Raw genomic sequence first — 144,179 nt, forward strand, 5'->3', positions numbered from 1 at the left:
TTTAATTTAGAACAATTACAAACAAACTCCAGCTCAGACATTTGGCACATCTGAGCAACTGAACTACAAAAGGCTTCAAAAAGTCACCAAGGAATTATTGGAATAAGTAGAAAGTGGATGAAATGTTCCTACAGGCTCTACTCAGAAGCTCCGCAGGGTCCCAGGAAACCACTTGTGAACCAATACTCCCCCCTGATAACGAGGCGTCAAAAAAATGACAAAGACATGGTCCTCAAACCTGTTTCTTCCTATCTATACCTTAGCTTCTCTATTGTATTTCTCCTATTGCAACTCATTCACACATCTAAAATGGACTCTTGACTAGATCCAAATAAAGCGTTGTTTTATATATGACTTTAGTATTCATTTATAAATCAATATACCTTCCTAATTCAGTATGTATCTTTAATTGGTGAGATACGTTATAAAATATATTATTCATACTTGGACTATTCGTCATCTATAAAATAATACTGAGGCCCTTGTCCTTTGACTAGGAGAGAATTGAAAGGCTATAATTTGGTGTTTAAATTTATGATTCTGAACTCTTCTTGTGCTGGGGAAAAAAGTTAAATTTTTGATACAAATAGTTAAATATTCTTTAAAGCAAGTGTCCCATGTCTGACCTTATTTACATTCTACTAAACTGTGTAAGGATGGTTTGAATGCTTTGCCTTATTTTGGCTCCCAAAAAGGCATGCTTCTGGACCTCAGTGTCCCTGCCCCCAGCTGGCTTCAATGGAAATAAAAAATTGCTGAATAGCCATTGGCCATATAGCCATTGGCTGGGCAGGGAGATGGGGTGGGACTTTTAGATTGCACAGCTGAGGGGACAGGAGAGAGAGGAGAGACAGAGAATCGTCATGACAGGAAAGGAAAGATGAAACTTAAAGGCCTGTTGGCACACAAGGATCCAGGAAAGCAGACCGATAGGCCACTTCCCTGATTGGGTCTGGGGGTAGCAGAGATGTTAACACAGGCAGACCAGAGGGGAATATTTGCTAGTCATGGGGAAGATTAGAAATGCCCAACCATTGAGCTAATCAAGGCGTATCAAATTTTAGCTGGTGTGTGTGTGTGTGTGTGTGGTGTGTGGTTTGTCTTTAATTAGCAAATATGGAGAGTTCTTGGGCAGGTACATGCATGTGACCCACCTATGGGGAACCAAAGTGGTTAAACCAATTCACAACTACAGATGGTGTGCAATGTGACAGGTAAGAACTCACTATTAAAAATTATTTAGGGATTACTGGATGGAATATTGTACTGGCTAGCTTTGTGTATCAACTTGACACAAGATGGAATTATCACAGAAAAGGAGCCTCAGTTGTGGAAATGCCTTCATGAGACCTAGCTGTAAGGCATTTTCTCAACTAGTGGTCAAGGTGGGAGGACCCAGCCCATTGTGGGTGGTGCCATCCCTGGGCTGGTGGTCTTGGGTTCTATAAGAAAGCAGGCTGAGCAAGTCAGGGGAACAAGCCAGTAAGTAACATCCCTCCATGGCCTCTGCATCAGCTCCTGCTTCCTGACCTGCTTGAGTTCCAGTCCTGACTTCCTTTGGTGATGAAACAGCAATGTGGAAGTGTAAGCTGAATAAACCCTTTCCTCCCCAACTTGCTTCCTGGTCATGATGTTTGTGCAGGAATAGAAACCCTGACTAAGACAAATACATACATGCCATGATATCAGATTAGGAGGAACATAGAATTGGCTTCTTAATAGGCCCGAGCCATGAGGAGATTTCTTCTCATGGTTCACTAGTACAAAGAGTTTGAACTCAGAGATGCTTTGAGCCCCTGCTGTGCAAAGAGACAGACTGGCTGTGCAGAAGAAGGCAGAGAGAGGCAGACAATAGAAGATGCCTGCCTCCTACAGCCAGATAAAGTATAGAGACATATAAAATTTCATTTAATTGTTTTTAAGGACAGAAGGGAGTATGATGATGATTGTTTAAATGTTCTTAAGCATACGTAAATGGACAAAACATTTTTGAGGCTTTTGATCATAAATTATAGGTCAAAGAGCAGAGTGTAATAGGAAAAACTTACCTCAGACAGGTAATAGAAGCTTATGTTAATACAAGCTATCTAAAGGGACATATGTACCCACAATAGATTAATCTCCACAGAAGGGAGGACATAAGTATACTTAGATTAATAAATAATTGAGGATTTTGATCTTAAATTATAAGTTGAAAAGCAGGGGACAGGCAGCCTAACCTATCTCAAACAGGAGAAATTTAGGCCTCGATCTCACTACTAAAAATTAATCTTGTAAGAACAAAAATGGAGATAATGGAAGAGCGCTATCTAATCAGATAATATTGTTTAGATTGCCTTCATTGCTCTGAGTTGTTTTAATTACCAAAATAAAGATGATTATATGATTCATGGTATTTATGATTTTAAAATTCCTCTAGGAGAAAGGTCAAGCTATACCTTTAATGATTTCCAGTTTCTGGACCAAGAACATGCTATTTTGGGAGAGGGGCTCTATATTTGTGGTGACAGAAAAGGGAGAAAAGACTATGGACCCCTTTCAGAATGATATGGATTAGATATAACAGGGGAAGACCTCCCCCCTCCCCCGAATATCTTGGCTACAGAAAAGAAAGATTCAAAGAAAATCAAACAGGACAGACCACTTGATTTGCTAATTCCTTGACATGGGAAGAGACCAATAACTAGATTAGACATAAAAAATGTCTCTAGTGAAAACTTCAGCTAAAATTAGACAATACATCTTGTTGGTTGTAGAATCCTTGAGGTTAATTGTGCCATCCTTTATATTGCATGAATGAAAATGTATTATGATTGGTTATTGATGAAATTAACTCATAAAAAGGACAGCTGTCTTTTATCTGCTCAACAAGGAGCAAAATTTCATCCTTCCCTAATCTGTGCATCCTACAAAATTCATACAAGCTAGCACTAAAATTTCGGTTATGAGATTCATATATTACAGAATGTAAATATACAGCAAGGAAAGGAATGGGTGCCAACATTTATGGAAATTGATACTATAGGGAAATGTAATAGAGTGATCAGGTACAGCTTGTAGAATCTTTTCTTGTTTGGAAGAGATATAAGTTAAATTCTTCTGTTAATATCAACCTGTGCCCAGGCTTCACCACACCAAACAAAATTAGAAAAACTTCAGATGTCATAACTTTTACATTTCCAATCCATTTAACATAAAATCCTACCGAATTTAACTTATATCTCCCTCAAACAAAAAAAAGCTTATATGTCTATCTATCCTCTGCCAAATAGACTTTAAACAAGGCTTAATGATTATAGACTTAAGGGATGATGAAAACAACCCATGCATCAATCAAAAGAATTTCATTGGGATGTGATCTTAAGAAATGTGGAAGTTGAATAGGTGTTTAATCATCAAGTTTTTCTTTCTTTTTATATCTTGTATTTTATATCAGGGATTATTACATGTGAATATGCTTCATGATTTACGTTAAAAGGTCTTCTATAAAACTATGGTTAGTTAAGATGCCTACCCTTGTAGTAGACGTCTTCAGACACATCTCTGGGAGCCCGCTCCATTGCCGATCTCTTGTAGACAATGTGAATCCTTCCATTTTCTTCATCCATCTGCTTCCCTCTCTCCAAGGGTTCAATGAAGTACTCTTCATTATCACTCTTTATCATTCCAGCCTAAAGAAAGCATAGAATTAAATATTGTTTTCCATTCAGATTTTTCTGTTTGATTATACATTAAAAGCAGTTAAATTATGCTAGACATTCTAATATATCAGTAATTCATAGAATGAATATAAATATAAATTATATAGATATGGATGGATGGATAGATAGATAGATAGATAGATAGATAGATAGATAGATAGATAGATAGCCTGGTGAGATAGCTCAGTAGTTAGGGATGTTTACTGATCTGCAGAGTGCCCAGGTCTGGTCTCAGTCCCCCCATGGTGGTTGACAACCCCCTGTAACTACAGTTCCAGGAGGCTGAATGCCATCTCTGGCATTCAGGAGTCTGTGCACACATATATTATACAAATATATACACCCAGGCATACACACAACTTTGAAAATAATATCCCAGGAATGAAAATCCATGAGGTAGAAAGTGCCAAGTTTAAGCAGTGTAAAAGTAAAATCACATGATACACCTATTTCACCAGAGTACCAAAAATGGGATATCCTATTTGATATTTCTCAGCAAAAGAAAGTTATATGACACATGAACTCAAAAACATCCCCTAATTTTTCCTGATGACAGTGTGAATCCTTTGTAAGGCATGCTACATTACTTCTGTAACTCACTTTCGTCTCCCACATGGTCATTACTGTATGAGAGATTTGGGTTCCAGAACACACCCCCATCTTTATCCTTAACTGGCTTTGGTGGAAATCCCCTACTTCTAATACTTGTCAGCCTGGAGAACTCACACGTGTCCATTGTTAAAGTGTCCCGTTTGACATTAACAGATCTATGGGTAGCAGAAAGCATTGTTGATTGGCTTCATCACACAACATTATACAACATTAATCTATTGTACTATGTGTGTGTTTGTGTATACATATATACAACATATATGTGTGTATAAATACAGACACACAATTTATAAGTTGGAGTTCCATTGTTCATCTTTTTCTTAGGCTTTGATTGGCCTCCAATTCATTAAATCACCAAATTTTGTAGTTTTTAAAAAATTTTTATTTATTTATTTTTTTTACAATTCCAGACATGTACATGTATTCTGATTACAAACCTCCTTGTCTAGCTGATAATAGTAGGTGGCTTTAGTTATAGCACTGAGAAGGCAGATGCTGAAAGATTTTTGTGAGTTTGAGGCCATCCTGGTCTACATAGTAAGTTCAAGGACAGCCAAGGCCATATAGAGAGATCCATTCTCAAAACAACAGTGATTAAAATCTTACCTTCTCTAGTCTACCTCTTAACTAAATTTCCTCCTAATTATAAGTCTCACATTCTTGGGTCTCTTTCCCTTTTCCTTTATCTTTTCTTTCTTTCAAGCCCTACTGAGTTTAACCAGCATCATTTGTGTATCCATTGAAGACTGGTGGTCTACTCCCTAGGTACACAACTGAAACGAAATGGTTGTGCTTCCTCCAGACCCCACTAGTAACTGATAGTTCAGATGGGAAGACTAGGGACGAGGGAGCCCCTCCCAGTTGATGACCGAAGGTCAACAGGCCCAGTGTTACACAGGGCTACTGCAAGTTGCTATGGCTGCTAAGAGGTCAAGATAGCATTGGCCGTACAAGCGTGTTACAACCCTTCTTCCTGTTGTCTGGCTTTTATATCCTATCTGATCCTCTCTTCTATGATGATTCCTGAGCGTGAGAGGGGGTCGTGCAAGTGTCCTATGTAGCACCGCACTCATGTATTCTCAGCATCATCATCGACCAAGTATCTCCATGTTAACTTCAGGTTCATGGCAGAGCGGAACAGTCTGCCTTCACTGTCAGTTCTGTAGTTCATTTAAATTACAGAAATTACCCCTTGGGATTGTTCACAGATCTTAATGATTCACACAGGTAAGTCTGTGACTGGAGGAAACAGGTAAGGAGTGTGAGCACTGGGCAATGACTACCAAGCCACTTGAAAGTAAGAAGAAAGGCAATGACAAGAGTTAATGCGTTTGCTTAAAAAACAAAACCTTTTTCTATATATTATAGGCGAACATTTAAATACCAGGGACCATGATACTACTTTTCCCCAGTAAAGTGCAAGTAAAACTCAAAACTTCAAACTGAACATCTCCCTTAGAAAACAAGGTGCATTTAAGCGAGGTTGGGACAGTAGCAGTGGCAAGATGAGAGGTAGGATCTGAGGCTTAGCTGTGATCTGAACGTGACTTCCATAGATCCTTGCGCCAGAAGGTTCATCCCATAATATTGACAGGTGATTGGTGGGTTTAAGAGATTAAGGCCTAGCATAAACCAGCTGGGTTGACCACTATACCTTCAGAAGAGACTTCAGAAGAGATCAACGTAGTCTTTAAGGAACCCAGTTAGTTCTGGAGAGAGCGGTGTTTCTAAGTGAGGCACCATGTGCTTGGTGCATTCTGCACTCAGCTGTTTTCCCTTCTGTTTGCCTGCAATGTGGTAAAATGTAGGGGACCCTGCCAAGCATGAGAATCCTGTTCTTTGGATTAGATTCTGGCCATCAGAATCATGAGCTAAATAAGTGCCATTGCTTTATAAAGACTGGGGCTGAGGGGCTTGCTATAGCGGCACAACAGAGAGGAAGTTCTAGCACACATGACCTCTAATGTAGAGTCTGAATGCTCATTAATTTAAATAGAATTTAATGGAAACATTATCCTAAAGTACAGTTTAAAAAACAGAAAATAAATTGCCAAGGACATGCCTCATCTACCGTCTAGATTCAATCTAGCAAAGCAAAACATACAGGCCTAAAGGGATTCAAGGGAGTTTGTTACCGAAAGTTCGGCGACACGGTTGATGAGCATGAAATAAAATTAGCATACTGCCCCTTTCATAACCTCACCATACACAACAAAATAAAGTCAAGGGCTAACTGCCTTTTTAGTTTCTTTTATTTTTGAGATCATGATATAATTACACCATTTCCCTCCTTCTCTTTCCTCCCTACAAAGTCACTCATATGAGCCTGTTTATACTTTTTCAAACAAATGGCCCTTTTCATTTCTTGTTATTACATACATATATCTGTATGTATATACATATGTAATCCTAATCCCTCATCAAGAAAACTTCTCTTGGCAACAGACTAAAACAATGACAGGAAACCACATCAATCAATATGCAGCTCTTTGGAGCCCAGTTCCAATGGATGAATCTACGAAACACACCTGCATCAAAATCTCCATGGAAGATGAGGCAGAAAGGTCGAGAGAGTCAGAAAATCATGGTGCTTGCTACAAGACTGTTTCTCCATATAATATCAGAGACTAATGACTTTTAAATCCAAATTATCTAATTATATATATATATTCCCATAGACTCACCCTAACATGCATCCCAATAAAATATTCATGGCATTGCAATTTCAAATAGCACAGAGGGCAAAACCACTTTCTAAAATAATCACTTTTTTTTTGGACAAATGATGCTGGACTTCAAACAGCCTGACCAGGAAATGGCCCAAAAGACCAGGTGCTTCTCTATGGCACTTCATGCCATCCGGAAGGGGAGTGTGCCCCAGAAAGTCACCTAGGGTCTAGACTGACGCTGACTCTGACACTCTGCAAGTCTGCCCAATGAGCAGTGGAAAACCTTGTCAGCAGGTTGCCTTAGTCCCAGGGTTCACCGTTTCTCTACTTCCACGCACAGTAGTTACACAGATCACAGCCAACTGTGAAGAGAGCCAGGAAACATAACCTGGCTCTGTGCCCAGGGAACAGAGGCAGATTCTGAGGCGCAGATGGAGGTGGCAACCTCAAATGAACTAATGCCATGCCTCTGCTTACTTCTCCATTGCTTCCCTTTGCGCTTAGAATGACACTCAATCCCACAGTCCCAAGGTTTTGCCCCGTCTACTACTCTCAAGGAGCCTCCTTACTGCTGTCCCGAGGCTGTAGTCAAAAGGGAAATGCTGTTACTCTTCGAAAGCCCACTCTACACATGCACATTGCCTTTTTATATTCTGTTTCATAAAAAAAGTTACCTCCTTAAAAGTGATTTTCCCACATGGACGCCCCCCAGAAATTTGACGCTCTATCTTCTGACTCACAGTGATACGTTGCTTCTGCTCGTTTTCTCTCTAATGGCTCTTATCACAAGTTATCAAGGCTGTGCTTGGATGCCTGTGACTATTTATTATTCTTTCCCCTCTACAAGTTTGTCAGCTCCCAAGGCAGCCATGTCTATCTTAATTAGCCTTTTAATCCTTAAACACCGGCTCAGCATCTGGCATGCACTCTGCATTCAGTTTCATAATGAACAACTATATAAATAAACTCTAGAGATAAAGGGATAAATCATACTTACAGCTGTGGGCTGGAGGCCAAAGGCACACAAGAATAACTTCACAGGGGACATAGTTGGAATATCAGTCTATAATGGCTGTCCCTGCATGCTTACGTGGATCAACATGGCGGTGGGAGTGTGTAGCGAAGGAGATTCTTGGTCTCATGAAAGAGAACCAGGGCAGAGTGACCGCAAGTGGATAGAGGCGAATGCAGCCTCCAGGGACAATCCCTGCTACCTTCTTCCTCCCAGGGGACACCACCTGCCACCGTTCTGCCATCTGCCAGTGATCTATGCGGACTTTAAAATCATCCATGGATTGAGGCATTCACTAAGTTAAAGCCCTTATAATCCAACTGCCTCAGAAAAACGTCCTTGGACACTGGAGGTGATCTTCACCAATCTCCTGGACATTTATCAATCCAGTCATGTTGACAAGCAGAATTAACCATTATAGGGGGATGTAGAATTTTTATAGGTTTATGGCAATTTTCAAATGATGGGAGACTGGGTAAGCTAGAGAGGCACAGGAAAATGTATCAGAGCTGACATAGCTCTTCTACTCACTCAGAGTGATGATAACCACAGATCCTTCAAATCCCTTCCTTAATCTTGTCCCTTCCATGTTCATGACTCTGTCTTGTCATGGGCTCTATCTTCTTATGCTGCCCTAGGGGTTCCACTCCAACTTTGAAGACTCTCTGCCAACCCCTGGATACCACAAGTGGGCACAACCTCTCTTTAAGGCCCTGTGACTAGCTCTGTACTTTGAATCATCCCCCTCTAGAACACCATCCCTTTTAGGTTCTGCAGTCTGACCTCTCAGGTCAGCAAGTTCTAGCTTTCCATCTGCTTTTCACACGGCAGCCAGTATGTCTTTCCTGCCCCACTGTTTAGTTTGAACATTCCACACAATCAGAGCTCATCGTGTTTACTGTCTATTGATAACCCTACGTTTTGCTACTCTCCTTTCCCATTGGTCACTAGGCAGGGGTTCCCTTCAGTCTGCTTTGTTCATTCCGTATCCCACCCATGCTCCTATGGGGTGCTGGGCTCAAATCAGAAGTAATTTTTGGAATAAAAAAAATTGACAAACAAAAACAAGAGTAAGGTATAACGTAAGATTACTCCTAAATCTTGAGGTTGAGTGACTAAGAAATTAATGCTTTTATTCTCAGAAACAGAAAAGCAAGCTGGGGACAGGACTACCTACCTACTGGAAATCCCACCATATATATAGTGGAGGCAGAAGGACTTGGAAAGGCTAAAGGTAAGGAAAGTTGTTTATCTGTGTTCTCCTAAGATATTAGGAGTAATTGCTAACATTTAATGGAGGAATTCACAAATGTTTTTTAGAAATACAAGCTTATCCACCCTGGATTTCAGATATATCTTGTCATATACAGTAAATAAATCTGTTGAAAAACTGAACAAGGAAAGTTTGCAAATACATTTATGGTCAATAGAAAAATTAACTTACAAAATTCTCAAAGGACCTTAACTTGGCATGAAGAACAATCCCTAAAGCATAAACTCTAGACAATGGCCCATAGCCTGCATGCCTGGCTTTCTGGCACCACTGTGCCTGGTCCAGCTACAATGGCTCTAGACTCATTGGCAGTTCTTCCAGCAGACCCACACTGGCCCGCACTGGCTCGCCACTCCTTTTCCCCACCAGTCATACGGAAGTCTCTAGATGGCTCTCTGTGAGCCTTTGGAACACCAAGTTCCAACTCTACACAAACTTGGCAACATCTGCCATTTTATTACATCCCAGGGTAGCAGAACAAAGACTGGCCTAAGGTAGGTGGCTTATATTTAGGAATAGAGGGAGAAAACATTAACACAAATAAAACCAAATGTCTTCGGGGGCAGGGGGAGAAAGGAGGAAACCATGAAAAAAAGAGTCTGGGTCCCCAAGGAAGAGCTGCAGTATGCAAAGAACGATGCCCGTGAGAAGCAACCTGGACAAACTGTAGTGTTTAACTAGAGTGGTAGGGACTGGAAACACATTACAAAGAGCTACAGAGACAGCGGGTCATAAAACAGCATGTATTTTAAGGTCTAGAATATTCTTAGCTATTGTAGGGTTCTGATGCACATCTTCCCACCACACTATATTGATTTTTCTCCTTTGGTGGTGACACAAACCTGGAGGGACTATTTAAAAGGTGCCTGTATGCTCAGGGGAAAAAAAGCAAAACTTTGCCCATGCATATTTAACTGAGGAAAAATCATCAGTGCTGATCGTTAAGCACTGAAGACCTTTCTATGCACGGACATTTTCATTTACACAGTGAAACGCTCAAAAACATTTTGGAAGCTCAAAAGCCATGCGTTGTCATGCCTTAACATTAATTAGCTCACACTCCTGTCAGCTCCTTGGTTCCTTATGACATCCAAGAGTAAAACCCAATGTGCATAACATTTTGAAAGCCTAGACCAGGGATGACATTCTAGGTATTAATAATGCTCATAATCCTGCCAGAAATGTACAACTTGAAAATTATAAATCTAAATGTTTTTGAAATGCCACACATAAAATTATGTATGCTCCTGAGGGACTCTATACAAACAATCAGTTTAATTCAGTATTAATGCTATTTTTATAGTAAGAGTTTAGAAATTGCTCTTCTTTTCCAAGGAACTCCATTTTGCCATTTCAACCCCATACAACCAAACAAAATATTTGCCTCGTTTTTCCAAGCTAGTTTTATACATTAAACATTTTAAAATAGTATTATATTTAATATAGTATTATATAATGGAAGGTTTATTTCGTTTTAATTCTAACATAGGTTCTTTGACAACCCTTTGGAGAGGATAACAGAATCACGGAGGCTAAGAAGCTGGAATTCCCTTCACATCTGGGCAACTCTTCCAGCTATGCCACTTCATACGGTGCCAACATCCAGACTTGAGTCAGTGAGCTGCCTACAATGGAAACAGCCATCACCAGGGCCACACGCCTTCCTCACTAGGTGGAGTCCTCGCAGCCATACCTGACACCCAGCTCTAATATACTAGATCTAATATACTAGAGCGTTTCCTCACTCAGTTACAATGTGAATGGAGGGTGTGGAGCACAGGGTGGTTCGATGAGATAATGTCTATGAATCTATTTTATAAACTATAAAGTTATACAAGAAATGTAAAACACAATTCTTTATAGGTCACAGTAATAAAAGCCAGTCACCAAGGAAAGATTAACTTGTACTTAGCTCAATTTATGATGAAAATCAGCCTCAAAGACAGTTTCTTAAAGTTCAATCAAAAGTTACTAATCTCTCCTCAGAAATTCTGGGTCAGATATTCTAAAAACCTCATGTCCAGTTTTACTTACACGGCACGAATGCTGTTCTTTTGTTCTGTTAAAGCAGGAGCACGGAGCCATGAATTTTATCCAGGAACTTCATGAAATATGTCCCAAATACAATATGGATGTAGTTGAAACGAAATACCATTTCTCTGACAAACTGGGCACAGCAGGGAATTACTAGGGTACAGTCACATAAGGCAGTGATAGGATCTGAATGTTGAGGCTAGCTCATGGGAAGGTGTGCTAATGATATATATGGGAAAGGGTAAGGCAAACACAATGTTCTGCCATGGTTATTGTTAGCACTATAGGACAACAGTGGCATTTTAGATCACTGTGGCTATAGGAAGGCTACACGGTACAGGGTTACACACCTTATTCCTTCTTCAATTGCTGCAGAGCAAAAGCAAACACCTTACCTGGCTCCCACTTTATCGGGACAGCAGACAGTACTTATTTGATAAAGATAACTTCCTAAGGGTTCCTGAATTTCAAGAGGTGTTTCAATGACAACACCAAATCTCTACAGAGGATGTAATGAAGTCGGCAATGTGGCTGGAAAGAAAGCAAGCACAGTGTAGCTTAGAAGGCTTCCTGTAAGAAAGCAGGATTCCCCACTCAAAATAGTCTCAGACAGACAGACAGACACACACACACACATACACACACACACACACACACACAGAAAGAGAGAGAGAGAGAGAAACAGAGAAAGAGAGAGACAGAGAGAGAGAGAAGCAAATCTTAGAATGCTGTGTTTATTTCAACAACATCTAAAAATCTTTTTAAGTTTATAAGATTGAAGTGTATTGCCCAATCCCTTCTATAAAGGAAGTGAACAGGACTTTAAAAAAAAAGAAGGAATAAAAGAATCCATCTTACCCCACAATACAATTAACTGCTAAAATGAGGAGTCTGGTGATCAGTGACTTTGAGAGATGACCATTTCAGTTTCTTAATTAGGGAGCACAGCCTCCAACTGATTCTCATCAAAAGTCTGGGGGGAGTTTCTAAAGACTGAAGGGCTTTCTGTACAGCCGGTTTAACTGCTCCATTTCCCTCGTCTCCACCGCCAGCCTGTGCCCACCATAGCTACACTGAACACAGCATGGCCTGTTTTCCCTCAACCACACTGATCACAAACTTACTATGAGAACCAATATGACATTTTAAAAGTCCCAGGAAATCACTGTAATAATTGTGTTGGCTACTAAGGGATCTCCATGTCATAGTGTTTGCTATGTGAGAACAGGAAGGATAGGGTCATCCAGATGTTGGTAACACAAAAAAATCTTCTCCTCTTGACAAACTGACTGGTTTTCCCTTATAAACGCTATAGTTAATGTAAACATCACCTGTGAGAAAACTCAGAGGCAAATCTGTACCCTTCTTGCTGGTCCAGCTTGTACCACGAATCTCCCAGGATCATTTCCTTTCTCTTCCTGACTTTCTCTCTCTTTAAAGATTATTTAACTTAGCCTGGGTTTCATTGTGGCATCTTGTATATGCATGTGTCACTTTTCCTTTGTTCAAATCCATTACCTCTTCTGCTCCCCTCTTCTGTGACCTCTGACACCCTGATTGGTTCTGTTCCTTATACTAGATAGTTCCCCATTCTGTGTTCATTGTCCTATCTATCATGTGACTGAGCTTAAACAGTATTCTCTCTTACTTGTCATGGTGGTTACTTATTGAACACACTATACAGCTGGTATTTCAAGTTGAAACTCTCGGGTCACTACGTTACCTGAAAGAAGAAGGCTAATTTTCTTAAAGTGCAGAAACTGTAGGATTAAGTGACTTAACCATATTTAACATCATCCAGTATTTCAAAGATATATGTGTTCCTGATGACATGAATGATCGTGTATAGAATTGTTGGCAAAATTTGAGTCTGTGACCCCAAATACTGGTTTGCTTTTTACTTCTTAATAATGGACACTCTACACTGCCCATAACTGTAAATGTATAAGTGTTATTGAGTGCTTGGTGCTGTGACAAAGAAACCTTTATCCATGTTAATGGAAGCATACGACCAAGTACAACCTCCGTAATCATGGAGGAAAAGGACAACGTTAGCCAAACAGGCCTTTTCCCTCTTCGTGAAGCACAAAGAGGGGCATATAAATCGCAGCCCCAAATCAGTCGTCCACTCCACTCCTTCTCCATTTGACTCTCGCTAACCATTCATTTGGGTGGCTGAGAACAGACTGGGCCTTGTGTTGCTTTCTATTGCTCCTGTAACAAATCCTCACCAACAGAAAGGTTGAAAACAGCACAACTGCGCCCTGTGTGAGCTCTGAGGGTCGGAATTCTGTCAGTGGATAGCGAGCAGAAGCCACCCCGACAGCCTCAGATGGGTTGGTTCGATTTCCCCACTCTACTCTCACACCCATCACTCCTCACTTCTCGCCACCACTTCCCATTCTAACGGAACTGAAAACAAAGAACTTACTTGCTGTGAGCAGAGAATGAGAACGAGCTGCTGTAGTCCCGCCTCCTTTGTCAAAGGCTCTGGCCAAGCCTCTGTTGCTGCCAAACACAGACAGCCATGGCAGTGCTATACAGCTACGGCCAGAGCTGAGAAGCCCTTCTCCATCCATCCCACACCAAAAGAGATCCTAAGGAATCAGCCAGGATTCTACCACAGCATCTTATACACCGTGAGATGTGTCAAGAAAACCAACCTGAAGCTGAAAGTTACAAAATACAGTAAGAGAAGAAATGGGGGCAACAGGAGGAGCTGAGAGCTAAGGAAGAAGTAGCAGTGGTGGGAAACTGAACCCAATGCTCTGTTCAGAATTCAGGTCAGCAAAATGAAGCATAAAGACAGAAGGGAGAGAGAGCATCCTAAAGACTAAAGAGAGCGTCCTGCTTCTGCTGCACAAGAAGACTCCATATCTAAGTCCTCAGCTAAGTTGAGTTATATATATATATATACCTCAAAATGTTAAAGCACAGAAAATTGCTTTAAATTTTGGTGGAAAGACAGAGAAAGTTAAAAAGCAAGTCATGCAGTAACTTTTAGACCCTTTTGACATGTAAAAGTCAGTGTCATAACTGAATGTCCCAGTGAAGTATGCTCACTATGTCGTGCTAGGACCTGTCATGGCTGTCCACTTACAAAGGGACAGATGACATGAAGGCCAGGAAGGCTATGGAGGGAACTGAAGTAAGAGAGAGATACGACTGAGGGTTCTGCCTATATTCATTTCAGAAATCTCTAAAAATCTTTAGGGAAAAGTTTTTCACAAGTATATAATACAAAAATTCAGATATAAGCTACTCAAAGGAAATTAAAACCCCCTCTCCTATGGAGAATATGTGTATTATTCATTAAAAGCCATTTTTCCTCAGCTGTCTTTTGAGACAAAAGTCTCCAAAATAGGCCTTAATTTAGATTATTAAAGCCGATGTACATTAATTTTATTAATATAGCCAATTCAACAAGCCATCTACGTTCACTGTGCTTGAATGCTCATAAGAGGAAGCCAAGCTAAATTAATCCCAGCACCTAGAAGGCAGAAGCAGGTGGATCTCCAAGTTTGAGGCTAGCCTGGTCTACATAGCATGCTCCAGACATGCCAAGGCTACATAGTGAGCCCATTTCTCAGTACATGTGTGTGTGCACTTGCACAAGCATGTGTGTGTGCATTTGTGAACGTGTGTGTGTGTGTATGTGTGTGTGTCTGTCTGTCTGTGTAGGAGATAAGAGCCTTAGCTTGGTTGACCAAGAAATTAAGTTCTGGTCACAACTTTTCCAAAAAGAAAAAAGTATGACTTCTAAAGTTATTTAAACCCCTTCTGACTGTTTCACAATCTGAGAAAAATCATGAGGATTTGACTGGGTAATCTCTAAAATAGCTTCCAATTCAATTACTCTGTTATTCAAATTATATTACAGTATTAAAGCTCCTAGGAAACACATGAATTTGAAAAACTGCTCCTGCCAATATCCCAAGATCCACTTATTCCCATAATAAATAACTGAAATATGACTATAAGACTAATATAATTAACTCCTAAAGTAGGTCACAAATGTTAACATGCCAAAGAATTTAGGTCCCAACCTCAGAGACGTTTCTGTGTTCCACACTCCAGAGTCTGATTCAGAAGGGCTGTGCTGGGCATTAGACATCTGCAATTTTAAGCAGCACTTCACATGTTACAAACGGTGGTGGTCTGAAAATTACAGCTTAAGAAAAACTGCTTAAAAATCATATGCCAATCAAAATGAATTTTAGACGTATACTCTCTGAAATTTGGGGCCAGGAATTCAGCGCAGTGGTACAGTGACTGCTCTTCATGTGCCATTCCTGGCACCCCAAAAGATATAAAAACAAGTCTGAAGATGACTCAAAGGAAATATAAATAAATGAAATCTGTGAATTAAAGTCAAGGTAGTAATTAAATATGTAATAGTTATCTACTAAATATATAAGTCTATGAGTATTTCTGAGGGGCTTAACTTTATAGAATGACTCAGTGTCTTAAATTAATAGCTGTTAGAAAAAATTAATAATCATATTTCTATGCAATGGAAAATGTCTATCAACAGCTGTCATAGGAAATATAATGTTTTACGCATTCTAACAAATGAAGTAATATAAAAAAAGCTTAAAATCCTAAATAATCTCAAATTTTACTTCAGAAACTATTTAAAATAACATTCACGCACATCCCAAAGCAAATTACATTGTAGAACTTTATTAGTATATACTAAATAGATCTACTGAGCTTTGTCGTGATATTTCCAGATATGTAGATATGGAACTATGTTCATGTTCACTCTTGGGACCCATTCCAAACCTTATTGATCATAGATATTAGTGGTGAGTAACTATTAAGTCTAGGGTTGAAATCTACAGTCCTTATGGAAACCCAATGGGCTATGGTCATTGCTCCTCAAAAGACAAATTAGATCACAGTCAGCACTAGCAGTAAAACAGTTGTAGATATATCGGATAGTATGGAAGGTCCATCTGTAAACAGGAAATCGTTCTGGATCAGATGAACTCCTCATACTGCTTGCCACTTTCCCTCTGGTAAACCCCACACAATGGGATCAAAACTGTCTCAGTGACTGTTATATAATGTGTTAAAATAAAAATTAACCACTTGGAGCTCTTTTCTGGGTGCAGAATCCAATTAATGGCCTCAGTTTCTATATTTATTCTTAATTAAGAAATTGCATGTGTGTTATATGTGCTGGACAGACAGAAATACACACACACACACACACACACACACACACACACACACACACACACACACACGCAGAAGCCTAAGGGGAACATCAGTATCTTTCTTCATTGCTTTCCATCGTATATTTTGAGACAGGCTCTCTCACTAAATAGTGAACTCTTTGTTTTGGGCACTCTGACCTGCCAGTGAGCTCCGAGGACCCACTTGTCTCTGCTCCCCAACACTGTACACTAGGCAATTGGGGAATTTGCACTCAGGTTCTCTGGATTTTTATAACAAGTGCTTTTTACCTACTGAACCATCTCCCCAGCTCTGACATTCAATATTTCTAACAAATTCCAAAGTAATATAACTGAGTCTCATCCTAGGACAGCACACGGAGTTAAGTACACCCTGGGGCATCTCCATCTGAGACTTTTGAGACCTTCAGTTCCTGGAATGAAAACTACCAGGTTCCTGGCTTCTCCCTTGTGAAACAGACATTGCTGGGCTACTTTGATCATACCATGTAATCCAATTTAAGAATTCATCTTTAATATGTGTAGTCATTATATCAGTTCTGTTCCTCTAGAAAACATTACATACAAGTGTCAACATCTGAGTTTGAAATTCCAGGCATGGAGGCCACATCTGTAATCCCAGGACTCTTACATTGAGGTACGTAGCTGACCAAGAGAATTCCAGAAGCTCTCGAGACAGCTAGTCTGGTGGACACAACAGCAAACAATAAAGAGACCTTGTCATGGCATCTGAGGTTGTCCTCTGACCTCCACACGTGCACTGTGGTGTACACACAAACACATATGCACATGAAGATTAAAAACTATATTAACTAATTGATCTTAACAACTTAATCAATGGTAATGCTTAAATATTTAAAGCAATAAAAATGACAAGAACTTCAGGACTAGCTGTATTCTTAGACATCTTCTTAGCCCTCTTTTGTCATTCTACAAACGGTACCAGGGACCAATAATGGAATTGATGAGTTTTTTCTTGTAGACATTATACATAACCAGATTATTGAGTTCATACCAAAAGAAAGTGGTGCACTGTATATAGAACCCTCCCCGTGCTTAAGAAAATTATTTTTGTAAAATTAGAATACTTTAGGAAAAAAATAATTTTTAAGAGTAATTTTTCAGACACCAATTCTACATTGGATGTGCACACACCTAAGTTGGAAGACTTATCATTTCTTGCTCTTTCCATGAAACCCACATCTGTTTATAAGACTACTAAATGGCTAGCCGAAGCCCGGGATCAGTTTAACCAAAGCTGATCCTGGATCATTACTGTCATTTCCTGATCAAGGGCCACAATGTGCATGCAAGTCACAGGCTTCAGCAGCAGAAGCCATTTTCCACTATGAAGCACTCAGAACAAATGCAAAACAAGCAACCTTAAATACTTCAATATTCTCCCTTTGCTCCTTATTTGCCATAGCTTTGTACCATCCATTCCATATATTGAGTTTCTACTAGAATTCTTGTTTTATACACACACACACACACACACACACACACACACACACACACACACACACACATTCAATCTTGATTGTCAACTTGTTTGGGTTTGAAATCAACGAAGAGAACTAGGTCCAAGCGATAATCAGTATTGCTGGCTTGCTGATTGACTGGATCTATACCAGTACTGTTCTATCACCCCCGGGTACCATCAGAACCCAATTTCTTCAGCCTTCCAGTGTGGCCTGAAGACTCACTACAAAACATCAAGCTTTCACTACTCAGCTAGGACTACAGAATAATCCAGCTTCATAGACTGAACAGAGACCAGATTCTCAGCCAGGCATGTAGATAGTCACTGTTAGACTACCCAGCCCATATCATGTAGGCCAATCCTATTGCAATATGTTCATTAACATTGGTTCTGTTCCTTACACTCATATTGTAGTCGTCTAAGAAAAAAGACAGTTCACAATTATCAAAATCAAGTATACCTTCTTACGAAGCAAGTCTTGGCCCTAGCACATTAAATGGTAGACTAAAGTACTTGCTATTTGGAATAGCTAATCTGTTGGTGACTATATGTCAGTTACAGTACAGTATGTTCCACACCCTTTATTCTTCCAAATTAAATTTTTCCTATACTTTGACTGTATGAAGATGAAATGTTACATAAATATTGTATTGTTATAAAACAAAAAATATGTTACTGTTGTACACTTATATCAAAATATGCTTTCTGGCATCAGAATATGGGTCAAATGGTATATTTCTCCTTCAAATTATGTGTCTTAAAGATGCCCACTTAATAAGGCATTTCTAAAACTAGGGCAAGTGGGGATATAATAAGTAGGGATAAAGTAAATCAGTCATGTACAAGGACTAAATATGGTCCTTGGTACACAATTGGTACACAATTACCACCATGCAAAGACTCTGAACTCCCATGTCTAACAAAGAGAAAAATAGCTTGGATTCTATTTTACTTTAGTTTGAAAACTCGTGTGATTCCAGGTAGGCAAAATTGTTTAAAAGATATTCACTGCTAATATTTATTATTTGTAGTAGTTTTGTTCTATAAATTGCCACAAAACACACACAGGCAAAGTCCATTGCTCCTGGGGGAAATAACAAGGTTTGGTTCCTCAAGACTCACATCCCAGCAACTTCAATGCACCAATATCTGACCTCGGTTTCAGTACACCAGTTTGAAGACTGCTTATTTTGAAGACCATGCCCAAATCTGCAAGTCAAGAGAAGAGAAAGCTTCTACAATGTGTTTATTTTCTCACTTAAGGACACTAGAGAGCACTTCAGTACTACACACAGGGTCCTTTTAAACAAGTAAACCACCAACAAAAACCTGAAAAAAAAAATGGGTCTTTCAGTAAATGGACTTCATGAAGGGTAGTTGTTCCCACCACAAGAGCCCAAAGAGGGAAAACAGGTCACCACTTCGTTTGAATTCAGATATGAACGTATGTGGTTAAGTGACTTAAATTTTTTGTGGCTCAGTGTGACCACAGAAAGTCCTCGAGCATTCATTCATCATGGGGGTCACATAGAAAGTCTGCCAAGCAAACACACTAAAATTTGGAATTCATAAATAGTCAAGATTTCAAAGTAACTGTTAACATAGAGTGTATTTCTTGATTTTTTAAACACCAAATGTACTTACAAAACAATTTCTTTTTATACAAAAATAACATCACATTTGACAATTCAGCCAGAATATTCTATGTTTTCTGTTGGACTTGCAGGTAGTTCCGTAAACTCAGTATAGTTTTTATATTTTCTCAAAAGAAAGTATCTCCTAATTGGAGTACTTCAAGATCGTACATGATACTGAGAAAATGCTAAATAATCTAGAATTAATGGATGAAGTTCCTCTAATATTGAGTTTGCCATGGCTACTCCCATTATAGGACATTCTCCAATGCAGGCATAAAGGAGATCTGAAACTCTAACATGAATGCCTTGCAAAACCTCAGAAAGCCATGCTAGTTTATCACTCAATCTCATCAGGAAAAGCAAGTCTTCAGGAAAAAAAAATTAGTCTCTTGAAAAAGATTCAGCATGAATGGCGGCTATGCCACCAAGGCCACCATTACATCAAAGGTTTGCCAACCCAACTTCCTAAAATATCCGCAAAGAAACTCTGCACCAGTTTAATGGAATACAAGTATGATGAGAGAGCAAGTTTCTATCCGTGGACTTTATCACACATCCAACCTTTGGATATTGTGACATGGACAGGTTATCACCTACAAATGTGTTAGGCTGCGATTCCTATCTATTCTAGCACATATATATGGCTCATAGGCTGCAAGTTGAATACCTTTGATTATCGTTCACCCTTCACTGAAAAGAATTTTGTAATTTTCACCACAATTGACTCTCATATAAGTGCTTAAGTTGAGAGCCTAATGCAGAAAATTCTGTGTAGTCAACAGTATCACCAGATCCAAAGGTCAGAAGATCCACACTGGCCCACTATGAATCAATCTTCCTGGTCATGATGAAAGAACAGTATTAGTATGAGGTCAACTTTGGAAAGACCTGTGGCTTCTTTATTAATGTCATTAACAATAATGCAGCCTAGACCGGAAGACAAACAGAATTCTTTCTACTTTTCCAACCATATATAATGTCTCAGTACTTAATATTAACAACTGTGGCATGCTAACTGTAGAAATGACAAAAACACTATCCTGGGAAACAGACCCTGAAAGATTCTTGTGGACACAGGATAGTCCACCTCTCGGGTTGGCCTGGGACTACCCTTCTGTGAATGCCAAAAGCTCTAAGCAAGCCAAGGTAAACCTCAAGAATGCATCCTTCACTCTGCATTCTATTTTAAGAATAATGGCGTCAAGATCATGATCAATCTATCAGCTCATTAAAAGCCCAATGTCCACAAACAGCTGCTGTGCCTTCAGAGATCACAAGGCACCCTAACTCCTACCTGTGCCCCAACTACAAAACATTCAATAGGAACAGACTGGTTTTAAGCCAATAGGACATTATCAGCATAAACCTAAGCACCCAAAGTGAAGGCTTGATGCTATATTGGGTAAAGTCAAAATTAAGCTACATTTAATGTTTTGTGGTTTAGGACATTAGGATTAAGCCAATGTAACTTAATAAGTAGCCATTGAAGCATATTATTTTTAAAAGGAAAGAAATACACAGCATTGCATTAAGTATTTTTTTCACAAAGTAAAATCAAAGGCTTACTCTTACAGTAATTCATTGTCTTGTGCAACAAGGAACGGTATTTAGTTTCCTGCAAAATAACGTTATTCAAAACTTTACTGAGTAAAAGTATATTAACTCTGCTTTCTGATACTCAAGTGTCAAACCACATGTTTCCCCATCACTTTGGTTCCTTTCAACTGAAACTAGGTATGACTAAGTCATTAGTCAAGTAACGCAGGCATCTGTTTCCACAATTTTTCCTTCTTTGAGATGAAATATTACTTAAATGGGGTGTGTGTGTGTGTGTGTGTGTGTGTGTGTGTGTGTGTGTGTGTGTGTCACAACAATCTCTAGTCTGATCTCAAAATTCCTAGAATCAAAAATATATTCTTTATATGAAAAATTTATTAAGAAACTATCATTGTGACCAATGTTTTTTCTTTGTGTAACACACTCAGTATAATTAAGTTGGCAACAGACATACATTTCAAGTTCAAAACATTTTTCTTACCATCTTTCTCACAAAATTAAATGTGTACCTACAGTTGCTATGCTACCAGCATGATCTTTACCTTGGCATAGTAATATTGTTTAAATAAATCACTTTCTGCAAAGATGTTTGCCGAAACCTTAAAATACATTTCCAAAAGCAATAATCCCTACAAAAAAAAATGTGCCTTTCATGTGCAGTTTTCCTGTTTGGGTTATATTTTTACTTGTGTGTGGGGTTTGTGGGGTGTGTGTGTGTGTGTGTGTGTGTGTGTGTGTGTGTGTGTGTGTGTATGCCAAAGGTTTGTCAAGTGTCTTCCTAAATTGTTTTCTAAATTATTGTTTACACACAGTCTCTCACTGCCGCTGGATCTGATCAATTTGACTGGACTGGCTGTCCGATAAGCCCTGTGGGTTCTCCTGTCTCCATCCTTCAGCTCTAGGATTAGAGGCATGTGCTGCACCATTTAGTTCTTCCTTTGACTGCCAGGATCAAACATATGTCCTCACTGCACCGTAAGTGCTTTATCCATCGAGATATCTGACCAGTCCACTTTTACGCTTCGGTCATCTACAGGTTCACTAAAAAGAGCATTTGTGAATTAGAAAGGAATATGTCCAGCAGCATCAATGCAGTCTCAGAGCACCGAATAATACTGAGAAGTTTCTCTACTTCAAACAATGCAACATGTCGGGCAATGTGCTTTTATGAATATCATGAGCTTCTCAATTGTGATGAAGGTTGCTTGGTGTTGTCTAGATGACTAATTAGGGGACAGGAATGCAAAAGGAACAAAAACAAGCAAATGAAAGCAAAATTTCATGGCATTTTTTAAACATACTGCAAATGAGAGAAAAAGATCTGTATCCTATAATTACACACCCAAGGCTGATAAAGTCCTATTTGCTAAATGGCATTTTGGGTGACTGACTTAAAGCAGAGACACCACACCCACACACCACCAGTTTCTCATATCTTACTCTTCACCAAGACAGTCAAATTCTTGAGAGAAAGTCACTTCACTCTTTGAAAATGCCATGGATCTCTTTCTTGAAAGATGCAGTCTGGACATTTTTGCTCTGCAGATGATGTTCCCTGAGTCCAATTCCACTGAGTTCCTGCCAAGTCGCCCTTCCAGCGAGTTAACTTGACATGCCTTTCTGTGCCTACCTGCAACAGATGCCCAAGCCCACCTTCTGCATCAACCCAAGCCACATCCTCTTCTGGACATATGTCTGCTTCTCCCAGGGCAGACTGGGATAGAACACGATGCAGACGAAAAGGTACGCAGTATGGATAAATGCGAACAAATAGAGCCTGTGCTCGGTCTCCGTCCCAGGGAAGAGCTAATAATTTCATCGAGTCTCAGAGAAAAGGAAAGTTTTCGAACTTCGATTTCAACCTTAACTAGAAGTCTAAGAAAATGACATGTGTGTCTTTTTTTTAAACAGAAATAATATTGGCTTTCAATAAAACGATGCATAGATCTTAGGTGTTCAGGGAAGGGAATTTTCACCATGTTTGGGTGGCCACTGCTATAGACAGTGGGAGAACACACAATCGTCGCCTTTAGCATCTTCAAATCAGTCTCTTTCCCAGAAACTATTTCCTGAGTTTCTAAGGTCATAGATTATTTTGTCTATTTTTAGACCTCATAATAATCAAATCATAGAATGTGCTGAGTTTTTACCTGGCCTTGGTTTGATGGCCTCCCACCTCATGTTATGTCGCCCTCAGCCATCTCGTCTTACTGCCGAACGGCATCCCGGATAAACAGAATGCACTTCACGGTTTTCCTCACATTTTCTACATCTTCTTTATAAAAATAACAGTTTCAACCTTTTACCCACTTATAAAAATCAGAACCTTTGTGCTTTTATTTATGATTTAGAGAGTTTCTTTAAATAGCTGACACAAAATTCATTGGTCAGAGAGAGGAAAGGGGGGAGGGGAAGAGCGGGAAGGAAGAGAGGGACCCACCAGCACTCATCTGCATTATTCCTTGGGATTATACAGTGGAGTGATAACATACTCTGTTCTGTTAAAATATTAAATATTATTTAATATATTAGCTGAGAGCTGGAGCCTGGAGAGACATTTCTATCATTTACTCCCCACAGATTTCAGCCTATCACTTCTCCTCAGTCACCACAACCCAGACACAAAATGTCAACCCACAAAGACTATCCCCTTTCTAGCAGCCAGTTCCTCTGGATCCCTTATGGTCCTTCAAATACCATCATAATATTTTGTCTTAATCCACTCATTCAAAAACAAAACACAACAAAAACTTGGGTGCACTGCCATCATGTGTCAACTGCTTGGCTGGCGGGCAGGTTGCTAGGATCATGAAGCTTCCTACCTAGAGATAAAACTATCTCTCTGTAGCAAGACAGTGATCCAGTTGACAGTATTTTCTATCTTATTTAGCACCACTGTAAGTGAGTATGTTTAATCAATATTTCACAAACAACATAGTAGGTAAAGCCTTGTTCATAGCTGCAACACTGTTAGACATTCATGAAAAAATATGTTTTAAATAAGTTAACACAATTTTCACAGATCCCATTTCCATTTGTAGGAATGTGAAATCTCGAAGACACTAAAGTAAGAGAGGAGGAAATGAAAAGGAGAAAGGGAGAGAGAAAGATAAGGAGAAAGAGAGAGAGGAGGGAGGAAGAATAAATAAAAGGCAAAACAGAATATATATGTATACATATACAGCTTTATACATATATGTATACATTCATTCATGCATATGCACACTTATAGAGAAAGAACATAAAGATGGATAGGAATAAGAATCCAGAAACCTTATTCATCCATATTCCTTATTAAACTAATACTGCTATTTCATCAGTAATTCCTCAATATCCTGACAATAGAGAACAATGACACCAGTTATTTGTGATCGTTTGTGATCACACAAGAATGACCTGTGAATTGCCAGATGACATTGAGACTGAAGCCAATGGGCTGCAGAATGGGGACCTGAGACCCTCACAAGCTTTCCTTAAGACAAAGGCAGCTATGCTCAGAATCAGAACAAATATCAACCTCGTCAACTGTGCCACGAATTCATTACCATATCCTGTAGTAAATGTAAAACTCAGCTCAGTGCTTGGAACAGGAAAAGACAGTGAGGGAAAAAACTCCCAACATAAAGTCCTATGTGTGAGTGTGAGCAAAATTAGAACAAGCGCTGACTTGTCTCCTAAAAGACACACACACACACACACACACACACACACACACACACACACACACACACACACACACACCGAGAGAGAGAGAGAGAGAGAGAGAGAGAGAGAGGGGGGGGGGGGAGAGAGAGAGAGAGAGAGAGAGAGAAAAACCATTCAGTTCCTTCATTTATTTCTAAATAAATTTAAACTAACTTCTTGGAAGTCTCAGTGGTGACTAGAGGGGTACAAGGGTCACAGTATATGAAGTATTATAAAAATGTACTCCACTCATAACTTCCAAAATCATAAACACCAGTTTGCTAGCTCTCATAGTGGTCTTGTACATATTTAAGGATGATCATCAACACCTCAAGGACTTTTCCAACTTAATTGAAACTGGGTTTACAATTTACCATCTGCTTACAAGACAGTGTATTCACATGTGGATTTCTCAAGTCCTTTAAATCTAAAGATGTATATGCACTGACATATGTACTTTCATTCTTATATATGTATACACATATATGATATATATCTATATATCTTGTGTATATTATATATGTATATCGCATGTGCCTATGTGTGTGTTCACAGGCAAAGAAACAGAGAGGGCTAACAGAATGTCCCCCAATTTGTCTTTGTAATCAAAGACAAGGCTTTGAAAATATCTTCTACCCAACTTCATTGCTTCCAGTATTCCATTGCACGTCCACACTTAAAACGGTCCCTGGTAAAGGCCACAAGATCTTCATGGACAGCCTATGCTGTGCCTGATTTTCCTGTAGAGCTGGGTAAGACTTAGATTAACTGGAGAGCAGAACAATGAACAAAGCCAAGAGGGAAAGAGAGAAGGGACGGCAATCATACTGCTGTGAGGTAGAAACACTAACCCAACATAGGACAACAATAAAGGTGTATGTAGCCCATGTTAGAGGAGGCTCCAATAAGGTAACTCTGATTAATTACTGACTCTGAAGCCAAGAATACTGTAGCTCTCAAACACCGTGTTCTAGACAAACTCAAAAGACAGCTGCCATTACACTCCTCAGAAAGGGCTGAAACGTCTTTGGTGTTTGGTTAGAAGCTATTGGTTAGAATATTGAAGTAGCTAATCTCAAATTCTGTATATTCCTTCTCAAGTTTGGCTGAATCACACATGTAGAAAACCTGCCCAGAACCTCCTCCCTTCTCCTTAGCCAATCTGCCAAGTCAAATTGAAAACCTACAATTAATGTTTTTACATCCCAAGAAAAGAAATAAACAATAATTTTCATAAGTGAAAGAGCCTTTTCATGGCTCACACAATATAGTGAAAAAAGAAATGCAGTCTAAAGTCATTCGGAACCTGAGTGTTAGCTTCTGTTTCTCTCATATTTCTTACTCCTGCCCGGTTCTGCTCTCATCAGCGCAGGCAAATGTTCCTAGGTCTAAGTACAAGAACAGACTGCAGTTCAGACTGGGACTCTAGACCCAGCCAGACTTTACCAAATGGATACCAGTACCTGAGAATGCCTAATGGTGTTTGTTTGTTTGTTTTTTCTTTTCTTCTAAGGGCAACATGAACAAGCAGAAGAAGCAGGCTGAAGATGGTGACGCTAATGTAGAGATGTGGGAGGAGCCAGTTACATCCAATTACAGCCCACTTCTTTCTCTCATTTCCCCCTCTGACCTATTTTTTTTATTTTATTTTTTTTTTATTAACTTGAGTTATTTCTTATTTACATTTTGAATGTTATTCCCTTTCCCGGTTTCAGGCAAACATCCCTAATCCTCCCCTCCCTTCTTTATGGGTGTTCCCTTCCCCTTTCCCCCATTGCCGCCCTCCCGAACTATCACGTTCACTGGGGGTTAAGTCTTAGCAGGACCAAGGGCTTCCCCTTCCACTGGTGCTCTTACTAGGATATTCATTGCTACCTATGAGGTCAGAGTCCAGGGTCAGTCCATGTATAGTCTTTAGGTAGTGGCTTAGTCCCTGGAAGCTCTAGTTGCTTGGCATTGTTGTTCATATGGGGTCTCTGACCTATTTTTATGCGGTTACTAGTATTGAAGATTACCCAGCCAAATACAATCTCAACTTAAACGTACCCGACTCTCTAAACAGAACTCCCATCAGCTCCAATGTGGTAATAATGTTTCTGTACAATGACAGTCATGACTGTGGGTCAGGTGTTCTCTAACGGCACATTAGAAAATCACTTTAATGATGCCGAGTGTGACAGCTCTCAGGTTTTTCTTGAGCTCAGAACTAAGGGAGGCTTTGAGGAGTGAACATGAAAGGATCTAGATTTAGAGCCCATGATGGCTCTGCTTCATGTTAACCATCTCTAGCTTTTTCATCTAGGTGTTTTGTAGAAAACCGTTAAAAGGCAAAATGGATGACCTAAAAGAGCAGTGTCAAATATCGTGATGCCTTTGCTTCTAGATGCAAGGTAGAGAGACACTCCATGTAGCTCATACCTGAAAGTGTACCCACTTATCTCTGGTCCCAAGAGAGTCGTCTACCTTAGTTCTGCCAATCATCTCACATTGCTACTTACATACAACTTTTCACCAAGTCACCTGGACCAATTTTTTATACTAATTTTAAGAAAACAACAATCAGGACCTCTCTGTGTTAATATCTCTTCCCATTTCACCTACCCTGTACTGCAGCCCTCACTTACCCCAAGGGTATGCTCCCAGATCCGCAGTGAATGTCTGAAATCACAGAAAGTACTAAACTGTATAGGCATGTGTGGTTTTTGTCCTAACATATACACTAAAAATAAAGTTTAATGTGTAAATTATCTACAGTAATACAATAATAGAACAGGATGGTCTTAATAGTACACTGTAGCAAATATTATTTAATGTTTATTATACCTGAAATTTTTCTTTTAATGTTTTCTCCGCATTCGATTAACAACAAGTAGAGGTCATGAAGGAAATGGTGGCTCTAGAATGTAAGGTCATTCAAGGCTCCATATTTGTAGAGGCTCCTTCTAAGTCCTAGGGAGGGCATTGCCAGTATCCCTATGCTGTGAAGTATATTATACACTTAGGTTTGCAAAGATAACTGGACATTCTCAGTTGCTTAAGACGGCTGTAGTTATCACTCTGGTTTTCCTTCTATCACATGTGCCCTGGTTTGGGGATACCCTAGGAAGCCATTTTGAGATCTGTACTTGTAGGAACTAAGTGTTGTCTACATTTAGCTTAGGGTTGGATGAAATACATCTCTTGGAGAGAAGAGCTGATGCTAGCTCTGATTCCTTGCCTTTGGTCATTCCATGAAGTGTTGAGATCACTGGCAAATACAGCCAATCTACTCCAGAACACTCCAGATACACTATTCGCATCTTCCTCCATCCTAGCACAGATCCATCCCTACCACGACACACGGGGGAGCCCAGGACTTCTTTAGAGGGTCCTTCTTTTCTTCTCTATAAGCAACATGGTCCTTCCTTCCAAAGCAGGTCACACAACCTCATATTCCTTCTGGAAATCCTCCAGGGCCCCACTATAACAATCAATGAGTCTGGTTCACCTTCCGATCCAGCTTTGGCCTCTCTCTGTACATGTGACTTTGTATTCTAACACCTCCGCAGTATGCACTAATCTTCTCGGGGTTTCCTCTAGCTCAACAGTTTTGCTTCCTAATTCTCTTGACTGTCTACACACCTGCCACTGTACCTTCAGCTCTCGACCTCCGTGTCATTTCCTTCTTTCAACATCCTGAATATGACTCGGTCATTCCAGATCAGATCAGCCAGCTTTGTGGAAATTCCATAGTCCTCTGCCAATGGTATGGTGTTCTTGGCTACTTATTGGTTTCATATCAGTCTCACTCTAAAAACGTTGTCTTTACCATGAGAGTCTATTCACCCAGAAAAGCAGCCTAGAATACTTTCCCTAATCCTCAGTATATTTTTTTCTGAGAAATAATACCAATAATGGTAAAAATGATTCCAGGCCTGTTTGGATGGTTATGGTAAAATGTTTGGTTTGAAAATGGTAAACAAAGCTCAGACCATGCCTTTCTTCATGAGACCTTGCTTAGAAAAACACATTCGAACTTCATAGACATAGTCATCAATATAACCACGTTTACGTACCACAAAAATGTTCCAGGAAGCCCAGCACCCAGCTCTGGCATCACAGAGGAGCAGAACAGGGAAGGAAAAGGAGGGAGGAAGGTACTAAGACAGGCATAACAGCAGAACACTTCCGCTCTAAACAGATGTCCCATTTTGTGTTTCAGGTCGGCCTGGCTAACTGTGGTTGTAAAAATGACACTAAAGTGACAAAAACCAGTAATTAAGTGACTGTGTGACTCCTTCCAAATCACCAGCACTTGCTCATCACAATCAGCTGTTTCACCACGCCCGTTGTACAGGCAACCATTTACTGGTCAGAGAATGATTCCCCATGCTTTCACTGGTACGCATAAGGTTTGCTGTGATCGTAGCAATTGAGAATGTTTGGTAAACTACAATCCGTGGTCAATGATCGATTCCTGCAACTGCATAGATTCTACCAGGCTTCTCTCAGTTGGTTTGACAGATCTCTTCAGGCTGGGCGGGCTCTGCCATCCAACACTCCCTCTTATCTGCTTGGCTGGAAAAGACTTGGTGATGGCTCTGGCAGAGAAAGCAAGTAGATTAAAAACCAGGATACAAATGGTTCACAGATTGCTACCCCAGAGGAAAAAAAGAGAAAGGGAAGGGCAGCAGGGAAAAGGTGGAGGGAATGATTGGAAGGAAGGATATGGATGAAAGAAAAGGAAATGAAGAATGTGAATGGGGAAGTGGAACGGGAGGGTAGCATAGGGGAAGAGAGAGTGAATCGGATGGGATGCTCAAGTGAAATACTCAGGCTCACACAGGGCTGCCCTTACTTCCCTGTAGAGATGGGCTGCAGGCAAGAGGAAGGATAGCACACTGTTCTGTGGAATCATCTACAGCCCTTTAGGAGGGTCAAAGCCTCTTGCTAGCCAGAGAAGTTGGCTAGGTGTCTAGAACTGTGGAGAATCAAGTCTGACCCAATCCTGGCTGGATTCACAAATTCCTGCAGTCAAGTACCTCGCACAAAGTAAGCGCCTGGCCAGAGTGAGCCTGAGCTACACAGAGCAGATGGGGTGGGGGGGGGGGAAGTAATGAAAAAAAATGACAGATTTCTCAATAACATCTGAGGACATTTATTACTAGCAGATTCCAAAATGGTAGCACACCATGAGTGTAATAGATTAGCAATCAAAGAAAAGTATGTGAGAGCTAAATTTCAAAAGATATGCGTGGAGGCCCAGTGGAAAAGCTAGCCCTGGTCTGAAGCCAGCGCACTCAGAATGAGGGCCAGCACTACTTCATGACGTAAATAGAACATTTTCAGACCCAGAACTTTGTAACGACAGACACAGAAGAGGAACGGCACTGGAAGGAAAAAAGACTTTGTTACTGTAAGCAGTCCAAGAAAGTTTTCTAAAATTTGAAGGAACAAAACCCAAGCCAAATCGCAGTTATGTTTTGAATAAGGCTTTTCATAAGTCAATTAAAAATGATGCAGATGAAGGAAAATATACTTTACCCATGGTGCTTATATGCAAATGAGGCATGGCATGAAATTCTAGACAATTCAACAGCATCCTTAAAGTATTGGGGTGGTTCTTTTATTCACCGTGTTATAGTTATAATTATGGAAACTGATAATAAAAACAAGCATTGTATTTCACGGAAATCTTTAAAAGCATTAACCCTGTGTACGTATACTCTGACATCGACATCACAGCAGAACTGCGCTACAGAATATGTGTGTGTATACTTTATTAATGCAATAAATGCAGAAGTGAATTCTAAAAGCCATCACAGGGAAAGCACATAGGGTGGTGTTTCATAAAACTGTTTTTCTTTCTTATCAAGGGAAGCATTCTGAGTATCTTAGGAAAACACAAACTAGATATTTGGGTGATATGCAATCTATGTTTCTCTCCACTTATGCCACCACTGCCTGGCCAGGTGACTTGACTGCAGTAGCAAGGTAGGCCGGCCTTCGGAAATAACCTCAGCAAACAGCTCACAGTTAGGCTTCTGAATTGAATAGCATTGAGTACTGCTTGGGATCAGATATGAATGTTTGAGCCTAGCATGGAATGGAGCTGAGATTTGAATTCCAGGCAACCTGGCCATCCCTGCTTTGATGCTTTAAGCTTATTGAACAGAACTTTTTTCCATTAATTAACTTATTTATTCACTTTAAACCCCAGGTGTGACCGTAGCTGAGACTCCAAGCAGCGGGAATATGGAGCCTGAAGTGGCCATCACCTATAGTCAGACAGGATCCCTAGCAGAGGGATAAGGACACCAACCCATGCATAAAACTTTGACCCAAAATTTATTCTGTTTATAAGAAATGCAGGAACCAAGGTGGAGCAGAGATTAAAGGAATAGCTAATCAATATCTGGCACAACTTGAGAACCATCCATGGGAAAACATCAATCCCGGATACTATTAATGATACTATGTTAGGATTCCGGAACAGGATCCTATCATAACTCTCCTCTGAGAGGCTTCACACAGAAGCTGACTGACACAGATGCAGATACCCACAGCCAAATATTGGAAAGAGCTTAGGGAGTCTTACGGAAGAGTTGGGGGAAAGATCGAGGAACTTGGAAGGAATTTGAATTCCACAGGAAGACCAACAGAGTCAACAAACCTGGACCCTTGGAAGCTCTCAGAGACTGAACGACCAACTAAAGAACACACATGGACTAGACATAGCCACTCCCCACCCCACATATGTAGCAGAAGTGCAGCCTGGTCTTCATGTGGGACCCCTAACAACTGAAGTGAGGACTGTCCCTAAAGCTGTTGCCTGACTATGAATCCTGTTGCTCTAACTGGGCTGCTTTGTCTGGTCTTGGTGGAAGAAGATAACCCTGGCCCTGCAGAGACTTGATGTGCCAGGGTAGGAGAATACCCAGGGTGGGGAGGGATCCCCACTCTCTCCAATAGAACTTAATCGTTTTTCTTATGTGTATCTTCTTTTGGCCTTCTCTGTCGTTCTTGGTTCCCTAGATTCAAATTCCAGCCCCATCTCATGACACCTGTGTTACACAGAATAAATTGCTTATGAGTTTTATGTCTTGGTTTCCTCATCTACTGAACAGGTTGCTGGGTGAATTATTTGTGTTGATAGTGTGAAAATGTTTATACGGTGAGCATGACACAGTGTTTTTTCAATAAATATTAGCATGTAGACTGTGTTATTACTAAGAACTGGGAGGTGCCAAGATTATTTCTCTGACTGTAATTATTTCTGCTACTTCCAGGGCTGGAATCTGATATTTTTATAACAAAGCAAGGTGACTTCTCAGCCTCTCCTCCAAACAGACAACTCCTTATTTAATGTAGAGAACAGTGAAAGATCAGAGAGAGTCTGACCTTGTGATTATATTAATGACACCAGTTTTCTTAAAGGAGGGCATGCATTTACAGAAACTCTCTCTCTCTCTCTCTCTCTCTCTCTCTCTCTCTCTCTCACTCACTCAAACATACACACACCCATATGTACACAAACAAACTCAATAGACACTATTCTGAATATGTCTAATTAAAATGAGCAAAAACAGTATTTTCTTTCATGAACATTTACAAGGATGAAAAGCCAATTTGAGGAGTAGTTGACCAACATAAAACAAACTCAATAGTATTTTTGTAGACTTTTTGGTTCATTTTGTTTTCATTTTGGGCATATTTTTATTGAACTTTTGCTTGTTTACATTGACTTCCATTTCTGCTTTTTGTTGTTATTGTTTGGTTTTGTGCTGTTGTTGTTGTTGTTGTTGTTGTTGTTGTTTATGTAGAGGCAGGGATGTGTGTGCTTCTTGCTTTTCTCTCTTTCTGTTAGTTAGTTGTTTAAGGGGTAATAGAAAGAGAGAACATAAGGGAGGTACTAGGAAGTGGAGAGGACCTGGGAGAAACTTGAGGAGGAAAAGTATGATCAAACTTTAGTGCATAAAATTTTTTTCAAGAAAAAATACATTGGTGCTTAGAATTGTAAAATTAAGTTTACCCTAGTAGTTAATAGAGATAATCTTTTTATTTTTTATAAGAATTAATTATGTTTATTTTCTGCTCAAAGTACTAGGACCAAAATATTAATAAAATTTAAGGGTATGGGGAACTTTGATTTAAAATATGTAATAATAATTAGTTTATGTACAATCAAGGTTTATGTATGGATATGAACAATTATAAATTATTCAAAGTTGACATTTGGTGACTTAGAATGCCTATGGGTCCTGAATCAAAACTCTACTAAATGTTTCATTTTTCTTATTTATAACTCTTGTGCCAAGTATTATGCAGAAAGCTATTGTAAGAATTAGCTAGTTGATGCCAACCTCTGCTAGACAGTTTACACATAGTGGCTAATATCTGCCACTTGGGATTATCATTGCTAACCAAGTGAGTTACAAGGTTTTAGGTGTTATTATTTGTTTTACTCTTCATTAAGGACACCTTCATTCATAAGCACCTTATTACTAGATGAAGAAAGCGAGGGGAAGGTGTACTAGAAGGAGCGAAGACACTGGCAGTAAATCCTGCTCAAAGGAATGAGCAATGTGGGAAAAAACCAGTGTGGAATCGTGAGTCAAATACTAGGACATAGACAAGGATTTCAATCTCTATGTGTTTAACATTGTAAGGGAAGGAACTGCCTTTTGTTGATGACCATTCAAAATGAAAATGTTCCTCTGTCATAAATCCATTTAATAGCTATAATATATAATATATATTACATAATAATGGAGCCCTGTGCCAGTTGTTTCTATTATGTCAAGAAATGCATGAGAATAAATTTATCAGCATTCCCATTAGAGTTCTGTGACTAAAACAAAATAGAGTGAGACAATCAACTTGTAAGGAAGGGAGGTTTGCACATGATTTTGGATGGTTCAGTTTGGTCAGTTGGTTATACACCTTGGAGACAGTATATGAAACAGCTCTTAGGGAAGAGAGCATGCCCCAGAACCAATCTTTCACTTGTGACAGGAAGGCAGGAGAGAGACAGGAGATAGCCTTTCCGAGGGCTGTTCTCCAGGACTGAACAGCGTCCAACTAGGTCTACCTCTTGAAGGTTCCACCCCACAGCACCTTAGGCTAGGAACCAAGCCTTAAATTAGCAGCCTTTGAAGATATTCATCCAAACCTCAGTAATGAACACAAACCAAGAAAGGGCAGGACTACAAACAAACAAAGAAACAGAAATGACAGCTACAAAAAAGATGGCCGCCAAGATTCTCAAGATCTAGCTGAAGAAAATTTAATCAGCCATGCCAGAAGAAGAAAACATGTCAACTTTCTCTTCTTTTTATAAAAATTATATTCTAAAATCACTTATAACAAAAGAGGCATATATAGTACCAGAATCGAAGTTCAGAGGAAAACATGAAACATGTCAAACTTTGACGTTTTATTTTAATTAAAATGGGTGTATCTCCAGATTTTACACTGTCGGTGAAATTTGCCTGCTTCATCAAATTTGTCATCTTTCTCTCACACTCAATACCCAGGTTTTTTATTTATAATGTTATATTCATTCTTCTAGAATGTGGTCTGCAAAAACTATACGAGTTTCTAGCCCCACAAATTCTAACACATTGACTCCTGACGTTAGTATAATTGCTCTGAAACACATCTATAAATGAGCCGCTTTAAAAATGTACTAAATTCTACAGTCAAAGGAGAAATACATTATGGATCATTTCCAGTGATTTCTGCAAATACTTCCCCTCGAAAGGGTTGTAGGTGCTTACAAAGACACCTACTCATTTCGCCAGTATTCGTCTCCTTAAGGTCCTTCCTGCCCCTGAAGAAGGTATCTGAAGAACACTGGTAAAACTTTGGACAGTTCCTCTTGTGTTGATGCATTAATTAATTAATTTATATTTTGTTTTCTTCTTTTATTGGATATTTTTATTTACATTTTAAATGTTATCCCTCCCCTTTCCTGGTTTCCCCTCCAGAAACCTGCTCTCCCATCCCCACCCTGCTTCTAAAGGATGCTCCCTCACCCACCCACTCACTCACTCCCACCTTCCCACCCTGACATTCCCCTACACTGGGGCATCAAGCTTTGACAGGACCAAGGGCCTCTCCTCTCATTGATGTCCAAGAAGGCCCTCCTCTGCTACATATGCGAAGGGAGCCATAGGTCCATCCCTGTGTACTCTTGGTGGTTTAGTCCCTGGGAACTCTGGGGGAGAGGAGTTTGGTTGGTTGATATTGCTGTTCTTATGGGGTTGCAAACCCCTTCAGCTACTTCAGTCCTTTCTCTAACTCCTTCATTAGGAACCCCATTCTCTGAGCATCCCCCTCTGTATTTGTCAGGCTCTGGCAGATCCTCTCAGGAGACAGCTATATCAGGCTCCTGTCAGCATGCACTTCTTGGCATCCACAATATTGTCTAAGTTTGGTATCTGTATATGGAATGGATCCCCCGGGTGGAGCAGTCTCTGGATAGCCTTTCCTTCAGTCTCTTTTACATGTTGTCTCCATATTTCTTCCTATGAGTATTTTGTTCCTCCTTCTAAGAAGGTCTGAAGCATCACACTTTGGTCTTCCTTCTTGAGCTTCACGTGGTCTGTGAATTGTATCTTGGGTATTCAGAGCTTTTGGGCTAATATCCTCTTATCAGTGAGTGTTCTTTTGTGATTGGGTTACCTCCCTTAGGATGATATTTTCTAGTTCTATCCATTTGCCTAAGAATTTCATGAAGTCATTGTTTTTAATAGCTGTGTAGTACTCCATTGTGTGACGCATTATTGACACTTGTATTTGTATCTTTATTTTTGAGTCTTTTAGATGAAACCCTTATTATTCTGAGCTTCAAGACAACAAACGAGCAATGGTAGAGGCTCAAAAGACAGTCACTGAAAAATTCCATGAACACATTCTCTTTGATCTTTAAAAATTATTGTAAACTGGACATGAAATGCCCCATGAGAACACAGTGCTGAAGGTTTGACCCCCAGTACAGTGTTCATAGGCTGACTCTGGAGAAGTGAATGGATCCCATGTGCTCTGATCTATGCAGTGGACTAATTCATTGATGAATTGATGGTTGAATGAAGTATTCATAGGTTGGAAAGTGGAGATGGTGGGGACTAGCTGGAAGATGTAGGTGGCCAGCAATATGCCTTTGAACTGTATTACTGCCTTGCCCTTTCCTTCTCCAGCTCTCTGCTTCCTGGCTCCCATAAGGTGATCATCCTCCTCCATCACACCACACTGAAATTCAGCCTCACCTCAGGACCAAAGCAATGGTCCCAGCAAACCCAAAAGAGAAACTGTAAAACTGTGACCCCAGACAAGTCATAACTTGCTTCTCCCAAGCTCACAAACACGGATGACGAACATAAAGATGATGATGTTAATTAAAACAAAACTGTAATGCCTGTGGCCTTCTCACTTAGAAAAACAAGGAACATGGCAAACAAGAAAAGCTCAGATCCAAACACTAAATACTGGCAAAAGGATGAAACAGTTGCTAATGCTCAGGTCTCTAAAATGTCTGTGTATTTAAGTGTGAGTGGCTAAATAAATGTCGGTGATCTAGCTTGGAAAATGGAAATGTTTTAACTTTTGTGAGCTTAGTTTTCACTGGGAAATCAGGATCAGTGGGATGTAAATAATGACTGCTACAGCCTAAAGTACAGTAAGCGGCTCCCAAGGTTCCACAGATTGAATCATAACCACTACTGTGATGTGTTAAGAGGGACAGAATTTAATTCGAGTACGGTTTTAGAAGTGGGATTAAGCTTAGATTGGTCAGAAAGTTAGATCCCTCAGGGTTAAAACCCCCTTGCTTTGGTAGAAAATGAGAAGGCCCACCTCTCTGCTGTCACCTTCTGTGCTGTTTAAGCCATCAGAAAGCCGCCAAAACACAGATAGGAAGGGAAGAGGCCAAAGTATCTTATTTCCAGATGATATGATTGTATACACAAGTGACCCTTAAAAAAATCCATTAGGAAACTCCTACAGCTGATAAACACAAAGTAACAGGATACAAACTTAATACATAAAAGTCAGTAGCCTTCCTATTCCTATATACAAATTACAAACAGATCAGGAAACAACACCTTTCAAAGTTACAGAGACAGACAAACAGACAGAGACAGACAGAGAAATCAATCAATCTTGGGATAGCTCTAAACAAGAAAGTAAAAGACATAAATAATAAAAAAAATTAAGATTTTGAAGAAGGAAATTTAAAAAGGTATCAGTAAATCGAAAGATGCCTTGTCCATGGTTCAACAGGATTAATACAGTAAAAATGGCCATTCTACCAAAATAATACATCAATTCAATGTGATCCCCATCATAATTCTAACACAATTCTTCAAAGAACTTGAAAGCATAATTTTCAGCATCATTTTGAAACCTAAAAGTCCCGGATAGCTACAAGTTCTTAATAACAAAAGAATTGCTGGAAACATCACCATCCCAGATCTCAAAATGTTAACTACAGAGCTATAGTAATAAAAATAGCATGGTAATGGTATAAAAACAGACACATCAATCAATAGAATAAAAGTAAAGATGCAGAAATAAGCCCACAGACCTTTGGAAACCTGACTTGTGATAAAGTAGCCAGAAATACACACTGGGAAAAAAGACAGCTTCTTCAAAGAATGGTACTGATCAAACTGGATGTCTGAATGTAGAAAAATGCAAATAGATCCATACTGATCACCATGCATAAAACCCAACTCCAGATGGATCAAAGACTTAACATAAAACCAGGTAGACAAACTGATAGAAGAGAAAATGGGGATTAGCTCGAACACATGAACACAGGAGATGACTTTCTGAACAGAACACCGATAGCACTAAGAACAATTAAAAAATGGGACCTCATGAAACAGAAGTTTCTGAAGACAAAAACTCGCCATTTTTTGGACAAAGTGGGAGCCTAGAGAATGAGATTTTTATCCAATACACAGCCAACAGAAGGCTAATATCTAAAATATACAAGGATCTAAGACTAATAATAATGGCGTACAGATCTCAAGAGGGAATTCTCAAACGAGGAAACACAAATGGCTGAAACTCACCTGAGACACCAGGGAACTGCAAATCAAAACTCCTTTGAGATTTCATTTTACCTCAGTAAGAATGGCCAGGATCAGTGAAAACAAGCGTCAGTTCATGCTGCTGAGGATATGGAACAAGGAGAACGGGCATCCATTTCTAGTGAGAGTGCAAACGTGTACAACCACTATGAAAATCAGTGTGGTAGTTTCTCAGGAAGCAGGGAATTGATCCAGCCATGCTCCTTGCCTTCCTGTTTCTATGGCTGCAGGGAAACACCATAACCAGAAAGCAAGCGATGGAGGAAAAGGTTTGTTGTTTTTATACTTCCGCATTGTAGTCCATCATTGAAGGAAACCAGGACAGAACCTCAAACATGGCAGGGACCTGGAAGAACCTGGAAGCTGGAGCTGATGCAGAGTCCTTGTGAAAAGTGCTGTTTACTGGCTTGGTCCACCTGCTTTCTTTTAGAATCCAGGACCACCAACCCAGGGATAGCAACAGTCACAATGTATTGGGCCCTCTCCCACTGATCACTGATTAAGAAAATAAGATTGGATCTTATGGAGACATTTTCTCAACTGAAGCTTTCTGTTCTTTGATGACTCTAGCTTGTGTCAAATTGACATCAAACTAGCCATTCCACTACACTTGGGCATATACCCAAGGACACTTTGTCCCACTTTAGAGACACTTGCTAAACCATGTTCACTACAGTTCATCATACCCAGAAATTTGAAACAGCCTAGATATCTGTCAATAGACGAATAGACAAAATATGTGGGTCATTTATTTTAGTTATTATTCAGATGAAAAAACAAACAAACAAAACAAAAAACAAGACAAAGACCCTGAAATCATGAAATTCACCTGTGAATGGAAGAAACTAGAAAAGAAATCAGTCCTGGAAACCCAGACTCCAATACACAAAGATGATATGTATTCATTTATATGTGGATGTTAGCTGCTAAGTCTTCCATGAGCAGGCTTCAATCTGCACAATGGCAGAAGTTAGGTATAGAGTGCAGGGCTAGGAGAGAGTGGTGGCTCTCCCTAGGAAGGAAAATAGACTCGATAGCTATGGATAGGGTGCAGGCTGGGAGAGCACACAGGGTGGGTAAGAGAAGAAATGTGTTATGGAACTGATACAGGGAGGGGCACCTAAAACTAAATGCTATTTGAGTGGTTATATGGAAACAGTAGATGCGTCCTAGCATATATACTCATATGAGGGTGATCTAAAAGGAATTCTCAAATAATGGGGGAGTTGGAGGTCCCAACTGATCATCTGTTGTCACCAAATAACGTATTCTGGGAATATGTTATATCTAATGGAGTTGTTGGCCAAAGGGGCCTCATATAAACCCTCAAACAACCCAGGCTATTGCCAAGAGTATTGGTTACTCCCCTCACACTGATGGTACAGCCCTATTGCTGGAGACAACACTTACACAACTAATAGAACACAGAGGGGTGGAGCTTGTAGTTACCTAGAGCCTTCGCCTCTCCTGACTCGTGTTCTTAGTGAGTACTCTGCAGGCTACCGGAGAGGAAGGGAAACCCCAACTGAACGACAAACCCTTTGCTCTACAAGGATGACCTGCCAACAAAATGAGCTAGAGCAGGGGAAGCATGGAGCTTCTGGGAATAACCAAACAAGAGCTGGTTAGACTTAGGGTTCATTGCACAAGCTAGAACCCTAAGGCAAGACAGGACACAGAGACAGGAAAATGGGGTAGGGGTCTAAAGGCCAGCTGTCCTGGAGTAAACTAGGGCAGCAGAAACAATAAGAAAGAAAGGCACCAGTGGAAGGGGAAGCCCTTGGTCCTGCCAAGACTGAACCCCCCTGTGAACGGGATTGTTGGGGGGAGGGCGGTAATGGGGGATGGATGGGGATGGGAACACCCATATAGAAGGGGTGGGGAAGGGATTAGGGTGATGTTGGCCTGGAAACCGGGAAAGGGAATAACAATTGAAATGTAAATAAGAAATACCCAAGTTAATAAAGATGGAGAAAAAGAAAAAAAGACCTCCCTCAACAAGCCAAAAGGCAAGAACTGACTCTCCAATGCACCATGCATGCACCCCTGAACTCATGTACTGCACAGAAAGATAAATAAATAACATTTCAAAATATTTTTTAAAAGGAATTTGGATAAAAAATTAAGAACAACATTTTGATAATCTGACACTTCTGTGCAATCAAAAATAGTTTTCTTTAAAAAGTATTTGGAAATAAGCAAGTTATTTTTGAAAACGCATGTGGCATGAAACTGCTTGAACACAGTGCATTACTGCTACATGGACACACGTGCAAATGCTGTGTTCACTTCTGGAGTCAGAGGCCTCTGAGAACCTCAACTCTCCTACTCTGTGTAAATTGAGTAATGGAAGTCTAGTACCGTTCACATGCGATACTAGTTAGCATGACTAATAGCTATCATCATCATAATGTCAACAGAGTTAACTGATTAGGGAGAGCCTAGTACTTGAAAAAATCTCCTTATTTTGTACCAATCAGTACCATGTTTTGGCCTTGAATCTGGCTGTGTTAAACAATCACAGGTCTCCTGAGGTGGTTATTGGGGCTGCTGCAGTTGTACTGAACTGTGTGTTTTCTCTGCTGTTCTCAACATGGTGGAGATATCGAGGGAATACTTATGCACCACATAACATAGGAAAAGAAGTGTCTTAACAACTTAAAACAATGTCAGGAGCCACAATCACTTCAGAAAAGAGGGAAGAAAATAAGTGCCTCAGAAATGATAAATTACAGAGCTCTCCCATGAAATAAGAACATAGAAATAGAGCAGTGTAGTTTTTAAGTGCTATCTAAGCATAAAACTTTCTATATTTCCTGAAAAAATGAGATATACAATTTATGAAAATTTATGAAATTGATCACTAAAAGCCATAAGAAAACGAACAAGAACTACGCAAAAATAGACACCAGAGTGAAACCGTAACCAATTGTCACTTACTTTAAAATTTAGAGAATCCTTTTTTCAGTAATGTATGGGGAAGAAAGTTCACCACGACGAATGTTCAATGAGCTTAAAAATAAAACCTTTGCTTATTTTAGAAGACCAATAGAATTTTGGGACACTGAAGATATCATAAAATATCATCATGTATTCATAAATCAAGTGCTATAAAAATGTTCTCCACTGTCTGTCTGTGGGAATTTATCTTAAAGACTTGGTTCTTTAATCACAAGAACCGGCAAACTGCAGGTGCTTAGACAGTCACCACATTACCTTCTACCCATAAACCACACAGAAGCCAAGTACACACATAAAACAAAGCTTCAGAATACCTGATGATCAAATACAACAGGCATGAACTGAGTATGTTCCATCCACCAGACGTAACTTCTGAAACATGAACCGTGGTGTTCAGAACTACCTAATTCTCAGAATGACCATTAGAAAATGGCTTCAGACACATAACGCCTGTGCCGTCAAAGTTAACTCCTAAAATATGAGATAGAAAATATGCTAGGATCTGAGGCACGCAGAGAGTCGACATCATATAGGAAAATAATATGAACATAGAAGGAATCAGTAGAGTTCATCACAGGGTCCTCTCCTCACTGGTCCATTACCACCCATCCTAAACTGACAGGCTACTTCTTAGACCATCTGTCGCCTATCAAAATGCTCCTTCAAGATTTGCTCCCTTCATGGAGAGGAGGTGTTTTCCTGAGTGAATGCCATCTGTGTGTGGTAACGTGTGCTACAGGACTAGGAATGCAAATATACTCTGAGAACACACAGAAACAACCAGTGAAAATTATAAAGTTGAGAAGCCTTTCCCCTTGGACATCAAAAAAAAAAATTGGTGGGCAGAAAAAAAACATTCAATCTAGTATTTAGGGGCCAATGGTAAAATTGCCAAGGCACTATACCTTATTAAAATGAATATAATTTCTCTGCTCAAATCCTGTCCAACCTATAGTGGAATGTCTCTGTGTCCCTTGATCTGTGACCAATTTCATGGTTCCATGTACTTGGTATCAGTGTGACTGGCCTGCTTTAGGAAACTGATTTTTTTCTTAAACACCCAATAAATATTCCACATGTATTAAATTGGAGAATTTTCTTAACTTCACCAAGCTGTATGGTGAACAGGAATAGCTTGGAAGAAATCATTACATCTACTTCTTCTTCCTCATTGTTCCTTTCATTATTGACAAATGCCATTCAATTCATTCTGAGAAGAAGCATCTATTATAGCCTGGACACTCTTCTTGGCACAGAGGATTAAACAACAGACTAGGGAATAGAGATCCCTGCCCTGGAAACCCTCACATCACCATTGAGAAAGTATCAAATATATGTGTAATTCAGCCCATAGTAACTGTTGAATGAAAACAATAAATCAGATGTGTCATCGACAGAGGGGGGAAGGCTGTGTGGGATCAGTAAGCAGATGGCTGAATGAAATGGACAGTGGATAAAGCCATGGACTACATCTACAGGATCCCAAACAATGCTGTACGTCTCTCCTGAAAAAGTCAGAATGGAAAACGCTATCTGCCTTTCCTTCCCTTCTGTGCCGATGACTCTGAAAAGTCCTGGGAGAGCCCGTGGCTGCTAAAACCATGTGGAGTCCTGCAGACTGACTGACAGCCGCCTGGAGTGTGACCCATGCCACCAGACACAAGTCCCTTTCACAGGAGTGGAGCTGCTTGAAGCTTTCAAGTGCTCAAACTTAAAAAAAAAAAAAAAAAAAAAGCCAAACCTTAACATCTTTTCCAGTTTATCTACAGTTCAGCATTCATGCCCAACAGAAATAGGCATTATCACCTGGAGAAAAAAAAAATCCTTTCTCTAGAAGCTTTCCAGGGTTTGTTGTTCTAATGATGTTCCACAGTTCCTCAAATATCTCACCATATTAAAAGAGTGTGTCAGTCTCTCTCCTGTCAACATTATGCTGCCCAAATACTGTTGAGGTAGGGCTGAGGTGATTCTATTTACCATCTTTTTCAGTGTATTCAAACTTATTTTAGATATTAAAACGGGCAAATATAAATGATACATTTGTAAGGGGTTTTTTGTTGTTGTTGTTGTTGTTTTGAAGAAAGATTTCCTCTTCCACATCTCTGCATTTAGCTTTTTCTACTTGACCACTTACAGGTGGCTAGCAGCAAAGGGAGCTACCCTGCCATTAACCAAATAGAAGCCTCACTGAGAAGTATCAACGGCCCTGTGTTTCATAAATTTAACATCCAGGCATTCGTCCTGGCCAAGCAGACGCAGCCAGCCAGCCAAGACAAACACATGGGTCTCGGTGCGAGGAGGGGCCGGTTTCTGGAGACAGCCCTCCAGTCTGAACTTCTTAAGGACGTGGTATAAACGTGCTTGTATTGCTCAAGGGCAGTTCCATCTAAACAGCGCAGATTCAAGTCATACACTGCAGCCTTTCACTGGTCCTGTTGGCTTAAGCTGTGTGCAGCTCGGGGACTGTGCAAACCTGCGTCACAACTACCTGCTGCTCACTCGCTCAATCCCCAAACCAAAACGTTGGAGGCCGCACGGAACACTGGTTGCTTTATCAAATAAAAGTAGGGGTAACGGGAGATGCTGGACCCCAGAGTTGGTCCCTGCCTCTGCCTCTGCCCCAGTCCCAGCCCCACCCAAATCCAGGGGAGTTGTAGGGGTCAAAGGCTTACAGGTTGGCTCTGTTTCTCAAACCTGGCATTTAAATTTTAAATTCAGTATGGGATGCCACTCCCCTCATTTCTAGCCTAGTCGGTCAGCAACCAAACATTTCTTAAAGGTTGAAATTTGTGGACATGTGGGTGGCAGAGAGAGGGTCAGTTTTGGAACCTATAAAAACTAAAAATATTTTATAAAATGCCCATATTTTAACTGTAACATTTAAATCACGGGCAACAGTATTGGGGGTTTACATTGCACCAGTCATTTACATTCCCCAGGCAAAGAGCTAGGAATGAGCGATCCGTGAGGACCTACCAACTGATTCAGTCTAAACTGTTGGCGATGGCGAAGAGTTAAAAACTGTCCCGGCCTGACAGTTTGTGAGACGTGGATCCCCACAATGGTACAAAAACCGTTGAGGCTCTGTGAAATGGCAAACCAAGAACCAAGGAGCCAGCTGAGAAAGGAAGTCCTACAACGTATTAGAGTTTAAACCGTGTGACCTTTATCCTTGGAATTTTAGGTCTATGTGTAAACGGATGTGACCGAGAGTCATCAAGGAGCCGGGCACACAGGAAGACTTACCAGTGTCCTCGAAGTACTTGGCTTTCAAGGCATCCCAAGCACCCCACTGGGAGGTGATGGCCTGTGTGTCAGACAGAACATCACTGGCCCTCAAGAGGCCTACAATCTCATTCACAAGAAAAAGAGTTGTAAAACAAATGTTTGTGCTCATGAAGATAACGGTTCTGAAGTGATCCTGAGCCCAGAAGATGTAAGAGTGGTCTCCAGAGTATTTTCTACCTAGGAAACACTTGCAGAAAAGACCTGAAGGCTCAAAAGGAGCCAATCATGTAGAAGAAAACAGTAGCCATGGGAACAGCAAGAAGAGAAAGTAAGTTCGCTAATTCCCAAAAGAACAAGGCCAAAGAGGCTAGACATGGCCAACCAGGTCAGGAGCGAAGACAACAGCTAACCAGGTAGGAAAGAGGGCCCAGGAAGCTAAGCCAAAGGCTGCTCTCAGCCATCGCCTTGCAACAGCTGTGAAGAGTCAGATTTTATTCTATTGGTGATGAAATCAGGGGTGGAGAGAGAAGAAACACAGGATCACTGGCTTCTAAGAGATGAGACAAGGAAGTTCTCTCGCCACTGCAAAACAGGGTGGTTCTGGATATCGATGTACCATACGCTTGCAAAGGTTAGAAAGATTTTGAAAGTTCTTATTAAGAAAACAACTAGTACTGGAGGACACAGACATGCCTACAGTGAACATAACATTATACATACATGTACCAAAACAGCTTAGCCTCCATGTTCAGTGTTTGATGTAACAGGTGGATAATTTCTAGAGAGAGTAAGATCCAAAGGGGGCAAATTTCCCTTTCCTTGGATGCAATAACTTCATTTTATACCCCTCTGTCTCTCCTGTGGCATACTGTTATCTATTTCTGATGGTTTAATTGACATAATAATGTAATATAAATTGCAATAGTAATGTATCACCCACACTCTGTCATCCATCCTCCCTTCCTGTGTATATTCCCGAGAGTTTCCCAAGAGTTTTCTTCTGTCATGGAAAAGGGTGCACCTTTAGCCCAGAGGAACAAAGTCTCAAGTCTCATCCCAACCAGTTTCAAGCTTGTGGTCACAGGTAGGACTCTCGGCCCCTCCAAAGCCACTTCCTCATTTGTTGATGACCGATAGCAGATGACAGGTAGTCCAATGTCCTGGCACGATAAAGGCTCTCGAACACTGTTTCAAGGTTGCATTTTATTTTGTTTTTATCTCCAGAAAAAAAGTAAAAATAAAGAAAAAAAGGACTTCATTAAATCTTGCTTCTCTCTTTGATTTTCCATGATCGCCTAACCCGGGAGAGCCATCCTTAACCACTCCAGACTCTTCAGACTCAATGGTTAACCCTAAATCAGCAGCTATGAATTCATACCTACCTCCCAGCTTGTGCCTTGCTATCAGGATTGTAGCCATGCACCCCAAGAACCTGCATACTACCCTTTTAATGGCCAAATTTGCAGGACCCTTAAGAACGATAAATCATAATGCCCCAAACTTCTGCTCAAATACAAATACCTTTAAAGGTATAAGTAAGTATGTAGACATCTTAGAGTCCTCAAGCCCTGCTTTTTTTTTAAAGGTACTTCACAACTTTACTAAAAATTATCCCCATGGCCCTCGTTTATACTGTGATCTCGGTGAATCCATTGCATTAAGGGGCTCCCCTCATGTCTCGCCATATTGAAGTGATAGATATGGAGTAAGTAATCATTTATCAAGTCAAGTCATCATCTAAATACAAAAAGCCTTATAAAATACGCCACAAAAGCTTCAATAATGCCACAGGGAGGTATAAATTCTTCAAATACCAATGCTTCAAAGAGATCACAGCAAGTTAAACTAATAATGTTAAAATTGAGACACATTTGAGAAAACCAACAACCAAAAACCATAACCTCCTTGACTTGGCTTGCAGCTGATTTTGCCCATTTATATCATGTGATTCATGCCTCAATTTGCCAGTCCCATTGCATTTCATTTTTCATATTTAGGGAAGAATCGCCTTCCTGGGTTTCAAGAAAAAGATCACATAGCATCTTTCTGGCCAGGAATAACAACTGATGAGTTGTTCAGAATGTCCCATATACAATTTGCTTATGTATAGTAATGAATCATACTACAGTCATAATCAATTATAGATCATTATGTACTTAACAGGTTAGCACTCTTGCGCCCCCTAGTGGAAGCATGGATGAATATTGTGTTTGTTTTCTCAAAGGTAAAAAAAAATAGATATTCAGATATATATTTAAAAGACATATTAACATGGACCTAGGGAAAAACCAAATACTACCATTCTGCCAATGGAACATAGTAACAAAATGACTCCTAACAACATTCTGTGGTATTCACAGGTCAGTGCCTTGTTCAGACATCATCAGAGAAGCTTCCTCCTATAGTGAATGGGAACAAACACAGACACTGACAACGGAACAATGCCGCAGAGTGAGAGATCTTGAAACACTAAGTTCTAAACTGGAGGTCTCCATAAAATCCCTGTCTTTGGGGCTCAGAGAGCTCTGTGAAAGAGGAGTCTGAAAGATTCCAACAGCCAGTGGGGATGAGGGGCACCAAGGAAACAAGGCCTTCTAGACACAGCAGGTCTTCTGCGCATAGGACACAGACACTGTGGCAGCATGCACAGGACCTGCAGGGCTCTAAGCCAGATAGGGTCCCCAGCACCAAGAGAGGAAATAGATGCAAGCCCCATCCCTAACACAGGAGCTATCTCCAACTGATAACTGCTTACAAATGAAAAGCTGGTTTTCTCCAACAGAGTCTCACTGGGTGTACTTACAACCACACTTAAAGGCAGCCCGGTGCCCAGCAGTGGAAGGCTAACGCAAAATAAACCCAGTGGTATTTTTGGAGGTGTTTTGTTTTATTTGGGGGGGGATTGTTTTGATTTTTGTTTATTTTTATTTTTGTCTTATAATGCTTCTGTTAATTTTTTTTTTTAGCCTTAAAGGTCTTTTGCTTATATAGTCTGGTTTCTGACTTTGTTGCTGTAGGCTTTCTCTGTGTGTAAATGTGTGCATCTCTGCATCTAGAGGTGGTTCTTGGGCTTTTTCTTTGCCTCCTTTCTCCTCCTGTGTGTGTGTGTTTATTTTGTCCTGTTCTAATTTGTTCCTTTCTATTTTATCTTACTTTATTTTGTAGATACCTGTTTATTTTCTAATGAGTAAGTGAGAGAGGATGTGGATTTGGGTAGGTAAGGAAGTGGGGAGGATCTCGGAAGACTTAGGGGAGGGAACACCATAATCAGAATATATCATAGGAAAGACATTTATCTTTCAATTTAAAAAGAGGACACAGGAGATCTAATCAGTCACTAATGTAGCCGAAGAGGCTTGTGAAACCTGGTACAAAGGTTCTAAACTATGCCATCTTTCCAGCACCAGCACCAAAGACTTACCCCAGTGTCCTCTACTTTAAATGACATTTCAAAGCACAAATAAGGTGACATGAAACAAGAAATGTTTTGTTTTTTTTTGTTTGTTTGCTTTTTTTAAGTATATCCAGATCTGTAAGAACATACTATATAGCAAAATGATTCTGCCATTTGGGGTTGGTGGACTCTTAGGGACACCTGAGACCCACTCTTCTAAAAGGTATTCTTTGATATCCAAACTCTGTTTATCCTCATATGAAAAGAACATGTAAAAATATTAAAGTAAACCATTCTCTGTCAATTATAACACACTTAGATGTACTAAACTTTCATCAGCTTTGGGTTTAATGTAAGGATAGAGATGATATAAACAAATTCCCTCCCAGTCAACAGCACATCTGTAAAGCACAAGGGTCCCCAAGTCAAGCTCTTCCATGGACGAACGTAAAACAGGAGACATCACATCTCCCTAGTCTTAAGCCAAGGTACGGAGAGCCATGTAGCTAAAACAGATACTCAGGATCCCTGAGATAAGTACAAGGAAAGCCTACAAGCAAGAATGGACTTTCACATCTGGAAATCTTGGTCTGGGAATAGGAGAACACCACAATATACATGGCAAGTATAAAGAGCAATCATGTTCTTATAAATATTCTGATATTCATACATCCTCAGTTCCACGGCATCTGAGTTTTGGCTGAAGCCAAAATTCCATGCTCCATAGAAGAAAAGAAGCCTATAAAAAACAAACTACAAACTGATCATTTTTCTCCTGAAAGTGAAATTCAACATTTGTTACTGTAGAATGTATGCCAAGTACAGAAAGATCCGTGGCAAATACCTTTTAAAAACATGCAGAGCTCTTTACTGTGGGTTTATAAAACATATGACGGTACCTACACAGTGCTTTTGAACACAGACATAACTCATTTCTACTTCAAGAAAAGGGGAGATGGGGTCCTACTTTCATCAGTAAATGGACTAATTAATCTACCAGTGCATGGTATAAATTGCTTTAAAGTTGGTTACCTAACAATGTTATCTTGTCCCAACCTCAATATTCACTTGGATAAAAAGATCAAAAAACTCAATTCTATTCAAGATAGTCACTATTTTTTTTTCTTTTACTGTGAAGTTTGGATGAATGGAAATGTGCAAGAGAAAAGTCAGGATTGTGCCAAAAGGTGATCAAATAGGAATAAATATTGGATACACTGCACATAAAAGAGTAAGAACGGAGGGTGAAATTTAATTCTTCATCCACTGATAAATCATCCTACACCAGTTATCATAAGCTAAGTACCTCACGCAGGCCCAGTTATAATTTGTTTCATGTTAAAAAAAAATGGGTCATTATTGCTGAAGACATCATACATTTTGGTTGCAGGATATGGAAAAATTAAGCTGGAACTCAGTTGGAAGCTTCCTCCCTGCTGGCCAGCTTTCATAGTACCAGAAGGTGTCATACAGACTGCTGGGAAATACAAGTCATCAACAGCCTTCCCCAGATGTGCACCCTGCGAAATACAATGGTGACTTGTCAGGCAAGGTACGCTCGCTGGAACAACGATGGCGACATGAATGCTATGAGGGCACTGATGGCTTTCTGCTTGGATGTGATGCCAGCTCCACGGGACAGACCTCATGCCTTTTACTATAAACCTGGTCAAGAGCTTCTTTTGCTCAATGGGTACTTAGTCAAATTGCCTTCTAAATCCATTTGTATATTTATAGCCATAGATCATGGCTGCTCTTATAGCCATAGATCATGGCTGCTCAGAGAAGCTCCTTACTGCAGTGGACACTAGTCAACTTGTCAAAATGCTGAGAAAAATGATGGCGAACTTCTCTGTCCTCAATGGGTTGCCACCCATGGTTCCAGGAAAGCTGAAGAAGAGTGGATAACTGATGAACCTGTGGCTGGGAAGGTGTACCACAAGAAGACTTCTTTAGGCTATGGCATGGTCGTTATGCTCATGAACTCACAACGGCTGTAGTTACCTGCACAAAACTTGCACAGAACTCGGCTCTTCGACATTTCATCCTGGAAGTGTTGGAGACTTAGAAAGTTCTGGCCAAGAGACTATTGACAGTCAGTGGTGACTAGGAAATAGGATGTCACTTTCTTTCATGCTAGAGCCTCTGATACATGTAAATCTTGTGAGTGAATCACACACACACACACACACACACACACACACACACACTACATAAAAATAGAAGAAGAACAGTGTCAGTGGGGAAAGGGAAGGGTGCTAAGAAAAGGCAATCAGAGTGAAAATGACTACCATTCATTACAGACATGTCTGAAACCGCTTTGCCAAGGGCCTTAGTCCGATGCCTGCATTACATTGTAAGAAGTGGTCTGAAAAAAAACAAATAGAAAAACACACCGATAAACCGAAAGACAGAAGTCAGTTTGACATCCCTCAAATTCACCTGTAATTTCTGATGCTAAATAATGAGGGAGAGATTCCTATACAATTGCCATAAGACACATAAGACAGAAATAGCAAAGCCATAACAAGGCTCAAATAGGAATAATTAAATATGCTCCACATACATCAGGAAAAGTGAAGGACAAAATACAAAAGGAAGTTAGAAGAAGCCTGGAGCTTCTGGACACATGTTAAGTGCCAGGTCTTTGTGGCTTTACGCATTGCAGATAGCATTAAAATTCTAGCATTTCTAGCATCTGAGATATCAATAGGCACATATTTAAAATAAATATATTAAATTTAAAAACATCAAGATTATGCTCTTTTAGCCAAAGTACCAACAACAGGTCAGCTAAGAATGATAAAAGACACAGGGATATTCAAGACCAACACAGCCCTGTTCATCCCAGGCTAAGCACAGAGTTTAAACTCCCACCTTCTCAGGGGGAGGTTTACAGTCTTTTTCAACATTTCCATGTGAGTAAAATCCTTAAGTGGTGAGGGAAGAATTTCATACCCATTAGTGCCCAGCCCTTCCTAACTCTTCCGTGTTGTCAGTGGGCGAGCAGTCTCATGCCTGCCTACTCATGATAATTAGGTTCCTTCTCCCCACTGGGGTGGCCATGGTATGTGAGTTAATAGGACCTTCACGGTTGCACATTGAGGTCAGATCTCAGTGGAGATCAACTCAACAAGATTATAGCAAGGTAGGGAGAGTCAAACTCCCATTTCAGCTCCTACAGCCGCAATGAGCAGTCGCTGTCCTTAGGTATGACTAGCAGCCAAGTGATTCATCTGGCTGCACCAGGGTAGCCCTTTCCCTCACTCCATCTGTCACAGCGATGTCAGAAAGAAAGAAAAAAAAATGTCAGTTAAGACAGACTTTGGAAAGATCCAAACTATCATAACACATGAAAAAAATCCAAATTTCAATTTAAAAAAAAAATCACTCATCACCGTTAAAGTCTGGAAAATATCAAACTAAACTGAAAAAGAAAATGGATTCTGACACCAAGATGGCTAGAGTCATCTGATGAAGACTTGAAAATAGATGTGGGGGGAAAAGTGTTCCAATCAATCAGTCTTCTAAAAAAAGGAGAGGGAGGAAGAAAAAATTCAATCGGAAAGTGGAAAAAGTCATGGACACATTTTTACATGTCTGGGGGAGCTATGGCTGTGAAATATGCATGAGCAAGGCCACTTGTCACCAGGGAAATCCAAACTGAAAGAATGGTGGGCAATCTTCCTCCTATCAGAAGGGCTGTCCGGAGACAGCATCACTCGACAGTGGAGAGGCCGCTCACACACATGTCAAGCATATGTCAAGTGTATAGAAAGCACAACACCCATCTTGGAAAAGAGTGGGCTGACTTCTAACTAAAGAGAAATTTAAATGTATCCAATAAACTCAATCTGTAGTAGTTAACACAAAGGATTGAAAGAATTACATTCTTAAAGGAAAGAAAACTACTTATGAAGGCAGGTTTTCAGAACAACCAATACAACAAATAGATGGGTGGATAGATGATAGATAGATAGATAGATAGATAGATAGATAGATAGATAGATAGATAGATAGATAGATAGATGATTGATATATAGATAGATGGATGATAGACAGATAGATGATAGATGATAGATAGATGGTAGACAGATATAGATGATAGATAGATAGATAGATAGATAGATAGATAGATAGATAGATAGATAGATAGATAGACAGACAGACAGACAGAGATAGGTAGATAATAGACAGATAATAGATAGATGACAGACAGACAGACGGATGGATGGATGGATGGATGGATGGAACAGGTAAGTAGTTAAGTAAGGCCTGTTACATCCCCTCTCAAGAGACTATTTGTCACAGAAACTGACAAACTACTGATGGATCCAGCCCCTCAGCGAGTATAATTTCATGCATTTAATTTCCTGGGGGTGTTTTTGCTTGAATTTTTTAAATTTTTACTTTCATTATTTCTTCTTCAGTGCACTCCATTTCTCAACATGGACCTGAGAGTGCATTTTATGTATTATTTACTCCAGCCCTCTCCCCCCTCCAAACCCACTCATACACACCTCTTCGCTCTCTTTACAATTCACAGCCCTCCTTTTCATTAATGTTGCTACACACATATATTATGCATACATATATAGTATACAAGTACAGCCTTCTCAGTCTAGTGTATAATGTGTCTATTTTCAGGGCTGGCCACTTTGCACTGGATTGGTGTGGTCTTCCCTGGGGAAGACTCTTTTTCTTGCTCCCAGCGTTCCTTACAGGGTTGAGTTCTCGTGAGCCTTCCCCCATTTGCTTTCATATGTCTATTGCTTTGTCCCTTTTAGGTCATGTGTAGGGAGCCACGGTGCTGAGACCTCATGGGTGCAGCCTCTGATGTTTCTGGGGGACCCTCTCCCAGAGAATTCCCTCATCCTTTGGCTCTTACAGCCTCTGCACCCCATCTTCCACACAGACTCCCCAGCTTTAGGTGTGGGAAATGCATTACAGATGGGTCTGATGAGACTGGGATCCCCAACTCTGCCTTTTGATTGGCTGTAGTATTCTGTAATTGTCTTTCCCTGCTGCAAAGAGAAGCTTCATTAATGAAGCTGGTAAGGACTACACTTATCTGTGGGTATAAGAGCTAAATAAAAAAAAAGGGAGGGGGAAACTAAAAAATACCAGCTTAATTTTTTTCATATTAAGTGTCTGTGTGTGTGTGTGTGTGTGTGTGTGTGTGTGTGTGTGTGACCTTTGTGTGAACGTGTGAGTGTGGGTGCTTTCACATGCCAGAAGAGGGTATCAGATTCCCAGTTCTTACAGATACAGGCAGGTCTAAGTCATACAACAGAACTGCTGAAAATTGAACTTGAGTCCTCTACCAATGGGCCATCTCTCCACCCTCTATCATGTTCTTCAAATGGTAAAAGGATACAAATAAAGGGCATATTAACAGTTTCCAGAGACTAGAGTAAGAAGAAGGCAGGCATGACTTAAAGGTGGTATAAACAATCCTTTAAATGATGTAATTGGCCTGAATCTTAAGTGTATCAACAGCTGCATTGTGATTGTAACACTTGGCTTCCCCCTTTCTCCCTTTCTCCCTCTCTTCTTCCCTCCCTCCCTCCCTCCCTCCTTCCTTAAGCACGGTCTCATTACACCACTTGACCTCACTATATAGTAGTGGATGAGATTGATCTTCTTATAGTTCAGCCCCCACCTCTTGAGTGCTATAGTTAGAGATGTGTGCCTACACAGCTGGATTTTTAATTAATGCTCCAGATAATTCAGATGCACAGAGCTTTGTGTGTGCTGCATCAGGACTCTACCAAATGAACGACATTCCCCACCCTTTCTCATATTGCATTTTTTTTTTGAAGCATTCTCATTTGGGAAGCCAGGTAAAGGTTACATGGAGCCTCTGTATTAGTGTAGGGAAGATCTCTATTATTTCTTATTGATGAAACAGAATCTACAGTTTATCTCAACATGAAGAGATGAATTTATTTAATACAAATATAACTTAGTAACCAGGCCCTGAGGTTATATATTTTTAATAAGACTCCAGATAATGTGGCGTTTCCTCCTCTGGAGAACTTGGAGTAGTACCACACTGAAGCCCAAATGATGCAATGTTTCATGAGAGCATAATCAAAGATTTAAAAAACAATCACAGTGATCATCTCAATAGACAGCACAAAATACACTTAGAAAAATTCAACGTCCATGAAAGAAAAAATTGTTTACTTAAACAAAAAATAGGATTGCAACTTTCCCAACCTGAATAAGGATGTTAATGTAAGATTTACAACTAAACTGTCCCTAAAGGCTTTGCAGGAATGGCTTCTGTGTCACGTGTGCATCAGGAGGTGGCAGAGAGGAGAGAGGCTATGTCTAAGCTTGGTGTTCTGACCTGTGAATGTCTGAATGATCAGTAGCCTAACAGTTCCTGAAAACAAAACAAAACAAAAAAAAGTTAAGATGACCAATGGTACAGCACTAAGGCCTGGAAAGGGAACTAGCCTGAGATGACCACCAATCTGGTGCCATGGAGACCATTCAGGGAGCAAGCCTGAGATGGCCATCAGTCCAGTGTATGCCTGGAGGTTGGAGGAGCAGGCCTGAGATGACGCCTACCCAATGCCACAATTCACAAGCAGGGCATAGCACTCCTGAGACAATCCCAGACACTCAGAGATCATGGGCACCACTAAGAGGATCAAGTAAACGGTGGAGACATGGAAGAGAAAAAGAATCAGAAGGGTGTGGACACAATGAATAGAGGCAGAACTGGAGACTCATGGGTAGTGAGGAACACCTTGATGTGAATAGCCAGTGATGTCATCTGAGACTATGGTGAGATCCTGGCTTGTGCTCTCAAACCCTCAGGGCGGGCTCACCAGCAACCCCTGAAACCATAGCCAGTTCTATCCTGCTACCCAGGCAAGGTATAAGGCTCAACTTTCCAAATGTTGTAGCTAGTAAAGAACAGGGGGCCATGTCCCGGTCTGTGACCCTGCAGAAGAGGGGTCTGTTACCACCAAAGGCTAGTTGGACATCCCTGGTCCCAGCTGCTGCCCAGGGATATGTTGATGTCTGAGCGCTGTGTAGAACTGGCCCCACCCCTCATCGGGGCATCAAGGGGGAGCTGGCCATGTGGGCCTAAAAGCAGAAGAACTGTCTCCAACCCTAGCCAGCTGACATGATCAGAAGAGTGACCTTGAACATTTCGAGAATTTCGAGTAAGATAGCAGCAAGGCTGACCATGGGAGATCTGTCCCTACTCCTCACCAGCTGCAGCACTTGGGAAAACAAATCCTGCACCTCACCTGGCCAACATAGTAGAGCTGGCCCTGGATGTGGGCTTTGCAGGTAAGCTGGACCTCAGGGCATGTGCATGAGAGAGCTGGCCCTGCCACTTTTCTGGGTGCTGTGATGTGGGTGAGGAAGAGATGGCCCCCTCTGCCTTCCTTCCTCTTGCCATCTATGGCAGGCAAGAGAACTGGCCCTGTCTCTTACCTGCTGCCAAGCAACATCTGGGAGAGTGGGCCCTTTACATCACGTAGGCAGCACAGTAGAACAGCTCTGGACATGGTAGTTGCAGGTAAGCAGGCCTCAAGGGCATGAAAGTAAAAGAGCTGGTCCAGCCTCTTGACTGTTGTGTTGTAGCATGGATGGTAGATAGATGCCCTCTTCTCCTCCCTCATCACTCACCATCTATGACAGGCAGGAGAGCTGCCCCCAGGGTCATGAGAGTAGGAGAACTAGCCATGTCTTTCACCAGCTACACTTGGGAGAGTGGGCCCTGCTCATCACCTGGACAACAAGAGAGAGCTGACCATGGTTTCAGGAGTTATTTGTGAGCCTGCCCTGAGGGTATGAGAGTAGGAGAGCCAGCAAGCTGACCAGATCACATACCTCTCAGGCCCAGATCCAGGGCTTTGAGTTGGCCCACCCAACATCTATCCCATTGATGACCAGGAGTGCATGAAGGGGCTTGTCCTACAGACACAAAATCATCTTGACAGAGGGCAACAACAGGATATCCAAGAGGAGTCCCAGTGATGTTCCAGGACTACTAGGGTAGCAGAAGCCAGAGGCCTTGAACCAGACCAATGAGTCATTACAATGAACAAATGTGGAAAGAAATGTGGACAAAAGGGACACACTGTGACACACTACAGCTTCCACAACAAGATTTTTTTTTTCTCTGTTGAGCTGGAGGTTGCCAGGGTGGAGGGCTGGTATGAGGGAAGAGGGAGATCAGCAGGACATGGGTTAATGAAGTGAAATTCATAGAACCAATAAAAATGGTGTAAAAATTACAAATAATGTCACACTGATAGTAAATGAATGGCTAAATGCATCTTCTCTGTTATTAGAAACACAATGGAGGAATTCTCACTCTTGCAATGAGAGAGTTATTTCCTAATTATTAGGGCTCCTAACCAAAGTAATAAGCTAGGAAAAAAATGAAATCTGTATCTGTCTTTACTCCAAGACAACCTAGTAGTCTCTATACAGAGTGCAGAGCTCAAAGGCAAAGAAACAGGAAATTTACATCTCAAGTTGGTGAATTTAACTGTGCATAATTCACACCTCAACATACTTGATCATTACAATTCTGTACTAGATTACATATTTCAGTCTGGGTAAAGCAATGTCACAACAGTTATAATATTAAATAGTTTTAACTGCACCTTTTTTGAGGGGGCAGCCCATCAATCCTTTAATCTCTCCTTTCCCAAAAGAAGGACATCCCCTCAACAATAAATTTCAGGGAAAGTAGCCATCGTCAGTCCCCAGGCTGTCAATTAGACAACAAGTATGTTGGAACAGTTGTTCTTAGAACAGTGTTTGCATACCATACTTCTTCACATGCCCATCTTCCATATAAGGACATAACCATTTGGATAAAAGTAGAGGTGGGGGAGCCATACCTCAACTTTTGCTAACATAGTATTTGCTTCACTTATTCTAAACACTAGTTCCATCCAATCTATCATCAGGTCACTGACCCTAGTAATTACATTTTTTTAGCAATATTGCAATCAACGTGTAGCTAAGGAGAAAGGCCTGGTACCGTAAGCCCATAATTCCAGCTCCAGAAACTGGCGGACCTTGAGATCAGAAGAAGTCACATAGATTGGCTGCCTAGTGAGATCCGGTGATCCACCTGTCTTCACCTCCTCAGGGTTTGAGTTACTGACTCCTGCTCCCAGTGTGGCTTTGTATGGGTAACTGAGTCATCTCTCTGGCCCTTATTCTTCTTAAAACTGAAAAGTTTATAAAAACTTTTCACCAATGTTTCCCTATCTCCACCACCTATCTCCCTGTAAGCTCCTTTGATTCTGTTTGGAATTTACCTATAAATGACATGGCAATGTTTTAGCTCCTGTGTCTGATGTATTTATTATCTTAACTGGTGATCCAGGGTCACTCACATTTTCATGAATGTCAGGATGTCCCTCTTGTTTAAGTTGAAGAAATTCTGTTGTGTATCCTCATCCCCCCCTTCTTCATTCCATAACACTAATAGAGAAATTTATGTTGTTTCTATGTCTTGTTCATTAAGGGCTGCAACGATGGACGTGAAATGAAAATATCTGACAACTCCAAAATTTCCTCTCTATTCGTATCCAAAACCGTGAGTCCTGGGCCATGTGGTAACCCTACCTTTCATCTTTTTTGAACGAGCACTATATGATTTTCCAGTGACTGTCCCAATTCACTCTCCCATAATCAGTTTGCAAGGGTCCACCTTACATCCAACACTTGCTGAGGTGGAGCACACTGGTGGTGCGGGCTTGCATTTTATGACGGGTGTGGTAGAGCACCTTTCTACTTGTCTACGGTCATCTTCTTGGAGAATGGTCTGTTGGAGCCTTATACATTTTTAAAACAAATCTTCTACTATTTTGGGTGGTATGAGTTCCTCATATGTGCTATATATTAACCACTGGTTATACTGTTTGCAAATATTTTCTGTCAGTTACCTTTTCACTTCTACCTTGCTATGTTGAAGCTTCTGAATTAGATGTAATCCCCACTTGGCTGATTTTGCTGTCAATGCCTGTACTTTAGCTATATATGAAAACACTCTTTTTAAAATGTTTTACCCAAATCAGAGACATGAAGCTTTTCCCCGGGGTTTTCATCTAGTATTTTGATGGTTAAGATCAACTGTTGGGAGCTTAAACATAACTCAGTTTTGTATACAGTACGAGAGGAAATGATATGGGTTATTATTCTGCTTCTGAACCTCCAGCCGTTTTCAACATGAGTTGTGGAAGAAACTATTATTTCCTTCAAGTATGTTCCTGGCATCCTAAAGAGTCAGTTGACTACATACCCATGGGTTTACTTGGGGTCTCTTTCCCTTCTCAGGGGATGGTATTGCAGGTTTGAGGAGAGGTTGGTCTCAATTAATTATTGCTCAAATTAAAATTGGTGGCTTACATATTAGTTGTACAATAGTGTGTGTGTGTGTGTGTGTGTGTGTATCAGGGTGCTAGTCAATATGCTGTTAGGGGAGTAACTTTCTTATTTCTTCTTGTATCATTATAAATTTATAGATAAAATTGATCACTTGGCTCTCCACAAACCAGCTATAACTCCTACAATGGTGGCCCAAGAAAGGGACATCCACAATCAAACAGTAGCAGATTTTAACCTTGTGTAGTTCCTTGTCATGTCTTTGGCATAATTGAGTGCTCACACTTTTGTGTCTCCAGGGCCCATGCACTAGCACATCTGGAATACTTACAGGTTTCCTCTAGGACCCACACACTAGCACATCTGGAGTACTTACAGGTTTCCTCTAGGACCCACACACTAGCACATCTGGAGTACTTACAGGTTTCCTCTAGGACCCACACACTAGCACATCTGGAGTACTTACAGGTTTCCTCTAGGACCCACACACTAGCACATCTGGAGTACTTTCATGCTCCACCTCCAAGACCCACACAGCAGGTCTTAGAGATCATGGATTACTCTAGACAGCTATGGTTTTAGTTGTATCCAGTACATGGGAGAACAGTGATACAACGGCCTCTTCTCTTCATGTAGAGTGGGGCCTTTCTTGCACACTTTCCCTCAGTTTTTAAAGATGTTGGATAGAGTTCTCTATAGTTTAGCTTATGCTACCTCAAAAAAAAAAAAACCTATAGCAATAAGCATTCGGGCACACATCAGGAAAATTTACTAGGGATATCAAACCTTCAAAGTTCAAAACCTCCAGGGCTCCCACATTTCACAAAGATAAGTTTTATTACCCTGTATGTCTCCCAGGTATAAATCCAGACCCCATCTTTGTCAGCTTCCCAAATCTATAAACCGGCACCACACCAGGCCTGCATAAAGAGGTGTCATCTCATGGGAAATTCAGGCCCCAACTGAGGAAAGACTTCCTTCCTACAGCATCCACACATTCCAATTAGAAGCAGGGCAAGGCTGCTGGAATTGGTCTACCTTAAAGGGAACTGTAAAGACTAAGTAATGGGTATTCAGACAGTGCTGCAGAGCCCTGAGTAGATCTCTCTCATGGTTAAAAAGTAAAACGCGTGAGGTCTGAGCATCTACATCTTTAGTCCCTTAGTTTCTGACTTAATCATAACTTACATCATATGTCAAAGAGCTACAGACAGACGCTTCTGGAGGATATGGAGAACCCGTCCTCATCCTTCTGCATTCACTGAAAGGCTAGAGTTGAAGAGGAATCCCAAACTTGTAAACTAATACCCCAAATATTCGAACTAATCAATCAGAAGACAACGTCGTGGCACTGAGAATGCCAGTATCACTCCTGTTTAGGTAAGAAAAAAGACACTAGAACCCACCCATTTGATGCTGGGAGAAGTGAAGCAGGGAGGGGCGTGCCCTAGTAAGCTCTGCACTGGGAAGCAAAGGCAGAAAGGTCATTAAACTCCTGAAATACAGAACGCTCTGGGCAACCTTAGCAAAAGCCACTGTCAGATAGGAAGGCTAAGGGGTTGAGGCTCCTACTACAAAAGCCTGGAAAGGGAAATATACTATTTTTATTTTTAGGGGGAAGACTACATGCATTAGAATATCTTTTGATGGAAATGTGTGGGGAACAACAGTTGCTGCAGCTAATGTCTGTATAACTGTGGGAGGAGGCCAGCATATCGCCAATAAAAGGGAAACAAAATACCTATGTATGTCTGGGAGTTCTGTCACACACACACACACACACACACACACACACACACACGCACACACCATCAGTTCATGCATATGAGAGTTGCTTTTCGCATGTGAGGTTTCGAAATGTAAGGTTTACAAAGACTGTACATGGACTGACCCTGGGCTCCAACCTCATAGGTAGCAATGAATAGCCTAGTAAGAGCACCAGTGGAAGGGGAAGCCCTTGGTCCTGCCAAGACTGAACTCCCAGTGAATGTAATTGTTGGGGGGAGGGCGGTAATGGGGGAAGAATGGGGAGGGGAATACCCATAGCGAAGGGGGGACGGGTTAGGGGAATGTTGGCTAGGAAACCGGGAAAGGGAATGACAATCGAAATGTAAATAAGAAATACCCAAGTTAATAGAGATTTAAAAAAAAAAGTAAGGTTTACCTCTTTTTTTAACCACAAGAGAATTTTTGGTTCCTTTGGGCAAAAAAGACATTTCTACAGTAAATGATCCCATTGTGCAGGAACCAATGTCACAGAATCCTACTCTCCGATAATCCACAGGTTGCCGTCAGATTGCTTGCAGGCTTGCAGTGCAGGATTTCCCGGAGTACGGTCACAGGCTACCTGAGTCTACTCAGATGGAGTATTTTTTGTTGCCCTAGCCTGTCAGCTTCCATATAATGATCCCGATAAACATTCTGGGTACCTGAGATTTTACCAAGTACCATTGAAGTATCTCAGGTGATTATTATTTGGACACATGCTAAAAGCTTGGTTGTGACCAGTGGCCTTACTTCAAGATTCTGGGGTCCTTAGCATCATCCCAAAAAGGACTATGGATCACATCTCTTTTCTCTTTTCCCTTCTTTTCTTTTCATCACCCTCCCTTCCTCCATCTCCCTTCCCTTTCTTTTTTCAAATAGTATTTCTTTCTTTACTTTTTCTTATTAACCTTCAGTAAGCTATAGTAACATTTAAATAGGGCATGATCAATTATTCATAAATACCACGTAATTGTATTTTCTCATCCCCTTCTAACCCACAAGGTATTTGCTACTGCCCTCTGCACCCCTGCCATGATATTCCAAGCTTGCCGGAGGCCGGAGAGAATACCTGATTTTAAATTACAGGCTCCAGAACCACGAGCTGGGCAAACCTTTTAACCTTTATGAGCTAACTGTAGCAGGTCTTTCATTGAAGAATGTAGAGCCGGCTAATACCAAATAGAGTGTAAGCAGCATCAAACTGCTGTCCGCCAACCACTTCGGAATGTATTTCCTATTTTATTTTTCTTAATTTGAATGAGAAATTTCTCAGCATTATTAAGATACAAAACTAGATCTAAAATGACAGATTGATAAACCTAAGTGCGAATATGGAATTTTAACAGCATTGTAGATGTCTTTATTTATAGTAAGTAAAATTCTGGATCAGAAGCTAAATAGTACCCCAGCAGGAGAATCTTAATTCAGTGGGTCACTCACGTGCTAATAGATAAGAATAGTCCTCCAAGTCAATGCAAATTCCTCTCAGACAAAATGTGAGAACATATTTTTTCACATGGCAAAAAAAACCCCTGCAAGCTGTTTATCGCCATCTCAAAATTAATTTTCGATACCGTGCTGACCTTGGCATCTGTCATACATTATACTCTATAATAACGTATCTGAGATAGTTCTCACACTGCTTTAATGTTTTTCTTCGATGGAAAAAGAAGCAGTCCATAATGCAACATTCGATATGTCAACGGACAGTAGTGAATGAAGGGGGAAAGTGGCAGAAACCACCCAAAGCCGTTGTGTAAAGTGTGCGTGTGTGTAGGCATATGCATCCGCCCGTGTTGGGTATGCATACATAGGGATTCAGTTCCAGAGCACTCAAGTGTGGCCTCTCACTTTCTATGACGATGCAGCAAAGCACCATAGATGTCCCTGGAAGACCACGTGTACTCATCACCCTAGCATCCTTTGTTGTTCCTAGGGCAGCCAGGCATCATGACCCCCTCCCCCTTTTTAACTCTTTTGGTTACTGTGGCTCTAGAGGACCATTGCAGAGCCCCCTTCTGAACTCGACCCAAGAATGACTCAATACTTTGATTCTTAGCAGTCCTCTCGCTGTTGAAGAGTTATGCATGGCTAGCCAACTACGTTTCTAAACTGTATCATGACCATTCAATCCCTTTCTCCACATCTAACATCATAACATCCTAAAGTACAGACACGGCCAGCACTCTGCTGTTCATCACCACAGGTGTCTGTCTCTATGTTCTACTATGGGGCTATGCTGAAGCTCTTGCATCCCCTTCTTTCCCCTCATGTCATGTCTCTATTCATATTTCAAAAGTTTCATCCATAAAGACTGTCATTCCTTTTTCCCATCTAGACTTTAAGTCTTTCTCTTCAATGTCTTCTTTGGCTCTAAAGTAGAAACACTCACTTTTATTCTGCCCTCTACACATTCATGTCTCTTCCTTCTCCCACTCCCTTCTCTCCTCCAGCTCTCTCTCTCTCAATGTATCGTCTGCTCTACCTTGGCGCCATTTTTTATGCTCTAACCCTTGTTGCTGTAAGCACTGCATAGCTAGGCCTTTCCCATCTGTCATCACCAATGACAGCCATCAACTATAATAAATGTCATGATGATATTGGACCCCTAAGCCCATATATGTCACCAAACATTCTAGAAGACTCCAAGTCAGGTTTCCCACATTTTTGAAGCTCCCAGCTTTTCATGCACACACGTATACAAGTCTTTTGTGATCTGGAGTCATATAAAAGCACAAAGAAAGACATTTTCCAATGTTCAGAATTGCTCTGACTCTTGGTGTTCAAAACCAAATCAAGATCACAGGACCTAGTCTTCTTCTCTGAGGTAATTTCTCTCTCAAGCTATGCATCAGATGGGCATCCAGCTAGCTGGGACTCTGCCACCAATTCTGTCACTTATATTCCAAATACATCTATACTTCTGTCAAGGCTCAAACATTAAGTGACTGTGAGGTTTGTAAAAGAGCAGTCGATAATTCAGAATAAACATCATCACCAAAACATTTTTTACATAATATCTTTCATGCTTGAAGCCCTTAATTCAAATATGTAAATATAATAAGAAATCTGAGTCCTTTCTACTTAAAATCAGTTCTTCACAGTGACTTCTTTTCTCTACTTCTCCAACAATTTCTCTCTCTTACAAACTAACCTCTGAAATCAATTCCAACATGGTATTGAAAGAAGTGAAAACACTGATTCCAGCTTATGAGGTTGTCTTCAAGACTGAGTAATGTAACAGCCATAAAGCCCTTGGTGTCCTGTCTGAGATAGATCAAGCATTAGTTTATCATGAAAGCCAGATTTAAACTGTAATTGCCCCCCAAGTTCTATAAAGCTCCATCCTTGAAAAATAAGAGTTTAAGTCAAACATAACCCCCTCCCCAAAGTCAGTGTATTTTCTCTAACTTCTGCTATAGTCTGCCTGTCAATCTTTCCACTTAGGCTGGGAGGTTTCCCACCCTGATTCCTACCTTACATAAGGAAAACCATGGTAGCCACAAACAAACAAATGCTCTCAGAAACTGAACAAGGTGATTTCAGTAATTCCACAAGATGCTCTACTCAGACCTCATTTCAAATCGGGTCAAAGTATCTTGATTTCTACTTGAGATGGCTTCCATGCCTCCCACTGAAAACACAGCTGTAAGCTTCCTCTGAATCATGCAAGGAAGGAAACCCCATGGGTTTGAAGTAAAGGCCTGGCCATCTCTGGAGAGAAGGAGGCTGAGTGGGATGGCAAGCTGAATTACTGAAACGGACAAGAAGCGAAGGAAGGACACAGTCAAATCGGAAGTGGTACATCCGCTCTCCTACATACAAATTCAGAATCAGAAAACAACAATGAGAACGTTTCCACCCACCAGAGACCTTCTGAGTAGGCAGAGGGGGACAAACCTCATCCTCAGTGATCACAACAGACCTTGATCTTTCCAACACCTGTCAGTATTTATACCCTCATTAATTATGCCTTAATCCAATTAGTTTCTCTTCAACGGAGGAGCCTTTCAGTTCCATGAGGTGTCCTCTTCTACAAAATGAGTTAAGCAGTACCCCCCAGATTGTCCTCACTATTCTCCTGGTGGATGATAGGTCTTTTGCTTATTGAGTAGTTCACAGAGCAGCTTAGAACACTGCAGACTCAAAGGCCAGGAACTGAGAAGGGGCTGAGGTCAGTCACCCCAAGAGGGGACTAAGGTCACCAAAAAGCCTAAGTCTGTATTTCATCCCAGGTACTGTGGAAAAGAACTTAAAAAGTGATTCTCTGAACTTAGGCCATTTTCATTACTAACTTTAGGTTAAATGCAGGCTGATTATACTCATCAAATGGGATTTTCAAGTCTCCCACACAGCCTCTGTTCAATTCAAGCTCCTCACTTACATAACCTTCTTCTTGGGATCCAATACAGAAATGAATCATAACCAGAAAAGAACAATCTTCAATTCTGACAACATGAACAATGCTTAAGACACTTTTAAAAGGTTATAATCATTATAAAAGTTGAAATGTTAACTTCCAGCAGGGCTGGGGGTGGGCTAACTGAGTCAATGTTAAAGTGCATTGTTTCTCCTGATACCAACAACTGCTTCAAATTCAGCCTTGACACCTCCAGTTGGAAACACATTTGTATGTTTAGACTGTTTTACCTATCCGAGTGGATCAGAGAAGATAATCATCCCTTTACTAAATGAACAAATGTTAGTCTTAGAAACTTGGACATTGCCCAATAATAGCGTTTATATCAAAGAGACAGCAATTCACTATTCCAAAAATTAAGTAAAAATAAGGGTACGCATATTCGGTCTGCATTTGAGGATTCCAAAGCTTCAGTGTTGAAGGCTTTGTCCCCAGCTGGTGGCACTGTTGGGATGACTTGGGCATGAACTTCATGAGATACATTGAAGAGTCCATTGCCGACTGGCTCCTGGGGTGAAGCGGGTCACTGAGGAGATCTGTCTTTGGAGGACACACCTTGTCCCCAGGCCCTCACCCTTCTTCTCTCTGCTTCCTGGCAGTAAGGTAAGCAGCCATATCCCCCCACCAAGGTATCTTACCCATCACAGGCCCAGAAACACACACTCAAGTGCCCAATGACTGAAACCTCTCCAGTCATGAGCCAAAACCAAAGTCCCCTCCTTGAAGCTGATTATGGTCAGTGACCAAAAAATTGACTTTTCTTTGTCTTTTAATGAATTCTGAGACAATGTATTCACCTTGCGGAAAAGGGAAAGTGTGGCTCTTTGAGAATAAGTCTTGTGATATTGCCCAAGCTGACTCTGAACTTGCAATCCTTCTGCCTTACCCTACCAAGTGCTAGGACTTCAGACATGTACAACCATGCCATGCTAGTTCCCTTACATCTTAACAAACACAAGAGAATTCACAGAGAGGGCGCGGGAGGAACTCAATTGTTTTACCTGAAATTAATGCTCTTTATAGGTTGGGGTATTTATTTATATGATTAATGTTTTAAAAACAAAAGGCTTTAGACTGGGGATATTGTAACCCAATATTATAGCATTGGCCTTGGCAGCATGGAGATCATGGGTTAGATCCCTAGTACCACAAAGAATTAAGGATAAAAAGTATAGTCGAATATCACTTAACTACAAATCTAATACTCAATTACGTAGAGTGGTAACCAGGGTTAATAATAATGCTTCCTCTACTTCAAAAGTTAAAGGAGATGGTTTTAAATGTTCTTATTAACAAGACAATGATAACTATTTGAAATAATGGATATGCATACACACACGTGCACACACACACACACACACACACACACACACACACACACACACTTAAAAACTACTTCTGCTACAAATTCTTCACTTGGACCCACAAGATGAATGAAGTAAGCTGATGGCCCAGCACTTTGCATCTGTCTCCTTTGGATTGGGGAAATAAATAAGCTTGACTCTGCCTGTTATTAGTCACTCAAGGAAAACCCATCTAAAAATCTAAGCCGGCGCTTCTAGGCTGGAAGCAGAAAGCCAAGAGCAAGCACAGTGTCTCACTATCAGCCTTTATATCACACTGCAGAGCTCTCAGACACCCAAGGTCTCCATTCTCCACTAGTAAACCTTTAGTCACTGGGATTCCTTCCAGGAAGAGAAGAACCTCCCAGCAGACCACCCCAGGATGAGACCAACCTTAAGCTGAGACAATCGTCTCAAAGGAACTGGATTGTCACCTCAAGCAAAAGGGACATCTGCACAACAGGACCTATGGTAATGACCATGACCCACAGTCTAAGATTGTTTGTGCATACACCTTTTGGTCCTTGCCCAAGTCTTTCCTCTATTCAAACCAAAGCTCATGTCTCATCCCTGAAGATGAGTGGGTACGGGTCCTCCCCATTGTCCCACAATGTCCATTTTGATCAAAATCCTTTTCTTCCTTTTTATCATCTCTGTCTTTGGGACAAGTAGCCAGACCTGACATAGTAGACCTACTATCTTAGGCCAAGATCCCTGCTCCATATGCATGTATCAAAGCATCACATTTCACCCACAAAGATACATAATGATAACAATTAAAAACAAATAGACAAAAATAATATTAAGTTCTTGTGATATGCCACAGTCACGTGTTTTTATGATAGGTTTTTTTTTTTTTTTGGTATAATGAAAATAAATTAAGCCAAACGGTGAAACTGTTAAGCAAATATGAGTAAAATTAAAATTAGATACATAAGAAAATGTATGGCTTGTGCTGTGTAGCATGTCAAACAATTCTACATATTTTTCTTACATTTAAGTTGAGGACTAGATATGAAAATTCTACCTCGAACGCTTCTTAGAAGCTTTTGAAAACAACTTAAGGATATGTGTATTGCTTCTGTTAGCTGATGAAATCGGTGAGCCTACCAAAACGCGGCCCACTCAAAAGTGACTCATCATGACATTATTTCCAGGCATAACCTGAACAATATCTTTAACATATGATCCGAACATAATGAGACCACTTCGGGTGATGGAAAGAATAAGGCGGCACAGCTTGTTAAGCGCAAGGGTTCAGGTGTCACCTTCTCAAGGACAGTTTCTTGATCAAGATTCAGTGTGCGTACAATAAACTACCACCCTTCTAACTTCAGTTTGCCTCTACTGGGAAAAGGTGCTTTGAAACACCTTGTTCTCTGTCAGCAAAACTAAAATTCACCTGATGTATCTGCTTTCTAAAACTTAACAGCCACAAGCTTTATAGCAATGTTTATTCCCCTCTCTCTCTCTCTCTCTCTCTCTCTCTCTCTCTCTCTCTCTCTGTCTCTTCCTCCCTTTCCTTCCTTTTTTTCCTCCTCTATCCATCCCTCCCCCACACACACACACATGGCCTTTCTGTTTTAGTTAATCTACTTAAAAGTATTCCTTTGACTTCCTTCACATGGTGTTGTTATGATCTGTCCCAAAAGGGTATCGCACACTCCTGACGTATAGTCACCCAAAAATGCTTTCAGAAATATAAATAAATAAATAAATAAATAAATAAATAAATAAATAAATAAATGGAGAGTTTTCAAGATCAACAAAATGGAGAGACTTGGAAGAGAGGGGGCAGGCAGGAAGGCACATGCACCTGGTCCTCAGAAGTGTCACAGATCTACTGTTCTCTCCAGGAAAACGTCACTACACCCTTTCTCAATTGGTTCACATTGGCCACATTCTATGGCAATGGCAGAGTCATGTAAGCAACACACAGAGCAAGTCTAAAGAGAGGGTGAACTATGTCTACCTCAGGCACTGTACCATAGGCTCGTGTGAATCATTCATTGCTCAGAGTAACCTATGAGGTAGAGAGCCAGGCATCCAACACTGCTTCCAATGTGGATCCTTACCCAGTTTGCCTTGTTATGGATAGTGTGTAAAATGAGCCTTGTTAGTCTCCCTGACTTAGATTATCCTAGGTCAGCTGAACGGAATGCTGAAATGAGTAATAGCTCCATCACTACCTGAAGCATCTGAATGAGCTGAGAGGAAGCAAACCCACAGAACCAGACAGAACAGGAAGCGGCGCTAAGCCCACCTTGAAGCGTTCTGAACTGATAACCGGGTGCTAGGTAGGAAGGTGCTGGAGGCAGAAGCTGCTGTCTGTGGGTTCCTATTTTTGGCATTGCCACTGAGAAATTCAGGCAGCCCCGAATTGGCATTGGTTGAGTTCCTCTGAGAATTGGTTTCCCCATGTTGAAAAAGTTACTTTAACAGCCAAGGATGCAAATTGAGCCTTGCTACTCTTCCTGACGTGGATTATCACAGGTATGAAGCTGTACTGCGTGAAAGCTAGGTAGGGAAGTCAGTTAAATAGAATCCTAGAGGTGAATCTCAGGCCCTTTTCACTCTCCTGCCAGGCACTCTCAGCCCAGACGCCCCCTCCTAGCCTCACACTGGGAAAGGCACCCAGAGGCAAACGTCCTTACTCTTGCCTATCACAATGGATACATTTCCCTTTTCATAATTCCATTTCACTGAGACAAAATACCTGCTTCAAGACAAACTCTAGGTAAGCCAGCTGGATCAAATAAAAGCCTAAGACATGAGTCATGCCTCTCTTGCAAAGAAACATTCAGCCATGCAGAGAGAACCTGGGAAAAACTCATCCTCAGACGCCCCACTTGAATTGCACTAAGGAAGAGTTCACAAGGAGGAGTCTTCCATAAGCCAGGAATGTGGAGCAAAGCAAGTCAAACACACCACCCACACAACCAGTGTATCTCAGACAGGAAGTTAATGATGGCCATACATCAGCTTGAAGTACTTCAAATCACCCAGGTGTCCCCTGACAGAACTTTGAGAAATGCAATTATTCATCTTCTTTCAACGTCATCCTTCGAAGCCCAGAGGTAGGCAACGTTGAGGTTAGGCTAAATAAGCCTGTGAAAAACAGACTACAGACTATGGAATACATGTGGTCTTTACAAGTGTCTTTATCTGATGTTCTACTTTCCCCAGAACTTCACAGTTTCTAACCCATTTCCTGATCTGTGCTCACGGTCCAGTCCCAATGGCCTTCCTGTTTCCTCCACCAACACTCTGTGTCTTCAGCAACAAGTTGACTCAGTTGCATAGGTAACAACATTATAGAAGCTAGAAATCCTTGACTTGGGCTAAGAAGACGGTTCAGAATGCGAAGGTACGTGCTACTAAGCCTGAAGATCTGAGTTGGACTCAGTGACCCATGTGGTCCTGGAGAGAACCAACTTTCAGGAGTTGTCCTCTGATATCATGCGTGTATGCTAATAAGTAAATCTACTAAAAAAAATGTTTAAGAGGAATCCACAATGATATAGTGTGATATACGTACTTTCTAATGGTGGAAATCCTAGACAAAATGGCTAGGAACTGGAGAGAGGAGAGACCTTTCCAGTCTCCTTCAGTCACCCCTATGAACCAGTGAACAGCACAAATCAAAATCTCCTATGAGAGGAACATTGGGTGGGAGGGGAGTGGGCAGTAGAGTAGCACAAAAGAATGAGAAAGCCAGGGCTTAGCCAGCACTAGCCTCTCTATGGCTTCACCCAAAGCAGGAAATTGCTGTGCTGCTCCATGCCTCTCCTGCACCGGTGTCCAGGCAGCAGGCCAACTCACTAACCCCTTCCCTGGCCTCGCGCAGACCGCATAGACAGGCTCCCCTGGCCCCACCGTAACCCTAGCTGGCTCAAGAAGCTGGCAGAGGCCACGTCTGTGCTATTTAAAGCTATAAGCAGCTACTGTGGCTGCAGATGAGCTGCTTTCACAGGGAGAGAGAGGATAAGGCTCCAGGCATGGATCTTAACAGGCACTAGGGAATCCACTCACCTGCTGAACCGAGGAGCCCAGATTGGAAAGACAACAGCTCAGCCTCTTTCACTAATTACCAGCACTCTCATCTATACCCCGCATCTGGTAATTCTGTTCAAAGTCAAATTGCTTCATTACAGACTCTCTCTGGGCTAAGTTTAAAATGGGAGCAGAGACCTACAAAGTCAACCTGCATGTCTCATGTAGTCAGTGCAAGGTCACTGTCTGAATCACTGAATGGATGGAAACAAAGAGCTCCGACGCCTGAACTGTGCTCCCTGCATCCCCCAAATCCAAATTTCAGTCTCTAAATACAATAAAATGATATATATATATACAATAAAATGATATATATATACATATATATATCATATTAAAATATCCATATGGGTTATTTTTTGTAATGGTATACACAGCTTTGTATGTATTATGTATTTGTATAAAAAAGGAATATGTTTGTACATAGAGACATGCATATGTGTATCTGTGTTTAATTTAAATTGCCTAAGTGGAATATTAAGGAACTTCACCCGGCATCAGAATAAAATAATGATCACAAGTACAGGCTCTGAAAGCAGGTGGCCAGGCGTTTTGTGAAACCTGATAAGAGTCTCGATTCTCTGGGTTCCCCGTTGTGGTGGTTTAAATAGGAATGGCCCCAATAGACTCATGTGTTTGAATGCATGGCCCATAGAGAAAGGCACCTTGTCAGAGTAGGTGTGGCCTTGGAGAAACTGTCACTGTGAGGACAGACTTTGAGGTCTCCAATGCTCAAGCTGTATGCCCAGCCCAGTGTGACCCACAAACTTCAGCTGCTCCCTTCAGAAACTGTTAGCCAGCTCCAGTTAAATGTTTTCCTTTATCAGAGTTGCCTTGGTCATAATGTCCCTTCACGGCAACAAAGCCCTAACTTCGTGAGTGTCGATACTCATCTACACACCAGAACTTTTGACAATATTAAAACCATTTCTACAAGGATAACTGCCCTGATGCTCATCCGTTTTAGCTAGAATGAATGGAATAACATTTATAGTAGCTAAAACAAAGGAGTTCTCTCCTAGAGCTACAGGTACCTCAGCTATTGCTGACACTCTAGCTCTATAATTTCACTCTTCTCTTCCTTTGCAAAGACACTATTTCTAGGAAAGGCCTACTGATCCCTTAGAACAGCTCAACCAGCCCTTCTCCCAAGAACCCTTCCAACCCCAGCCCAAGTCACTTAACCTAACACTTCATTTTAAAGTAGTGGCCCTTTCATTATAGCACTGTGACACCTTTTCGTTATTCACTCGGTTGAGTGGCTGCAAAAGCATGGCAATGTTTCCATGTCTGAACTCCATGGCAGTAAGGTCTACACCTCCTTTGGCTCCCTGGTGCATCCACGGCATTCACATATTAGATGCTCAGTAAAAAACTGACTGACCGAATGCTTCAGTTCCACTTGATCCAGGTCTCCTCATGCCCTGAGAAAGTAAAAATTCAGTCACAAGAACATACGGAGTCATGAGAGTGAGTCTAAGTGATAAAGGTTAGGGAATAAACGTGGCTGTCTACCCAAGACCTGAACAAGGACACCACCAACAGACATGCTAATGTGGATAGTGGAGGGGAAGCTCACAAGGAACCCTAGACAAAGAGCTACAGGCATATCCGTTCTTCCTTAAGAGGCTTTGTTCTTTAAAGGCAAAATGGTCAAAGGAACTAGGAGTTACAAATGCACAGTTCCATGTACCAAAGGGGAAGGAAGGAGAAGGGCTGTGCGCTCAGGACATTTTGTTCAGTTAAAGATGCTGAAACTCTGGGGATGCAGTAGACAGGTTAGTGTCAGGGACTGGTGCCCTGGGTCTTCACACAGTCAATAGTTGTGATATTTACTGTGCATTGACTACATGAGAAATCGGCTTTAAACAAGCAGCGTATCCATGCTCCGGACTCAGAAATGAAAATGTCAAGGCTGCAATAGTGACAACCTTAACTGAGAAGTTAGCATTTCAGCGCACAGCATTACTTCAAAAGAATTAGTCCAAAGTATAAGGTTCTTACAAAATGTGAAACTTTCTCTCCTTAAAACAAACAAAAACAGGTCGCCATGGTGATTTGCTATATTTCTTTTGTTTAATAGCAATTATTAACACTGCTGTTATGTACTAGTACCTGTAAAACTCAATTGGGGGTTGAGGTCAAGATAATGTCACTCCGGAACTTATGTGGGAAAGAAAGAAAATGAAAGGTGAAAGAAGAAAAAGAAAGAAATCAAAAGCTTTGAAATATGATTAATGTGGGTAAAATCCACTCATATGAAAGACTGGCAATTCTAAATCTTAACTCTTTCATGTTCACACATCAGTCTTCAGTTCATGAGTATTTACAGGTAAAATTAAAGAAAACAAATAAAGGTTCTTATAACTCATCTCTCACAGGGGCAATCAATCCTCAATTCCAAATTTCACACTGACCTTTAATATTAATTTGTTGAGCAGAAACTCAATCGTCAATAGTCAGAAATACATGGAGTTTTGTCATAAGTGCTACAAGCCCCACCCCCAACAAATGTCTCCCACAGACAACAGCATCAACAAGATTAGAGCTACAGACAGCCATGGACACACTAGACTGACTTCTCTGGCCTAGATAGAATAGCCAAGAAAACCATCTCTGAAAACTGAATTCAACACATAACGATGTCTGTTAACTTCTAGATATTCTACTTGGAACTCTATCGAAGACTATTCTGAGAAGAAGTAGCAGGCCAGAGACAGGGAAAAATAGGCTGTTTACAAAAGAAAACAAACAAAAATCAATAGAAGGGCCAAATATAAATATAAAATAAAAACTAGAAAAGGACTATATCACACTAGCAGGTGAGTCTTGCAGTATTACCCTAGAGCATGTGAGAAGTACAAACCCTGAGGTCCCTTGTGACCAAACCAATCCAAACCTCCTCTGTGATGCCCTTCAGAGAATTCTTGTGTTTGCAAGGCTCCATATGGAGAACAAGGAGCCTTCAGCTGAGCTGCACAGTGAAATCATCCACGAGGTTCTCAATCTCCAAATGCTGGCCTCTACACAGATCCGATCAACCTGTTCCTCTGAAGGGCTGGGACTGGGCTGGGGTTGCGGCAGCCATGCTTCTTGGGAGGTTTGTTATATATGAGACAGTGATTACTGGACCTGTTGTCTTAGGGTTTTTAAAACTATGGCATTTAGTCTGACTTTACTGGGAAGCCACTTGAAGGGCTTATAAACAGAAGAAAGTTGGTTGAATTCGGACATAACATTTGAGTTCAGTGACAGATACACAAAGGCAAAAATGGACCAAAAGAGCTAGCAAGCAGGTCCCTATAACATCCAGGGAAGAGATCACAGTGGTCTTAACAAGGCTATCTATCAACCTGGAGATACGGTAAGATTCAAATCAGAATTTCTTTTAAAAAAAAAATCAAATGTAATGTAGATTTAGTAGGAAAGATGAGCTAAGAAAGAAGAATCTAGAATAAGCTTCAATTGTTGACCTAAGTAAAAAGTATGTCCATTTCTTTTCAGAGAAAGGCACAGTGCAATGGTAATCGAGGATCCATCTATAGCCCTATTCAATTTGTCATCTAGCTCTGCTCCATTTCATGTTTCAGAGGAGATGCAGAAAGGCAGTAACATACACAGGCAAGTCAAGGGGAAGGTTAGGGCCAACACATCCCAGAGCCATCACTGTGGAGATGGGACTCAGAGCCATAGAGTCAGATGGGATGGTCTGGACTGAACGCATAGACACAGGTGAAGGCTGAGGAAAAGCATAAAGCAAGTATATTACAGACTGCGTGCTTGGTGCACAGGGACCTGAGAGGACAGACGGTCCTAGACTGCTAAAGCACAGGATAACTGACAATCCCAAGAACAGCTATACTCAAGACCCGGCCCACTATCCCTCGGTAGGAGCGAAAAGGCTTTTGAAACTCACAAGTACTTCTTGGAAACTCACCACCACTAAAACAATACAAACAACCACCTCAGAGCACACCAGGAAGTACTGGCCTGAATCCCAGGAGGAAACCAGGGCTGGAGACATGTTAAAAGACGGTTCAAATTCACCGAGCTTCTGTGTTCTACTAGAACCTGATCACAGCCCCTGAAGATGGCACTCATGTGGGATTCCAAGGAATGTGGAGCGTCCAGCCAAGGGGTCTGAGGGGAAGTTGTAATTGGACATACTCAATTCAGTCTGAGGCTGACAGGTGCCGAGTCTAGCTGGCTGGGATGATGACAGAGCAGTGGGCAAGGGCCAAGACGGTATTACAGACAACAACAACAACAACAAAAATGCCAACTAGCAAAAGAACTAGCTGATATAATGGTTATTCTTGACAACATCTGGAATTAACTAACACCCAAGCAGCCGGGTACACCTGTGAAGATTTTTTTGTTTTGTTTTGTTTTCTTAATTAAGCCATTTGAAGTGGGAAGAATCACTTTTAATCTGGTTCTTTTGAGTTGATAACATACCCCTTTAATCCAGATCTTTTTGAGCTGGGAAGATCCACCCTAAACCTGGACCATGCTTTCTGTGCGCAGCACACATGTGCTCATGTGCACATATATTTATCATGAAAGAAGGAAGCTTGCTTGCTCTCTTTGCCTGCTTGCTCTTCCTCTCACTGGCAAATCCATTCCTTCACTGGCATTAGAGCCTTCTTGGAGATTCCAGAGTATACTGAAGACCAGCTAAGGCATCCACTCTCAAGGATTGATTAGCTGTACTGGATTCTCAGACTGTCCAGTGGTAGACAACCATTGCTTCACTAGCTAGACCACAGCCTGTAGGCCATTCTAATAAAACCCGTACATGTACATATGTTCCTCTAGAGAACCCTGATTAATACAGCCAAGGAAAACAAGCATGGCATTATGGCTTACTTATAAACAAGGAACAGACAAGTGTTAGAGTCTGGTACTCAGTGAGAAAAGATTAGAATTTAGGACCCTTTGCAGAATTAGTAGATCTGAAACTCTGGGGTTGTGTCCATAAATCTATATCTTCGTATGCTCTCCAAGAGGTTCTGATGCCCTCAAAAACAAGGACTGTCTTTCACCTGGTGGGACATTCATCAAATGCAACATGTGAGAAGTTTTCCATCCAGGGGCGTGACATCTGTATCCTGGAATGACTGGCATGTCCCTAATGGCCCATCTATGGGACAGTTTCTTCTAATTCATAATAACGAATTAGAATAATGATCGTGTGTGTGTGTGCGTGTGCACTTTATAATGGCTATATTTCCTCACCCCATTCAGAAATCAAGCTAAACTGTACTAGCAGTCAGGTTCCTTGGAGCCTTTAAGAACACAGGATTTTCATGCTTTAGTGGATTAAAAATCACTATCAAAACAATGGGTAGTGTGTTATTAGAAAGTAAGCATATCTCAGAGTCTGGAAATATAAACACGCAGTCATCCAGCTTCCACTCCAGACCATGAGTAAACAACCAACACTTGTCATTACTCATTAGCTAGGGTCAGTATGAGGCTAGGATCTCTCCCCTGGCTAGGAATGCGCTGTCTGTGAGGACCGAGAACACGAACCCTAACTGCTGAGTCAGAGAAGTCCTAGAAGGAACATCGGGAAGCTAACTGTCATATCTCCAAGTTGTAGTTTCTCGAAGCTACAGAAATCTATCCATAATGAAAACTGGGAATGTCTGCAACTGTGTCATGAGACCCAACAAAATGGACTGGGTAGGGGGTCCATGAGTGCATAAACTGTCTCACAAGAAGGGTAATCAGTGAGTAGACACAGTGTGTAATCTTCACTCATTGGGACTTTGACCAGCAATTTTATATTATTTGATGACTATAATGTAAAAATAATAGAGGTCAATCAACAGGTAAACTGCTTGAGTCTGATCCCTGGAACCCTTATAATGGTAGACGAAAAGAACTGATCCTACCAAGTTCTCCATATACATACCATGGCCATGCATACTCATAGCAGCAGCAGCACATGATATTGGGAAAACAATTCACCAGAGTAATTTGCCAGGTCTACTAAATGTTTCAAGATATAAGGTTAAGCAAGTGAACAAAGAATACATTGATCGGGCTGGGGAGATGGCTCAGCAGTTAAAAGCACTGGCTGCTCTTCCAGAGGTCCTGAGTTCAATTCCCAGCAACCACATGGTGGCTCACAACCATCTGTAATGGGATCCGATGCCCTCTTCTGGTGTGTCTGAAGATAGCTACAATGTACCCATATACATAAAAAATAAGTAAATCTTAAGGAAAAGCAAGAATACAGTAATGTAACTGACACCCCAGTCTTAAGTATATAAAAGAAAAATAGCACAGTAGAATGAAAACTATGCCGATTTCAAGGCATTATCTTAGATTAAAATGTCTTTTTTTTAAAAGGGTGAATTATAAAATGAGATCCTTCCCTGAAAACTTTATATCAGTGGTTAGGAGCTCAGAACAAATTCTTTGCCCATCCTTATGTGCGAAGACTAGATGTGGTCCCACAGTTGAAGCCAAAGTTAGCAGTGAGGTGCAGCTGACCAAATAGAGATCTCATGGCGACTTTATCTGGACGCACATCGCTACGTTAGGTCTGTACTCTTACCCTGGCAGCCAGTGAATACCCTCCTCAGAGCCAGGTATGCAACTTGAAGAACTGTACAAAGCTGGTCAGAAAAGCTTGAAATATTGGCAGACTCTAAGCAAGATCAAATATCTTGATTTTCCAAGGGAGGCATTACACTAAACAGCCAAACCGCCATGGAGAAAGCCCGTTTATTCACAGGCAGAGCTAAATAAGATGCATCCCACAGTACTTGCACTGCTGACGTCTGCTCATATTCTCTCAGGAGTTGCATGCTCTGGAGCTTACCTTACGACAGGACCCAGCTGGGGTCTACTGAATCCTGAGCAAGAAGCAATACAGTTCTCTTGTCCCACACATATCTACCTTTCGGGGGCTCGCCAGACGGAGAAGTGGGCCTTCCAGAAATTGCCTACATATTTTAAATTGGCATTAGAAAATCCTGCTAGGTCCACAGAAACTTGCTACAATCCCCAAAGACTGTCTTGATAATGCCGTGCAAGTATAAAACTCAATTCCTCAATAGCAGGCGCTATGTAGCCCTGTGTGCCTCTGTCTCTGCTTTTAAACTGCACCCAGAGGGGTCAAGAAGGCACTCATTGATCTTCCCTAGGGAAGACCACAGCCGTTGGTTATGCAGTGCCAATGGTCAGCCCTGAAAACATACATACAAGTAACAGACTCAACAAGTTAGATTTAGGAAAATACATGTATACACATTTACATATGTGCATACAATAATAATAAGTGAATAAAGAGGCCATGAATTTGAAAGAGAGCAGGGATGGTATACAGGAGGGTCTGGATGAATGAAAGCAAGGAAAACTATTGCAAGTAAATTATAATCTCGAAATAACAAGAATAAATTAGCTGTAAAAAAAAAAAAAAAACAAGAATCTTACCTCTTACCTTGATATTTGAAAACAAAGAATCTTGTCATTATTTCCATAATAATAAAACAAATGAGAAAGGAAAAATTACAAACAGAATGCACACTCCTCGCCAGGTTCTTGGCTGTTTTTATTTGTCATAAAAGACTCTAGACCAAATAAAAATAAAGATAAGGTAGACTGTTAACCACCATCAGCAGAGAAATGAGATACAAAATGAACACACTGAGAAAGACCATCGGAATATGACCCCCGGGAGCTGGGACAGTGGCTCGGTCAATAAAGGTCTTGACGGAAAGCATAGAGTCTGAGTTCAGATCCCCAGAGCTCACAAAACAGGGAAGAGGGGCAGTACACACCCATAACCTCAGTGCCAAAAGAAGAGTCCTAGTAATAACAATACCTGTCAACCCTGGTTCTGTGAAAGACTATTTCAAAAGCTGAGGTAGAGAATGGCTGAGGAAAGACAGCCAACACAAAACTCTGGCATGCATGTGTGGGTACACACACACACACACACACACACACACACTGGGAGAGAGGGAGAGGGAGAAGGAGAGAGAGAGACAGACATACACACACATATACCCACAGAGACAGATACACACGTACAGTGACAGACACACATACACACAGAGACACACACACACAGAGAGAGAGAGAGAGAGAGAGAGAGAGAGAAAGAGTGACAGACAGACACAGAGACACACAGAAACAGAGACAGACGGAGAAAATATAACATCCAATGCCATAGAATTCCTTCTATCTCAAAACCATCTCAGGTTATGACTCCTAACTTGAAATATATGCCTACAAAGAGCCTTGGAGGAGTAGCAACATCACAACCTTGACTTCTCTGACATCTCTGAAACTGGGGGGGGGGGTGAGTTATGTCATGTCACTAAAGGAAACATGTCTGCATCAGAGGCTGCTCTGCTGGGCAGTCCAGTTACAATAAAATAATAAACTGCATCAAACCCAAGTGTTGCTATAATGTGAGCTTTGTCACGCTTACCTTCCCTCTGTTAACTGAAGAATCTAGTAAGAGGAATGAGAAGTTTTACTTCACAGTTATAGGTGTGCCCCTCAGAGGGACTATTAACACAGGCCTACTTGAATCAAATAGGAAAGAGACCTGAAATTGACAAGGAATTTCCCCCTAAAAGGCTTTACTGCATAGAAGTCTGTTTTCTAAAAATGCATCCACAGACTGAGTTGGGTGATTGCAGTACATTTCATTTTTCAACCTTAATTATTAATGTTATTAATCAGAAAATATTAAAATAAATAGTCCTAAGCAAAGAAAGAAAAGAAAAAGTCTCGAGTAACAGTCTTTGGTTTTCTGGGGCTTCAAAGACATTCCTTCCGAATGGGTGCTTGATCTGACAGCACCCACCCCCACCTCTCTGAAGGAAAGAGACGGACAGGCTAACTGGCCTACTGAAGGTACTAAGGATAGCAAGTAGTGGAAGGACAGTACAGTTTCTGATATAAAACTGTGTCCACTCCCAACGGGGTTTGTTTCCCTCAGCCATTGTGTAAAATGCTTGAGTTATCTAATGCCATTTTTCAAACCACACTCCTATAAAATATCACAACCAGGCAACGCTCATCTACTTTTCATCCTCACTGCTTTCTTGATTCAGACTCCAAAACTCTACAGAATTATGTCCTGAGCATTTTAAGATATAATAATGGATTCTGGGATACTGAAGCAGGAGGCAGAAGTCACCTCCTGAATCAAGATGCTAAGCACCCAGGAAAGCGTGTAGGTCTCAGGATTCTCTTGAAGGTGAGCAACTTCCAGGAGAAAGCAGGGTGATGCTGAGCTCATAGCAGCAGAATAGCTAACATTACACGTCAGTCCTGAATCAGTGACAGACGTCCCTTGCACGAAGCTCACCCACACCGGGTAAGCACCAAGCAAATGCTTGGAATCTGGTCTGATCACAGAGGGCTGCCACTGTGCCCAGATCGACTCTCACTGCCCTTTTGTCCTGGTACCCTTCCCATCTGGCTGAAGTGACTTCAAAACAAAAACAGACAAAACAAAACAAAATCAGCACATCTTTTCCACATTTTAATTTATCTTGTACATTTGTGGCAAACCCAACACTGACTATTTCAAAGCAAATGCTTAAGTGGAAAAAATTAGAAGGTCACCATATATACTTGAGGAAAAGAGAGGCTGAGAAAACAAACAGATGATAAAAATGTTAAAGTTTCCCAGTCAGGAAAGGTAGCTTGAGGCTACACAGCTCCAACCATTGAGGAACTCAATTTTGAACTTGAATGACATTATCTGGGCCTTGAAAGGATGCAGGGAGGTTTTGTGGACCTAATAGGATTTTCTAATGCCAATTTAAAATGTAGGCAATTTCTGGAAGGCCTACTTCTCCATCTGGCCATCTCCTTAAAGGTAGAGGATGTGTATGGGCCAAGAGGATTGTGTCGCTGCTTGCTCAAGTGTCATTTGACCATGGCAGGATCCATCTTAAGACAGGTTCCAGAGCGAGTGACTCTCAGAGAGAAACCCTTCTGCTTGACGGGATAAAAATGAGCAAACCTGGCAACTATGGAGATGGAATGAATCTGAATTTTGGAACTGCAGTATGATTAGATTGAAATATATAATATAAAAAAAATCACATAGAATACTAGGAAACAGAAAGTGTGGGTTATTTGAAGGGATAGAAACAAAGCCAACAGACTATATCCAAAAGCCCCAAAGGCAAATCTAGTAGACAAGGCAAAGGGGAGATGTAGGAACTAGGTAGGCAGACGAGATTCATACATACATAACCAGACACACAGTACATCCTCAGTAGGGTTATCAGCCATCATTTCCAATAAGAAGTTTTACAGATCAAAGAGCATGGGCATACATAGTCAACATGTTAAAAAAATAATGTCTGAATAACTGACTGAGGGTTGCATGTTTTCAATGGTGAAATTGTTGGTAATATGTCTACATGCCTCTAAACAAGTGCTCATCCATGTAACTCTACCCAGCTGTAATCACTGTCATTGGGTCACATGAGAAGAAAGAGAAGAGAAGAGAAGAGAAGAGAAGAGAAGAGAAGAGAAGAGAAGAGAGGAGAGGAGAGGAGGGGAGAGGAGGGGAGAGGAGGGGGGAGGAGGGGAGGGGAGAGGAGCAGAGGGGAGAGGAGGGGGGAGGAGGGGAGCGGGGGGGAGAGGGAGGAGGAGGAGGGGAGGGGAGGGAGGGGGGGGGGGGGAGGGGGAGGGCCGCCGAGGGGGAGGGGGAGGGGAGGGGGGGAAGATAGACATGAAAGGACAGAAGGATGGCTGGAAAAAAGGAAGTTAATAAGAGTCAGGTATAGACCAGAGGGTAACAGGGGAGACAAATAGTACTGATATATGGACATGTATGAAAATGCCATGATAAAGCCCGTTATTGTGAATAATTATATGCCGACAAAAACATTAAAGATAGAAATGTGAACAAAGAGTTCTATGTTCAGAAAAACTGTCTTTTGAAATCAAGGAAGAAGTTAAAATAATCTAATAAACAAACGCCAAGAGAATGTTTTACCATTAGATTCCATTTGCACGAAACTACTGACAGTCAGATACAGGTTGAAATAAAAGAATAAAAAGCATCCAGCTGAAACCATATGAAAAAATGAGAGCAAAATCATGCCTGGTGCTGTGAACTAGCCAGCTAACCAGGGCAAGTGAGGTCACAGACCTTGGAAGAGAACCTACTACTGTCACCTTACTTGACCAGTGTGATTGCTAACTTCACTCTAAAGCTTATCTGTATAACCACAGATAAATGAAGCCCACATCCCTTATCAAAGGACCTTCCCTTTACAGCAAATGGATTCCAGTACAGAAAAGCACAACAGGTCAAAATGCAGAGATCTGTGGCTTAGCCAGAGCCCGGCACCAACTGATATATCCACAGCAGAACTTTTGCACTGAAGGGTCAGAGGATTTAAAAGGAGTGGGGGTTGGGCATAAAGAGTATAAGAGGTAAAGGAGCATAGAGTTTACTGTGAGAAATGTGTCTTCTAGAAGTGTCAGGAAAGCTTGACTCATGATATGCTAACAATATGGTTGCCTAAGCAAGGTCCAAACAGTGATAATATCAATAGGCATGTTAATACAGAACAGAAGAAATCACATACGGTCCTGACCCTAGACAAAGAACTATGGGCAAACAGTGAATGCGAAGAGCATTAGCCTCTCCCAGGGATGAGATTCTGGCTACTGAAAACAAAGTGGTCAGCCTGAAATCACAGAGACACCAGCCACATTAAACGGAGTCAGCTGGTTTACTTATATATTTATGCACTTAAATACATGGTAGTAAAAATAGTTGGTAAGGGAGAGGCCGTCAATTTGAAAAGAAACTTAAGGGAACACATGAGAGGGGTCCCGGGGAGGAGACATGATGGGGTTGGAGGCAAGGAAGAAATACAAAATTATATGAATTCTTAAAATTTTAATAAAACAATTTAAAAATAGATTAGTGAGTTTAGTTTTTTTTTTTTTTAAATTTCTAGACATAAAATGCTAATAATCTTTTGTGACATCCACAAGTGAAAGAACCAACAAAGTTAGTAAAGGAACAGTTTCTATATTTTAACCCTGTTAAAGTAAGTTCAAAACAAGGGGTTATAACTTTAAGATGTTAGATGTAACCTCCATAGTAACAACGAAGAGTACAGCTATAGGATATACTCAAAAGATGATGATCAAGGAATTAAAATATTTTGCTGCAAAAAGAAAAACTCCTAAACATAAAATAACAATGTGGGAAATGAGAGACAATAACAGCTATCAACCATTGAGATAGACATCAAAATTAAGACCGTCCCTTATCAGGAATTAATATAAATGTAAGTGGGCTAAATTCCCCAGTCAAGACAGAGATTGACAGAACAAATTTTCAAAATGAAAACAGGGTTTGGAGACAGGGCTCAGTGGTTAAGCATCTTGGCTGTTCTTCCAGAGAACCCAGCTTATATTTCTACCCATGCATGGTGGCTCACAACTGTCTATAACTCCAATCTCAGGGGTCCCAGTACCTTCTAGCCTCCTCTGGCAATGTATTCACAGTGTTGCACAAAGTAGACATGTAGGCAAACACATAAACATAAATGGGTTTAATTTTAAAGAAAATAAATAACCAAGGCTGCCCACTCTGTATGTGGGATATCCAGTGGAGTGTAAGACATCAGGGAGTCATGGATGAAGCCCATGACGCTCCAGCCCTGTAATCCATCACTGAATGTGGACAGGCCCAGTGTTGTACAGGTAGAGTACAAGTAGATGCAGATGCTATGAGCTGGGGGCTAAACTTAGCTGGTGACAAAACAAAAACACACGATAATGGGAGAGAGATACACTGGGAAGAGAGAGGTGGTGGACAGTAGGATAACAGAGAGAGGGCACTGAAGAAGAACAAAGTGCATTATACACACGAATAAAACTGTCAAAGGAATTAATTAAAAGGGGAGGGGGAAGAGAAGGTGGGGGTAAAGAAGGAAGAGGAGGAGGAAGAGGGGGTGATAGGAAGAGGGGGAAGAAGAGGGGAGAGAGAAATAGGAGGAGGGGAAGAGGAGGAGAAGAAGAGGAAGAAGAAGGAGGGGAAGGGGAAGGAGAAGGAGAAGAAGAAGGATATGAACTAACACGTGCAGTATGAACTAAGAGTTCCTGGAATTGCTATACCAGAATCCTGTAGACTAGGCGGTTTAAGCAGCAGAAGTATGCATCAGCTATAGAGGCTGGAAGTTCCCCCTCCCAGAGTTGCTAGTTTTGGCTCTCCTGGGGCCTTTCTCCTTGGCTTGTAGACACCTTCTCCTCCTCATATCCTCCCCTGACCTTCCCTCTTTGCCTGCCTTTGTCCTAATCACTTCCTCTTTTTAGAACATCAGATTAAAGCCCACTCCAATGATGACTTTTTTTTTTCTTAATCACCTAAAATGTCCTTTCTTCAAATACAGTCACTTTCTGGGCTCTTGTAGGTGAAGATTTCAGGATAAGAAATTTGGGTGAATGTATAAGTCAGCAGATAACAATGTGTGGGCTGTGGGGCCTTATTACATCACAGGAAATTTCTAGCCAGTTTAAGAGTTTAGGAAATACCCTTCTAAGTTCTTCATAGCCTCAAATGAACTCAACACCATACACAGCGTTCTTTGTTTCTCAGGACCGTCTCATTAGACAAAGGATTCCCACTCACAATGAGTTCTTTCCTGCTAAAGGTTAGGCGATCAAAGTGCCCTCCTAGCTTACTGCAGACCTCAGACTCAGGTCTCCTCTGTCGATTTTAATCCTACAGGGAACACTCAGGAGAACCCATTGGTCCCTTTAGAGAAGAATGGAAAACATCGAGGAAGAGTCTCAGGTGGGCCCTTCCTTCATTTCATCAAAGCTCTTCCTAAAAGTCATGTGTGTTGACATCGGTTGCAAATATCAATGGTCATCTGAAAAATTTGGGGCAAGATAGAATAAAAGAAAGCATGTATAGTAAAACAAAGCAAAAAGCATAATTCAACCATATCACGTTTATAAGAAAATCACTTCAGATCCAAAGACATAGGTTAATATTGAAAGGAAAGCCCATCTCACAGATGAATAATGGGCAAAACAGACTTTCCAAAGCAAGTTACGAGAAATAAATGAAGATGTATGCTAATAAAAACATATTTGACAATCATAGATATTGACACATGAAATCACAGGCCATGCAAACATATAAAAATGGAAGCACTGAAGGAAAGCAAACTCAGGTCCACTATCACAGTTGAAAACATCAATAGCTCATACTCAGTGATGAACAGAACAGCCAGCCACAGAAGGAGTATGAAAATTAAAGCAACAGCTACAATGGACCCTTGAATACAGGGATGAGGGATGTTAGCCCCGAAAACTGAAAGGTCTCATGGAGCTGGAGATGTGGCTCAGTGATAGAGTGCCTGCCTGAAATGTATGAGGTACTTACTAGGTTCTTGGCCCTGACCAAGAAAAGGGGAAGAAGTGAGGGAGGGATGGAGAATACTCATAGACCATCAGCTCCATAAAAGCTTAACTATTGGTAGCTTTCAAATGACTGGAAATCTTAACAATAACAGTCAATTACCACATACTTCATATTAAATCTGATTTTAAAAAAGCCAAGATCCTGGAGAGTTAATTTCCTTTCTCCTGGACTACTGTAACGAAAGCCAGGGCTACACATGCTATGGGCAAACACATTTCATCAAACTAAATTCCCTTTTAAATTTTTGTTTCGAGACAGGGTCTCGTGAGGTACACTTTTTCCTGCTATTTGCAAATTATGAAGAACACAGCTGCTCAAAGGGAGATAATTAGCATCCCACCGACTTTTAGAAATTTAACTGGTAACTTTCCAGCTCATTGCAACGACAATAGGAAATGACTACAAAATTCTTCAGGCAGTATGTAATATGCACTTCAGTTCATTTTATGCAACTGTAATTTAATAATGCATCTTTAAATTCAGTTACATCTCTTTTGATTGCAAGTAATGCTGTGTGTTCTTGATTGTCCCCATTATTTAATATGTGCTTATAAACATATACATGTATCATACATCACTGTATAGTTAAAATACATATTCCATATACGAACATTCATACATATAAATATATAGGATACTGCAATATCAACTCCCTTATTAATAGGGGTATTACTGGTTTGTTCTCAAAAGTGACATTTATTACATAAAATTATATTATCTTCATCTACATTTTACTTTAACTTCTGTGTAAAAGCATATTACAAGCATAAACCACTAAAAGACATTAGAAATACCCTTTAGAGATGGAGTGAAGAAATCTGATCAAAGAGTAAACACATGCGTCAGGGGTTGGGGTTGGGAAACACACCAGATAGAAAAAAGTCAGACTCATTCAAATCTTCCTATAGAGCAGACTTCAACTCCTCAAATTTAAAGGTTGGGGAGCCTGAAACTATGGGAATCGATATCCAAAACCAAATCTCATACTTCTCACATAAAATTCCAGGAACTTTAGAAAAAGAACTACTACAGAGATGTTTATGCAAAGCCACCTAGATACCAGCAGCAAAGATTCCATGCCGCCAGAGGACATGGTCTATGGAGTACACCAATGTCCATCAACCCTGGTCATCACTCTTTGCATCTGGGTAAGCCTGACAGCATCAGCCATGCACCTGTCTCTAAGATGGTCCTCTTTCTCTCTTGTTCTTCCCTTCATATTCTAGCTCTTTTGTCCTACATTCAGGTAACCATGGGTCTACTCTACACTGATCCTCCTGTATTGTGTTGTAATGGGCTTCAGTCTTCATAAAATCAGATTGCCCAAGCTCTCTCCAGTCATGTGCCCACACAACTCTCCCAGAGGTTTTCCGTCCTTCCCACCCCTTCCCTTCCTCCATCCCGGAGTATGTTTACATACATTGCCATTTTCTCAAAATCCCACATTGGAAGTATAACTTTTTCCATCAAGTCTAGCATCCAAGGCAGACATGATCTTTCCATCATCTAAGCTCTCACGTCTCCCCAGGCTAATCTCGAAGCATCCCTGACATCAGCCTTATTCTTTGATTACAATTTTACACACCCTGTTTCCAGTTCTCACTGAAGACAAAGGCCAAGCCCAGCCTCCCTTAGTAGTCACCGCAGTCATGAAGTGTACAAAGCCTGACACTTATGAGTGCTTCAGTACTGTCCCGACCTGGATCAGGGTTTGTACAACCAGATTAAGTGACGCTTAAGTGTCCAAGCTTGAAGAGGGACTCTTGAGGGTAGATGATACTCAAGAGTACAGTCACCACAAGGCATCATGTCATTTCCACAATGCTTTGTCTCTTCCTGTTTCATGTATAATTTGTCCAGAAGTAATGCAAGACCCTGCTTTTCACAGTCACATGTTTCTTCAGTACCCTCAAGAGCCTACATCTGTTATTAAGTAGAGCACAGGATACAATAATGATTAAAGACTGAGCAACCCATCACTCCTTAGTCTAAATACTGAGTCTGCCTAGCTCCATGGAAATGAAGGCAAGGTAGATGATGTAGGCAAAAGGTCACATAGGTCACACAAAACTAGATAATACCATCAGCTACTATAGGGCATGGAGAGGTGTACTGGCTGGTTTTGTGTGTCAACTTGACATAAGCTGGAGTTGTCACAGAGAAAGGTGTCTCCCCTGAGGGAATCCCTCCATGAGACCCAGTGTAAGGCATTTTCTCAATTAGTGATTAAGGGTGGGAGGGCCCAGCCCATTGTGGATGGTGACATCCCTGGGCTGGTGGTCTTAGGTTCTCTAAGAGAGCAAGCTGAGCAAGGTAGGGGAAGCAAGCCGGTAAGCAGCAGCCCTCCATGGCCTCTGAATCAGCTCTTACCTCCAGGTTCCTGCCCAGTGTGAGTTCCTTTCCTGACTTCCTTTGGTGATGAACAGCAATGCGGAAGTGTAAGCTGAATAAACCCTTTCCTCCCCAATTTGCTTCTTGGTCATGATGTTTTGTTTGGAAATACAAGCCCTCACTAAGAGGCCAAGCACACTATAGGTTAAGACACAAGCAACCAAGGAACCACAACTATCATAGACTAAGTAAGTGGAGGTACTCTTACTGTTCCCGTGCCATGATCTCTGGGGTCTGTCATCCTAAAACAGCCTCACGACATCCTGAAAACATGGTTTCAGCCCTCTTTCCTCAGAGTTTCTATAACCTCTTAAATCACTATGTAAACCAGAAAGGCCTTGTCTTGCTCTCTGCCCCATCCAGCAGTGGTACACAGCCACTTCCATGGGCATCTATCTCTACAGAATGAAAAGCAAGAGGACACTGGCCCATAGACAGCAGCTTCAGCTCCCAGAAGCAGATGTCCACCATAAGCGTTTTAAAGGTCAGCTCTCTACAACTGGCTTCTCTAAGTACCCTGCAAGTGGTTCCACGATCGTGCCTATTTATAGTGCCAAACATTTCACTTACCAGATTGAGCTGAATCTACAATTCCCAAATGTTCTCAATCACATGCAGACTGTCTTACTCTTTCCAAAACAGACCTGGTTAAAATGTGCCTTTGCTACCAGACTTACTGAAGCAAGCATAGCATGTTTTTGAAGGGACCAAATCCCAAAGCAGAGTCCTGAGGATGTTTTTGTTAGAAGTTGGCAATGGCCCACAGAGTTCATTTGGTCTTCCCAAAGATCCAACGAGGATAAAATATCTCTGATACTCACCAGATGTGGCTACCTAATATTTTAGAGCAAGGTATCCATCCATCTGTCATTGTTCAGTTGTTAATGTTAACTGCTAAGACCCCCTTATATTCTGTCAAGGCTCTCCTGCTCTGATCCTCAGGGAACTTGGTAATAGGGAACAAAGGAAAGATCTAAGGATAAGAAGGAAGGAGAGACAGAACATCTCCCCTTAGGTTTTTCAGCCAGACCTTGCCTGAGTTTGTCTTTTTACTTGCTATTTTTACTAGATAAACCCTAGTCCTTTCATCAGAAGTTAGAAGTAAAATTTTTCTTAATGTGGAAAACCTTAGCACTTGGTAATCTCCCTTGATCTTCAAAGCAACCCAGAAGGAAATCGCTGACCTCCAGTAACCCCGAAAAGCAATTCACTTCTCCGTTTCTCCACTCCCAACCAGTTCCCTCTGGTGACAAATCAGGAGAATTAACAGGGCAACTGTGTATTAGTAAGTCTAGAAAAATGTCATGTCTTTCTATGGCAAAACTCATGACATAAAGATTATATCAAACATCCCTGGGTTTTGGTAAATTACAGACCATAAAAACCAGTACAAGCCATCGCTATTCACAGGAGTCGTTTAATGGTGTGATGGAGTACAAGGCAGGACTCTGTGGAGAAAATAAATTGTCATTTAGGGTTTCCAGCAACATCATCTTCCTGCCTCGGTGTAAAATACCTGGCATCATCATGACTCCCACCCATGAACTCACTCCAGAGATGAAAGCAAGGTGAAGCAACACCTCATGGCAAAGGCTATCAAAGGCTGGGTATGCTACCTACAGGCAGAGCAACTGTAGGGGACACCGACGTCTTAGAGAAAGCTTGAAAAGGCCCTGATAAGAGCTATGACCTGAGTTGGTTGGGTAATATGGGAAGAGTTGTCTACTGTAGCAGCAATTTTCTGGAACATGACAGAGAATGGTGAGAATTCTGCAGCTAGGCATCTCAGGGCTTCTAACGTAGAAATAGAATGGCATAGCAAGAACAACATTGTTCTTTGTCAAGAATTATTAGTCACTTTTGTCTAGTCATGTCCTCCAAATGGGACCAAGCTCCTGCAATTACAAGGCTCGGGAAACCCAGAGCACTATAAGATTCGCAAGGCAGTATACATAAGCTATAACAGGTACAGAGCACAGGGGTCCTGCCAAACCCATCACTCTGCCTGTGAGTTGAGGTTTCTTTCCATCTCTACCTTGCAATGCTAAAGAAAAATCAAATGCCAACACCTGCACACTTCCATGTTCACACAGGAAAGGAAATGAGTCTTACCAGACCATCACAGTTGCTAATGGCAACAGAAGTTCCTGGAACATCCATGATGTCACCAACATACGCACAGCTAGTCTGCAAAGGCTCTGATCTCCAGCCTCCTTCTGAAGCACTTCTGTGTGGACGGCTGTTTCTTGGGTCAGTGGTGTTCCCAGGCCTTGGAGCTGTCTCATGCCATTCCACCACAGCCCCAGGAGCTATGAAGTGAGTGTTTGGCCTTAGTCGAAGATGAAAATCTCTCCCAAAGGCCGTGACGTTGAAGAACAATTGCTCTGAGTTGGAGGACACGTCCCTAGGTGACCTCTTTTTGTGATTTGCAGAAAGAATATGGGAAAGATAGTGTCCTTTTAGATTTGTGCTAACTGGCGTCACCAGCTCATACTCTCTGTATCTCTTGGTTGGTAAATCTGTGGGGGTAAAAAGAGAATTATAAGACATTAGACAGTAGGAGAACACAGCATGAAGCCCTACCTCACAAAGCTAAGCCATGCTTTGCAATGAAATCCTTTCTTGAACTAGAGCACGTATAGTACTTTTTGATAACTAAAATCTTCTCTCAAATGCACTTCGGAAATCTAATTATTATTTTTAAAATGTATTAGATCATGAACATTTATACCTTGTTACTATATTTGAGATCATGAATATGGTTCTATAAACTGTATCTGATTCATTTAAAATTAGGACATATGCCTAAAATAACCCAGGATTCCCATAAGAAATTTTAACAAAGATGCTGTCATTTAAAATTTTGTGATTTTATTTTTTCCCCTGTAGATACCTAGAGTCTGTCACATTCAGTATCTTCCTTTACTCCTTCTAACACAAACTTTGGATTTACGCACTAATTTTAACATTATAATTGATGGTTTCTCTTCTAACCTAAATCCCTGAAAATCGTATACCACTGATAGGAAACTTAGATTCAGGAAGGACCTGATTCCAAAGTCAGCAACTGGGAAGCTTAGATACAAATCAAATTATACTTCAAAACCTATACTCTTTTTTTTTCTCTATTATGCTATGGTACTGTGCCACAATAGTTAATCCTGATTAAAAGAACAAACAAAACAAACAAAACTAAAAGAAAAATCAAAAAAGAAGAAACCAACAATCTAAATATTGACATGCAGAGATACGAGAGTATAGTATTCGCATTTTATTCTATATTCTTTCCAAGGAACAGGTGTTTATTAGCATATGTACTTGGAACCGACCTTTTAACATAGGTATCCATTTACATACTAAATCATATCTTCCACTCAAAACTATCTCCCGTAGGTTATTTGACTCTATGGACTTAGGGAAAATAAAACGACAGTAGATACTGTGGAAAGAAACGAGGGGGAAATGAGCATGCGAAGAAAACAAGCACAGAAAGGAGAACCTGTGAGCATGAATTTAAAGACTCGCCACTTTCAGAATCCGCACCCAAAACTAATCCAGTAATGTGGTCGTGTTGCCTGACAAAACTAACTGAATCGCAAATAATGATTATCTATAGAAATTGAATCTTTGGCATCCATTAAAGTATTTAGAACCTACGATCCATAATGAACCAATAATGTGTGCACATAAATGTCTTGAAAATCACTGTGTCCTCAAAGGGAAGGTCACAAAGGATGAATGAGGCATGTTGTAACTTGGAAAGTTTCCCTGTCTATGCCAATGCGATGCCACCTACATTGACCAATGCCTTTAAACACAACACCAGGCTTGGTTATGCACAAGAAGCAGGCAGTACGTCTGCCAGTATCATGGTGCAGAGGAACAGTGAAAACTCTGCATAGCAAACTGAAGGCTGGCTCTGACCTGGAGAGCTCAGCAGCACATCTCTGACGTGAACATGACACTGGTCTCCCTTACAAACAAACCCACAGCGAATGCTTCCATGAATTCTGGTTGAGAACGGGGCTGGCAATTTAAAGAATGAACACAAGAGTTACAGGGGCAGAGCGATGGGGGCAGGGTGAGGAGGAATTGTTCACAAACAGGTACCAATCAAGCCCATGAATGAGACCTGAGAAGACACACCCCAAGGAAGATCCATATGACAACGGGCCACCCTTTACTCACTTGACACTCTCAACATCAATATACAATAACCTAATATAAGGTCTTCTATATATCAGACCCTACAGCTGGATGGATTTCTCCAGCGTGTTAGTTTTTTGGTAACCAAACAACTCTTTGTTTATGATGGTAGTCATACTGACTTCTAGTTCTACTCAGGACCCACGAGCATCTCCCCTACACCAGTAATCTATTATAACTCTGTCTCCAACCCTCAGTTTACTGCTTCCAGAGAAGGAGTGAACAATGCTTAAATTTAATGTATGGATTTCCCATCTCCCCTGAATGGAATTCACACAAGGAATCTAGACAACATACTGCTGCCTGGATTAAGAGACTGGAGAAAACGAATGCAAGAAGTCTCCTCCACACCCAAGAGGATAAGGTAAGCAACACACACACACACACACACACACACACACACACACACACACACACACGCACAGAGTAAGCCATACATCCCAGACCTGTGAGACAGTTCAGACAGTGTGTTCTGAATTTTTATTTAAAAGAAAGATGCTACAGAAAAACCGCTTTCCCGGTGCTAAATAATAAATCATTTTTAAATGTACACTTAAGAATCATTTCTGAAAGGAAGCCCCGAATCAGTCATTTCCCCCTTGGGGATGAAGGTTAGTAGGGAAAAGGTGAACTCAACAACCCCTCACACCCTGAAGCTCACTACGGAACTCCCCAGCTGTCTGCTATTTATTGGCAAACTGCTTTGCTCTGCAAATTGTGCATGGGAATGCATGGTCTGTAGATGAGGAAGCTAAGCCTGCTCTGAGGCGAGGAAAAATCTCAGCTCTGACCACTTGGGCTCTGAAAGCGAACTCCACATTCTCATCCACTTGGGTGCAGATGGAGCGTCTTGCTGTCAGTTTCTAACTTAAGATCTGAACTAGAGAGGAAAGTCAGCATATAACACATCTTCAGTAGCTTCTGTAAAAGGTTATCAATTCTACTTTGGGAAGGAGAAATGGGGAAAGTGGCTAGTAACTCACACTACAAAAAGCATGTCGATCCCGGAGTATAATTACATAAAAAATCAAATTTTGTCCAATATTCACTTATTGGATTTTAAAAGCATGTGCTTGACAGACCCCACTTCTACAGAGCAGTTCTCTGTGTGGTCAAAAATGAACTATGTAAGACACCAATAAGCTTAATCAACTATCACCTTGATCAAGGTCCTCATTATCCATACATTGTCTCCTTGGTTATCAACTAGACATTAGCCGTAGTTCAACATCATTTCTTTGTCAAGAAGTTCACATGATGACAACCAGAGACTCCATGAATACTAGCCACTAAGACCATAAATATAATTACTTACTAATTAATAAAATGCCATATCCAATTGTAAAAATAAAAATATATAACTTCCTCATCAACGAAATAGAATAGATGACCTCGAAATAAATGCACAGACATATGAAGATGGGATTTTTTTATAAAGAAGCCAGAAATACACACTAGAAAGTAGACTGCATCTTCAACAAACGGTGCTGGCTAAACTAGATTGTTTCATGAAGAAGAATGCAAATAGAACCACACTTATCACTCTGCACAAAAGTCAAATCCAAGTGAATCAAAGACCTCAACATAAGGCTTGATAATGTATGATAGAATAAAAAAGGGGGAATAGCTTTGAACTCATTGGCACAGGGAAACACTTTCCGAAGAGAATACCAATAACAGAACCACTAAAAACAATTCATAAATAAGACCTTATGAAACTGAAAAGCTTCTCTATGGCAAAACACATCCCCATTCAGATAAAGTGGCATACTACAGAATGGGAAAAGTTTTTTTGTTTTGTTTTGTTTTTTACCAACTACACATCGAATAGATGGCTAATATCCAAAATAAATTTTCAAAAGAACTAAAAACAAGTGGACATCAAGAAAACAATTAACTCGATTTAAAAATAAGGGTACAGAGCTAAACAAAGAATTCACAAAAGAGGAAACTCAATGACCACGAAACATGTAAAGGTTTAACATCCTTAGTCATCAGGAAAATGTAAATCAAAACTATTTTGAGAATTTATATTATGCCGATCAGAATGGTCAAGATCAATAAAATAAATGACAGCTCCTGCTGGAGAACATGGGGGAAAGAGAAACACTCAGCCATTGCTGGTGGGAATGTAAACTTGTATAGTCACTATAGAAATCAGTGTAGTGGTTCCTCAAGAGGCTAGGGCTAGATCTACCTCAAGGTCCAGCAATAACACTCTAGAGAATATGCCCGAAGGATGCTTCATCCCATGACAGAGACACTTGCTCAATGACATCCATTGCTTCTCTGTTCATAATAGCCAGAAGTTGGAGACAACCAAGATGTCTGACACAGGATGAATGGATAAAAATGTACACTTACACAGTGGGATATTACTCAGCCATTTTAAAAAATGAAAGCATGAAATTCATAGGTAAATGAATAGAAGTAGAAAAAAAAATCATCCTGAATGACGTAACTCAGACCTAGTAAGACAAACATGGTGTGTATTTATCTGTATCATATTAGCGGTTAAGTCACTGACAAGCAAGCTATAATCCACACGGCTAAGTGGAGAATAAGGGACTAGGGGTGCAAGACGGATCTCCACAGCAGGGGGAAAAAGCAAAGATAGTTATAGATGGATAAGGGAGTGGACTGGAATAAGAGGAACAAACAAGGGGGAGAAGGGAATATGGGGCAAGGGAAGGAATACTAGGAGGGACACTAAAAGGGCCATTTGAGGGGTCATATGGAAACCTAACCCTGAAGCTTTCTACAATATGAACATCTATGAAGGTGATCTAAATGAAATTTCCAAATAAAGCTTCCAATGCAGGGACGGAATTGGAACTAATTGAGTTGTTGGCCAAAGGGACTGCCACGGAATCCCCCAAATAACCAAGGCCACTAGTGGCGCTCCATAAACTAACGGTAACGCCCTATTGCTGAAGACGATACGGACACAACTCGGTGAGCATGGAGTCGAACAGCTGGCACCTACGTAGAGCCTTCATCCTTACGTGGTACTAGGTACTCTCCATGCTAGCAAAGAGGGATCTTTCTGCGCTATTCATTGGTTCCACGGTAGCACACAGTCTGTAGGCATAGCCAATCAATATCTGATTTCACTTAAGGCCCGCCCCATAAGATGGAACCCATAACCAACCCTGCTTGGGTGGCCAAGAATCTGAGATTAGAAAGGCCAGTGACCTAGAAGAAAACCAAATACTAACGTTAAAAGGAACACAGCAATAAAATAACTCCTCACATATTCAGCTATACTCATAGATGAGGGCCTTGCTCAGCAAGCCACAGAGAAGCGTCTATCTACAGTGGGCAGGGACATACAAGAACCAACTACATGCACAGAGTGAGAGATCTTGGAACAGTGATCCCTAAAAGAGATATGTCCATCAAACCCCTCCCTTCGGGGCTCAGGGAACTCTGAAGGAAAGGAAACAGAAAGAATGTAAAAGCCAGAGAGGATAGAGGACACCAAGGAAACGAGGCTTTGACACATCGGGGCTGTCACGCATATTAACTCCACAGAGACTATCATAGCATGCATAGGCCCAGCATGGGGCTGTACCAGATGGGGTCTGAGAGCACAGAGAAGTGGACAAACACCCCGTCTGTAACCCAAAAGCTATCTCCAACTGATACCCACTTGGAAATGAAAAATTAGTACTGGAAAACAAACCACTCCTAAGAGTGGGCCTCATCCTCCCATTTTCTGAAGAAAAAGGGGAGGCAAGTGAGGGAGAGGTGAGGGGGAGAGCTGATAGGAGAGGACGCAGGGAAAATTGTGGTCAGGATATAAAGCAGATTAATTACTTAACTATTTCCTTTAAACAGAGTAGGGCCCAGGTCCATCAGTAGACGGTTAACACACAAAACAAACAACAGTATCTTTCTTTGGGGAGTCTTTGTCTCACAATGTTACATAAGGGCATTTCTTTCAACCTTACAGGTCCAGTTTTATTTTGTATGGACCTCTTGTGTGTGCAAGTGTGTGTGTGTCTCTGCACCTTCATATTTTTTCTTTAGCTCTTTTTCTTATTTGGTTGTTTTGTCTTGTTGTGATTTGTTTGTTTGTTTTTTTTATTTATCTTACTGGACATTATTATTATTTATTATTATTATTATTATTATTATTATTATTATTATTTAGATGCCTGTTTTCTAATGATATAGATTGGGACGGGAGCAGAGGTGGGGAGGACCTGGGAGGAGAGAGTTAGGGAGGATCTTGGAGGAGTATGGGAGGACCTGGGAGGAGTAGGGGAAGGAGAATCTGTAATCAAAATGAAAGGGGCAAAAAAGAAAATATACAGTTGTCAAAGGTGATGGCTGAATGTCGAGAGCATTAACTATGAAGTTTCTGTGGGCCTTAACTTTAGCAAGTATGGAGTGCTTGAACCACCATGAAGTCTTACTATTAGATAACCCCACTGTTACTCACTCAGGACCACAGGATCAAGCAGGAGCAGAGATCTTCCCACAGCAGCCTGACACACGTGTGTGTGTGTGTGTGTGTGTGTGTGTGTGTGTGTGTGTGTGTGTGTGTGTGTGTCGCCCATCTCTCTCTCAGTACCGTGGATGAACTGTCTGTCCCCATACTTGACAACAACCACTTCAATCAATGCCCCACATCTGCTACAGTTTCCGCTCTGATCCTTTTCCTTTCCCTACCAATTCTGTTTGAAAGCTTAGAAATCTTATTATAAATGTTTATTTACAGATTTTTTTCTCTCTACTTGCCTGTGAGCTTCATGGGACCAAGAAATATATCTGTTCTCTTCACTACAGACCCCAAAGTGAGTCAATAGTGTTTTATGAATAGAGAAATGAATGAGAGCACTCTGAATCTACAGAGTGTCTAAAAGTAGCATACATTCCTCTCCTAAACCGTAATGTTAGCATGAAGCCATCAAGGAGGACAAACCATGAAGACTGACCCGGACCTAGAGCCAGAATTCTGTCTGCAAAACATATATATGTTTCTCCCGGATCCTACTGACTTATAAATCAATTGTCTCACTGCATTCACGCCTTTCAGCTTAAGCCACCAAGAATAAATAATAGACAAGATTATTAAAACAGACCTCCGGGAAGGCAGACGCGGAACCTCTCCTCCTCAGCAGGAGGAAATCAGTTCCCACACTACACCAGTCGAAAAAAAACTACTTTTTCATTAAAAACCCATTAGGCCCTTGTCCTATCTCTTTCTACGCACTAAGCATCTTGGGTAAATTTGGTTATTCTTTCCATAAGTTACATGTAGACAGCCATTAGCTAAAGACTACTTCTCACAAGAGTGTGCATCCTCAGAGGGTCACAGAGGTATCTCTCCACCTCTAACCCTTCCCCTTCACTGGTGAAGGAGAATGATGCATGCAGCCATGAAGCTGGAAAGTGGAAGAGGTTTGCATCTCTCTCATCATCATCCTTTCTGAGGATAAGTCTTCTAAGGATAACATACCCTCTTCTGCTTGACTAGGGGCAATCCAGGCTCAACCGGACACACCAGGACGGGACTTGATGATACAACCTGTCTGTCACTGTGAGACTGGGGTTCCACACAGCCTCTTTTGTGAAGAACATCTTTGCTGTTTCTATTTCTCAGCATGCTCAGAGACTAGGCAGTCAAGAGGGCGAGCGGCCGTGCAAGCATTGTCTCGGAACTCAAACTGCCTCTGCTCATACCCTCCTCCTTCGTCCCTTAATTTCCATTTCTCTTCCTTCTTATTCATCTTTCCATTTATTCATCTTATTCATTTATTCATTTGTGCTGTATTAAATAACTTCCTTTGCAGGTACGTGTTCGATAGATATATGTAAATCTGTAGTCAGATTTAATCATTGCACACCAACTACATCAAAAAAGCACATCCTCTTTCCATACAGAGGCTGTGCACTCCAACGTCAAAACCCATGGGAAAACGGACCCAAAATGCTCTAAAAAATCTGAAACTTAAGGCTCCATAAGATGTCAACTTAACTTCATGTGACAAGCCACAGTCATAATGCTGGCACAATAAAATATACGAAATTGTCCTTAAGCTATGGGATGTATGGGGCATATATGAAGCATACAAGAATTTCATGTTTTGTGTTGGGTCTCATCCCTAAGCTATCTCATTTTGCAGATGTAAATCTTCCAAAATCATGAAACACAAAACATTTACAGTCCTGGGTATTTCAAATAGGAGCCCTCGGCCTTTATTTAGAATTATTTGACTTTCTGTTCGAATGTCGAAAATGGTAGATTTTTCTTAATACTTTCAAAGCTTAAAACATTTCTGAGGTTTTAAACCCTTTTACAGACATCTGTGATTTATCGTGACACCGTACACACAATAAGCCATCAAGGCAAAATATTTTCAAAGAAAACAGCCAGTCATTCACACTGGAACTGAAATGGGTGAGTTTCCTGCTGAGAATCTTTAACTTATCTAAATAAAACTGAACCTGCGGCTTGCCCCTTTGACGTCACCATTTCTGCTCACGGTTTGCTGATGGTCATAAATCAGTGTCAGGAAGTTGTATCATATCAGATTTTTCCCATTATGGTCATGGTCAAACCCTACTGATTTTCCTCAAAGACTGCCCTTTCTTTTCTTCTAGTCATGTCTAAGTTCTCATTACCTTGGAGCATAATACTGCAAGTATCAAGCCCAAATTCCCCATGGTACAAGTTTTTGCTGAATATTTTTATGTAAATTATACCAAAAACACTGTCCAAGTCACTGTCCAGAAACCCCAGGTCTGTATCACTCCTTTAATGATGTTAGTAATCTAAGACCCTCTATGTCCACTCACCATAAAAATGGGAGTCATAATAAAAATGAAATCACCCCATCAATAGAACAGTATCTGCTACATCCGAGTAATCCATACATACAAATATTAGCCGAGGTACCTAACCTGAGTTCAACCCCCAGCTCTACACTAACAACACTAACGAATTACCAATTTTACCATGCTGTTCTCTCTAAATAGTTTGCCATCATTTCCAAATTTATAACATTGGTATCTTTATTCATGCTAGACCCCTAAACTGCTAACCAAATGCTCTCCTAAACAAACCAGAAACCTGGAGCTAAAGCAACTTAATCTAAATCAAAACTTAAGCCGGGCATTGAAGGCCCTCTGCTGTGTGTTCTCAGCACCATGCCTGTTAGCCCAGTAGGCCTGGCTCACCTGCCCGGCCTTCACAGCCCACTCTGATGGGCTACCAGGGAAAAGACCAAGTAGGTGAATCCAGATGGGCCCCCAAGACTCACCTGGAGCCCCATTCTTTCCAGAAAACCAGTGCATAAGGGACAAACATCCTTGTGTAAGCTTCCACAGTTCTCACTAGTAAATCATGTGACACAAATCAAAGCCACCAGTATGAGAGGTTTCCGGTTACATGTTTGTGCCATTTGCTTTCCAAAATGTTAAGGGCAAGGTGTTGTACATTAACTGCGTTTAATGACCCCTCTCAGAGAGTGGGAATAAAGAGAAGGATAGCTTTTTAGGAGACAGTAGTTTCTTGGGAGTATATGTTCCATGTGAGGCTGCTCAAAATACCCAGTATGACACAGACACAGTGACTATGCTCTGGGATCATCTTATTTTCCTTATACATTGAGCTACAGGTGCTACAACAGAGAAAATGTGATAGTTGTATGTTCTAAGTATGTTATAGAGCAATACACCGATGTCTCATAAAGGATACCAAATGTCCCCAGTACACGATAAAGCTCACATCGCAGAGATGCACTGTAAATCCCCAATATCCCAGACATGCTTAGGTGTTCTATCACCAGTCAAGGTTTCCCCAGGCACAGGGAGTAGAGAGACAATGGAGACTAAATGTTGGTGTCCTTCCTTCCCCAAGCAAGGAAGAGACCTGGGTGTGGTGCCTGAGGACTAAAGGCCTGGAGTCAGACAGGCCTGCATTTAGGTTTGGGCTCCACACTGATGACGGCTTTGCCGTCTTGCAAACAAATTGTGAAGGTGAAGGCCCTCCGAGGGAAATGTGTCCAACGGAAACCACGACGCTAAAGGAAGAACCTGCTCCACTTAGCACAACTCAAACACATGAAAAATGACTTATCGTCGAGGGGAGGAAGTCCCCTCTATCCCCCAGCGCCTCTTCCCTACTCCCACTCCAGCCTGGAATGTCTGGTGTGGCTAGAAGGACCATAAACCGAGGATGACAGAGGACCTAAAATCCAGACAAGCTGAAGCAATTCTTGCCCCATGACCCCACCTAGGGACCTGGGATTCTTTCCCAAGAACTGCTGATCACTGCACTGCAGAGAGGTAGCTCACACAGGCAATTTCCTTTATCGGGTACAAACTCGCAGAAACACGGGAAGCTGGCCTCAAGAGGGAAATCGGCCCAGCATTTCTGAGATCAGCTGAGGGAGCGTCTCAATCAACAACACCCCCCCAAATCCTGAGCCCTGGGTAAGGGAATAACTTTCATCACCACAAGCGACAGCAGCCAACTGTTGGAGCAAAGAGGCAAGCAGGGTGAAGAGTCGACATTAAAGAGGACACCAAATGCCGAAAGGCTTAGCAAGGCTGTAAACACTTACGGAGAAAGGACACATCTTCTCTCCAGAGCAATTATGAGCACACTGAATACAGCCAGAGCCCCGCCCCTTCTTAGCTCTGCATTTATCCCCATGGGTTCTTATCGTCATTGGACAGATTACTCTCAGAGGGTCTTTTCCTCTACCTACACATCTATCTCCATAGCTGGAGATTTTTCATAAAGCTATTGGGAAGATGAAAAGATGGGGGGGTGCACTCATTAAAAATGAATAAAGAACTGTGAGCTTAGAGATCCTTCTCTTTTCTTTTTCTTAAATCTGACTTTTAATAAATATTTGTTGCAACTGCATAATGTGTAAGATCTATAAAGTCACTCAGGAGAGAACAGCACATTCTTCAGTATTCAGGAATGTTAAATCATCGGGTAGGAAAAGGAAATACATGCTTTGAGGAGAAGCAGCCAAGTATTTTTCTGGGATACATCTTCAAATAGCCAAATAGTAACAGGCTAACAAGATGAGGAGATTTGTTTTTGTAAATGAGGAACAAATGCCAAAGTGTTAACCTTCCTAGCTTAGATTCTGAAGAAACCCTGGCTGGCTGTCACTGTGAGAAACTGTTAGCCTGAAAGCTATATCGGATAAATACAATATTCCTCACAGTTCTTACTGTTGTGAGATGGGCAGTAGCGCTTTTAATGATTAATACTGGGTCTAGAATTTAAATCTGTAAGCATCAAAATCTGTTTGCAAGGGTTAAAGTAGGGAAAATAGTGCTAAAAGCACAGCAAGAATTCTGAAGGGTCTTCCTTGAAACTTTCTTTATGGCAATGAAATTTTCAAAATCTGACATTGCTTGGCTTGTGGGTGGCAAAAAGCTATGAGTTTTCTATTTCTTAGATGATGGACTGGTGGAAATTTAGTGATAGCCGGCAGGAGTTATCAAAGGACTAAGCTATATCATGCTAGGCTAAGGTGCAGAAACCAGATACGTTCAGATTTGGGCTTTGGGGTGCTACACTATTTGTGAAGAATTACCTTACAGACTATCCCTAACCCAAACACCTCAAATGTTTAAATGGCTAAGCTGTTGGCGCTGGCCTTCCTCAGCTTCAAGAGCACCTGGCTTATGACATCATCCCCATCTGTAAATCCACCTGGTTAATGACTCGGTCTCCATCTGCAAAGCCACATCAGACAGAGTCCTTCTTGTGCAGTCATTTCTCCAGCACTCCTTTGCCTTCCTTACTTACAAAGCCGGCCACCCAGATAATCCCGGATAATCTATTTTAAGGTCACTTGATTAGCAACCTACATCTACCCTACCAACTCTATCTTCCTTTTCTACAGACACAGGCTCCCGGGGCTCAGATGAAGGTAATTGGGGGAGGGGGCACTAATCCACCACAGGCACCATTTCCAAGATTAGGTTATGATGCAGTCAGGTCATGATCGCAAATGTACTGACACTGTCTAGGCAGAGATGTCCCACCTCTTAGATAAAATGTGGGCAGGTCACCAAGAGGTCGTGATGACAAATTTTTACCATGACTTGGGGACAGCGAGCTAATTCTGATAGAGGGAAAAAAAAGACAGTTCAGAATGGGAAAGTAGAAAGAGACAGGGGATGGGGAAGGAAGAGAGGGGACCAGGGTTGGGGAGGAAGCTGCAGGAAGTGGGGGTGGAGAAGAGGTTGCAGGCAGAATTCAAACTCTAGCTTCAGAATTTGATTATCATATTGATCTGGGTTCATTTGCTCTTTAAACCTATGAGAATCGGATTCCTATCACTTTATCTAAAATACCTGGGTCTGCTATATGAATTTTCAATGAAATGAGGGGAAAGGAATTCCAATAAGTAGGAGGGTGAAAGAACTGAGCCAGGTAAGGTGAATAGATTCCAAATCTGACATGCTCACAGCCTGCAGGTTCACAGAGAATTAACAAGCAGGACACTCAGAAGTTTTACAATCGTATAAACTTTCAGATTTGAGGTGTTTGGGTTAGGGACAGTCAGCAAGTGAGTCTATACAAAGTGCACCCCAAAGCTCAAATCTGAACACTTCCGGTCACGAGACTTTCTGTTAAGGAAGATTCCTCTCGTACCACAAGTACGGCTAGGAAGAAATGCAGTTGCAAGAACGTTTTATCATTGTTCCTTCCTCTGCTCCCTTTGCTGCTGGACTTCAGTGGCTTCACCCTGCACTGAGAAGTAAGTATGAAGATACCATGTGAAATTGGAGATCTCAAAGATCTTTAATTAAACATCATATGGTTGCTAAGTAGCTGGATGGGTTACAGGGCCATTACAGAGCAAGCTGAAGCTCCAGAAAATGCATGTTGGGCAGCAGACCTAAATGTGGGAAATAGAATGGAACACCCCTTTAAGTAAATGCATATGTGGGTTTTTATTAGGACAGTGGCATGTCGTTTTTGCATATTAATAAAACTTTTTTAAAAATGGTTTTCTAAGTACACATCAAGACATCCTGATCCTAACAGCCACTGGTTTGACTTCCTTACCAGGAGGCAGAATTTTAGGAATCCTCATAAAAGTATAACGCTTTTAGAAAGTAAGAAGTGGTAAGGAATGGCCAAGTTGTACACAGGACAGTGACACTTGGGAAAGTGTGATACTGTCAGCCTCTTCCCTGACTACTTGATAATGTGAAGATTACAGGATACCAGTGAGCCTTAAGAGTAGACTTTGCATGTAAAAGAGAGGTTTTGTTGGGGATTTAGCTCAGTGGTTAGAGCGCTTGCCTAGGAAGGGAAAGGCCCTGGGTTCGGTCCCCAGCTTTGAAAAAAAAAAAAAAAAAAAAGAAAAAAAAAAAAGAGAGAGGTTTTTCCCTGTAAAGGAATTCCAAGTCACAACATTAATAATTTGAATGATTGCTTTTGTTTATATTCATGGGTCCAGTCAACGGGGTTAAGGAACTTCCTATTTTTTTTTTTTTAAGTTTTATTTGCTCTTCTTCAAGTTTCAAAAAAAAAAAAAAAACATTTTTGTTTTACAGTCAATTCAAGAGCAGGTTATATTTGTTTCAAGCTGCTTGCAATCTGTCTAAAGTCCACACAGATTTATCATGCTGAATTTGTGGCAATCATTGTTATAAACAAGAGGATGACATTTTTACCACAAAATCTGTTTTAGGGATTACAGTTAGTCAACAAGCCCAGGCACAGTTACCCGGGAAATTAAGGTGGGTCAATCACATGTGGGATGGGAGATTCCTGGTGCTAGGAACGCCCTCTCCCGCCCCTGGCTTTGCTATCCATTTTGAGGATGTTAAGTCTTGAGTTTCATTTTGGCTCTTCTCTCCAGTCAATCTGTAGATCTTCCCGGAAGTGGCAATAAAATGCTAAAAACATGCTTAGAGAATGGTCCGTGTGTGTGTGTGTGGGGGGGGATCCTTGCAACAACCAAAAATGGTAAACACCTCGCCCCTCTCAGAGACCCTTAACTATTTTAAATGTATTCGAATATCGAAACAAAGCCAAAATGAACTCTTAAGTAAATTTTCTAAAAAGCCAATTAACTCCTAAATTGCAAGGGGTTGACTTCATACTTTTTTTTTCCCCCAAAAGCCACTTGTCAAAATAGATGAAGTGTGCCTCTAAGACTTTCTTTCTAAGGAGTCATTTGACATGCTGGTAATGACCTATATAACACCGCATGGCCACATTCATTGCTATAGGAAAGTAGACACTCTGAAAAAAGAATTATCAAGTTGTGGACAATTATGATGGAATACAGTGACTTTTGCAAGAAGTTTGGGATGGGATGGAAAGCAAAAGCAAGTCTACTCATCCAGTGTTTCTTCATACAAACACCTATTATCACACCAGTTATTCCAACTAGACTTCATACCAACTAGACTTTGCGTGCACAGGTTAACCATTCCTTGTCCAAAAGGCTTAGAACTGTAAGATTTATGCTTTCAGATTTTGGAGTTGAATCTAAAAGACTTCAATGAAAAGAGCAGGGCACAAAAACTTGGCTGAGTTGAGGCCCTGGGTGATTATCAGAGTTCCAGTGAACACAGAAACCGTAAAGAAGGCAGCCATGATGCACACATGTAACATATCTGTCCGCAGAATAGAGAAGGACAGCTTGCAGGGAGCGGCACCAGTGGAGTTTCGGAATAACTTGGATAAGTTGAGGAATCAAAGTTGATCTCTATTCCATTACAGGATTCCTGAGGAGAATCTCCACCTCTAACAGCAAGCCCCTTTCCAAAAGAATGAGTTCTGTGGAAGCGATCCCTGTAGACAGTCCAAGTGATAGAACCGAATTCTTCATCTCTGAACCGCTCAGAATTTTACCAGGCCATTTGGAATCGTCCCTAATGGATTTCCAAGGCAATCTGAGTTGGCTTCTCGAAAGCAAAGAATGTTTAAAGCTCGTCATCCTGAGGCAGGGGTGACCTTGAGGGTTTTCTTAACATTTCTGGGCACTAGAGGATGATTTGAGACAGTAACAAGAGAACGGCAGAAGCATAGACAAGAAAAATTTCAGCTCAACGGCAACAGCAATCTTCAGTTACGAGGGGGACTAGGCAAATCAGGCAATGATTCCAAGCAGACCACGGGGAAAACCTAAGTAGACCTTCCAAGGCTGCACATAGAATTCTTAAGCATGGGCAGGAGAGCATGCAGAATGAACGAGCCAAGGCCCCTGTGCTTTGAGGTATGAAAGTGGTCACAAGGTGCCTCCAAAACACTGAATGATTATCTGGTGGCCATTGTCATAGTCACCATTTCCTTGGGGACTCACTAAACCTGAAGAGAGGCACAGAACAAAAGCATTTATTTAAGGAAATCCAGAACATAGATCTTAATGGAATAATGGCCCTGCCTGAGACACCGGGTAACAGATCTCTGAGGTACCAAGCATGGCTTTAAGTACTAAGACACAAACACCTTAAAGCTAGAGTCTTTGCTTTCGTGACGTAAGCAGTGACAGGGCCTCCACATTCCATGGTAACCTTTAGCTAAGGGACTCCCCCTGGACTCTGAAAACTATGCATAAAGCTAGATATAGTTACATCCCAATGATGACAAATTATTTCTTAGTAAACTAAGCTACGTCCTGAAGGATGAAATGCCATGGATGTTGCAACTCAAGACTAGAAGTACAGTAGAGAAAAATAAACACGCCCTGGTTCCAACCAGGGTTGTTGAGGAAAAACAGCTTAGTCCAATACCGTGATCCCTCCCCAAGCGACACTCAGAGAATCGGAAAGGGGTGACTTCAAAACAAAGAGACTAGGGATTCTCTTTTTCAGATTTTCCAATTTCCACAGAACTCTAATTGTTTCCTACCCCTGGTATGTCACGGAGCAAGCCTCCTAACCCAATTAAGCCAGCCAGCCAGCCAGATGCCCACAATTACTCCCTCGAATCCCACGAAGACCATGTGCTGAGTCAGACAAGAAAGGGCTCCACAAGAGACCCAGAAACATGCCTGTGAGCTCACGAATCACACATGGCCATCCATCCCCAAGTGCACTTCAACACGCACAGGTTGGGCAAAGGGGTAGGGAGTTTCTCTCTTAACAAAGAGGTCCCAAAAGAGAACCAAGTTCAAAACCTAGTTCCCCATTTTCTCTAGAATGAGTCAAACCTCCCCTCATACCAAGATCGTATTTTCCCCCACTGGCTAAGGGAGAAGCCATATCAACCATGAGACACTACACAGTTGAGAAACCTAATGTATTCTAACCCGTCACTGCCTCTACTAGAAACTGCCTCCTCTCTACCTGAATAGAATCTTTCTCCTACTCTAGTGGGCTAACACATGTCAATATGGGATTTTTTTTTTAATTGGCATCCTGGGCCATATGCTAGAGTATCATATGGTGGGATTTCGTTTATAAAAAGAAATGCCAGGCAAAATTAATCTAACCCTGTTATAAAATCAGGGGTGTGGTTACATTTAAACGATGGATGAGAATCAGGAAGGTGGCAGGAGAGAAGCCACAGGGTTGTTGGCAACGTTCCACTTATTGATCCATGTGCATTAGTATACACCGCAGGAGAAGCATCAGGCTGGAGAGTGGATACGCACTGTCCTGCAAGCATATGAGACTTTCATTCCTTTCAAACTTAGCTTCCCCACAGCTTGCGGCTTATTGCTAAATTACGTTTCCCTCTTCCTGAAACATACTCGGAAACCATTCAGAGCTATGAATTCCTTTTGCCAACTTGTGATGCAACAGACATAAATAATAAATATATAAATAAATAATATATACATAAGATAAATTTTACAGACGGGACTAGTGTTTCCTAGTGCGTCACTAATCGAACGGCATCTCTAGGCTGTTGCATGCACCCTCCTTTAAAGTGAATGGCTACTGAGAGAAAAAGGCATATGCATAGAAGTATATTTTACCAAATCTGTAAGTCCCTTTTGAAGTGGAGACAGCAAAGAATTTACTATTGTGGGTAAGGATTTCTGAAACAGAGCATTCCTAACACTCCCACAGAGTCAGTTCATTGACTGTAAATGAAGACTCTACTCTGTTAGCACAAGACGTGGGGGTCAAAATCCTTCATGTCCTGGTCGCTGCTGCTGTTTCTTTCATTAAACTAGAGTGTGGTAAATAAAATGGCGGTAGCAAAGAGGAACCTCACAGAACAGAGGTAGGAAGACAAACAATATAAACCTCCAGAAATACAACCTAGGAGCAGCCAAGAGCACCCCTGCCAGGCTGCTGACTCATCTCCCCTGAGCCAAAGTTTAAAGCACACCTGCACTGTTTTCTTTGTTGCAGAAAGAGCTACTCAAGTAATTGATACCAATCAAAGGTCTGGACCCAAGTCAATCCTGGGCCTCTTACAGGAGAGCATCCTGATTCTCTCCGATAAACTTCATCGGGGCAACACATTTTATCATGTGGATCAAATGTGTTGGAAGAAAGGATCCTCTTAAAAACATCCTTTTCATTGCATATTGAAATAGAGTGTCTGGTGGGATAAGTAATTAAAACTAAGACTGTTCTTTTTCATATTTGCTTGGGGACTTTTTTTTTCCCGATCCTTAAAAAAGATAAGGCAGATGGCTGAGTGCAGTCAATCACCACAAAACTAATGTGTCTTCTTAAGACGGTTTGCAGTGCGCTCTCAGCCACCATCCTCCCTTCTGTTCTGCTCTTGCCACTTAAACTCCAAACGTGGGGAGGAGCCTCCCCAGCACTAGAGCCCTGAGTAAGGAGATGTTCGCACACTCGTGCTGCAAGCTGCATGCATAAATGGTTCACAGCTCCATGGTGTTAAAAAAAGTGGAATGGACTTGAGAGAAAGTACACGATTTGGGATTTGGATCCTTCTCAGAACGGCACGAAGAGAATTAACCCGCTCGCACACTGAACAGCAGTATCCAGATGCACCCGTTATGGACAGCATCACCCATCAACAGCCACGCCCAGCGGCTATCACATTCCCTAAGCTGGGGGTTATTAAAGGCATTTTTGACTCCGAATATTTCCAATGTACGATGGGTCTGTCTGTGAAACATCATCTCGCCCTAAGTTGAAGGGCATTTGTACAAAGCTTTGGACCTGGAGGTTGGTTGCACCCATTAGTTAACATGTGTGGACCTCACTGTGCACACCGCGGCAGGCAGCTGTAGCTGTAACAAAGTTTCTCAAGCTTCCTCTCCTTCAATCTCTGTATCAGGTACACCTACCCCATTCGGAAACTGTGAGAAAGCAGATGATACAGTGTTCAACCTGGAATTTAGTAAGTGTAACCAAGTTTGCAGTAGTAGAGATAACTTTTCTCTTTAAAATATACAACAACCAAAACGTTACAGCCTGATGGGATAGCACATACCTCTCATCCCAGCACTTGGATAAGAAAAGGCACCCTTGCCCACTTACTGAGTTCCCAGCCAGCCTTAACTATTTCATACCGTCACTTCAAAAATGCAAAATTCATAGTGAGGAATCCAAAACCAGAATTATCTTTTAAACTAATTTAAATGAAATGTGTTATTGTAGATGGTATGGTGGTTTGAGTGAGAATGTCCCCCCTAGGCTCATCTACTTACTTCTCTCTGTTCCTAGTTGATGGAACTGTTTGGGAAGGATCCGGAGATGGGCTTTTTGGGGGGAGGGGATTTTTTTTAGGGTGGGGTTTTGTTTCAAAAGACTCATGTCATTCCAAGTTAATCTATCCCTTCCTTGTGGTTGTATCTCAGGACGTGAGCTCTCAGCTATTGCTCCAGCATCATGCCTGCCTGTCTGCCTGATGCTATGTTCTGACTGTGATGATATCATACTCTAACCCTCTGAAACTGTAAGCCCCAAATAAAACTCTTTCTTCTCTAAGTTCCCTTGATCTTGGTGTCTCTTCATAGCAATTGAGAAGTATCGTACCTAAGCTCAACTCACAGTACCCAGTGAATGAATGGTACAGTGGTGGCTAACAACCATCTCTACCTCCAGACCCAGGGGATCTGACGCCCTCTTCTGGCCTCCTTGGGCACTGTACATGTGTAAACAGACATAGGCAGGCAGAACACCCCATACACATAAAATAATGTTTACATGTGGATTATAAGAATGTTGATTATATCCTGGCTTTCCAATATGAGCATTTCCAAAACAAACTCTATATATTATGAAAAACGTCAAGAGATAATTGTAATCTTTGGAGTGACTTGCTATAACAGTACTCTGAACTTCAGTCTCCTCACTTGTAAGATAGGAGTAGTGAATAGCCCTCCCCCACCCCACACACACAGCACCAGGTGCAAAAGGCCTTAATAGTATCTTGTGCATCCAAAGATGATTATTTTCAAGCACGCGGAATAAAAAAAGAAACTCACCCAAGAGAGTAGACAAAGCAAACTTAAGGGAAAACAAACAAACAACACAAACAAATGTGAGTTTTCTCTTCATCCTTTTCTCCTCCGAGCATTCTGACAACTGTCTTCAGTTATAACTAAATTTGTTTCTCCTTATGTTACACAAGTTGACAGCCTAACTTTACACATCTCTGGTGTTCCAAGCCCACTATATTCCCAGTGCATACCAGCAGCTTGCACCAAATCAGTAATAAATTAATGCTCGAGAAGTGGAACTACTAGGGGGGTTATTGACACCACTATAATTTAGCCTGAGGAACACAGGACCCACCCACGGAAAGCATAAGAGTAGAAATGATTCCAGACCATCCATTATTTTAACCACTAATTAGAAAACTTTCGAAAACAATTCTTTTGCTGGGCTTACTTTTGTTCTCAGCTCACAGCTAGGATAAGAGTGACATTTGAGAAGGAGGCTTACCTATTTGTACCATTTCTTCAGCACCAGCCTGGAAAGGAGGGGTAGGGAGTAAGAAAAAGAAACGGTTACTGGGTTTCATCTTATCAAGCTGTGCGGTTATTTCTCCCATCAGTGCTTTTTGGGAACTGGCTAATCAGGAGACCCAGAGACTGGAACTGCTGCCTGAAGGCTGACCCTTAGTTCCTAGAAGGCTCTTGTGACAGGAGCGTGAGCCAATTCTATGACTATATGAGAAAGGGACTTGTTGGCCAGCTTTAATTTTAGTATCTGTGAAGCGAGTAAAATAGTGACCCTCAGTGGCCTCTTCAGAAAACTCCAATACGATTTAGGAAGGGGGGGAAAAAGTCTACATTTCACCAGGTGAGAAGCGGCCTGAATCCTAAGAATCAACTAGAGGAATGCTCCACTCTTAAAGCCCGGTGGTCAGACTAAGCAAACTGGAGAGGCTACAAAAACTCACTGGAAAAACCATGCACTGAGAGCCCACAGCTCCAGTGTGGATGTGATTTACTACAAAAGGCTTCCCAGGCTGAGCCCCCTTCAAGGGCTCTTCTGAGAACATCAGCTTCACCTTGAGTCTCCACGGGGTGGGGGCAGGGCCGAAAGGCACCAGAGCTGCACTCAATTTAGCTTTAAAAAGAGGAGGAGTTGTGCGGCGGGGGAGGGGAAGAGGCGGCAGACGCCTCCAGCTCCGGCTGCCCGCGGAAAAGGCGAGGGCAGGAAACGTCCCAGGCCCTCCCCAACTGTCAAACTGCAGCCCAGCCCCGGTCCTCCCAGGACACGTGTCTGCTGGGTAGCTCCGGGTCTTGCCTGGGGACTTCTTGAAACCTCTTGTCCCTGGCTACCCGCAGGAGCAGGGAGTCAGGAGGAGGGAAAGCCTGTGGGCTCCTGGATCCGCGACCCTAACTTCTCGCCAGAGCGCCCGGAGCGCCCTCGCGAAAAGCGGGGTACAGCCTGGTGGCCCGCTAGGATGAGATCTGGCTGCAGTCTCACACCTGGACCGTTTCTGGTTGCCGGGGGCTAAGGAATCCCCAAGTGTGATGAGCCCGGGCTCTCCGGGGAGGGCTGTCCAAACTCCAGTGCAGTGAGACCCCAGGCCCCAGCCCCGCGCAGCGCCCGACCCTCCATGCGCCGCCTTGGAACGCAGAAGATGCCCCAGAAGGATGGCAGGGGAGGAAGGGAGAGTGAAAGGGATGGAGGGGAGGAACTCTGTCGGGAAAAGGTTGGGTCTGAGTTTTTTATTATTATTTTCCACTTACTTGTCCATCAGCTGATGTCCTAACCTCTACCAGAGAGGCTGCTATCAACCAAAGTGACAGGAACACCATCACGAGTCGAGTGCACTTCGCAACTACTGGGCAAAGCAGCTACCCCAGCGTAAAGCACCCCAAAATAAGTTTCCTTTAAAAAGCGCAAAGAAAATGGAAGAAGGGGTGGGGGGCGTGCAGAGCTTTTAAAAAAAGGATCTTGGGCTTTGCTCAATGAAAAGGCAACGCGAGCTGTGCGCCTGGCCCCGTGCCCTGTCGGTCCTTTCCACTTCACCTTCTCACCCTGTCCTCCCAAGCCGACAGTGAGGGAGCCAGAGGTGCTGCGAGCCGGGCAGAGGCTGACCCGAGTCGGGGAAGGAACCGGGGCGTCCCACTCTCTGCCCCGGGGCTGCTTTTGCGAGGCTCTCGGAGCACCGTGGGCCGCCGAGGCTAAGCACGGAGATGGCTCGGGTCCCAGGAGCGCAGCGGCGGGGAGAAGTGGGAGCCGGAGCCCAGCGAGCGGGAGAAAGAGGCAGCGCGAGCCCTGGATCCTCCGCCGCACACGCAGTGGGGCGGGAGGACGAGGGGAGGCAGCCGCCTGGGAGGAGGAGGTGGGCCGCTCGCCCCTCCGGTTGCTCGCGGGCCCCAGCCGTCTGCTCTCTGCCCACGCGACCCGCCAGGCACCTAATAAAACGACCAGTCACCCTCCCTCCTCCGGGCAGCCCCTCCCCGCGCGCCCCCGTCACGCCAGGGCCAGCGCCCCCGGCGCAGGGTCAGGACTCGCACTGTCCCGGGGGCTACGAAAGCGCCGCCTGGACCCCGCATCCCCTTGGTCTCCGTGATGGGACGAGGGGCGGGGAGGGTCCCAGACGCGCCTCCCAGCAGGACTAGAGGAGGGAGGGGGAGGGTCCGCTCACCAGACCTGGGCTGGAGGAAATCACCTCCTCCAGCCTTTCTCATCCTTACCCCACCCCCCACCCACCCAGGCAGAGGGAAAGTCTCCAAAGAGAAGCCCAAGGACCCAAGGACCTGGGGGATTTTACCCTCCAGACACTCATCCCCTCCCACGCTTGCATGGGCGCGAGGGGCGGGGGGGCTCTCTCAGCAAAGCTCTTGTTTATGCTTTATTCGTTTATATTAGTTTTCAAAGATACCGCGTTCCCTTTCTTGACTCAACCGGATGTTTCCGTTTATCACTAGAGTACACAGGCCTCAGGGTCTCCCAGATTAAGTTATCTAGTGGCTTCTGCGGTTTGCAGTTTTCTGGGACGAAAGGACGGCGACCTGGGGGTTGCTGGAATCCCAGACCTACCTCGCAGGGGTAGACCACGGTGGCCTTGGCTGGGGAGGGAGTGGGCGAGGAGGGAGTTCTTCTGTCCAGGAAGAGCACCCTCACCCAGGATCAGACCAGAGTAAGGGGGCTCATATTAAGGTGGAATTTTCAAGACTTCACCTGGAGATAGCAAAGTGGATTCAGGTTGCCGGGCCAATTCTATCAAGGTGTAGTTAATTTTGCTATACGATTTCATACACTGTTTATTCCTAGAGAGCTAAAAGAAAGGCCGTACTCTGGTTTGTCCATCACACTGCGTTCATTGCCCTGTTGGCTGTCCTGTCGAAATCCTGTAAGAAGGACATTTGCAGGAACGTATGGGAAGTGCCCTCATCTAGCAACACGGTGTATTAGGTTAATTAGTTAATTATTGCTTAGAAATAGGATTAGACCCTCAGGACTGAAACACCTCTAAACTGACTTTCCCCTTCAACTCCAGCCTACAGCATTGTGGGCTGTCCTGGACTTGAGGTCTACGGATGAATTCCCTATCCATTACAGCAAAGAAGCCTCAGCCTTGCGTAACTTAAAAAAAAAAAAAAATGTGACCATTGTATACAAGCAGGTAAAAGGACAGCAGAGGACAAACAGACCTGGGCTCTAGACACACACACACCCGCCCCTGTAAGTCCTGGAACTCCATTTTTGCTTCTTCCCTTTGAGGTATTTCCACAATAAAGCTCTCCCATCTGAGGCATTGACAAATAATGGTTTGCCCATGCTTCTACAGCAGTAGTCTGTGTCAGTTCACAGCGCTGAGATGTTTGTCTGACACTGAACGCCTTTTTCACACAACAAGCAATTCAGGGAACTTTCAGGAAAATGTGCTTCAGGACAGGACGTTTGGCCTTGGCTCGTGTGTGTGTGTGTGTGTGTGTGTGTGTGTGTGTGTGTGTGTGTGTGTGTGTGTGTGTGTGTGTGTGTGTCTGTGTCTGTGTGTGTCTGTGTGTTAGTGTCGCTCATTTGAAATTCCATTATTTGGTTTTGCCTGTTCTGCCTAAAACAACTCTGGTGTTTTCTGTCTGTTCCTTTTTCTTTTCTCTAAGTTCTGTTTGGGACTCCCTTGATTTCACAACCCTCTGAGTCATGCATGACCCTCACTCTGACAAATGCTGATTTAAGCGCATGCCATAAGGTCTTTGTTTATCTGATTCTAAGGTAAGCTCTCACTAACAAGGTCCTCCCAACCTAATCCAAGGCAGAGCTCCACAAGCTATTCCCTGGTTTGTTTTTAGTGTGTGAGTGTGTGTGAGTGTGTGTGTGTGAGTGTGTGTGCGTGCGCCTGTGTCTGTGTGTGTGTCTGTGTCTGTGTGCCTGTGTCGATGTGCCTGTATCTGTGTGTGTGTGTGTGTGGTATATGTGTGTGTGTGTGCCTGTGTGTGTGCTATGTCTGTGTGCCTGTATTTGTGTGTGTGTGTGTGTGTGTGTGGTGTGGTATGTGTGTGTGTGCCTCTGTGTGTGTGTGTCTGTGTGTGTCTGTGTGTGTGTGTGTGTGTGTGTCTGTGTGTGTGTGTGTGTGTGTGTGTCTGTGTGTGTGTGTGTGTGTGTGTGTATGTGTGTCTGGTGTGCCAATCTATCAGTCAACTAAAGTCTGTGAAATAAGCATGAAAAGAAAATGAGTGAATATTGTTTTATTTCCCACTTCCTAGGGACATCCTAAAATCACATGGCTTTTACTGTAAACTGCCAAGCACATTAGCGCATTATTTAGAACATGGTAGGGTCTTACATTTCTGTAGAGGGAGGGCATGCATGTAGATAGTTTACTGGAATTCTTGAATTCTTGTCACAAACTGACCTCTCCCCTTCACAGGCCTCAGCTGTAGCTACAATATTGGTTCTCACACATTGTCCCGTCCAAGTAGATGAGAGCATGGTATACAGGAGACCATATATTTAAAACCCAAAACTACTAAGCACCTGGAGGTAGGGCTTCTTTCAAACTGTATTTCTCATTTATAAATAATTTCAACAGTTATCCTACGTTTCACCAGGCATGCAGAATACTTTTCTATACTCGGACATGTCCAAGCAGAAGAGTAGCTTATTTACTCTGAATAAGTGAAGCTGTATTTTGGATCTTGAGGTTTTTGACACCTGTTTGTTTTGTTACTTATTCCCTTTACATCCTGCTCACTACCCCCTTCCCAGATATCCACTCCCACATCCTTCTCCCCATGTCCTCCTCCTCTTCTTCTTTTGGTCAGTGGGGCACCCTGTGTATCCTTCCCATACCCTGGCACATCAAGTCTCTGTGAGGCTAGGCACATCCTCTCCCACTGAGGCCAGACAGGGAGCCCAGCTAGAACATATCCCACAGAGAGGCAAGAGCTTTTGGGATAGCCCCCACTCCAATTGTTGGGGGACCCGCATGAAGACTAAGCTGCACATCTGTTACATATGTGTAGGAGGCCTAGGTCCAGGCCAGTGTGCTCTTTGGTGTTTCAGTCTCTGAGAGCCCCAAGGGTCCAGGTTAGTTGACTTTGTTGGTCTTCCTGTGGAGTTCCTATCCTCTTCAGGGCCCTCAATCCTTCTTATTCATCCATAAGAGTCCCCAAAAGCCATCCACTGTTTGATTGTGGGTACCTATATCTGTCTGAGTCAGCTACTGAGTGGAGCCTCTCAGAGGACAGCTATGCTAGTCTCCTGTCTATGAGCACAACCAAGTATTATAGTGTCAGGGATCGGTGCTTTCCCATGGGATGTGTCTCAGGTTGGGCCAGTTACTGGTTGGTCATTCCTCAGCCTTTACTCCATCTCCTGTCCCTGCATTTCTTGTAGACAGGATAAATTTTAGGTCAAAAGTTTTGTGGGAGGGTTGGTTTCCCTATCACTCAACTGAGGTTCCTGACTGACTTAATTACCATCCTCTGTGATGATTAGTTTTAATTACTAATTTGACACAGTCTAAAGTTATCTGGGAAGAGAGATCATCTTGATAAAGTGGCTCATGGGGATCCTTTGGGGGGTTCTTTTCATTGAAAAAATATTGATATGAGAAGACACAGCCCACTGTGGGTAGCACCATTCCCTAGGTTTAAGTCCTGGACTGTGTTTGAGTGGGGGAGGTAGGTCGAGTAGCAAGCAAGTGTGGTTGCATTTCTCTCTGCTCTTAACTATGGATGTGACATGACTAGTTGCTCTAAGTTCCTGACACCTTTACTTTCCTCCTAGGAGAGACTGTAACCTGAACTTGGGAACTAAAATAAATCTTTCTCTTCTATGCTGCTTTTTGCCAGGATACTTTGTATAGCAGTGGAAATAAAACGTAAATGACCCTTTATATTTTAAAGATGAACAGATGTACCATATTCTCCTTTATCTCCAGTTTTATTCTCAAGATTTTAGTCACCCATAATCAACCCCAGCTTGAAAATACTAAAGAGAAGTTCCAGAAAAGAACAATGTATATGTTTTAAATCATTTTCAATACAGTATATTGCTATAATTTCTGTTAGTTGTTATTGCTAGTTTCCCATTAGGCCTGGTTTATATTTCCCATAACATACAATTTATAATTCATGATTTCTTCAGTGTTTTGTTTTGGTGACTTCTGGCTATGTACTTTTCACACACTTTTATTATATCTAACTATTGCCAATCAATAATCATTAGATACCTCATATTCTTGATCAAAGAAGTTTGTAGAGTGCAGTACTCACCTTTATTTGAGGAAAGATTGGAAGGTCACTGCAGCATAAGTGGCTAGATTTGTGTCTGGCCTCTCTAAATTCCAAGTTCCCTGGGCACTGATTCCCTTTCTGCCTTATTCCCTTTCCATCATCATCTCCCAACAATTTCTATCTTGAGGCATTTCCCCTTCTCCTGAAGAACTCTGCTCCAGGTCCCTACCACAGAGGGATATTAGAGCAGGTACAGGCCAGTGAAAGCTGTGTTTCCCTGAGATGTCACCACCCTGCCTTCTGCATCCTCATAGGACATGGCGCTTGCAGCAGGAGAACACAGAGATGGCAGCAACTCCCTCACATCTACCCTCGCTCTTCCTTCTTCTCTGCCTAATAAAATATTTTCACTCGTGCCCGGTATGTGAACACCACAATAAATATGTATTTCTGACCAAGGAATTACTTGGTATGAGTTAGCAGTTAGGACGTTGAACAGCTCACTCGGAGGCAGATTCCTGGTGCATAGCACATCGTGTTGGGGAGTTTGCTGAGTGAATGAGGAGCTCTCAACTGCTTCTACTAAACAGGGTAAAAGGAGCAGTGCATTTGCCCTAGTACAGATGACTGAGCCACATTCAATCCGCTTCTGTCCTCATACACATTTCAAAAGTATATCTGAAAAATCTAGAAACCAAAATTCAGGAAAATTCATGAGCACGATGTTCAAGAAACTTCCAATGGAAAGCCCTGTGATATCATCCGGTTCATGCTTTGGCTGGCCGTTGAGCAACGCTGCCCTGAGGTCTTTTCCTTAGAGGAAAACAGTATCTTGAGAGAATAAATTTGAGCGTCTTGGATTTCTTCATCACTTGCTTTTAGAATAATTTCACAAAGGAACAAGTACAGAGAGAAGTTTATTCTTCATGTCCTTGACTTTCTTCTTCTTCTTCTTCTTCTTCTTCTTCTTCTTCTTCTTCTTCTTCTTCTTCTTCTTCTTCTTCTTCTTCTTCTCCTCCTTCTTCTCCTCCTCCTCCTCCCCCCCTCCTCCCCCCCCTTCTCTCCTCCTCCTCCTCTTCTCCCTCTCTCTCTCTCTCTCTCTCTCTCTCTCTCTCTCTCTCTCTCTCTCTCTCTCTGTCTCTCTCTCAAATTGGAATTATTTCTTGTGCCAGAGCTATAATTAGCATCAAGTGTTTCTCTTCTTCCTTGATAAGGTTTCCTATAACCATCAAGATAACCAACTCTTCATATCTATGAACCCATCATAGGAATGGGAATTATTATCTATCTTCTCTTGTTTTTATAGTCTTTCTGTTGCTTTAAGCCTTCCAAATGGCTTTTTACTTTCTTGGAAATTCTAAGTGGTAATGGAAGATCATAGTCTTCTAAGGGCCCCAGTTTAAAGAGAAACAAGAAAGCAATTAAACTCTAAATACCCTTCAAATGTTTGTGGTACGGATCACGATCTAATCTCCATAAACCTTGCTAATGGAGAAGGCATTCAAAATTATTGTCAGATTACTCAGATTGATGTCATGGTTCTCTCAAAGGTTCAAGGAACTCTCATAGAGTAGAAAGCTGAGGAATACCGATGTATGTTTAGAACTAGTAATTGGTAGCCATATTCCCTTAGAGAGGCGGGCATTCAGTCAGAGACATGGCATAGTACCCTCCACATACTAGGTCCACAGATATAAGATAAATAATTATGTCAGTCACCAGCTCCAAATAACTGACTATGTGCAAACCTGCATGCCTTCTTCCTCTCTTATAGCTCTTAAATCAACATTGTATTCTCCCTAGAGATTCCATTCAGGAGAGATCTCAGAACTCCCGATCCTTTACATTGTCTGTCATAGAAACTGCAGTAGAAACCACAAATTTCCATTGGATTCAAGGAACCTAATTAAAAGGAGGAAAAAAATCTCTTAGTCGTTAGTGCTTATAAGCATTGCAGCATAGGTGGGTATGGGTAAGCTCAAGTCAGAATTGTAATCAAGTGTTCTAGACACATAACTAAAGTCAAAACAAGGTGACAGGGTTTGGGAGGACTTGTTAAAGCGACAGTTGAAATAATCATTTCGTGGAACAGTGTCAATTGTGTAAATGAAATTCCTATGGATTTCAGAGACTATAATAAAGACAGCTCCTTAGGCTGTCATAAGGCAGACAAGGAATCTTCAGGGGGTTCTCCCAACAACTGTAGCACAGTCCTGCAGGAGACATCCTGCATCACACAGCATTCACTGAAATCACACGTAAGAGTCCATACTTTAATTACCTTTCCAACACCTCGTTTACCCAATCCAATATCTTGAAATGTTTTCCTAAATCTCCATAGAGTTTTGCTGCTTTTATTGTTGTTGTTGTTGTTGTTGTTGTTGTTTTTAGGTTAACTTTCTTGCTGAAGCAATAAACATGTCTCATTGAGCTATTGAAAGCCATCCCCAAATTTCTTTCATTAAAAAAAACTTCCATAGAAGATCCTTCAGTTCTTAGGACATTATAAGCCTTCATTATGACAGCAATGAACTTTTCCCAGACTAGAACCAGGAGTAATTAGCATAAAGGAGATGGGCAGCCCAAAACAATCCACCGAAGAAAAACAAAATCAGTTACAAAATCAACTGTCAGCCCTGGACCGGCTCTTCTGAGGAAAACAGCCCACAATCTTAACATCTAGCATTTTAGAAAGACAGAACAAACCAAAAATCAAGACCTGAACCGCGTGATCTAGAGTGTTTCCCTTTTTTTTTTTAATCTGTGTTGATTCTCAGCCAGACCTGAGCTAGTCATCTTTCTCTTCGGTTGCCCGATGGCAAAGGGTCACTTAAAATGAGGAACTAAATAAAACTTCTAAGGCTTATGTTTAGAGCCTGTGAATTCTGTTATCGATTGTCACACTAAAAGAATGCCAGAACTACCACTGATCTGGCAAACAGCAGAGTAAGTGCTTGGTGGGAGATGTAGCGCTACTTAATTTCCCTGTGCTTTGCGGATATTTCAGAAAGAACTTTGGCCATCCGTGGAACAGCGCAGAACAAACGCTCAAACAACAAGATGGCGCTTTTAGCCCAACTGGGGAAATGTATAGCTAATAACTTATTCTCTAGTTTGACCCGCTTTGATCAAGAGCTCCCATTATTTCCAGCATAAGGAAGTAATACCCACCTCTAAACTTCAGTTTATCCTCAGCCTGTTGCCTTGATGACCCAAACAGTTCCAGCTTTTGAACTGGGGACCTCCTTTGTGACACTCATCCTGAAAACATGTCCCCGTTTACTATGTGGGTTTCTTCCTCCCATTAGAAGGAATGCTAGGTGAACAAGAACAAGTTGAACTTGTAGGGGGTGGGGCGTAAAAGCTCCTACGGCACTCCCAGCCGTTCATGTCCCACCAGACTACCCTGGAAGGGAGTTTGGCATCTCCTTTTATGGAAAGCATTAAGGACAGGTCGGTCTCAACTGGGCCCTAAGCAATGGGCAAACCCGTGTGCTCTTTTACTCTGTAATACGTGCACATTTGGGTTTAGTGAACGTGGGGGTTAATTCCAACAAGCTCACAAGCAGTATTGATGTCTCTGTTCCTTGGAAAACACTTTGAGCGGCAGGACCCGAGGATGTACGGTTCACAGATAATTGCAGAAAATAGGAACCACCTGACATTGTTAAGAGTCAAGAGTGAACGGCTTAGAATAACAGCTAATGTTTTTCCCCGATTTCTTACTACATACCCATGATATTTGATCGGCATAAAATTCAGAACTGTGAAGAAATGAGTTTAGGAAACTGTACCTTTTTTTTTTTTTTTTTTTGAGTCACTGAGCTGTGTATTTTTTTTTTACACAGTAAACACTTTATAAGAAGGCCAGTTTATAAGTTGTTAATTATTAATTTAAAAACCACATCACAATCTGCAATCTACCATTCCTTCAAGAATGTTTGTTGCTCAAAGGACGAAACAGCAGGCGTTTGCAGGTGCTGCATTTGTGAGCGTTGCCACTGAATGGAGCACTAAGCCACACTTTGCTGTCCTTTCCTTTAGGAGTTCACCCAAACTGAGTTAAAGCTCAAGGAACTGACTGAGGTTATTTATAAAAGGAAAAGGAAGTCAAAAAGGACCATTTCGTTGATGCTTTTATTGGAAAGGGTAACCTTAAGACTCTATGTGAGTTCCATATTATGAGGGGCTTAGATTAATTACAAAAGCACTGGGTTGATACACAAAGAGTAACTCTTAAGGAATTGTAACAGCCTAACCAATGTTTTCAGGCAACAGAGACTGAGCAACTGGGCATATGTTCCAGATAGTTTTTATTTATTTTATTTTTATTTTTGATAATCTTGCAAGGGGGCCTCTTTGAGTCTTAGGTTTTATGTATAAAAGTGCCCCATTAATCTCTCAGATCACACTGGAATAGTGTACTTTTTTCATCGTCTCTGAGATAGGTATAACCTTCATCAAGACCTCAATGTGTAGAAGACCCAACGGCCTTTGATGAAGCAGATGTTCACTTTGGGTTTCGTGTTACACTGTAAGGTTGTTCCCCCCTCCTCTGGATCAAGGTTGCTTCAGGCAGCCAGAGAAATAAATGTCCCATGTATAGCACGTCCTTATTCCTTTGTCTCCCAAGAACCTAAGGGTAAGGAAACAGGTGACTCTGGCAGAAGAGATGGATGCTATAGGTTTTCTGAAGATTTGGGAAGGGGGGGGTGATCCGTTGGGATGGTCAGGCAATGGAAAATTAGGGCTACTTGTATACCTCAGGAGCCTCAGCCCAAGGATCCAAGCTTCACAACAATCAAGAAAAGCTTAGACACAAAGTATCTCCGTGGTTCCTGGCTCGGCTCAAGCCTGGGGAGGCTACCCTCAAGCTTTTAACAGATGGAAGATTCTAGCAAGACAGCCCAGCACAAGTGACTGATATGATCAATGCCAAGATCTGGGCATTGAAGATGGTTTAGAATTAAATGAAGGGAAAAAAAAGATAAGCCCCAATGTGTTCAGTTGAAGTGTAAAAATTGGTCCAGGTCCATAGTGCTCTTCACTACTTATTACAACAATAGGAGAGCAACGTTGGGACTTACAGCTTTTAAAAATTATTTGTTGAGAAAAACCAAGCGTCTATCATGGACGGAGAATCCAGGTGTATTTTGTCTCATGGTGCGTGTAACCACCAACTGTCCCTTGCTTGGCACTAGGGACTGTAAGTCTCTTCAAACTGGCTAAGAGAACAGCGCCTTCTGGTTGGGTTTGGATCCACTTCTTTGTATCACTCCTCAAGCTTGGCTGGGTACGGTTATGTGAGTCGCAGAATTCGTTTCTTGTCTGTCTAGCACTGCTTTAGTGACATGTTTTATTATTTAAGGCTGTAAATGTTCACAGCTACCTCTAAGACAACAACAATAAACCTCATTAATACGCACAATTAATATGCACGGATAGGGGAGAAGATCAGGAGAAAAAAATAAAACCACCAAATGAATTTTCTAGAATCCTAGTAGTTGTTCTGATAGTATTATTCCTCTTCCTCTCATTCCTCCCCTTCTTTTTTATCCTCTTCCTCTTTCTCCTCCTTTTCTCCTCTTCTTTTCCTTCCCTCCCCTACTTCCTCTTTCTCTGCCTGCTCCTTCTCTCCCTCCTCATCCTCTCTGGTTTTCTAAGGGAGAAGTGGAATTACTTAGCTCTGCTGCACACTCACCTAAATCCACTTTGCCCTGAGTTGTGGCACAGGCAGGCCACATTAAATTCCAGTTGCTGGGAATCATCAATTAATTTCAGATCAGAAACACAGGTGAAAGACAAATCTTCCTGTGGGGAGAAGCAGAGCCTCTATTACCAAGGCTGTCCCTAAGGAATGATTTTCACTAAGATATGGCCACCAAGACATATTTTATTTTCTGGGTGTTTCTTTCACATGTGTTTTACATGTTGGTAATGTCAACCAAGGGCATAAACAAAAGTACACTGCTCATAAAGAAAGAGACTATGAAAACATCAGCGGCGGATTAATCAATACATAAGCAAAAATAGAAATCTAGGCACAGTTAAGTCATACTGTGTATTCAAACTGTGTATCCAAACTGTACTTGGATGCCACAGTTTGTTCTTAAGAATATTGTAGATTTACTGGACTACATAAGTAAATATATTGCTAAATATTTTCTCATTAATGTCTGCAACTTTAATCGTGGAATATTGGGCTGGGAGGTGACCCAAAGATTAGAATCTTGAGCATAAGCAGAAGGCCTGAAGTTTGGATTCCAGAGCTTGTGTAAAATTAAACAGGAGCACAGAGCACAGATCTGTCAATCCCCACGCTCCTACAGCAAGATGGGACATGTATATAGGAGAACTCCCCCCTCCCCAGAAGATGACTGCTCAGCTAGCCTGGCATATGAAGCAGCGACCAAGAAAAGACTGTCTTGAGGTAGAAAGTGAGAGCTAAAACTAAGGTCCTCTGGCCTCCACACTCATGCACCAGTACGCACACGTATTAGCATGTTCATGTGCACTCTTATATATGTGTGTGAGTGTATGCATGTATCTCTTTCTCTCACTCTCTCTCTCTCTCTCTCTCTCTCTCTCTCACACACACACACACACACACACACACACACACACACACTTTTTAAAAACATTTTAATCAGAGAAAACTAAGAATGACCAAAACGGCCATGTATGTAAGAGTGGCTATCTCTAGCAGTTTTCTGAAATGGATTAATGTCAGTAAAACATCGTGAATTGCCACAGTGCTGTGAGAATACAGCGCCTTCCTAGTCAGGGAGCCTGGGAAAACAAAACAATGACCTTATACATCATGCAGAGCACGGGCTGCTCAACTGGCTAAGTAATAAAAATATCTGGGTATGCAGCATCAATTTATCTCCATGAATAGAGCTTTCAGGAAAGCCGTGAGAACTGTGAAGATAACATCTAATCCAAACCCACTTTCTCCCAGTCCCACCAACTACGTCCCTCCATGCAGGAAAGAGGGTCCTATGAAGTCTGATCTTTGTTAGTTAGCTACACTTGAAATCCACTTACCAAATTTATGGTGTAATGTGTGCAGGGTACTCTTATTTTAAAACATATATGGAATATTATATACACACACATATGCAGTAACGTAATATCGTGCCATTGTGCTTATATGTGTACATAAGTTTTGTCTTAGTTAGAGTTAATATTGTTAATATTGCTGTGATGAAATACTACGAACAAAAGCAACTAGAGGAGGACAGGTTTATTTGGTTCGCATGCAGTTGGGAATTGGTTCTAATGCTTTGTCTTATCTTGGCTCCCAAAAGCCAAGCTTCAAGACCTGAGGGTCCCTCCCCCACGCCCCGCCCCCAAGCTGGCTCCAATGGTAATAAAGAATTGCCATACAGCCAATGGCTGGGCAGGGAGGTGGGGCTGGACTTTTAGATTTCATGAACAAGGAAAGGGACAGGGAGAGGAAGAAAGAGAAGAACCTCCGAGACTCAGAGGGAGAAGGATCAGATTTAAGAGCTATGGGAGAGAAAACATCCTACAATGTGGGTGGAAAGGGGATGAGGCTCTATGGGGATGGGGGGGTAGGGTGGGCTGCTGCCCAGAAAGTAACAGGGCAGCAAAGATAAAATATAGATTTAGAAGGTGTTAAGCCAGGAATACCAGAGGGAAGTGAGTGCTAGCCACGAGGAGGTTTAGAAATGCCCAACCATTGAGCTAGTCAAGGCATTATCAAAATTAGCTGGTGCACATGTGCGTGCGTGCGTGCGTGCGTGCGTGCGTGCGTGCGTGCGTGCGTGTGTTTCATTTGAGAATCCAGAGAGCTCTTGGATGGGTGCAGCGTTTGCTTGACTCTCCAGGAGCCAAAGCAGTTTAACTAGTTCACCGCTACATGTCCTGATCACAGTCCATTGAGTGGATTCCATTGAGATTCAACTCCACCTGGAACCTGTAGGCAGAAGCTGATACAAGTGCAAAGGCTGTGGAGAAGTGCTGCTTACTGGCTTGCTCCCCATGGCTTGCTCAACCCGCTTTCTTATAACCCAGGGCCACCAGCCCAGGGCTGACTCCACTCCAAATAGTCTGAGCCCGCCCTATCAATCGTTAATTAAGAAAATACCCTACAGACCTGCCTACGACCTGATCTTACAGAGACACTTTCTCAATCGAAGTGCCCTCCTTAGGGTAACTCTATAGTGCATCAAATTGCAACTCTAAATTGCTAAAAAAACAACAACAAAAAAAAAAAAAAACAAAAAAACTGAGGAAAATACATAGTTCAAGAAGCTACAGTGCTATGATAATAACTAAAATTAAATAGCCAGTCATTTATATTGTTATCCCCTAACCGTATAGCATCACATACCGAAGACTACAGCAACACATGTAATGTGTGTGTGTACACATACCCAAGAGAGAGAAGGGGAGACTCTAGCATTTGCATTTTGATCTCAGCAGCATTCAAATATATTGAGGAACCTTCCAGGATTCATTTTTGGGGGGGGGGGGTTGAAACCATCCTATCTATATGTACTTCAAAACAAACAAGCAAACGTATGACCCAAAAGAACAAGAAACGCTCTTGCTCCTTGTTCATTCCCTTTCCCCTCTTCCCCTCTGTCCCTTCTCTCCCCATTCCCCTCCCCCCCTCCACCACGTGCTCTTGGCCGGCCTCTACTCCTCTCCTCTTCTACTCTTCTTCTCTCATTAAACCTTTCCACATGGAAAAAAAAAAAAAGAACAAGAACCAGGGAGAAAAGCAAAGAAGACAAAAGGAAGAGTAGAAGCCTCACCCCCGCACTGCATCAGCACAAGAAAATTAGCACTTACTTGTAGAGAATTAGATCACTACACAATTCAAGAACATGCTTCACATCCTATCATGGGATTTTATTTAATTTTTTGAAACCTTGGTGCGTTTTTGCTGTAGACCCATTTCCGATTTTTAAAATTATTCTTATTGGGAGTCCATAGTGAGTAGCAGATGTTAAAGAACGCCTGTGTGGAATCTAAAAGGGTCTCCACCTAAAAATTGGGTCTCCAGGCTGATACATCAAGTTCTTTACCCACTGAACTTTTTCGCCAGCCCTACTTTTTAAGGCTTATTTATACTTTTGTTGTAATTGGAAATTATGACTCTGTTGTGATTCTGTTGTTATTGTGGATTTGATGTTCTCCTCTTAATTTTTAACCGATTACAAACCTAGAGCAGGCGGTAGCTCTATCTTATATCCCAGTGGCCCTGCTCTTTGTCTGCATCCCATGTGGTCCACTGAGAGAACTTACATTGGCAACACTGACATGTCTCACAGCCTGTTCTCAGAGACCAGTCTTCTCCTGTGTGCAGGGCTGAGAAGCCTGCTTCATAAATTCCCAGCACTAAGTCATTCTTACTTCCTGGTACAATTCCTTCTCAATAAAATCCTGTCGTACTAAATTGGCCAGTCTCTAATTTAGAATGCTCATACTGTCCTACGGGAGGGGGAAGGTGATGTTTTGCCCTTTGTCGAGTGTGGGGTGTGATTATTTGGATTCTGTTAGCTGAGCTAGAAGGTTTCATCATCTCTTCACATTCTTTCTTTGATGGAAGGTTTTGTTTTGTCTTTTTTTTTTTTATTTAATTCACCTGCAAAACAATTTGAACTGACGTCTTAAAGGACAGCATGTAATTTTAATTATTTCTTTGACCATTAACTGAGATAATCTTTTCAATCATCTTATAAACCTTACTAATTTATATTTTGTCTATGATAGCACATCATTGACGTTTTTATTGCTATTAATGTAGCGCTAAGTAATAATCTCTTAAGTTTTAAAACTGTCATTACACTGTCTCCTAATTCTGTTGTTGTTGTTGCCTTTTAGTTAGATTTACTAGCATTTTGTATTTCATTTATACTTTTAAAGGACTTTTTTTAGCTTTTATGATAGTATCTAGATCTTTAAGTCTGCGGTTTATATGGCTAAGTGAATATGGTTCATTCCCACTAAAACTCATGAAATCTTGTCCTGGTATAGCCACATCGAGAGACAACAAACTGTGAGACAGGCTTAGGTCCAGGAGCACTGATGCCTTTTTAGAGGGAGTCAGCCAGTTCTTCTGAGTAACTGTAAGAGTGGACTGTCACAAGGCAAGGCCACGCCTCATCTGTTTTCCTGCTGTACACGCCAGGCCACTGTCTCTACTAAACTTTTTATGAGAACTTTACCAGATGCAGTGGCGCGATTCTGGGCTTCCATTCTATAGCTAGAACTGAGCAAAATGTTGTCCTTCCCATTATAAGTCACCTGATCTTGGGTACTGTACTGTAGTAAGAGATGAAACAAAAAGTCCAAGGTATTTATCTTTCTTATAAATTGCTGTCTATCTCTTTTCCTCAAATTTGACTGCTCACTTTTAAGGGTTTGGCAGACATTCTTTAACATTTATTTTCATGTTTAGTGATAGGAATCTACGGTCCTTAATTTGTTTTTAAAGTGACTGGTTATTTACTGTAAACTTAGAACAGTTTGTTTTTCTGAGCAGTCTCTAAGCTCTCTGGAAATGTCCTCTTCCCTTTATGAGTTGCTTACATGTAGCTTGATTTATTTCCTTTTTAACATGTGCTGTTAATTTCTCCTTGTTATTTATTTTGTCTTGTGGGCAGTTCCGGACTTTCTTCAGCTCAGGAAGATTTGACTTGTCAATCACGTCGCTGGCTGTCAGGTGTCCATGTTGTGTTTGCTCAGCCTCTTGCTTCTGGTGCCTGCTATCTTAGCTTTCGTCTCGGTCTCTCTCTATGTGGGATCTGGAGAGTGGGGAACTGCTGAGCATGTGGAACTCTAAATTTTCGATTTTGCCGTAATACATGAACAATCTTCCCTGCACTGCTTTTTACGCTGTTATTTTCCCACTTTTCTTATTCTTTTTAACCCACCTTTAAACTTTCTTTAGACAACAGCCAACTACTCCAATGGTAAGAAGCCAATGACGTTGTAGATCTCTCCTGGACTCGTAGTAGCCTAAAAAGCATGTAAATATAAAAATGTGAGATTTACTGTAATCATACTTCGCTGGTTCAGATATACAGTGGCCTAGGGAGGAAAAGGAAATATTTCCAGCCAAAGACAGCACGCCGCAGCCAGGAATGAGCTGGCGGTGGGCCACGTTCTCTGGCTGGCACACTCGTATTTGTTAGGAACCACAAAGAAGAGTCCCACACCACGCCTCGTGGGCCAACTAGGCAGAGAATAAATGGCACCTTGGGCATCTCCATTTGCTCTGGCTTCCTGGAAGGAATGGTGTTTCCCAGAAGCAGATCATCGGATCCACATGCTTCCTACCCCTGACTCTGGATGAGAGGGAAAGAGAAAGGGCCTTAAAAAGATCCAGTCGGGCTCTTTGCACAAACTCCCTGCACTTCACATGCAGAAGATGGCCCGGTTACCCATTTGTTCCTATGGATAGTATTCGGCCAAGCAAACAGAAAACCTTTCAAGTTCTTTGTGTGGTAAAGTCACTGTTCTGGTTTATAGAACAGACCCAAGTTACTCCTTACCCTCATATTGCATTTGTCCTCACTCATACCTGCTGAATAAGATTTGACTTTATAACCCTTGATTATAAAAGGTGTTTTTTATAATCCTTCTTCGGGACTAACGTGCCTTCTAGTGACATTCTAGAATGTGGTCTTTAGTTTTTTTGTTTTGTGTGCCTCTCTAGCTGTAATGCTTCTACGGTGGTTAAAAAACCTGGTCAGTTTGTCCACGGACATCTGGGAAACTGCTAGAGTCACTTTGGTCCCTGAATAGAAGAAACATCACATGGAAGTGTAATGCTCTCTTCACACTTTCCCAGCTCCAAGCACCTTCCAACACAGCTGCAAAGAGAGGTTTTTTCCAGTGTTGCCAAGGTCCCACCAGGTCTTTGGATTCAGAGAGGACATTTTGCTCTATAGGGGTTCACAATAATACATTCTATCACAATGTACACAGAAGAACTGTACCTTACACATAAAGTGCAGATTATTCTGCTAGGTCATCGACTTAGTACAATGGCAACTGTAAATAGATGTTGTTAAATAACATTACAGTAAAGGAGATGGACTTTCTTCATAGTGAAGCCAATGTAAAGAGGAAAGAATGAGTGGAATGTTCTCCTGTACAATTATAAGAACGTTTTGAGGAAATGATGACACAGGGTCTCTCAAAGGAAACCATTGGAAAGTCTTTCTACATTATCTTTTATACTTTCCACTTCCTTCTGAAGAAGCATCTTCCTCCTAAATCCTACTCTCCAATCCCTTCCAATGTATTTCTAAGACTTTCATGCAAAGGAATCATTCCTGTGAGATGTGATGCCTAATGAGAACATTCCTCACCTAGCTTGAGATATTACTGATATATAGACGGTGACATGGTCACATAGAATTTAGAAATTCGCTCACTACACTGCCGTGACACTTCTGAACACAACGAGCTGGGAGGCGGCACATCTGTGCACTGATGGCCTTTGTTTTATTGGTTATTTTATTTATTTACATTTTAAATGTTGTCCTCCTTCCTGGGCTTCCCCTCTGCAAACCCCTCATTCCATCCCCGCTCCCCTTTGCCTCTATGAGGATGCTTCCCACTTAACCCCCCATTCCCACCTCACTGCTCTAGCATTCCTCTATGTTGGGGCATCCAGTCTCCACAAGACCAAGGGCCTCCCCTCCCATTGAGGTCAGACAAGGCCATCTTCTGCTGCATATGCAGCTGGAGCCATGGGTCCCTCCATGTATGTTCTTTGGTTGGTAGTTTAGTCCTTGGGAGCTCTGGAGGGTCTGTTTGGTTGATATTGTTGGTCCTCCTATGGGGTTACAATGCCCTTCAGCTCCTTCAGCCCTTCCCTAAACTCTTCCATTGAGGTCCCTGTGCTCAGGCCAATGGTTGGCTGTGAGTGTCTGCATCTGTATTGGGATAGTCTTGATTTTGTTTTGCTTTGCTTTGTTTTATCTTATTCACATTATAGCATCTCTTTAACAAGGGACTGTAAGTCACCTACCAGGTATAAGGAATTTCTCTCACTTACTTATTATCTTAAATTGGTATTTAATATTGTGTTCTAATAAAATGAACTGTCATGAATCTCTTTTGACAAGTATTGACAAACACACACACACACACACACACACACACACACACACACACAAAAATGACAGACTGATGATGACCAGAAAACCAGGGCATTCAGTAGAATTTGATGTCCCTTACAGACTGGCTTCTCCACCAAGAACAGAAGTTGGGTCTTACCAGGATGCTGAAGTTTGATTGAGTGCGATTGAGGATGAACTGACCTGATCAGTTATCTCTTCCCCACTCACATCCTGAGAAACCTTCCCTGAAGCGACACAACAGGTTTATACACTTCCCAGAAAGGGATGCTTCTGGTGGATGAAGCAGTCCAGCGGCTATGACATAGAGTGCTCCGGATATAGACATGATAACTATGTACACCAGGGCGTTACCCAGATGGGACTGGAGAGATGACTCAGTGCTTAAGAGCTCTTTCTGCTTTTGCTAGCACCTGACTTCAGTTCCCAGCATCCACCTAGCCAGCTCACAACCACCTATAACTCTGGGGCACCCAACACTTTCTAGCTTCCACAGGTACAGGAACATTCACTTCACACACACACACACACACACACACACACACACACACACACACACACAATTTTTTTTTAAAAAAAAAATTTTAAGTATATCACTAGAAACTTGGCTCTCCTCAATCTTTCCATCCTTCTGTCCTAAGTATGTGGGACTTGTCTTTAGTGTTAGACCAATGGTCATAAACTTCAAGGATGTGAAAATAAATGATCTCAAATAGGTTGCCCTTTATAGACTAGAAATCTTCTCCTGAGGAATTTAAGGTGCTAGGTGACAAAGGGCCTTGCTGGCTAAACAGCCCTTCCCTGAGAGCTGCCTCTTCCATTTGAGAAGCATATTGTTGGAAAGGTTGAATCTATTACATTCTGTCAGAATTAATGACTCAAATGAGTCCGCTCAACCGCTGACCAGTGTGACAGTTATGCTTACCTTAAGCCATTGATCCTGTTTCATCTATATACATTCCTTTTCATTCTTCTGGTTGATGATTTAAGCACTTTTGTACACTATCCTCACTGATATTACTCTAGACTCCTTATTGAATTTGCTGCATTGACTGCTTTATAAAGGCTTCAAGGACACAATGTCCTTCAGCCCTCCAATACCTCAGATTATCCCGCTTGATTGACATCTTCCTTATTCAGCATATTGGAAGCATCCCTCCCTGCTACCCCAGCCCTCTTCCAACACCCTAGGCTCATTTCTCTCTATGAGAAGGGAAAAAGAATTCACCTCTCCCTTTCAAAGCTAAATTATTGAAATGCAGCGTTTGAAAGACTATTTTAGAATTCGGACCCACCCTGACTTACAAGATTTCATGTGAGAGCTTTTGGCTTTATAAGGATGAACTCTGTACATTACCTGAAACTACCTCAGATTTCAGCATTCCCAGTGTAAGGATAAGAAATGAAGGAGTCTTTCTTGGTGCTGGGCAGCCTTGAAGAACCTTAGCACCATCGGCTTCCTGATGATCAATATCCCAGTCTCCTGTGTTCCTGAGTACTGAAATGTGGGTTTGGTTTACTAAATTCATTTCCTCTTATGGAACACCTACACTGTAACCTCATGACAGGTTAAACTTGAAATTACACTTATTGTTCCTTTCCTATTTCTACGGCGCACTGCTGGGCTAGCCATCCCTCGGATTACCGTGCAGTATCTTCTTAATGTCAGTGTATCTTCTCGAGTTCTTTTCCACTACTTCAATGAGTGTGCACTCGCTCCGTTTGTGAGTTGCTGTTCCTGACCATTGGCAGGTGGCATGTACCGCTTACTCCAGATGGAGCCCCTGTCATCATTTTGTGTGTCAATCTGGGTTCTCCAAGTTCTCACTAGCCTATATCCGAGTTGAGAAAGCTCAGGCAAGAAGAGCTTTGCTGGCTTAGGTAGCTGAAAACATGCACTTATGAACTTGAAGAACCACCAGGCCACTGAAATGGCGTTATCAAATGCAGCCCCATCTTCCTATAGCTTCCTTCTCCCTCTTTCCATCTTTGTTCCTCCTCCTCCCAAACCCTCCTACCTTCCAGCCAGCTTCACTCACTTCTTTTGCTGTTCACCTCTTCTTCCTCTGAGTGGATTCTATTTAACTTCAAGAACTTTCCGTGTACTAAACTTCCATACTTTCAAATTTAGCCGTCCCCGGCAAAGGAAAGTTCCTTTCCACTACATGGGCCATATATTTTTCAAGGTAATCGTTGCTGCCAGACAGGCTAGACTTGGGCTTTGTGCAAATGCTAGAACTTAGAATGGTCAGCCCCATGCAAATCACACAGCATGAGGAAGGAGGGAGAGAAGTTGCCACTAGAGGAAAATTAGAGTCATTTTACCTGGAGACAAGGAAATCGTTCTGACTAGACAGAACTAGACTAAACTAGCAAAACTACAGTTTCTTCAAACTGCTCTCAAATGTGTTCCTATTGTGGAAGACTTTCATGTTTCAAATTGGGTTTGATTTTGTACATGCTTAAGTCTCTAAATCTCACTGTTGCCATCCCTCTTAAAGCAACTGCAATATTTTCTGTGGTATGATCTGTGATCACATTGGCTCCCTCTCCAACAATCTTCCTATTTTATAATGATACCCTAATAAGGTCCATGTAATCTGTTGAGTGAACAATAAAGGCTTCATGTTTACTACAGTGAACAAAATTGATATTTATTATTGAGTCCCCCAAATTACTCCAAGGCCATGAGTAAAAATAGCAATGTTGTGCTTTATCAAATTAAAAAGTAATAATTTCTATAGTTAAGAGCAAGTAGGCAGAAAGAACTTAAAATAAAATCTTTTAGAATAACTTTGATTTTGCGTATAATCACAGGGTATAGGTGATAAATATTGCATGAGATTAGGACTGACCAGAAAGGACAAAGTCCAAGAGAGAAAAGGATGAGCCAACGAGGCAAACTCCTAAAAAGTAAATAAAAGGTGCAGAGAGCAGCCCTGCATAACACACAGGAGATGTAAACCCACCGTCGCTACGCCTTACATAGAAACAGAAGGTTCAGAAATCGATGCAGAGGAGAAGGCAGGAAGTGTGGGAGAGCCTGGGTGGTAGAAGGCAGGAAGTGTGTGAGAGCCTGGGTGGTAGAACATGGTTGATGTTCACATGAAGTCAGGGACTGGTAACACACATGAGACTTCCACAGATCGCAGCCACGTGGACCCCCAACACTGAAAACTGAGACGTGGACACAGGCTTCCCGCCCCTAACCAACAGGCTACTTGCAATTGATATCGGCTGGGAAGGAAGGTAGTGTGACACACAGGGAGCATTAATCACACCGCAGGACAGACCCATGCATGACTAGGTGCCGACATAAAGCAAACTCCTCCAATTGGCTTATGTGATTGTGTATGTGTGTGTGTGTGTGTGTGTGTTCGTTCTTGACGTTTTGCCTGCTAGCTTTGATTTTCATTTTGGGGCAGGGGGTTCTTTTGTTTTGAGCAAGAGAAAGAGGAAAAGAACATAAAGTTGGGTGGGGAGGAAAATGGGGAGAATCTAGGGGGATTTGAAAGGGGGGGCGGGAACATGATCAAAATACACTGTGTAAAATTTTTTAATTAAAATAAAGAAAAGTGCAAACTCCAGAGGCCAAGGCACGAATTGCAAGTTTGAACTCAGCCCGGGGTGCAGACCAGTTCCAGGCCAGCTTGTCATGAGGCTCTGTCTCAAAAATACAAAATTCAAAACAACAAATAAAAGAAGAGGGAAAAAAAAAATAGAGGAGATCGCAAATGTGACCACCACCTGGAGTCTTAATGAAGAGCAGGAGGAGTCAAAGGCGGGCAGGAGGTGCGGGGCGTGGCCAGCGCATTTGAAGAGCAGGGTCTAACACATGCACTTTTGCTTTATTGAAAGAGTGAATCAACTTTTGTCTCTAATGTAGAAGATTTGCAAATGAAAATATAGCATAAAATGCTAGAAGAAATGGTCAAAGAAGAAATAGAAGGAACAAGGCAAATTTGTACTGCTTTTCCTTGCTGAATAGCAAAAACCTTTATCTCTCTAGTGCTGTTTAAAAAAAGGGGGGAGGGGGAGGCTTTAAGTTCCCACCTATGAGGATGTTGCAACACCATGCTGAAATTTTCCTCCCTCTGTGTCATATGCTTCTGAAGCCAGGCATGGCTCTCAGGAGCTTAGTATATTGAAAATGGCCGAGACAGGGAGCCCTAGCGAAGCACAGCCTGCAACTCAGGGCAAAAGACCTGTTCCATCTAGAATGGACCATCTCAGCGCAGGAAGGAGCGGGCCACAGGTACTTCTGCAGCGCCTGCTCTCTACTTCTTTTGTTCTTTTGAATAACACAAGAAATCTCAAGCTTGCAAATCAAACGTGAAGCATCCTTTGACAGGTGTCGTCCCACGTGCCCCACGATTTAACACAGAGCTTCACTGCTCCTGCGAGCTTCCTTCTAGGGACTTCCCTTCACCTTCGAATCAGCACCGTGAGTTCTCTAGTTGAGGATTATACGGGTCACCGCCATATCTAATTTTGAAATACTGAACATTCTCAAAGCCTAAATGTGAGACAAGAATTAAAATTCTAATACGTAATTCTATACAATAAGCCGGTTCTATAAATTACTTTTATAGAGCATTTTACAAATCTTTCAATATGCAGAATTTCATAGCTTAAATATCATTTCAATTCAACATAGGTATATGGTCTTACATTTCTTAATTTTTTACATTTTAATTTTATCATTTAAAAACAAAACAAAGCAAAACACATTCTTTTCTAGAATATCCCTAAGGAAATGACAGGACAACATAGTTCTTGATTCTTTTAGCTGTAGGATCCCTTGGCTTCTGTATTAGTTATTTCAACTGTCAGCCACTGAATTACGTATGATTTCGACTTTCATCAAATTTATTTTAATATACTAAACCTGCATATGAAGGCCTAAACTAACTGAAGCAACTGAAAAAAAAAACAAAAAACAAAAAACAAAAACCCACAAAGTTGGAAGGCCATCCTGGCCCATTTTAAATTGACATAATGTGGCAATAACCAACACCGAACAGTACCCACACCAATACCTTAAATCTGGAGAGCAAAGGCAGGCCAGCCAGAAGAGGATGGTTTTTTTTCTTCAGTTTTCTGTTCTTTTCTTTTGGGAGATTCACCCCATATACAGATACCAAACCCAGACAATATTGTGGATGCCAAGAAGTGCATGCTGACAAGAGCCTGATATAGCTGTCTCCTGAGAGGCTCTGCCAGAGCCTGACAAATACAGAGGCTCGAAGTCAACCATCGGACTGAGCACGGGGACCCCACTGAAGGAGTTCGAAAAAGGATTGAAGGAGCTGAAGGGGTTTAAAACCACATAAGAAGAACAATATCAACCAACCAGACCCCCAGAGCTCACAGGGACTAATCCACCCACCAAAGAATACACATGGAGGGACCCATGGCTCCAGCTGCATATGTAGCAGAGGATGGCCTTGTTGGGCATTAGCAGGAGGAGAGGCCCTTGGCTCTGTCAGGGCTCAAGGCCTCAGTGTAGGAGAAGTCAGGGCGGGGGAGATGGGTATGTGGGTGGGGGAGCATCCTCATAGAAGCAGGGGGAAGGTGATAGGATATTGGGTTTCTGGAGGGGAAGGTGGGAAAGGGGATAACATTTAAAATTACAAGTAAATGTATGCATCCATGTATGTTACTACCTTTGAGTGGCACCATTACCAACAATTGGGTTTTCCCCCCTTTCTAATTTCCTGTGGTTTACTCTATACAATGAAGTAATCAAGAGTAAAGTTCTCTCCTATAAGTCTAGTCAGGCCATTTAAGCACTAATGATGCTATCAGGGCTTAGAAGTAAACACATACGCACCTCCCCGCTCACTTTGCAAAGCTGAGTATTGTGGCCCCAGGCTTGGGCTCCACTGCTCTCACTCGGGGCTCGGCAGAGCATATCCCATCCTTCAGGGTTTCCACCCATGGGTAAATTACACACAACTTTGCGAGAGGAGATGGCCAAGTCATATTCCTCACATCTCAACAAATACAGTTTCTTATATATATAAAAACAAGAACGTTGTACAAATACAACTTCCTCTAATCTTCCCCAGTCTGACAGACTATATAATGTCTTTCTCACGTGCTCTTCATCTCATAGACGAAGAAGACAGAAATCCAAAATTATTACCCACGGAATAAGTAGCAAAGCTAGAATTTCAGCCCAAGCACTTTGGTTCTAGAGCCAATATTAAATTATATATATAAATATATATATATATATATATATATATATATATATATATATATATATATAACCGAAGTCTTTGGTCCATGTCTATCAAATTCACTTCTCTTCTTTCCTCTACATCGGTGGTTCTCAACCTGTGGGTCATGACCTTTTCGGGGTCAAACTACCCTTTCACAGGGGTCAACTAAGATCATTGGAAGACACGGATATTTACATTATAGTTCATAACAGTAGGAATATTACAGTATTGAAGTAGCAATGAAATAATGTTACGGTTGGGGTTAGCACAGCAGGAGGAACTGTATTAAAGGCTCAAGCATTAGGAAGGTGGGAACCATGCTCTACATCCTAAGAGGTCAGATTCCCACAGCCTTCTTCTCAGAAGGCTTCAGGCAGGTTTCTTCAGTTTGACCAGGGGGAAGCACTAATAGGATACTGGAGGACTAAGGGAAAGGAATTGACTGTTTCTTGACCTTCAGCGACTCCACCCAAGTCCCTAGGTTCAATACACTGATATGCTGAGTTTCCTGCTTTTGCTGCCTGGATCTGGCTTCTAAACTATCGTTTGCCCCCCATAGCCAGTTTTCACACAGTGTGGCTAACCTCTGCCTCCTGACCTCTGTGCTCTCTCTCTCTCTCTCTCTCTCTCTCTCTCTCTCTCTCTCTCTCTCTGAGTAAATCCATGGATTAAGTTCCCTCTTGTAAATATTATCATCTCCTGACAGAGAATTGCCTCAGTTTAAGTTTTCTCAGAAACACACCAGCAGGGTTTGGTTTTATTTATTTATTTATTTATTTATTTATTTGCATTAGATTATAAAATATTTAAAATTTTACTTTTATTGGATATTTTATGTATTTACATTCCAAATGTTATCCCCTCCCCCCCATACCACTCCCCTCTCCATGCTTCTATGAACATGCTCCCACTTCCACCTACCCATAACTACCTCAATGCCCTGCATTCCCCTACACTGGGGCATCAAACTTTCACAGGACCAAGGGCTTCTCCTCCTATTGATGCTGGACAATGTCATCCTCTGCTACATATGCGGCTGGAGCCATGGGTCCCTCCATGTGTACTCATTGGTTAGTGATTTAGTCTCTGGGAGCTCTGGTGGGTGTCTGATTGGTTGATATTGTTGTTCTTCCTATAGGGTTGCAAACCCCTTCAGCTCCTTCAGTCTTTTCTCTAACTCCTCCATTGGGGTCCCCTTGTTTAATCCAATGGTTAGCTGTAAGCATCCTCTTCTGTATCAGTAGGGTTCTGGCAGAGCCTCTCAGGAGACAGCCATATCAGGCTCCTGTCAGCAAACACTTCTCGGTATCAGCAATAGTGAGTAGGTTTGTTAACTGCATGTAGGATGGATCCCCAGATGGGGCAGTCTCTGGATGACCTTTCCTTCAGTCCCTGCTCCACTCTTTGTCTCTGTATTTCCTCCCCCTGTATTTTGTTCCCCCTTCTAAGAAGGAAGAAAGCATCCACATTTTGGTCTTCTTGAGCTTCATGTGATCTGTGAATTTTTTCTTAGGTATTCCAAGCTTTGGGGCTAATATCCACTTATCAGTGAGTACTTACCAAGTATGTTCTTTTGTGACTGGGTTACCTCACTCAGGATGATATTTTCCAGTTCCATCCATTTGCCTATGAATTTCATAAAGTCATTGTTTTGATAGCTGAGTAGTACTCCATTGTGTAGATGTACCACATTTTCTGTATCTATTCCTCTGATGAAGGATACCTGGGTTCTTTCCAGCTTCTGGCTGTTATAAATCAGGCTGCTATGAACATAGTGGAACATGTGTCCTTGTTATATGTTGGAGCATCTTTTGGGTACATGCCCAGGAGTGGTATAGCTGGGTCCTCAGGTAGAACTATGTCCAATTTTCTGAGGAACCACTAGTCTGATTTCCAGAGTGGTTGTACCAGCTCCTGCAGGGTTTTATATCCATACAGTATTAGAGTCTATGAATTTCTCAATACCCTTTCTTTTCAAATGATGTTTGTGAGGAAATGTATTTTATGTCTCAAAATCTTATGAACCATTTTGAAGAAAGCTAGGTTTTCAGATTTCCAGTGATGTCCACCTGATCATAGTTCAAACATGAGTAGTAGGACCCCAGAGTCATGATGGATGCTTTGTGCGTTTAGAGCTATGAGGGCAGCTGCTGCATTTGATGCCTTAGCTACAGCTGCAGAACGGTGTCCTGCACATAACTCATGGTGAGTATATACAAAGTTAATGCCATAGGATGCTGACGTATTACGCCTGCCATTCCCAAGGGATGTTCGTCTCAATACCTCTGGCTACTTTGTACCGTAATCAATTAACTTTATGCAATGGATACTTAAAATGTCATGGAATGTACATAGCATATGATACTTTAGATTTATCTAGAACTCCAAGAGATGGTCAGAAGTGTGGTGAACGAGGAAAGACACCATTCTGACTCTAATTCTGGAAAGGAAGGAAGGAAGGAAGGAAGGAAGGAAGGAAGGAAGGAAGGAAATAAGGAAGGAAAGAAAGAGTTCAAACCTGAACCCTGGAAGACTAGAAATACTCCCATCACCACCACAGTGAAGGATCAGGAGACCCTTAGGGTTCTTTCAGCAGACATCATACATAACTATGGATACTCATTTAATCTCCATTTTTTTTCAAATGTAAACTGTGCCTAACAGTTCCTACCCAAGACCTAAAAATCACAGGAACTAGAGAAACTATAATATTATAAAAATAACCTGTATGAGAGACAGCATGTTGTCAGGAAGAAACTAAGATTGAAGTCGTTGCTAATGAGAGAGATGCCACATGCAGAGTGGGGCACATCTAATGGAAATGCTTCCACGCCCGGGTCATTGCATGACCTGAGCAATATCAAACCAAATGCTTGCTCTAAAAGCCCAATGAAACATATGGTTGAGAGGCTGAAAACCCCCTGAGCAGTCAGTGTTCTTTCAAGTGGGGGAAACAAGAGGGTTTCAAATGCTCATTGATTATTGACTGTGCCACGGGAGCCAGCAACTGAGGAACCCCAGCACTGTAAGGCAATCTACATGACCTACATGACATATAAGCAGCAGAAGGGCAAAGCTCATCTAATACAAAACAAACAACCCCAACACACACACACACACACACACACACACACACACACACACACACACACCCCTAAAAGTCAAGTCAAAAGTACTGAAGGTGCAGATAATCCAGCGGTAGAGTAAAAGGGATCTACCACACTCCAAAATAAAAACAGTACACAAAAGCTGTATTCTCAGCCCCTGCCAGTAAAGCACCATTCACTCTCCATACAGAGTACCCCAGCAGAACAGCAAACGGTAATTGGTTTCCTCTGTACTCACTGAGTGAATTTTTTTAAGCCGTTCCACTTGACCTTTTCCTCTTCTTCCTACCTATTGATCTAGTTTATTTTCCCAATCGTCTGTCTCCCTGGGCTTACATCAGGCTGGGCTGAGCCTTCCTGCATCCTGGTCTGGACTCCAGGTAGTCCTAGCTGGACACTGACACTGGAGTTCTAGCTGTGAGGTCTCTGGGAAGTGCATTTGTACAGAGCAAGGACAGACCTCGGATATCCCAAGAAAAGATCGGCATTGTCACTTCGGAGTTCCCCTTTCTCACGGTAGCCTGGCAACCAAGCTGCATCTCTTTGATGGAGGGCGTTCCTGCTAGAAAACAGCATTATGAAAAGTGTCAGGGTCATCTTTAGAAAGCCAGAGAAAACAAAACAACCCCCCCCCAAAAGCCTACCACCAAGAAGGCAAAGGCCGGGGGGGGGGGGGAACTGTGCACAACTTAATTATTCAGCCTCACACAACCGCGCCTGTCAGGCCTTGGTAACAACACTCACTTGAATTTAATTAAGTTTGTCCCTTTGGCCTATGAGCTTTTGGGCAGACCTGCCTGGAGGGGAATGAAAAGGGAGTAGGCTCCTGAGGCCATTGTTGATAAGGAAGGGCACAGCATTCTCAAGTGAGGTAAATTCCCACCCCCTCACACACAGAGTGCCCTGGGGGATAACCTTTTAAAGGGAGAGTTTGAAAGTTGGGTGGCCTGGGAGCCAAGAGAGAGGACAGCTTTTCCCACCACCAACATGCCCGCCCCTTCTGGAAGCAGCATGCTCAAGGGTGAAAGGCTGAGCCCTTGGACCTTTGAAGTCACTGTGATTCAGATGCCAACCCTGTCACCTACTAGTTCTGGTACTTGGGGCAAATTAACTCACCTTGGTGAGCCTCAGTTCCCCTGTTTGTAAGCTAGAAAGTCAAAACTACCTGAAAGAATGATCTAGACTACACAAAGGAATCTGGGTAACAGGCATGGGCACTGGGGGGGCTCTCAACGACACCCCCTCCCCATTTCTTGCCTAAAATCTCACTTAATATTATGGAATGGATGATTTCCAGCCTTGGCTGAAGGACAAAAGACCATCAAAATCTTGGAGCAGAAACCTGTCCCCTCCTGATGTCTCTCAGTCTTCTTAGGAACTTACCGTCTTCTGCCAAGTTTTCTGTCTTACAGAGAACCGTGCCCACATGTTGGTCTCTTAAATAAAATGCTCTTTTCCCAGTCATTTAAAAAGACCTTTCATATATTCCCAACTCTTCTTGCTTCCTTACCAGCTCGTATTAATCACCCAGGTGAGGGGGCTTTAACAGTTCTCACCCTTCTCTTCCAGGCAGTTGGTCATTCAGGCTCTTATTTTCCCCGACCCAAGTTTCTCCCCACACAAACCATGATCTCATAGGCCTGTTGGGATACCATTTGCATTAATTAATTGATTTTTTTTTTGTCTTTTTTCAAGACAGGGTGTCACTACGTAGCTGTGGCTGGCCCCATACTCCCAGAGATCCATCTAGCTCTGCCTCCCAAAGGCCAGGATTTAAGGCATGCACTGCTATGCCTGAGTCTTGTATTATTTGTATTTTAATACAGTATAAAAATTATTGAAAAAATGATTTCTAGAGCATCTTTGAGTCATTTTAAAATTAACATTTAGAATTTTTTTTTTGTCAACACCTCTCTAAATTAACCAAGACAGACTATGCAGAAATACACTGAAGCCCACTACTTGGTACACTAACTTATTTTTTAATTTACATGAAAAATAAATCCATCCACTAAGCAAGAATTCAGTCTGAAAGGTTCTGAAGACTGAGATAAGGATGAAAGTGTTAGGAAGTAAACGGCTGCTGACTTTAAATCTATAAACAGGCTGACCTCAGAAAGCTGGACGCTGCCTCTCAGGGAAGAAGGATCTGGTAATTATTAGAAACTTTTATTATTCAAAAAACTACTAGCATATTCATTCTGGTAAAATCCAAGTCATCTTATTTTGCTCCTATTATGGTTAACTGGATTAAAACTTTGATTCGATTAAATGCAATTTGATATTCTGAACTTGATTTTGATTAGCGAGTTCTTATCTTTCTGACAACTTTATTCTATTAGGAAGAAAATGAAAATCATAACCACATTTTCTCGTTAATGTACTGAGCTATATTAACTACCTTAGTAACCAGCTGCCTCACCTGCTTATTTTGCTTCAAGAGAAGAAGCCTGAGGCTTGGAGTCATTCAGAGACTCGTCTGTGCCTTACTACCAGTCAGAGGCAGAAGATGGGCATGGAAGTCTTTGTTTACCCTGGATACCTCAGTTTCCAGCCTGAGACCCAAAGGCCTTGTCTACATGGATCCTAGTCACCAAAGGCCCAGGAGGCAGAGATCTGAAGTGGAGATCTGAAGTCTGAGAGGAGCCAAATTCTCTGGCTTTAAAGGAGGGAGAGGGAGGGAGGGAGGGAGGGAGGCAGAGAGAAAGAGAGAGAGACAGAGGGAGAGAGAGAGACAGAGGGAGACAACGACAGAGACAGAGGCAGAGACAGAGAAACAGACAGAGAGAGACAGAGGGGAAGGAGGGGAAGAGGGATGGAGAGGGGGAGAGGGAGGGGAAGAGAGAGAGACAGAGACAGAGACAGAGACAGAGACAGAGACAGAGACAGAGAAAGACAGACAGAGAGGGGGGAGGAGGAGAGGAGGGGGGAGGGAGGGAGAGAGAGAGGGTGTTCCATCTATTTCATCTGCACATGATTAGATGACACCATCTTGGTGATGGTGAACTTCTTACAGTCTTCTGACAAGCTCACAAGCACATGGAAAAATGACATTTTGCCAACTAAAGTCTGTCAAACTGACATATAAAATTAGCCATCGGAGAAGGATTACAGGGCTACACACCCCAGAAAAAAAGGTTCATGGGGAATTAGTGTACAGTCTCCGAGTAGTGGCATTCTTGACAGAGTTTAGGCCACCGAGCAGAAGTAGACAGGATTGTGCAACAAAACCGAAACAAGTATTTATTTCACAGTGATAGTTTACCAGGAACTACGACAATCTGTCGTTTTCCGAAGGAGACAACTGAGGCATGGTTACCGAGGCTCATAGTGAACAAACCCCGGAGAGTGAGTGTATAATAGGCGTCAGCTGCTTTGAACCACTGCTAGGATCAGGTTAAGGCATAAATGACTGAAGCTAGAGCATCTAATGCTATCTAATCTGTTTTGGGCTGGTATTTGAGAACTTCCAGAGGGTATGGTTTCTCAGAGTTTGTGTGTGGTATCCTTTGATTTAAAAAAAAAAATGCTCCATCTGGCTTCAGTTGGCACCTGTGACAAGCCAGGACTCACTTCAGCTCTAGGACAAGGGTTTGCATGAAGGGTCTTGAGAAGAACTGATTTAGAGCTCATAGACGTCGAGGGATAAGATCTCACCATAATCAGGATCAGGCTGTGATTTATTATCGTTGCTCCTAAGCTGGGCATGAACGTTGCTATTTCAAATTGTGCCCAAGGCCCACGATGAGCTGTGTCTGGGAAATATCCCATCACCACAACCCATTCTAAGAGCCACAGCATACCCCAGAAATGTAAGGCTAGCAATTGCTCCTATTTAAGATTCTTACATTTTTATAACCAAGATCACTGGACTCACACTCACATTAGGCTATGAGCAAGCCGCAGAAGGGCGGCATTTGGCACGAGGTTTTGGAATTCTGGTGTCTAAACTCAGAAAGAATCCCCGAATGAGGCTCCTGCTTTGACTTCTCGAGTCAGTGGGACAGCATCCACAGAGGGCTGTTTCTAGAGACTTGTTGACATGTAGGCTGATAAGTGTCTTGATTTTGGTTGTATTCCTCCAAATATCAGCTGAAAATAGTGTGTGTGTGTGTGTGTGTGTGTGTGTGTGTGTGTGTGTGTGTGTGTGTGTACTCCTGTTTGTGCATCTGTGTGCACATGTGTGTGTGTGTGCATGCATGTGTGTGCACAAATGTGCATGTTCACACACTAGATGGCCCTGAAATTCAGACTATTAACAATTGAGTCAGTAGCCATCACCACTGAGGTATATTAACTTAAACACCAATGTCTATATGGCTTCTAGCTAGTATTGATGTAGTAATGTGACAAGCCCCAAACACTTGGTTCTGCATTCAATAACAGTCCTCACCCCAAATGATGGCAGAACTGACTGTGGATGCTTTTGACTCTGGAATGACTGGAAACTCTAGCTCAGAGCTTAGAGCTTTCTCAAACGAGTCTTCTTTCTCTGCGGATTTTCAGTTGCTTTGACTACATTATATGCAGGACCTTAGATGTCCTCCTCAAAATTCTTTTCGCTTTTTAAGAAATGAATGTCTCAGGGATGGTGAGATGGATGGCTTGATAGGTAAGGGACTTGACACAAAAGCTGATGATCTGAGTTTGATCCCTGAGATGAACATGACAGAAGGGAAAAAAAATCAATGGTTGTGAATGCAAAGTTCCTCTGATTTCCATAGACACTGTGACATGTGTGTACATGCACACACGTGCACACACACACACACACATGCATGGGCATGCACACACACTATAAAAGGTAATTTATTTCCTATAATTTTATCTCATGCCAAGTTGTTCTATATCGTTCATTTTAGTATTGGGAAATATTTATCTCACCCTACAGTATGTACTATGAAAGTGCCATTCAGTAGTGAGTGAATTACACTTAAATTGACATTTAGAGGCTACCTGACATTCTAAGGATAAAAATCCGTAAAGTCATAGGTCATCGATGCCTAACTACTTTGCCATTAGGAAACAGAATGAGAAAATGGAAGAGAAACATGAAAGATAAAGGCATCTGGGATAGCTCTCTCCTCCCATCATCAACCTTAACTCCCAAAGTACACTTAGGCAGAGAAGTGTACTTCCGCCTGTCCATTTGTGAAGCTGGCTAGATTAGGAAAACCTGTACCTTCACTCAGGTGTGTCTCCTCTGTGCACATAAACACAGACACACAGACAGAAGACAGTCAGAATCTGAGCCCATCCTCATTTAACCCCATGAAGTCAATGGTAGATATTAATTTACTTTTTAAAAATCTACTATGTTTAGCACTTCTCTTCTTAATCACTTTTACCTACGAATGAGGCATGACCTCCTAGAATAGAAAAAAAAAAATCAGGATTCTATTTAGTTTTCTTGTGTCCCTGAAACTGTATTCCTTCAAACGATCATTTGTCCTGGGAATACGTTGTTAATAATGCAGAGATGTCAGAAAATGAATCTAATTATAAATTATGCTCAGGTCCCATTCTAAGTCGGAATTTGAGACATTGGTAACGTGTGGTGCGTTGCCCAATTTTCCTCAGTGGGATCATGTATCTTAGAAAATGAGGAAAGAATTTGGAAAGCAAACTCCAAATTAGGACCCATTTCCTCACCTCTGTTTATCACAGAAAAAAAACCCATGGCTGAGTAAGGAGTATTTCAGACACTCTGAATGTGTTAGGCAGTGCCATTGGGTCAGACTTAGCAACCCAACAGGGTAGAACTAAGACCTGACTCTCTCACTTCTAGAGCATTCTTTTATTTATAAACATGACATTGTTTTTAAATGAATCTAAATTGTGTCCTCCTCGACCACTATCTCACAGTAGTGCTGCTTTTTGCTGCAGCAGACTTGAAAGGCACAATTACTACTCTTGGGATTAATTATTAATGGTGTCCCTCCCTTATGGGAGAACAATGTACCAGAAACCACAGCAGCTGATGATGAGAAGATGAATGCCTGCTTGAACACGCGGACACATTTTACATGTTTCCACTAGAGCATGGCTCTATTTAACTTTTTAGACTCCAATGAAAAAGTAAGCGGTCACGCGTGATTTTATTAGCAGAATTAACAAACACCGTAAGAATAAACGCATCCTGATACAAAAGCCCACTGACAGGTACTGTCATAATTGAATATAATGATATGAAAATGGGACTGAAGGAAGGCAAGGTTAAAAGACCGCCTGCATCTCTCTTCCTGACTAAGCCCCCATCGCTGCTGCTGTGCTGTGGTGACTCCATAGCTGTGTCTCTCTAATTCCCTATGGTTCCCAACACACAGCAACATGTTTCCAAGAGGGAGAAACCTTGCCCCAGATGCCTGAGCCTTACAGTCCAGTCTCCAGGATACCTAGCTGGGCCACTGGCGGGTAGAAGACAGCCCCAAGAAAGCCCCTGAGGAGCTGTCTTTCTCCTTATCACTAGGAGGTAAATTTGCTAGCAGTCTGTCACAAAGAAAGCGGTCACTGCTTCATATTGCTCATGTATAGCTTTGTGTGTGTGCGTCTCCTCTCTCAACAGCGGGATGACGTCTTAAGCCAGTAGATTTAATATCTCGGGCTACTCTAATTTTCTCAGGGTCTGTTGAGCTTTTCTAACAAATCATCACCCTACACTTAATTTTGAACAATAAAACCATGAGATATGAATGACTCCCACCTGCCCTCAATCTACGCTCCGTTGAAGAGACTGACCCCCTGACTCTGCGATGTAGTATTATTGTTCTGCCTGTGGCCAGGGATAATTTACTCATTCCAAGTGTTTCCTCAAGCTAGACCTTCCTACACTGTTGTTATAATAAGTTATGTTTCAATTATATTTAAAAATAAACATGGAAATCAAATTATGATCCCTTCTTCTTGGTACCAGAGTTTAAACAGTGGGTGTGAGTTTGAGACAGAAAACAAGAAGGACTTCTATTAAATTATAAAATTGTGTCTCACAAGTAACAGAATGGATTATAAAAGTAAACACACAATGGTATCTTGTTAGTTACATCTTATGATAAATTTGGACAGTGCTAGAAATAATGTCATTATGAATTGGATACTGTGAGAGAGGAGTACACAGAATCATCAGGTAATTAAAGCAAATCAAAATGAAACATGCACCAG

General features: G+C 41.8%; 1 protein-coding gene and 1 non-coding gene across 2 annotated transcripts; one reads left to right on the forward strand and one right to left on the reverse strand.

Annotated features, from left to right (window-relative positions):
• Positions 1-3,449: 3,449 nt before the first annotated feature.
• LOC116912866 (A disintegrin and metalloproteinase with thrombospondin motifs 3-like) lies at positions 3,450-110,154 on the reverse strand. Its single transcript, XM_032917084.1, has 4 exons — positions 109,617-110,154; positions 108,358-108,385; positions 88,435-88,841; positions 3,450-3,671 (listed from the first exon to the last, which is right to left on the reverse strand). Exons 1-4 carry the CDS (start codon positions 109,683-109,685, stop codon positions 3,498-3,500), a joined length of 678 nt encoding a protein of 225 aa, XP_032772975.1. The 5' UTR covers positions 109,686-110,154; the 3' UTR covers positions 3,450-3,497.
• On the forward strand, positions 53,780-53,911 carry LOC116912978. Its single transcript, XR_004389543.1, has one exon. It is a non-coding gene; the product is annotated as a small nucleolar RNA SNORA17 (small nucleolar RNA).
• Positions 110,155-144,179: the final 34,025 nt, after the last annotated feature.

The sequence above is a fragment of the Rattus rattus genome, chromosome 11, assembly GCF_011064425.1.
Source record: "Rattus rattus isolate New Zealand chromosome 11, Rrattus_CSIRO_v1, whole genome shotgun sequence".
Lineage (NCBI taxonomy): Eukaryota > Metazoa > Chordata > Mammalia > Rodentia > Muridae > Rattus > Rattus rattus.

What these genes read in the sequence shown, in the direction of transcription:
- LOC116912866 (XM_032917084.1), bottom strand. Translation starts at nt 109,685, where the DNA reads ATGGTGTTCCTGTCACTTTGGTTGATAGCAGCCTCTCTGGTAGAGGTT. An exon ending in GGACATCAGCTGATGGACAA is followed by an intron (nt 108,386 to 109,616) that starts GTAAGTGGAAAA and finishes CCTCCTTTCCAG; the next exon opens with GCTGGTGCTGAAGAAATGGT. An exon ending in TTAGCAACTGTGATGGTCTG is followed by an intron (nt 3,672 to 88,434) that starts GTAAGACTCATT and finishes TGCTTTCTTTAG; the next exon opens with GCTGGAATGATAAAGAGTGA.